General features: G+C 40.6%; 4 protein-coding genes and 2 long non-coding RNA genes across 10 annotated transcripts; 4 read left to right on the top strand and 2 right to left on the bottom strand.

Moving 5' to 3' along the window:
* The first annotated feature begins 11904 nt into the window (after window positions 1-11904).
* LOC119734968 lies at window positions 11905-19654 on the top strand. The gene is made up of 7 exons (XM_038208633.1): window positions 11905-11986; window positions 14772-15018; window positions 15978-16033; window positions 16728-16892; window positions 17450-17606; window positions 18054-18215; window positions 18721-19654. Exons 1-7 carry the CDS (start codon window positions 11981-11983, stop codon window positions 18912-18914), a joined length of 987 nt encoding a protein of 328 aa, XP_038064561.1. The 5' UTR covers window positions 11905-11980; the 3' UTR covers window positions 18915-19654.
* A 394-nt stretch (window positions 19655-20048) lies between these two features.
* Window positions 20049-26027, bottom strand: LOC119734978. The gene is made up of 2 exons (XR_005272135.1): window positions 25813-26027; window positions 20049-22504 (listed from the first exon to the last, which is right to left on the bottom strand). It is a non-coding gene; the product is annotated as an uncharacterized LOC119734978 (long non-coding RNA).
* A 6406-nt stretch (window positions 26028-32433) lies between these two features.
* On the top strand, window positions 32434-54208 carry LOC119734947 (solute carrier family 49 member A3-like). Of its 4 annotated transcripts, none has more exons than XM_038208615.1 (10): window positions 32434-32547; window positions 34834-35052; window positions 42729-42887; window positions 43510-43803; window positions 44505-44639; window positions 47082-47198; window positions 48319-48471; window positions 50937-51094; window positions 51587-51702; window positions 52161-54208. In XM_038208615.1, the coding sequence occupies exons 2-10, from the start codon at window positions 34840-34842 to the stop codon at window positions 52337-52339; spliced, it is 1524 nt and encodes a 507-aa protein (XP_038064543.1). In that variant the 5' UTR covers window positions 32434-32547; window positions 34834-34839; the 3' UTR covers window positions 52340-54208. The 4 variants fall into 4 exon arrangements, with proteins under 4 accessions (XP_038064543.1, XP_038064549.1, XP_038064524.1 ...); XM_038208621.1 differs by having other exon boundaries at window positions 32435-32508; XM_038208596.1 differs by having other exon boundaries at window positions 32435-32543.
* A 1387-nt stretch (window positions 54209-55595) lies between these two features.
* LOC119734932 (ribonuclease H2 subunit A-like) lies at window positions 55596-74939 on the bottom strand. Of its 2 annotated transcripts, none has more exons than XM_038208583.1 (8): window positions 74884-74939; window positions 68281-68352; window positions 67419-67545; window positions 67111-67198; window positions 66303-66440; window positions 65316-65403; window positions 59502-59625; window positions 55596-57269 (listed from the first exon to the last, which is right to left on the bottom strand). In XM_038208583.1, the coding sequence occupies exons 1-8, from the start codon at window positions 74909-74911 to the stop codon at window positions 57131-57133; spliced, it is 804 nt and encodes a 267-aa protein (XP_038064511.1). In that variant the 5' UTR covers window positions 74912-74939; the 3' UTR covers window positions 55596-57130. The 2 variants fall into 2 exon arrangements, with proteins under 2 accessions (XP_038064511.1, XP_038064503.1); XM_038208575.1 differs by having other exon boundaries at window positions 74649-74931.
* Window positions 74940-76144: 1205 nt separating this feature from the next.
* Window positions 76145-103362, top strand: LOC119734923 (coiled-coil domain-containing protein 149-like). The gene is made up of 12 exons (XM_038208563.1): window positions 76145-76343; window positions 81693-81857; window positions 84055-84108; window positions 86673-86777; window positions 87215-87331; window positions 88867-89039; window positions 90279-90351; window positions 90576-90660; window positions 92880-93024; window positions 94704-94783; window positions 96629-96894; window positions 101567-103362. The coding sequence occupies exons 1-12, from the start codon at window positions 76167-76169 to the stop codon at window positions 102251-102253; spliced, it is 2127 nt and encodes a 708-aa protein (XP_038064491.1). The 5' UTR covers window positions 76145-76166; the 3' UTR covers window positions 102254-103362.
* Window positions 103363-103765: 403 nt separating this feature from the next.
* LOC119734916 lies at window positions 103766-104937 on the top strand. Its single transcript, XR_005272133.1, has 2 exons — window positions 103766-104373; window positions 104426-104937. It is a non-coding gene; the product is annotated as an uncharacterized LOC119734916 (long non-coding RNA).
* Window positions 104938-106702: the final 1765 nt, after the last annotated feature.

Here is a 106702-nt window from a genome sequence, read left to right as displayed (position 1 = left end):
GAAGAACAATGTTCACATATTTCTTGTAATTGACAAATCAATAACATGCGATGTATTTAGAGTTTTTTGAGGTGCGAAATGCTGAAAAATTGAATTGAGTCAACTATTTATTACAGTAAGACACTGCATCAAATGCGTCTAATGATAAGTATCGGATTAATTAAGTAATTATTCCTACATCGGAATTGACGTAAATCAGCCCGTGGACCAGTTATGCTTATAATGAAAACGTGTTTATGGAGAGCAGAGACGAGGGGCCAAGCCCCCACCACACGTTTTAAAGTGGAGGATATCATATCGTTTGCCCCCCCCCCCCCCCCCCCCACTTTTTTCGTCCCCGGATAAAAATTGTAGCCTACGGTTTGATTCTTTAGCTCAGAATATCTGATTCAATGACTCCAAACTCGATAATGATGTTTAAATGATAATCTTTTGCTAAAACAAATTGGTTAAAGTGGTCAGAAATTGCACCACAGAATGTCTAAAATCCAAAATTGTCCAGGCCCTTACTCGCGGGCCCCGAACCCCACGCCGTCAGAGCTTCGCGTTTCCCGCTCGTATTAGTTCTGATCAAGGTATGTCCCCCACTTTTGAGAAACGATTGACGCTCTTGAGAATGCAGAGAAGACTTGGTATGCAAACATTAATGCAATGCCCAAAGTTGAATCGGACTGCATAATGTGCGATAATTTTATTGGCTTCGTCAGTAATTACAGCTTCGTATTTCGCTTCTGATGACAGAAATGATAGTCTACTCATTAAATATCGTTAACTATAGAATGTTTTTATTGGCTTTGTTTCTTATGTTGTGTTTCATAGTACGGATCGATGGCAATATTTGCAAATCAGCGAACAACTCTCTGACCGGGGATGTTATATCCGGGCAATGTCCGAATTTTCCTGATCTTTTTCATTTTCAGCCATTCAATAATGCGCATGATTTATACACATGTGATCAAATTGGCAAGTCTTTTTCATTGTTGGGGCATTCAGTGTCAATTTGTAGGCACCCAAGCTTTTGCCAATAACATTCGTTTTCATTTTCGTTTTGGGCATTCTGTTTTGATACGTGCATCCAAGACTTAATTTACAGCATTTTTAAATTGATTTTTGGACATTATTTTGTTGACGGTTGACGCATTCAAATCAGCGAACGTGGGTGCGCGCAATTTGCCAAGCATTACTTCTCTTATTCGTTTATGGACAATCGTTTTCATCGTTTGGTCATACAAATCGATAATTTTCTTTAATTGATATATTTTTCTATGTTCCTCCGAGGTTCTTTGATTTAATCTTTGCGACTGAGCAATTTATAACGTAACAAAGTAACTGATAATGAGAGCTATATTATGATTAACGAAATGAAACGGCTTACGAATTTTCTTTTTTCACTGTTGATCTTTTCTTTTTGTTTTAAGTTTGAACAAATCTATAGCGGCATCTTTATGTTAATAGTGTATTAATCTTTAAACTTTGTTTACTGTTTTTTCGTGTTGTTTTTGTAAGTTTTTAAATTATCGATGATTCATCTATCGATCTCTTGACGTGCAAGAGATCGGGACATATGTTTGGCAATGGTTACCCAACACTTATCTTGGGTAAATTAATGTTTTCTAGGGACACTTCCATCAGACGACCACATCTCCACTCCTACTAGGCTCATTCCTGCTTCTGTCTGAAAACTTAGTTCAGAAAGAGGGGTGTGCATCTACGAATTGAGGACGTCTGATAATGATATACGCTATAATTTATGACATAATTATTGTGTAGGAATACGGACATGCAGGAAGTCTAAAAAGAGGCTCGACAAAGTGTGAGATATTTTTGCCCATTAATGAAAATGAATGCCCGATCTACCCCTACTGCTGGTCAGACGAAAATAAATTATCAATACAATACTTTAAATTGAATGCCGATCTACGTCATCTTTCAATCTAAATTGAATAAGTCAGGCGTTAAATTGAGTGAAAACGTTGTGAAATTTGAAGGGAAAACCTATAAAGGCTTTCGCTTACTTGAGGATATTTATTTCCATTGGCCACATTCTCAGGTAGGTTTCCTGGAAATTATGCCAATAAATGTTTAGCCAATGAAATACTTAATTGCTGTACCTATCTTCCTTAGGAGGGTAACGAATTGAAAGAAATTAGTGGGATTAATTCTCTGTTTCCATTTATAGCGGGGAGCTCATCGGCCTCGGCATGTAGTACGCTACTGGCTTTGTAAGATTGAGTACGACCCTGGGAACGAGGTTGGGGAGTTCACTTCCTTCAGCTTCTTACTATCCGGAAGTTCTGTAATAAACGTAGGTTTGTTGGAAGTGGAAAGTCATAAAGAGAAACTATTTTAAATAGTAAAATTTGTTTATTGAGCCTGAAATCGAAATCCGCCGCAGACAGGTGGCGGAGCAGTGGCCCTGACATCTCCTAGTTCTGATAACGGTGAAGTGTATTTACGACAGTTCATGTCTGGGTTGTGGTCGGAACAGTCGACCACCCAATGGATAAAGTTTTCTAAAATCCTCAAATTCTCCGAAATTCATCACCGTACAAGTAGGCGGAACGGTTGTGAATCCTGGAGAGGTTTTATGGTCAGCAAGCATGCTCTTCTCCTCTTCTAATGGATCAGTCATCATTTACTGCAAATGATGCGGTCAGCCGCTATTGCTGTAATGTTAGGATCGATCACGTATTTGCTACACCCTACATCTGACCTCCAAAACGATGATCAGTGCATATAGCAGTGATTCCGGGGAGGGGGCCAATATTTTGGAGCGGGGACGCCAATGGCGATGTCCCCCTTGTAATTTATCCCAGTGCATAGTCATATAAAGGTTAGTTTTACCAACCACCTTAAATGTGAAATTATATACGTGTATATACATTTTAATAAAAACCGATTCTCACAAATTAATTTTGAAACAACAGTTGAATGCAGTATATAGTGAAAATAACCCTCAGCTGATTGTCCACAAGAAACCGTCCATTGTATACGGCGTATTTTGTACGCGATAAGCGGCCACAACTTGACGATAACACGAACGTGAATAAGTTTGTATGTAAGTCACCGCAAATAATTTTCGCACAGTTTTTAGGACTCGAGTGTTATTAGCTATCGGCTCAAGTCGAGTCGAGCCATTTGCTCGCAGTAACTCGAATCGAGTCAGTTACCCGATGAGACTCGAGTCGAGTCGAGTTGCCAAAAACTCGAGTCGGACTCGAGTCATTACAACTCTGCTGTTATAAGAAAGAAGGAATTGTCCAAAACCATATACGATGACCTTTATTCCCTGTGTAACATTGCTTAAAATTGAGTCTGGCGTGTTTAATTTATGAAGAAAAAGAAAGAGTGGAAAATGGTTGGTATCAGGGGAAAACCTATATTTTGCATGATCTGTCGGTCTGCAACTTAAAATAAGTTTGGGGTCTAAATAAAATAATAACGGATGCATTTGGAGAACAGTCTCTATGCTTAAATTAGGCTGATAGAAAGTTTTCCTTTTTCTTCGAAATTATGCACTTTTTTGTTCTCGTGCGGATAAAGTAGTATACATTGAAAACGAATTTCCTCGTTCTTTTCCTAACTTGAAAGTGCGAAAGATGGTTGAAGGCATCTGCAGATGATTATTGGATAAGAACAGCCAATGATGTAAATTACCTAAATGTGTCCTTATTGCAGTTTTTACACGTAATGACAAAATCTGAAAATGCATTGTATTCGACGACTCCAACGGATTTTGACCCGGGCGGGAGCTTGACGTGCATCGAAACACGCAGGTCCTGTATTCCCATTGCACAATCAGCCCGCCCATGATCATTTGGGAATTCATACAGGATAACTTCTGACTTGCATCCACATTGTGTTGAAAGAGTTGTCTAAATCTAGGGGTAGGAAACCGCGGTGAGCCACGAAAGACAAGGCCCAGGCTGTGGCTGTTGCAAGGTGTATGGCGGCCAATGGACGGTAATACAGGGGGACGCGAGGGAACATGTCCCTCCAATATCATTGGGGCGGGGACGACCGTCAATTGTGAAGTCCCACCTCCCCAAATAATTTATCCCCATACATGTAGGTTCATAATGCTTTTCCCCTTTGTAATAGCGCTAAGATTTCTCGAACAGCACTTAATTTTAGTTAGGCCTACTTCGAAAGGGCTTACTGTGAGAGGAGCAGCCTATAATGCCATATACTTGGGTACTTGCATGCACATTTACATATGTACATGTACATGCACATAGCCCACATAATACAGTGTGCATTGTGTGCGGGACCGCGCCGTACATGGTTTCATTGATATTGAAGGGGGATAACAACTTTATGGTAGCAGACCAGTAAATAAACTTCCATAGACCCCAATGGTAAATGCTCCCACTTCAAAAAATCGGGAAAAATACTCACAACTCTCCAAGGTGTTCGAGACACACATCAAATTAAAACTTATTTCATCATCTTTCATTTTCTTTTCAATTTTCGGGGGGTCAACTGATGACTTTTAGGAGAAATTTCCATCTGAAGATGATCACCCCTGAAAATAGTCCTGAAGCCCATCGCCATTTTGAAAAACGATGCCTACACTCCATTGCAAAGTAGAGCGCTTTTAGGGTCCAAATTACATCCAAATTACACAGAACTGCAAGCTCCAAGTCCTGTGCACGGTTTCCACCGATATTTTTTACAAACCCTCAAGTTCATGGCCCACAGCATGCTCAAATACCGAAGATTTTGAGGGCATGCAAATCGTGATTTGGCCGGCGCAGGCAATTTTTGACCGATTTACTGGTCTGCACCCTTATACATGTTTATCGAAATCTCATGAAACCAAATCGTAAGAAAAATATAATAACTGCCTCGTTTCTCCATACAGTATTCGAGTTCTTTACTACAACATCCAACGATCCTCTCAGAGCATCGTAGGGGTGCTTTCTCAATAAACCGGGAATTGGTCATGAGGGAGACTTTCACATAGACTTCTGCACAAAACTTTTCAAACTTAGATGTGCCCTAACCCAATATTCCCTTAACCCTTTCCCACGAATTTCGGTATGTGTACTAATTAGACCACCCTGCAGCAACAAATATGTAACCTAATTACGACATTAAAATGTTGCCTCCAAAAGGGGGACTGTGCCTGACCGGTGTCTCCGATCGAAGAAATGACGATAAGGTGTCTCCCTAATGGTACATTTAGTAATATAATGATAACAACAATAATGTTAACAGGTACTTATATAGCGCTTTAAACTAAGACCAAAGCGCTTTACATTATTATTACCCCTGATCGTTGGGCCATGAAACATTCCAAATACAAACTCAGCTCCATGGGGAGTATTATACAGCCCAATGCTGCCATTTCGGCGCAAGGCAGCTAGAATCAATCACAAGTACCGTCTCTCCCCTTACAGGTACCATTTACTCCTGGGTGGAGAGAAGCAATGAGTGACAAAGTGCCTTGCCCAAGGATACACGTACCACCACTCCAGGCTGGAATCGAACCCACACAACCTGCAGAACTACCCGCAGACCACGAGGTCAATGCTAGCCCACACGCCACTGATTGCATAGAGTATCCCAGCCACACAGTGCTCCAATGAGTCCAATTGCATAAAGGTTCTCTTAGAGCATCCCAAGAGGTTCTCTTAGAGCATCCCAAGAGGTTCTCTTAGAGCATCCCAGGGGAGTTCTCTTAGAGCATCCAAGGGGCTTCTCTCAGAGCATCCCAGCCCGCACTACAATAATGATTATAGGCGTTCTCATAGAGCCTCCCATGGTGTTCTGCAATTAGAGCATCACAACAACAATTCACTGATGAAATCCCGTTTTATGAATAGTTAATGCGGTACCCGTTGCTATGTACATTAGATTCGAATCAGCCAACCAATCCCGTTAGCTTGGTGGTTGAGTGGAAAGACCTCTGCACTAGAAAGCAGGAGGTCGTGGGTTCGAGTCCCACCCGAGTAATTTTTTCCAACTTTCACTCGGGAGGTAACACACTGAGGATACAGTGTTTATACGTCGGTGAAGGGCAAAACCTAATTTAATTTAACTTACAGGGAGCATCACAGGGGTTCTCTTAGAGCATCCCAGCAACATTGCTACGATTGCATAGGGTTGCTGTAAAAGAACTTCTATGGAATCAGTGCAGTGAGGGTCTGGTGCTCTAACTGGATGCTCTGAGACCTACTATTTGATCACTGACGATATGTTTTGCGATACGCCAAGCAATAATGAAGCCGGCCAATCACGGTCGTGTCTAGGTTTTGTAGATCTATGCACGCCCAGTCGTTGTTGTATTTCAAAAACACTTCATCCGAATCGACCAATCACAATTTTAGTCCAGATTTTTGAAATGGTGTCACGATTTAGTAAAGTCGACTCCAACTGGCTGGCGCGCGGGGTCGCATAAGTCTGCATTCTTAGATATATCAGAAGTTGGCCCGGAGATAGGGCTCCGTGGAAAACGCGTGATACTCAGACTAACCTAGCCGCGCCGAAGCCATGACTTCTCTCGTAAAGTGCGACGGTTGGGGTAACGCGTCGGGCGACAGGGTTTCTCCGAGAGACGTTTCGAAAAAAGGAAATATTGATCTGCGCATTAATGTGCTACAATCATCGTTATCGTTATTGAACACAGGGTGATGGATTGGAATACAATATATTTTAAAATGATCATTTTCAAACTTTCCCTAAATTTACTTCCGGTCTGAGACGTCATCATTGGTAATTTTTGCAAGCGATGTTTTTATTTTCCAAAGAATCTGAGGAATCTGATGTTGGAAAAAGTTTTCTACTAAAATTCACTTTCTTTTTACGCACCACTAGAGGACACCCTTTTAAGTCATGACGTCATCATGACTTCTTTTATGTTTAGCGTCCCCCACTAAACGTTTGAAAAATTAGGGGTAGTAAAATTTTAGTAAAATGCTTCCGTATACGCTAAGATCAAAAGTCATAAATATTTCAATTTGTATTTTGTCAAATTTTGATGTTTCATCACCATGTTTTATCTTTTTCTCTTGTAACATTATTGACGCTGCTATTGGTATTTGGAATTCACCTAATTTGTACTTCCGGTAGCCCTAGAAGTTAATGTCAAACAACTTCATGTATGATCGACAAAAGTGTTCATCAAGGCATGGTCTATCAGATCACTAAGTATGAACATGACTGTTCATTTTGTTTATAAGTTTTGATTGAAACAAATTGGTCATTTGCGACCTAAAATCACTTGTAATTTGAAACATGACGTCATCATGACGTCACACTTGTTTGCACATCTCTGTATCAGGGTTGGTGTTTATACCAACTTTCAAGTTGAAAGTCTCTGTCAATGGAGAACAATTGGTTCTCCCCAAACTCGTTCCATGGGCTTATCTGAAATTCATTAAAAACGAGTCTTCGCCTCGCCCGCGGAACGGGTGAGGCGGCTCCCCCTGGCCACCTGTTTCGCGGGCGAGTATCCCGCTCGCGGTGAGGACACCCACTTCTCGGGCGAGTCGCCCGCTACTCGGGCGAACGCGCGCTTTGCGAGCGATCAACTCGTGAATGATTTACTTGTAAACGAACAACTCGTAACAGATCAATTCGTGAACACAACGATCAACTCGTGAACACAACGATACTGGAATTTGTATCGTAGGCCTTGTGGAGTCATTTCTTTGTTCTCGTTTACTAAAATGTTAGAATGTGAAAATCTAAATTCAAAATGCTCCATATTTTAACCGGAATTAATTTCCCTTACATAAAATATTTCAATTTACGACGAATCAACACACCTTGGAAATTCCTATATTTGAGTAAAAATCCATATATCTATCTCGTGATAATTGTGGAGACATATTCACCTATAGAAATTGCCCTGTGGAGACGTAGCCTATACAATCATTTGTTCCAAGTTATACACATGTCTCCGTATTAGGTAGTGAATTACGAAACACACTCATAGCTCTTTTGTTTCTCTCCAACGTATCCGCAATATCAAGGGCGGATCCAGGGGGGGGGCCAAAGGGGGCCATGGCCCCCCCCCCAAAAAAAACGAAACCAATTTTTTTTTTTTTATGTGACATCGCAATAAAGGCAGGCAATGAGTACACCACCATCTTTTCCTCAAAAAAACATTGGTTAAAGTGGTCAGAAATTGCCTCAGATCGCACCACAGAGCATCTAGAATCCAAAAAAATTTCGGGGCCCTTAAGCGGGCCCCGAACCCCACGCCGTAATTTTTTTGACCCACTTTTTGGGGGGACCAAATTTTTTTTTGGCCCCCCCCCCCAAAAAAATTGTGTTCTGGATCCGCCGTTGATCCGCATGCCACTGGGAACAGAATAGGTTGTGCTCATTGTTGGGGATATAGTTGTCTACTTTGTCATGATGATGATCTGATAGAAATTTAAAAAAAACAACGAAATAGATGTATGTACAATGTAATTCCAACAAGACTGGAATCGGGCTATACATAGAAATCTGACAAAGATAAGTCCCTTTGTTACGATATTGCCCAAGCCAAACAAACTGAAAACACATGACCCGTATATATACGTACGGCGATGGAATTGGCACGGGTCATCTAAATGAGGAAAGCATTGATAATCGATAAAATGACAACAGAGTTTGTGTCAACAAAGACGTGTGGCACGCCTATTCGCAGGTGACTTGCACGTGAACGGAGCCCTGAGGTATGCTGCTATTTTTTGATCAATCCTTGAGCAAACAACGGTCTTAAAATAAATGACGGGACGTAAAATGCTGTACATGAGGTCGGTAAGATAATTCAGATATTATTTAGTTTTAAAGCCAGATTAATGGTTTCTTTGCTTTTGTTCGAAGTATATGGGGCCTAGGCTAAAGGGACCATAATTATGAATTACTTTCGTGAAATTCGTTATCAAAAAATCACGGAGTTTTCATTAATATTACATGTATTAGGATTAAATATGATGAAGCTCATTTGATTTTGAGTAGTAGCATGCGGAAGACTCAATTATCAATTGTCCTGGTCAATGGCCCAGTCGATACCCTAATGACCATTTCTCTTTTTAATTTTTTCCTATACATATTTAATTTTCCCTGCCAAATGGTTTCAATTTGTGGTTAGTTTGCAAAAGGTTGTGTCCTTTGATGTCGGTCATGATAAGGACTTTAATCCGGTTTAGTACTCAGTGTGGCAAGTTTAAAAGTCATAGTAGTGGATTATGTTGTTATCATTAGGGTGTGCGTACGTGAGACTAGGCATGTACGCAACTGTGGAGCGATATCTGATATTTTGTCACACTCAACCTTTGACCTACTTTAAAAACCATGTTTGACAAATGGTGCGCGGACTTCAATCAATTTATTTAGATTATGAAGAGTGAAATTATGTGGTATGAATTAAAAAGTTTTAGATGGTTTACTCATTATCGCCATGTAGCGCAGAAATAATATGTTCATTAGGGTGTCGATGTAAAAGATAATGAAAGTCGGAACATTTAATAATCCGCTTCATTATACCATAATCCTCTCATTGTTTTGTTTGTTGGGGTATTGATTGGGGTGTTTGTGTGGATGTTGTTTGGTTGATAAGAGGGGTATTTTTTTGGAGGTGAGACAACAAATTTGTTGGAGTTGATTGTTCTGATCCGTGGAGGGGTGCTTGAAGGTAGGCCTACATAATGCTCCTCACCTTTACGTTTTCCAACATAGAACCGATTGTAATACGTTTTAAATAACTCACTGTATCTCATAAAATTCCATGATTTAAATTTTGAGTTATAAATCTTTAAAAAAATACTTTATTCCCAAAAGGAATGGAAGTGGCAATTTAATCAGTGTTTATTTATTTATTTTGAGGGGGACACAATCAATAGATTCGTGTACGTGGCAGGAGGCACGCAGACGGCGTAAAAAACACACAGTTCCCTGAACAGGACACAGTGAGTCAGTGACATTTTGCAATTTTTTGTATACCTGATACCAACTTGTCATCTAAGACTTCAATGAACACTTTGTTCTGTACTGTGCAACTTTGGAATCTTATTTGATAAGGAGACCGTTGTATTCAGATCATACCATTGAATGTATGTTATGTTCGGAAAACCACTGTATAACTTTCTTAATGCGTGGGGCTTATTGTATCTTCCCGGAACCTTTTTTTGTCTAGAACTCTTGAGGATCAGTTTTGATCAGTTTTGTATATTGTGGACATACTTCTCAAAGAGCTTTAAATAATTTTGAGAAGTATAATTTTGTTGGGACCTCACTAATTTTGTTGGGACCGCAAGGGCGGATCTAGAACACAATTTTTTTTGGGGGGGGGCCAAAAAAATGTTTTGTTCCCCCCAAAAAGTGGGTCAAAAAATTACGGCGTGGGGTTCGGGGCCCGCTTAAGGGCCCCGAAATTTTTTTGGATTCTAGATGCTCTGTGGTGCGAGGCAATTTCTGACCACTTTAACCAATTTTTTTTGAGGAAAAGATGGTGGTGTACTCATTGCCTGCCTTTATTGCAATGTCACATAAAAACAAAACAAAAAATTGGTTTCGTTTTTTTTGGGGGGGGGGGGCCATGGCCCCCTTTGCCCCCCCCCCCCCCTGGATCCGCCCTTGTGGGACCGAGCATTAACAGACCCAGGGACGGATCCAGGGGTTTGTGGGGGGAGGGGGTCAGGCCCGTCAGATTATTTTGTTTCGTGAAAAGGGCACTCGCAACTCAGTGCTGAAATGTAGACAGTTTTTTTCTCCGTAAAATCAAATGGGGAGGGGGGCTGGTACCATCTTCGAATGGGGGCGCTGTTCAAGACGGACAATCATGCACACTATTGGACAATAGTGCGCAAATACCCCCCCCCCCCCCACTTAATTACCACTGGCTATGCCTCTGTTTCCTATTGTTGCAGACAGGCGCACATATCGGTAATAATTATTACTATAATTGTCATATTTGGGAGGGGGGTCAGAGCAGGGGGGGGGGGTCCACGCAGATGCGGTGCCGTCGTGTACGGTTGCAGGATACGGATTCGACCTATATTTTACACGGTAAGAAAAAAATGCCAGGATGAAAAAAAATAATAAATCATGATAACTCCAAGCTCCGTATTCCAGCTTCGCATGCGCATATCCAGATTTTCCGATTTAACTTCGGGATAATGCGGGAGATAATGCGTGTCAACGGGGAGATGGAAACCAACAAATTTCAATTGCGATCTTAAACATAGAAATATTCGTATAACAATAAAATACAGTGAAAAAAATATAATAATATATTTTTTGCAAGCGAATGGCTGATTTCTCTTCTATCCCGAATAGAAATTTGTGACGTCTTGGAATTCTGAACTGCTTGTACTGATTGCAAGGTAATGGGGAGATATGTGCTAATAAATAACTCATTCCTCAGGCAACCCAGAGTTTCACACTTTTTGTCGTAATTTGTACGCAAGTTTTTATGGCAAATTTTGGCAGGTGATCTTCCTTTTGACCTCTATGCCATTGGCTTTCAGAGAAGTTCAAGTGGTGAATTCCATACTCTCAAGGGGAGCACTTTTACCATAATTATAACCAAATGGGTAAAAAACAATCCTCGGGGATTATATTCCGAGTTCACCTACTTTCATATTACACACGGCACCACATACCTACTTAATTACTCAAAGTGCTGTTTCCCACTCGTGAAAGTCTTAAAGGTGGACACGTCATGCCGTCACTCCCACGAGCAGAGCAACCAATGATTACGTGTGTTTCACATCACAATGCACCAATTGGATTTCAAATTGTTGCGGATATCCACGGATCTAGGCTATTTTGGTTACGGAAATTGGCGCCGGAGTTCCGGAATTTTTTTCCGGGGGAAATGTTATAAAGCGAACCAATTTATTTTGTGAACATGCGCGACGAATCAAGAGTGGTGGTGTTCAACCGGACAACAGCGATTTAACAGAATCTTGCTTATTATTGATTGATAGGCCTTCAGTATAATTACACAAGAAACCGGAAACAAGACCAAGAAACAAGTATGAAGGTAGGCTTGAAAATCAGTGCGTCAAACTCGATTTAGTTATTATTTTTGGTTTAATTTATCTTTGTTTTGGGGTGTTTTTTTGGGGGGGGGGGGGTTGGGGTGGATGGGTGAGAGATATTGCGCTGCTCTCCTCACGAGTAAGGAACTCACAAGCAAGGAACAAAATTTAAATTTAATATTTCTTATGGCACCACAAGTTTTCCTAATGAATGGACATGCAGTAATAGGTCTCAACTTCTGTCTTCTGACGTATTGTCAAATTCATAATGTGTTTTGTAATTTAACTTTTTTCCTTTTTTTAAGTTAAGTTTCGACCAAGTTACTGCCAACCTTAAAAGATGGATTCCCAAGAAAACATAGACTTGTGTTTACTAGCAAAACACAAGTTATTCACTTTTAAAGGAGACGCTGGGCAGGTTATGTAGGGCCTACACAAAATGAAAGCCCTTTTTCAGAGGGTTTTAGACGCCCAAAATCGAAACAAAATATTTTTTTTATTGAAACCTAATTTAGAAATTTAAGATCATGGGGTATCATCTTTAAGAACCTGTCACTTTTTTTGACATAATGTGCTGAATGTTCTAACTAAGGCGCTCATATTTTCAATTAATGCTTTACCCAACAGTAATTTGTGGATTAAAATAATCTAGGAGGGTCGTACTAATTAGAAGAAGTTCACATCATGACTGAAATTACTGATTTGTGAAAAAGGAGGTTTGAAAATGTTTGGACCATATGTTGACCTCTTTTTCTCGAAAGGACTGTTGAAAGTATATGCAAAGTATTAACCCGAGTTTAAATGAAACACATTTCGTTGAAATCGTTTTGAGATGCTCAGCTCCCATCGGTCTCTGTAGCCTTACATGCTTATACAAGACGTGTCTCGGTATGATGCGATAAGCACGTGATTTAGCCATTTTTGTCTGGGTCATAACCCTTTTCGTTGCCGGTTGAAAGCAGCGACAGTTATGTGGCCTTAAATAGATACTAGGCCTATTACTAGCCAAACGGTAACATGTGTAGCTAGACGCGATATAGCCTAACCCATGGGTAAAACTATAACGGAAATATGACAACTCCTCATGAAAACTCGTCTGCCGATGTCCCACAGACTAAAGAGCAGGACAATAAGACTTGAGAGACAGAGATTTCTGAATCCAACAAAGTATAAGGTAAGCCGATATCGTTTGCTGCGCTTTACCTGCGCTTTTAGTCTGTATCTGTGCAAATTGTCTGAGCAAAATCGAGGAAAACATGTATTCGCGGTATAAATACAAATGACAGTGAATTTTAAATTGAACGGCATCAATGGGTGTATACTATCAAAACTTGGTAATAACTTTTGTACATTACTACTTTCACAACCAAGGCATAAACTCAAGGCACCGTTCATATTTGTCCCGATGACGATTGCTGACTTTTGTCGAATGAAACATGTTAATCTATATAGATGCCTGCACATGCAGCCATTGCATGCTCCATATAACGTCACTATAAAAACCCTTCATTTTAACAATCTTGCGCCTGAGCGATGCGGATTTTTTTTCGACTGTCTATTTATAGCATGAAGAAATAATCGCAAACTGTTCATATTATCCGTACTGTGGAATGTAGTGTTCAGTATAAATGTTCATCATATTGTAATATTCCTAACGCATAGGGAATGTTTGTTAACTTTATGAAGTAATAATTAACTGAAAAGTGTGCCAGACCCGGATCTCTTATCTTTCCCAAATGGGGATCGAGAGAGCCGGATGAGATCCAAATCAGACCCGATACCGCTCGCTTTTACATACGCCTAACTGCCGTCGATCCCCCGTCAATCCCCCTTGCTGGATCAGATCCTCCTCCGCCGTCCCCCTTGTGGGGTCCAGAGGATCTAAACGTCAACTGATTTTCCAGATGGATACACCAAAACCTGCATTCATGCAGACCTAAGGCCAAAAAAAAAAGTCGCCGTAGCCATGCGCGTCGGCAATGAAAACGTTTTTTTTTTCAATGAAAGATGATGTCTCAAAACCGCCAAACTCACTGGTTTGACTGGAATCCTTCTGCTGCACAATTTTAACGTGTTTTTAGATTGGGTTATGGTCGAGAATAAGCTTTATGTGGCCTCTCTGGACTCCCATATATTTGCACTAAGTTTAGTCGGGCACCATTTGCAGTCATCAGCCAACATTTGAAGCAAAAAAATCAGGTAAAAAAAAAAAAAAAACGCGTCGCCGCACCACTTTTTGGGCAAGCTCCATACCAGAAACCGGAGACTTTTTTTTTGGCCTAATAGACGCATGTTGAAATGTCCTTAAGTACAGAGTGGTGAACTTTACCCGTCATACTTGGCCGTCTGCCGTTGATCCGTTGTTTGTTGATAGACGTCATCAAATTTCCGTTCAGAATAAGGAGCGACTGTTGTGGGTAACACTCCTATGCTTTCTCTTTTCCTCGAATTCAGCAGTGGCACTGAGATTCAAACAAATAAATTTGTACACACCCCATGCGGTCATTTGTGTCCACACCTTGTATAATTTCCAAAACCAAGACAACGATGCCCATAAATTCACACTGTTTAGCCTCGTGGTCATATACGCTCCCCAGTCTAACCTGATCATTATAGTGGGTTGCCACGCGACTCACGAAGTAATGAATGACATGCGATCGCACTGGGGCCGACTAGGTATTTCACAAAACCAGCTACATGTTGCACAACATTCTCCAGGACTTGGTGGTCTTTTCAAAGAAGTGGATTTTGATGCGCTGAATTGTGTTCATTTTGATCAACTCACAGGTTAGCATGACGACGGTTACTATGGCAATAACACTACTCCTGATAAGTACTACAACCACGGGTATTCCTCTGAAGAGCTCAAGATCAGAAACAACTTCTGATGAAAGGTTATTCGGAACGACGGACAGACAAACGTTACGTGCACACAGCAGAACGCAACCGAACGAACAGATGACTACCGAACAAGCCATGAGAAAGATTTTACTGTACATTAACAGCGGAAGAAATTCGAGTGTTTCACAATCAGGTGAGAACCAATCAACGAATTTTGAAGATGGAAAAAGAACAATACCAATATACCAAACTGATTTGGTTACCCCTAGCTTTGCTAAAGTTCGTTTATCTTCAAGAATAATTTTCGGCCCAACCGCATAATTGCGGTCTATATATAAAACGTCGCTTTCTCCTGAGCAGTTACTTCAGTGATGGAATAATTATGTTTGTCCAGTTTTTGGACATGCTAGTTTGATGTACAAGGAGCAAAGAAAGGTGTCAAAAATGATTTTTGTTTCAATCAGAAAATCAACTTGGGGGGGGGGGGGCTGGATGTGGGAAGGGGCTTATTTAAGGGGGTCATTTAAGACAGGGGTTTAAAGACGTCTAGGGAATAGTACGTATGTAAAACGGATGAAACAGAGGCTTTCTGGAAAAGTTACGAAACACGTTTCCAGACGTTGTTGTCGGAATTCAACTGGTATCTTTTTAATCCAGATTGGATGAGTAGGGTGAGTATTTTCTTTCATATTGTCAGTGTTCATTTTCACCACTCCAACGGGTGAACAGACGCACCCAACCACTTGTTATCGTGCAATCTCAAGCACGAGCCTCTGCGAATAACATCTTATTGTTGAAATCTATATCGTGCCCGATATCCTCATCAGCACTTAACCATGGGTCCTGATCAGATTGCGCTGTTCCCAGCCAAATATAAATTCCAAGTACTTAACCTTGGTGCCCAAATGCGCTACCACTTTCAACCCACGACAAAGCGACACCCCACATGAAGCGCATCCTTCGTACGCAGACCTTCCTTCATTCCACAAACCTCTCCATAATTCCCGACGCCCTTTTGCAGTGATTGACGCGCGCATCACATTTCTCAACTTAGTGGAGGAATCAACAGAAAATGCAGCAATCGAAACCCACTTGACATTTCGATGAACTCCCCCTTCGTCTAATTAAACTGTATCGGTTTTTTTTCCACAGCCGAAAAGCAGAGGACGAATCTACATCTCTCCGACAGCTTCACGGAAAACGAAAAGGTTAGCCCCCCCCCCCCCGCCTCCCCCAACAGAAAAGTATTATCATTCTACATGAAATCATTGATTGCATGAATTTTTGGCTAATTTCTTTCGGTGACACAAACTCTATTTGTCAAAAATATGGGTCCAGTGCACAAAAACAACTGGAAATGTAGATAAACCTACTTAATAATAACGTGGAGAAAAACTTCAGAAACGACGAAAATCTACCCCAAATAAGTATTTTGGACGTAGACTGAAAATAGTAATAAATCCTCAGCAGAATGTACACAGTTTTATCTTCTGAAACGTATGCCTGCTTCGGTAATCCTCGCGAGTGAAATGAATTGCTTACACTCTAAAAACAACATTTGTTAACATAACCAATCAACGGTTTAAATAACCAACAATTGTGTAATATGTGTCCAACCTACCAATGGTTGGACACATAATTATTAAACAATTGTTGGTTATTTCAACCAATGATTGATTATGTTAACCAATCTGTTTTTAGATACGTTGGAGAGGTTTTATTTGACCAACCAAACAGATGAACATCAAATTATATGAATGTTTGTGCACTTTTACATGCAGAATATTACCTCCTTGTTTTCGGGTGCAATCTTACATCACTTTGACCAGCTTTTATTCCTGCCAAAGCATTGAACAACAATAGCATAAGCATGTTTTATTTATATCTCTGATATTGACACAGACCCATACGCATGTACCAACAAGAATACGCAGAACGTCCCGCTGCAGACGACAGACAGGCGATGAATTGATGGAGTTACTTCAAAGCATGGGACAAATCAATACGAGATACGCTGACAAATCACATCAGGGATTCACTAGTCTCATTCCACATCATAAAAATGAGGTAGGTTCAGATTGAACTCCAGGTCAGACTGGGGCCTTGGAGAGAGACACACAAGACCAAGCCCACTCCCCGTCTTTAGAAGATAATCAGCACTGGTCCAAATCACATTATTTCAGACTTAGAAAAATTTTACTGAAGAAAATGAACTAGAGAGACTAAAACAAATTTCTCAATTCTTTTCAGAGGCATTTTAATGTAAGTTTACAAATGTTACGTTATAAAGAAATACAAAAATTGCAATTTGTTTGGAAGATTCCTCTATATAAAACGGAAGGGGAAACAAGTTCAGGACAAGACTTGAATTTCCTCTCCGTAGAAAGAGATAATGCAATAAATCGTCTGTTTAAAAAAATGTAAAATCCATGTATAGGCCTACAGTCTTAAGCTCCTGGAGAGACATAAAGAATATGTCGATGTTGATTCCACAATGTTTTCAATTTATAAATGGCAATAATAATTGAAGAATGCAATGTCCTGTAGCCCACGCCACATTATTGTTCCGCCTGTAATATCTTACTTTGGACTTGATCTTGGGCTGTCAATCGTTTAAATCGCAGGAACTTGACAGGCTAACTAAGCTGGAGATCGAAGCGGTGCTTAGAGGCAATCAGAGCTTGGGGGAATCCCTGTCACATCCACACATACAAGCTATCCGTGCCAGCCTCGTCACACCGGAAGAAGTCAATGTCCCCCGGGTCAGAAGATCCGTCGTAGGTCAGTTTACCAACACGCATTTTTGTGCCTTGTGTCATGAGGATCGAGGCGTTGAGTTTTCCTGCAACGACACCATTTGGTACTGGTTTGTTTCTGAGCATTTACAAACCAAAACCACGAGCACCAAATTAACAAGATGTGAAATGGTTGATCTCTAAATCATTTTAAAGTGGGAAAACATACAATTTTTTTAATAAAAAAAATGGAGACACAATGCATCATTACAAATTCGTCTTTAATTTCAATTATTATTATTATATTTAATAAGAAACTCTTTTTTTTTTCGTCTGGCAGCAATCACTGAGATTGTTTTCCTCTATCAGCAATCACCCTAATGTTAACCCGTCGCAAGGACTCAAACAAACTTGACGAAAGTCCTCAATTTTCAACAATGCAATCATCTGAACCTTTTTTCGGATACCATTTCATTCTTGTCCTTGTCTGCAGGGACGACAGTATCCAATTACTGTGTGAGGAGTGGTCAGGAGACTAACCAAGGCTTTATACGCATGTGCGACTCGTGTGCGGCAACAACCGAACTTTCCGACGACCTTTTTCCGCGGTACATCAACGAAGTCGTTTGCAGCAGTAACACAGAATGTCTTTCAGGTAATTTTTCAAATACTTTGCATGAGTGAAAAACACTTTTATTCTTTAACTTGGTGTTTTAGCAATTTTGGGGGGGTGTGTTACCCTTTAAATGAAGCGATACTATTATAAATATGGTATATACAGAAATAAAATAGCAATGCAGCAACTTTGATGGCGATTATGACCTAAATGGGGCTATAATGGGCCAACGGTTGTGCATAAGTGAAATAACAAATTGGAATAAATGTTGCCCTATAGATAATGCACAAGTACGTGAAACCAAACGTGAATACGGATGAAGTGGAATGGGAACAAATGAAGTGGGGAATGTAGATGTTAAAGTGCTTTTGCAATGAAGTACAAGTGTATTCGTTTATTCTGTTGGCAGAGTATAAGATTACAAATATTCTCATTATCACAGTATCTGGGCAACTTGAACACTGACAAAACATAACTTCCCAAAATATGCATGAAAAGTGAATTTCCCTAATCACAGATGACTTGACTTTCTGCTTTTCATCAGGTGGTGGTCGATGTAGCGAGCGAACACTCAGCCTGACAGTACTACGACGAACTGGGCACTGCTCAGTAGCTTCAAGCACGTCTCCCTCAGGTCAGGTAATGTACGTGGAGGATTGGGAACCTACAGTACAGCAAATAAGGGTGGCATGTGAATGCGACATTAGCGTACAATCAGTCTTTGCTCCTTACGTATGACCAAGACCAAACCTATTATGTTTTCCATTGTATAAACTATCATTTTGCTATATTTATTTGTATGAATGCTGAGGTATTTTCAGCGCATCAGTTCTGAGAATGCGGCAGTATGAGCTATTCAGAAGTAGAGTTTGATTTGATTTCAGCAGTTCATTCGCCAACAATCCAAGCCTTCTTTTCGGGGTTGCTGAATTATCACCCAACAGGCCTAAATGGACATCGGGTTTTTATTTCCTCCAGTTTTTATGAAGCAAGCTTTCGGGTTCAAACTTGTATGCTTTATCATGACCATGCAGCATTTTTTATTGTGCTGCGCTGACTTTTTGGGTTATGTAATTCGCATTTACAACCATCATGAAATAATTCATAACTTTATTCACAACTAATTATTTGACACTTTCGAATGTATTGTAAACTATTTATTTATTATTTATTAAGTATAGTGACTTTAATCTAAATGGTGTGTTTCAGTCTTTCAAGATATTAAAGCATACTCATGGCTGTGGAATGGTGAATGACGTTTCAATTCATGTATTCAATACTTGTCACTACGACGACACAAAGTTGTGTATAGTCATTAATCTCTTTAAACAATATTGAATATACATTTGTGGAAATGCATTGTGGTTTGATAACAAATGTCAATAAAATTAATTTGAGGTCAACCTTAAATGTTCAACATGCCTTTAGACGTATCAGCTCTTTCTAATCAACCATTTTGTTGAGGCAGTAACAAAATCAATGGCGTAATTCGTGTCGGCGAGTGGGTGATGGAGGATGACCAAAATCCTTACATTACGCCATTGAACAAAATCGTCATTATTAACATCCAAACGATAACAATGCAGTAAAGTGAACTTTTATTATATGTTGGGAGTACAACCCATACGAGTATGCATGTTGTTGTAGATGCCATTTTTTTAAGTTGCACTTTGAAATGTTTTAACTACAGTTTCTCTGAAGTCATAAGTTAAATTCATTCTCATGGTATTCCAACTTGTGTGTATTTATAAAAAGCGGAACTTGTATATATTTGACAGCCAAAATGCATTGCAGACAAAGTTGACTTTATTTATTTATTTATATATTTATGAATAGGACAATAAAAATAACTTCTACAAGCAGCAAATGTTGTTCAGTTTTTGTTCATTGACAGGTTTATGCATTATAACTTTATATTTGCTTTACTATATTTATGTCCCTCGTTTGCATTCAGCAATTTAACATAATTCCGTAGAAAAACTGATTTGTAAATAAAATTATTTACATTAGGCCTATATATAATATATATTTAAAAAGCAAATTCTGCAAACGCACGTGATCTACAAACCAAAAATGTTGGCACATACTAATCCCCCTATTTCAAGCATGCGGGGCACTGTCCGAGATGCATTGGCCTTTGAGACAAAGGTGGATTGGAGGGCATAGCTATAGTCATAGCTATGGAACGCAGGCAGCAGTAATACATTTCCACAAGTTACAGTATACATGTATAACATAGGCCCTACTACACTTTCAATCTCTTGTTGAAAGCGAAACGGGAGTTTCGGATGATCAGTCACCAATAGAAGGATCAATTTCGTATCAAAACAAACTTTTGTATTGGCCAGACGCAGCTTTTCAACAATATCTATTAATGTGGGTAGACACGATTTAGGAATGCAGACAGGGATCGTATATCGATCTCGCGGATGTTAACCTGAATGACCAAATAGTTTGCTTTGTCGAGACCACCAGCATCACGGTCTAATGCTGGAGACATTTCTTTCATACTGTCGGAAGACGGCTTTTATGTGGAAGTGTCTTTTGCCAGTTAATGGACATTCCTTCGAGGATTACCTTTGTCGTTCTTTCACCAAATGGAATGTTAATTGTCATGGGGAAACGACACCTATTTCGCATCGCATGAGTGGAGAGACAATAGAGTCGGGTCTGGGTCTTGTCCTGAAGCTGTAAGCATGTAGACTGGGTTTTTAAAACATATGCCTAACATCTTGCTATAAAATGCAACTGCCACTTATAAACGTAATCCTATGCACCAAATTTAATTTCTCAGCAGGACTGAAACCCAAATGTCGTAAACCTGGCGCTTTGCTGCATACTTTCTACACGCGAATGAAGATATACCCTGAAATATTTGGAACTTTCGCTAAACTGAGTCTGGATTGAAAACGATTGCCCATTTTCATAGGAATTTGAATGAAAGTTTCGCCTAACCGAACGAGCAAGATGTGAAATTGGACGCGAATTGATTTTTTTTCTGCAAAAAATATCAGCTGTTCTCTCAATTAACAGCATTACGCAGTGCTCATGAAAATGTATATTATGCATATACAAGCAAATACACAGCACCCAATTGCATCACACAGTACCAACGTTCCACCAAACTGGATTTGCCCCATTGTCATAAAACATGATAAATAACAATTGACGGTCAGTTAATACACGTACAAAATGAAAAAATAATATTAAAGAAGGCACAACTAGTTCAGTCAAAAAAGAATTATCAAAAGCTAGAGAAAGGGCGAATTGGCTAATGATATATATACGCATACAACAAGTAACTAAAGTGTCGTGCAGTGTCATGTTCAGCAGCAATTAACAGGCTTGGATATGACCAAAAAAACGTTATGAAAATTCATCATCTTCGAACACTGAAAAAGAATGAAGCCGTAATTGCTAACAAAAACTTTTAAAAGATTATCGTAAAACGCGAAGGATAAGAGGATTTTCAGTCATAATGAACGATTTTCAAACTACCATAAAGACTGAGGATCTTAGCTAAGCGTTGTAAGACATAGACAACTTTTTCTTTTTAAATCTTTGTGACACATAAAGGAGTACTCGGCGGCCCTAGTTTTGAATTCTTAGATGATATTAGTCTTTAAGGATTATTCCCGACAGCAACGCCGCAGGAACCCAACTATTTCGTGGTAAGACGGAACGCCAATTTTAAATAGGGACTCGATAGCCCTAAGTCTCTTTGGGTCTTAATACACTCATCCTCTTTTTAAATCATCCATTGTTTCGTCCAATTTGTAAAGATTTCCACTGCTTGTTCTCAAGTTAAACATCAGTCCATTTAACCATGGAGCTATAAAAAGGATTACAGCTCCATGATTTAACCACTTGTGGCCCAGGAGTCTTTATCTTTTTCCCACGTTTCTTCACACAAGGTGCAAATCCAGAAAGTCTGTTCTGCTTTTGAAGTACGGTCCCCATGGGTTTTTAGCACCAACTTCAACATGGCATTTATTGACATCTCGATCTGGTACATTCTCACGAGACCGCTTCGACAATTCCGATATTGTCGAACAGTTTAAACGATGTCGTCGTATGGTGGCGCTGTTGACATTAGTGGTATTGTTGATCTGGTGCATAGGGTGCGTGGACAGTCCGGAATCAGTTCGATGAGGCATTCTTGATATCTGTAGATTTTCTTTTGAAAGATTATCCTCTGGATTCTGGAAATGGAAGATATCAAATTTCTGTCTGTACCTGCAGAAAATTGATTTGTATTCTGCAGAATGCCAGAGACTACCGGGATGTATGCGGGAGTTCTAGTTGGGTTTCTTCAGATTCAAACAATTCTGTGCAAAATAAAATGATAAATAGTGTTTAGAAAGAGGTTTTATAATTTATTTAGAACATTTTCGTTACCCAAGGAATACCAAAACAAAAAACAACGGGGCGCTTAAAATAATTACAACCCAGCAAAAAACTGGACTTCACGACTGGATTAAGGTAGCCTGTCGCCCAGTCCATCGTGGCTTAAAGCTATAGTCCATCATTTGCAGCCATCCGAAAAAGTAACTGGCTTATTATTGTTGAAAAACATACTTGGTTGAAAGATAGTAAGGGGACTAAACTCCCTGTGAAATTAATCTTTCTGGCAAGCTATCATTTTGAAGTAATCAACGAAAGAAGGCTAGGCCTTTCCAACGGTGCGTCTTAAGACGCACCGTAGGAAAATTTAAATTAGTAGTGCGTTTTGTTATTCGGCACAGCGCGCGCAAGCATTGGCACGACGCACAGGCGCGCGCGGTTGCTATAATTCGTCGGATCAGTGCGCGACATCGCGTAAAGCTGCAATTCAAAACAATTCAAAACATGATTCAGCAACTTTTGATTTGAAATTGAGATCCTAGAATGCTGTTTTTCTCGGAATACACAGCTGAAGCTGAGCTGAAACTTCATTAGGTTAGTTGTTCAGTATCTTTCATTAGATTTTGAACACTTTTGTTGCTTCAAACGAACAATATGCACAAATTACACATGATGGACTATATCTTTAACTTGCCGGCATTAGACGAAGCGGCAAAGCCGCGGCCGTGCCGGGAAGCGACTGGAGCTAGCGGGAGACCACACACGCGAGTGGCGAAGCCACGAGGAGCAGTTCTTTCCAACTTGTCAAGAATTCGTTATGTTTTTCTTTATAATCTCGATTTTTACTACCCTAAATAAAAGGGGTAGCAGAATTCCAACCAATCATAAGCCTTTTTGGGCGCGCGCGGGCGTGGCTACTATCCGGACGCGCGCACCCCCTGCAGGCTTGCGCAAGATTAAAAAACAAAAAAAATGCGAGTAGTTCTCCTCGGATCGCGGGGATCGTGACGGCGTAGTTGTTCTTTCATAACCTTATTTTAATTTTACTTATAAAAGTATTTAAAGAAATTAAATGAGTGTGTGAACTTAATTTATTTATCTGAATAGTTACTGTCTCTTACGTTTTCCATTACTCACCTTCCTTCACAAATGGACGCAACTAGGCAAAATCCGCGTTGTGATTGGTTAATCTTTCAGCTACTTATTTGCATAAAAAATATGACTAATTCAACAAAATCAAATAGTAAAGGCGGGCCTCGTGCGCATGGCTTCGCCACTCAGTCTTTGCTCCAGTCGCTCGCAGGTTCGCAGCTCTAAGCCACGATGGCCTTGGCGAAAGGCTAGGATTAAGGCGGATAAAATATTATGAAAATATAAATAGAGGAAGAAAAGCACTGCTTGAAAAACCGTTCGAAGGCAATTAGGGTGAATCCAGGACACATTTTTTTTTGGGGGGGGGGTGCAAAAAAATTCAGTCCCCCAAAAAAGTGGGTCCCAAAAATTGAGGCGAGAAGTTCGGGGCCCAGTTAAGGGCCCCGAAAAACGAAAAAAAAAAACAGGGTTCTGATTTTTTTGCAAAATCAAAGATACAAGTCTTGGAAGAACGCCATCGTCTTTGAGATATGCGGAGAACACAATATGAGGGCGCTATCAATGCCAGTTGTAGTTCGGTCCAGAAGTAAATTAATAATAGGTTTTCCCGGACAATTTTGGAAAATGTGTATATGAATTTGTAAAATGAAATTTCGTGCAAAAAAGAATGAACGTTCCAAATCCCTGCTTCTATTTAACAAATGATAATTCTATTACTAATGAAGGTGCATTCAGTCGTTCAGCGTACGATTGCCCGAATGTGCACTAAATTTGGTATATTGACATTACATTATTTTTTAGCGCAAAATCGAAGGCACATCTGCAATCCTGTTCCTTTTCATTGATCATCAATCTATTTCGCTACAGTGTGCAGCCGTTATCCCGCTCAGTATTTACATGACCTATGAATGGTCAAAAATGAAGTTCATTGAGGTATGTGTTAACAAAAGTAACATGAGGCATGTTTGATTGAATGATTGAATGTTTGAATATTCATTAATGACTGAACTAAACCAAGAGTGTGGGCTTTTGAAACATACCAACTATATATTGTAATAAATCTTATATAAAAACACAAGATGGAAAAAAATCGTTCTATTTTTGCTCAGCATTTGCCACAATCACATCATATGGAAAAGTGTCGCAGTTCACATAGCCCCACTAAAATATCCAGTAATGGTTGCAGGTCATTGAGGATAGACAATAGAACTCATAAAATGAGAGAGAACTTAAGCAAAACAGAAATACATTAATATACAATGAAGACAAAGAACCAACAATAAAAAGTTCCCCAGTTCCCTTGACGTCCAAATAACAGGCCTATGCCTATTATTTGGAATGATTTTATTTTGGTCAGATTTATATAATTTTAATATTTCATTTGCATACATTTCACAGTCCGTTGTGAATAGAACAACCATAATGATCAATTAGGCCTACAAACAACACAATCAACCAATTTGTATCATGATTTGTAAAAACCTTTAAACATTTTAATGGAATGCAGAATGTGCGAATTTAACGTACAGCAAATGAAAAAGAATGTTAAATTCAGCCCGTGTCCCAAAAAAAAATTGATTTTCTGCGAATTAGATTGCACATTCGAAATAATCAGCAACGCATACGTTAAACCGAAAGCCTATAGTATAATCACGTATTTGTAATTCTTTAAATGAAACGTTATGCATGTGAACATTCGTTTATTTGAATGATGCAAAATGAAATCAAATGCTAGTTAATGCGAAAATGCAACCAGGATATATTTTGTCGTTCTCAAAATCAGCGCCAAATTCAAATGCACATTTTCCAAAATTGTCTGGGAATTAAAAACCTACAGGCCAGTTACAACCATATACATGATGCACATAGTCCACTGTCCCACGCATGCTTTGTGGCTTTACTTTGAGCATGATGACTGCACGTGAAATGATGATGGTTGTTATCGATCACTGCCTTGAATCAATTTATAAACGACAACAGGGGCTCCCCGATGACCGTCAAAAGACCCCCACTATTGAACTGAACATACACACAACAATACTGTGATATTAAACGTAAAACCTATCAAGGAGACAAAACAGCTGGTTTTCAATGTTTCTGGCAATTTGGCCTGCATTACATTCTGTTTTCCTTCTAGCTCCATGAGGTAATCAACTATATAGGAAGCATAATCCTTTTATGATATGATAATTCATCTTACCACATTAGGCCTCCCGCCTCAAGCATCAAAAGCGAACACAGCTGAAGATGACATGCACAGTGCCATGATGCACAGGTCCGACATGAATTATGAAGGAAACACACTCTCAGGAAGCCAAACCGCTTTGCGTTCGCTCATTTGCACACAATAGGAACCTTATCATAATACACGGGTCATCAGGTCATTGTCGCCAGCGCTGTAATGTCAGCACAGGGGCCGGGTTAACAGACTAGACTTTTGTCCAAGTCTGTGGCAAATTCATATAATGTATAATCGTATTTTCTGCGCAATTCTGTCTTTGGCTTCGTTTCAAGTTGTTCCCGTACTTAAACAGGACTGTTTGCCTGCAGAAAATAATTTCTTTGCAACTCTTTTGTTGGCCCTCAATTCAAATGCATTTGGCAACACCCGCGGTTACAAACCGTACTCTGCTGTCCCAGTCAAGTTAAAATCGATTATAAACCTCAAGTCAGAACAACTCTTTCTTAACATGCCATTTCTTTCTCTGGACCAAAACACTTGAACTATCTTTCACCGTCTATAACTATAATTAGACATCAAGTGCATATAAATACTAAAATCACGATTAATTCTCAGAATACCTGATTCATTATAAAGTTGGCTTAGCCGCGTGTCTATTATAGGTTTTCCCGGCCAATTTCCGAATTTTTCTAATCATTTTCATTATCAGCCATTCAATTTCGCGTGAGTTTTGCACATGTGATCAAATTGGGGTTTCGTTTTCATTTTGGGGGCATCCAATTTCATTTTTAGGCAGCCAAGATTTCGCACTGAATGTTCGTTTGGGGCATTCTATTTCGTTTTGGTGCATTCGAGACTTACTTTGTAGCATTCTTATATTAAGTCTTTGCAACCTTTTGACGTTTGACCATTCACATTAGCGAACGTCCGTGGGCTTATAGCGTATTACCAGGCTTTTCGTTTCTTATTCGTTTATGGGCAATCACTTTCATCGTTTGGTCATTCAAATTAATATGATGTTTTAATTGATATATTTTCCTATTTTCCTCCGAAGTTAATTTTCCCCCAAAACCGGACTGAACAATATACAAACAAATTAACTGATATGAGGGATACAACATGTACCGAAGTAATGAAAAGAATAGGGCTAATATAATTTCTTTTTCACAGTTGATCTTTTCTACTTGTTTAAACGTTTGATCAAGGGGCTCCTTTCAACGTTGACGATTTCTTGACGTGCAGACATCGGGGCATGTATGTTTAGCAATGGTTGTATAATCGGGAACACTTCTCTTGCTTGGGTAATTTCTGAAGTGTTTTCTTGCGTATGTCTGACCAAACACTTATTCTTAAAGGGCTCATGCAAAGTAATTTGTCAATGTAAACCTTGAAAATACATCTTTTAATTTTAAACCTTTCACATTTAACCTTATTTTCAAGTTTTATTTTTCCATTTTGAAGGGTGTTTTTGGTGTCTTCTCTGTTTATCTGCTGATGCAAAGTTCCATATTCATGAGCAAAACTTTGATGTGATTCCGGGCATATTAATGTTACATGGCTATTTCAGCCAAGGGCGGATCCAGGGGGGGGGGCCAAAGGGGGCCATGCCCCCCCCCCCCTAAAATGAAACCAATTTTTTTTTTTTATGTGACATCGCAAAAAAGGCAGGCAATGAGTACTCCACCATCTTTTCCTCAAAAAAACATTGGTTAAAGTGGTCAGAAATTGCCTCAGATCGCACCACAGAGCATCTAGAATCCAAAAAAATTTCGGGGCCCTTGAGCGGGCCCCGAACCCCACGCCGTAATTTTTGGACCCACTTTTTTGGAGGACCAAAAATTGTTTTGGCCCCCCAAAAAATTGTGTTCTGGATCCGCCCTTGATTTCAGCACAAAAAGTTGCTAGAATTTTGGGTATTTTGCTGTCATAAATATCTTTTCTTTGGTTATTCTTTGTGTCAGTACATGCATGGCAGTAAGCCATTGAGCCATTGTTTTCAATTAGCAAATTTTGGGTGAGTAATTTGAAAGAAAACCCCTGAACTGAACAGTGTCTTTCTGAAATCACATCACAGCACCAGCGCTCTCAGTAGTCCGGAACAGCATGGAAACTTTTAAATGTTTATTAAAGACGTGCACTTTGCAATAAGTCTAACCCAAAAAACGATGTCAACATAGTTTGTATACATTTCAGAGTAGTAGAAAGTTGCACAAAATGTATTCCTGAGAAAAATTCATTGCACGGACACTTTAATTAAGAAAGAGAGGTGTGCATCTAAGGATTGAAGCCATCAGGTAAAATTTACATGCAGGAAGTCTTAAAACGTGCTTGACAAAATGTGAAATATGTTTGCCCATTAATGAAAAGGAATGCCCGATCAACCCCTTACTACTGGTTCAGACGAAATTAAATGAACAACGCGATACTTTTAATTGGAATGCATCTTTTACAGGGATGAGTGAAGCTAAAAGACGATAGAAAGTTCGGAAGTGAAATTGAATGACTCCTTTTGATTGTCAAATTACGAACTGCGTGATTTTTCAATTTCAATCTAAATTGAATGAGCCAGGCGTTGAATTGAATGAAAACTTGGTGAAGTTGGGTGGGAAAACCTATATTATTGATTTATTAATATAATTTCATTTAAACTGATCCTGACCTTCTCCAGGAGACCGGCTTTGATAGCAATTATTTGCTCACCGGTATCCTACCCATTGTTTGCCATTATTTCTTTGATACTAATGTACTTTACAATGTAAAATAAATTCATTCATACTTTGTTTAACCGTTACACAGTGTTGGAAACAAAATATAACGGAATGCCAGACGTAGAATGTGTAACCAACATAGGTAATATAGGTATGACTTGAAAGATTCGCCTTTCCACTTTAAAATGAGACATCAAACGTCCAAATCTAATAATTTTTGACAGAGTTATGAGTAATTTCCCAAGAGAGGTCACATTGACCATGGGACCAACGGTTTTTAATTTTAGGCATTGAGACAAAGGTAAACTAATTGCCTCTGTGTAGATATATGCCTGACCTACAAAAAAAAATTGTGTTCAGCGAGTAAACACATTTCTAAACACTTTCTTGCTGGTTGTTTGTAACGTGTTTACATGCTTATGATGTATGTGATTATTTAGAATTGTGTTTATACTCGCTAAATACCTTTTTCGTATGCAAGGCAATTTTTATCCACACAGAGGCAATTAGGTTATCTTTGTCCCAATGCCTAAAATGGAAAACTTGGTCCCATGGTCAATGTGACCTCTCTTGAAAAATTACTCATAACTCTGTCAAAAGATATCAAAGTGGAAAGGCATATCTTTTGTTTGCATTTTGTTTTGATACACACATATTTAACTGTTGTTATCATTTCAAACTTATATAATTAGTGCTGTTTATCTTGTTTTGTCTGGTATTGATGGGCACATCAGCTTTTAATGTTGATGCCTCCACAGTTTGGACTTGGATTGGATTGAATTGAATTGAGATCGAGACACTAGCGGCCTTCACCACATCTTCTTTCGTCACAGGTGGATCCTTATTTCTCCTCCTTGTTTTGTTTTGTTTTGTTTTGTTTTTTTGTCAATCAGGATGGTATTTGGCTTGATGGAAGTTGTAAAGCTCCTGACAGTACTTTGTCCACCCTTTCTGCCAGGAACGGTTCGCCTTACTTTTTTCTGTCGCCCTGTTCGGCTGTTGCGACCCTTTTTTTATAGTGTATCTGGCTTAATTGTTTGCTATTCCCTGTTCCATGGGCTTGCACTGCTTATTGATCCAGTCGTTCTCAGCTTCATTGTTTTCTTCGTCTGTCGGTACTAATCTGCTGCAGCTAGGTTGGCATGATTGTGTTTCTTCGGGCTTCTCCTCTTGCCAAAGAGGTTGGGGAATTTGTCCGGTACCCAAGATTGCGTCTTTTTCCTCTGACGATGCAAACTTGCCGCCCATCTGAGCCTGGAAGATGCGACGTCTGGATCATTCAGATTTTCAAAGTTGACCTTGATTTGAGGCTTGGCTGCGTGTTAAGCAAATTATTCTTCAGCTTCAGTGTCACGACCATCAGAACAAGGTCCTGGTCGCTTCCAACATCTGCACCAGGGTAGGATTTTGTTCTAGTCTTGTTGATGCTTGATTTGAAGCGGCGTGGTGCGAGGTTCATAATCAATCTGATTATAATATGAACTCGACCGTTGGGTGCATGCCAAGTTATTCTTCTGGACGGTTTGTCGGGAATGGAGAGTGTTGGCAAGTGTGAGCCTGTGACTGTTGGCGAACTCCAGGAGTCTGAGTCCCGTGTCTTTAGTTTAATTTCCCTATATACACTGAATCAAAGTTACTACTTTTCCGGCCCACTGCTGGTCAGAGTCGGCCTGGGACAACCTTAGCGTTCCAGTCTCCTTGAACAGCCATATGGTTGCTAACGCAAAGCGTCTGCCGTTGTTAGGCAAATTACGTACTTATAGACGCTATAACAGAGCATGCAGTGAATTTTGAACGTTGTGTTTCTCAGAAAATATGCTCAGTATGATTGAAATGTTAAAATATAACGGAAGAAGACATTCTAAACTTCATGTCAGTGAAAAAAATCTCCGTCATCGATGCCGAAACGAAACTGGTTACTGGTAAAGCTGACCTTCAAATCTGGAAGAAATCGTTCGAAAACTTCCCCAAATCTACTATGTATTTATATCAATTTCTAGGAATCTATACCCAAGTTGTTATTTCACGAGTAGTTAGACACTTGTATCATCTAAGTATATTTCGAATTTCATGAACTTAATCTGTTATTGCTAACGCTGCTCCAGCTTGGCATAGAACTCCTCTATTACCTCGCCACCATAGTCTGAAGTAGGTGATTACACCTGTATGACGGTAAAATTCTTTGGTTGCGCACTTGCGCTGAGATTCTGATGGTTTATGAGCCTGCTGGAGACACCTTATGACGCACCGCATGCGCCAGTGAAAGTGACGCAATGTTGTTAATAAAACGACAAAACGGTCAATGGTCCGTTTACTGTTTTTGTTTTTGTTTTTGAGGAAATCCAAAACGGTTAAACGAAATAACGGTATGTCCCGGGATTCATGCCCTACCCGTACCGTGTACCACCCCCGCGCGCCCTGCAAACACGAGCATGCTAGCTACACAGGTTATTCCGGTTTTGATCCAACTCGGACCCAAACCAACTCGGACCCACTACCAACTCGGACCCACGACCAACTCGGACCCACTACCAACTCGGACCCACAACCAACTCGGACCCACTACAAACTCGGACCCATGCGTGACCAACTCGGACCCATCGTTTTCAATCATTCGACATCGTTTTCAATCATTCATTTCATAAAGTTTGTCCACTTCTCATCTGTTATTACAGTGATGCTGTTGGGTATAAATTTTCATTGTAATTGTTGTAAGGTAAATTATCTCATATCTGTATTGCAGCAGTATAACATTTTTGTCGTTGTCACAAGCGCATTGAAATGCTATTTTGAAATGCGTTTTAAAAGTGTAATTAATTATTTATTATTTTTATTTGTTTCCATTAAAACATATTGCGCTTTAAAAGTTTAACCAATTATTTATTTTCATTAAAACATATTAATTGACATCGTTCACACCATCTTGCTAAATTTAACAGCAATTTATTGTTTTAATCCAAACTTCAACGTAACGAGTATACAAATTAAGAACAGGGCTGATCTTCATAGAAACATATAATCAGAAAATATGGCATTAAAACATAAACACTTTCAAACACAACATTTTTAACTCAATAAATATAAGTAAACATTATAAGTCAATAAATAAAATAATAAGATATAAAAACGAAGTCTATTCTAATCTCCATTTTAAAAGAAACACATAAACACAAGTAATTTATTTTTTACTGAAAATTATAATCCTTTGAATTTCGTTTGAAAAAGAAAATCGAGATTTTGAAAAAGCACGTATATATCAAGTTGTACAAATGACATACGAGATGCCTAACCTATACTATACGCTCTTAATACCTCTTGGTTTAGCTTCACAGGTCACGGTTTCAAAAAGCTAATGACGTTCAAAACGATAAACGTTTAGCATCAGTATTTACTATACGCATCATAAAATAGCGCTCCACACAGCGGCAATACAAGAAAACAAAACTAAAAGCCCCATTCTGCCCAATGTATTTTTTACAGAACATCTTCACTATAATTACAAGCACTAACATTAAGATTACCTATAAATATATAAATCTCTGAAACTAATGATTGAGTCATTGTTGGGTCCGAGTTGGTCGTGCTTGGGTCCGAGTTGGTAGTGGGTCCGAGTTAGTAGTGGGTCCGAGTTGGTCGTGGGTCCGAGTTGGTCGTGGGTCCGAGTTGGTCGTGGGTCCGAGTTGGTAGTGGGTCCGAGTTGGCGTGGGTCCGAGTTGGCATGGGTCCGACTTGGCATGGGTCCGACTTGGCATGGGTCCGACTTGGTTTGGGTCCGAGTTGACCTGATACCGCTACGCTGAGAGGGCGCTCGGTCCATTTTTTTTCGGCTTGTACTTTTAGTCGGATACCCGTCAGAGGCATCCTCAGCGCATGAATTTGCATGCTGAACAACAGGGTCCCAGCCAAAGTTTCTTCAGCAAGGCCGGTGTATCAAATTCACGTGATGCATGGCAAATAGCTGCAAGCAAGCGCATAGCTAGGACTACTGACAGTGCAGCTGTGGTTGGTACGAATTGGACTTGGTGTTATTTACCTTTCCAGGCAGGTGATAGTTGCTAATGGCTGCTTTTAGTTATTCTTCAAACAGTTTTATTTTTGGGTAGCGTGATGATGACGCTGTTTTATTTTTTAGCGATTTGTTTTGTCGAATTCCGCATGTTCTGTAGTGTAGTGCAATGTAATAAATAACAGTGCACATGGTGCAAGTTCCGCAGTATTGCCCTGCACTGAACATACACACGACCGCTTTGTATGCAATTTTGCGAAGGATTCAGGTGACTATTGACTGTGCGTGACCTTGCAGAATCCAATGAACCAAAATTCTATCGTGTGCCATTTCTCTTCTCGAATTTCTTGGGAATGACAGATCCTGAGCCAATGTATGATGTAGCCCTACTCCTAGAACTATGAGGCTCCGCGTGAGCGGAGCCTCATAGATCAAGAAGCCCGCAAAATTGCCTGCAGCACAAAACACTAATAAAGTACAAAAACGTCCATCAAAATGCAGCCATTTCACACAGAATCGCTGCACAGTTTGCCCCTATACTCCATACTTTATCTCTTGACATACTCACGTATCTTGTGCGGAACTAACATAGGTGGATTCTGTCGGTTTTTAGGCCAAAATGATGAAAAATATGCCCTTTCCGCACTGAGCCAACCTGACACTTGAAACGTGCACGCATATGATCGAGCGATGATTTTCGGTTCGCTCGGAGCGCGCCGCGGGGGGTACGGTACATGTACAAGCGAAATGATGTGCATGCGTACAAGTGCATGTACCGTACCCCCCGCGGCGCGCTGCGAGCGAACCGAAAATCATCACTCGATCATATGCGTGCACGTTTCAAGTGTCAGGTTAGCTCAATGCGGAAAGGGCATATTTTTCATCATTTTGGCCTAAAAACCGACAGAATCCACCTATGTTAGTTCCGCACAAGATACGTGAGTATGTCAAGAGATAAAGTATGGAGTATAGGGGCAAACTGTGCAGCGATTCTGTGTGAAATGGCTGCATTTTGATGGACGTTTTTGTACTTTATTAGTGTTTTGTGCTGCAGGCAATTTTGCGGGCTTCTTGATCTATGAGGCTCCGCTCACGCGGAGCCTCATAGTTCTAGGAGTAATGTAGCCCCTGTCATGCCTGTGGCCTATTTACTTGACTAGCTACCATGACTAGCCTACCTCCGTAAAGGCGTTAAGTAAGGCCACACTCCTTGAATGCACTTAAACCGTGAGGACTTGTCACCAATTTTTTTCCACATTCAGACTGCGTGCCTAGTTGATTTATGCTTTCAAAATACACTCAACCTCTTAATAACAAATTCGGCTGATGTCACCTGCCGATGTCACTTGCCCAGCTTTTGCGTGATTTCAAGCCAAATGTGGATGGTTTTGGCACAATTGCAGAATACCCCGCCACTCGATCTATCCACCTAGTAGCCGGCTACGAGGTCACGGTTGGTTGACCTCAATAAACATTCTTAGCGCTACTTGTATGTACTATGCGTCATGCTCCATTGCACTCCCACTTCGTAACCGCGTAGCCGCCAACAGGGTAGTTGGTTTGGACTTAGAATTTTTTCAGCAACTCCCATTCCTTTTGTGTTGCTCGTTCTCAAGCATATTCAAGGGGACTCCCACTCCATATCCGCGTAGCCGCCAACAGGGTGGTTGGTTTGGACTTAGAATTTTTTTCAGCAACTCCCATTCCTTTTGTGTTGCTTCGCTCTCAAATAATGGACCCCCACTCAGTATCCGCGTAGCTGGCATGGACTTGAATTGTTTCTTTTCCAGTGATTCCAACCTCGTAGCCAGAGAATTTAGGGGTGTATTTCCGAGTTGCGGGGTATTCTGCAATTACTCCTGATTCTTGGCATCAAGCTTGGTCTAACTGAACAATGCAAAAATAACCTTGCGCGATAATCCTTTCTGTATAGTGCGCCCTCATGCGTGTACCGTCAGACAGCTAGTTCATTGTAGTTGTACGATGTACGTACGCACACGATATATACCGCAGGAATGGAATTGCCGCCACGGCAATTCCGTTCCTGCGGTATATCGTGTGCGTACGTACATCGTACGGCTAGCTGGCATATTGTTTCGTATGTGTATAATAATTTACATTGAGAGGACTGCTGCACTTTGGAACTCGCTGCTTGTATCCTGTTTTCCACCAACTTATAATCTATCCCTGTTCAAAAGATATGTGAATACATATCTTCTCTCCCTGTAACTTTCTATTGTAGCCCGCACCTTTAGTGGCCTTGTGATGGGCCATTCCCATAAAAAAAATAACAGTTGAATTGTTTTATTTTTTTCACGGATTCAGTTAGGAATGGATGATGAAAAGCTGCTGCCTGATGTTCTTGATGCCCCAGTGCCATTGATTTCTCAACCATTGAACACAAGAAAGGAGATGATGTCTAGCAGTAGTGGTTCTATCGCTACAACCAGGTCCATTCCAGCACAGAGTCAGATCTACAAAGTCTACAAGCGACGATGGTATATGTTGAGTGTGTTAGCTGTGCTCAACCTATCCAATGCCATAGTAAGCACTGTCGATGACATTTAAATACAATCTCTGCACTATTATTATTGCTGGTATATGTACTTGCACATTTTCATATTGGAATTAAAAAAAAAAATTTTTTTTAAATGCTACCGATGTTTAAAACAAACCTAACGATGGTGGCACTGTACTGTACCAATCCTAGGTTAGCTATTCGTACCCAGCGCGGTGTCCCTAAATAGCCACAGCTTAGGAGCAGCTGAGGACGGTGAGTGACAGGTCCAGAACTCTTTGAGTTGATTGTGTCAATTTACCTTCAATTCTTGAGAGATTTAAGCATCTTCATGGATCAGTATACACGCGTACAGCGGTGTTAAGTCAGCAGATTTTTACTGGCAGGATGTGTGGCTATTTAGGATACAGCACAGCAATGAGCCACACAGGTACTATGGGTCAGGCTAGCTAGCGACGTCATCCAATAGACTATTCCTGTTTGTTGCCCTCATTGACACAACTTTTCGTTCTAAACAGGCTCACGCAGGACTTAAGTCAGAAAATGCCTTTTCTTTTACAGTGCGGGGGGAGATGTTTTTTTGTTTGTAAGTGGTGTAATAAAGTGCAACTTCAATGATGAACAGTTGATTTTACAGTGAGGCAAAAGTGACTGATCTTTTAATAAGCATTTGCATGTAGGCTACAGTACTGCAGTTGCAAGCCGAGCGTGCATACAGCTTGCAAGCATGAGCCTGTAAGCGTCATTGGATACAACAAAAATGTGGACTGCACAGATGAAGCAATCAATTTTGGAGCAAATTGCTAAAAAATCAACGTGCTCTTCATCCATTTGAACGTACGTGGCAATGATTGGACCAAACCAAACCGGTGCCATGCAACGGCCATCAATTGCATGTGTATGGTACGTTGATCACCTGACTAACGGCTTTTGGAACAGCTATGTTGTTTCCTTCGATGCACATTATACGCGTTATTTTGCATATAAATTCAAGCCCTTTTGCAAGGCAAGATTCCCAAAACCATTGTGTGCGGTTCCTTGACCGAGTGAGGTTCATGAATGGGAAAAGGTAGAAGGTATATGTACGATTTGCCGTGTATTGGTCCAATTGCCTGGCTTGCCCGAGTACCCGTGTGTGAATTGGCCATTTGCCTGATTAACCCATGTACCCGTATATAATGTTTGAACACTGCATGAACAACTCGTGAACATGTGTGATCAACTCGGGAACACACACACACATCCCAGCAGGTTTGTTTATGGTGTAAATCGACAATGTTCCATTGTTCCTCATCATCGATCTTTTGTTGATACTCTGTGTATATAACTTTTTTTGCAACAGCTCCCACTGGTTTTGTACACATTTTTGTCCTTGATTTGACTATTGTCCTCAATAACTCGATGATGCTTCACATGTGTGTCCAGGATTTGCACCATAAACATGCACACTCACCTATGTTTGTTTTACATACGCCATGTGGGCAATTCCACGGTTACTCACGTTACATTTTTGATGTACTTTTGAGTTTCCTTGGGCTGTAATTACCTTACTGAAAAGGTTTAATAACTGTTATCCCCATGGTAGATAGAATAGACCTAAACCTACCTAAGCACCAAAGATGACATCCAGAAAAATGTGTTATGTATGATAAACAAGACGCACAAATTCGGTTACTCACGTTACATTTTCGGACATGCATAAAAAGCAAACATGCTTTGATCAAAAAGTAACCTCACATAGGCAACCTGTGGAAATTTCTATTAAATGGATAAAAGACCATGCCATGGGGCACACATAATAAGAGTAAAACGTAAAACAAATCCTCTAGAATCTTCCATTTTTTTGCAATCCACCAAAAAACATGGTCACTCACGTTACAGTTACTCACGTTACATTTTGTCCGACCCATCTCAGAATTTTATGGCATGATGTTTTTTGACTAAATTATCATAATTAGTATTTTTCTACCCAATAGGCATCAGAACTACTAAAAACTCTGACTTAAATTTGCATTTTGGATCTCCAATGGCAAGTACTCCAAGATAAAGGTTTTCATCTGATATTATTCTGATACTATTAGGCCAAAAAAAAAAAATGTTCGGTCTCTGGTCAGACCAAAGTTCCGGAATTGACGTGGCCACGCGGCCGTTTTTTTTTTTTTTTTGCTTTTTTTTTTTTTCTTCAAGCTTGGATTGTACAGACAAGGTGGGGTACTATTTTGCTTTTTGGTGTCCTCATGTACATTGGTGTCCTCCATAATTTGCCTTAGTGCTTTCGATCATTTGCCTTGGTGCAATTTCCCATTCCTTGGTGCTCTTTGGTAAAAAATTTGAGGAGGTGCGGCAATAGAGGGCGTCGTTGGAGCTACCGCGGAACATTTTGGAAAAAAAAGATCGACGCGCATGAATAAAATCGACGCTCGCGCTGACCAGAGACCGACTTTTGTGCATACTGATCCCCTATCAGGAATTTGATGTTTCCTCTTAAGTCCAGCTGTGTTTTTTTTTATCTAATGCTGAGCCATCAGAACAAACCTCTGATGATCTGAGAGTCTGCTAAAACTTAATGTATGCCACTATATCACAGAATATTGGGTCCATGGAAAGGCCACACTATCAGAGACCATGATGTGGCGAGTGGGTTCCAGGGAATCCAGGGCATACCACTGTACCGGTAGCTTAGTGTGAAGTGCCTACAGTACATGTAATGTAATTTAGCTTTTGTTCCAAATAAACATTTAAATTTCAATGCAGTGACATACAGGTGTCTTCCTTATTCCATTACAACATGAACACTTGATAAAATACTGTAATTAGATTCAATTTAAAAATTATGCTGTCTCAAAGACCATTTTGCACCATAAACGGGATAAAATATACTTAAGAAGTATCTGTAATGCTTGAGGTTCTTTGGTTTAAGATGAACAGTTGTCAACAGAATCAACATTATAAGCAAAGTCAGTTTGGGTATAGTTTGGGTGACTTGGGATAATAAACTTGGTTACTCACATTACATTTTTGGTTACTCACGACTCACGTTACAAAAGTTACTCACATTACAAAAGTTACTTACGTTACCAAATTTAGTTGCCTTTTATTCTTAAACAAGCTGATTTACCCGATCATAGATCGGGTAGGGCGTATTTGTGTTGGGGTTGAAAGTGTGGGGAGTTAAATGTAAATGGGGGATTTAGTTGAGAAGACATGTAGCTATAGAAAAGCAATTTACGGTGACGCGATCTGAGGCAATTTGTGACCACGTACGATATAGTAAAACAAAAGATCATTTTTTAAACATCATTTTCGAGTTTGGAGTCATTGAATTAGCTGTTCTGAGCAAAAGAATATTATAGTAGGCTACAATTTTTATTCGGGGAAGAAAAAGTGGGGGTAGGGAACCAAACGATATTGCCCGCTTTAAAATGTTGGGGTGGGGGTCCCCCGTCCCCCACCGATTGACGCCGCGCCCATGATAATTATGTACCTTGGCATGTATAACTGTCTGTAAATTTTCCCGTTGGTCTGTTGCATTTTGTGAGGCAGTCGTGTTTGTTCATATGGGAAAACTGAGTTGAAAGACTTACCGTATAGTACACAGGCGAAGGCTGATTGTACTGTTTTGACAATAAATCATAATGGAATAAAACGTGAAGGTGGCATTTGCAATAGAAATGTTGAGTGTGTTACCATAAAATTACATAGTCTGAATCATGGAGGAAGGTCATTATGAAGGTACAGTATTGGACTCTTCAACAAACGTAAACTTGAACTTCGTACAATTTGCGAGACCTGCGAGGAAAAAGTCGATTTAACTATTTTATTCAAGTTGGCATGGTTCAACCATAATATAAGCAAGGCCAAACAGCCAACAACCGCCAATATTATTATTTATGCACTCTTCGTTATTCCAACCCAACATAGTTCAAAGATCACAATATTTGAAGCAATGCATCTATCCCTCGTTGATTTACCCGATCATAGATCGGGTAGGGCGTAGAGTTGGGGATGAAAATGTGGGGAGATGAATGTAATTGGGGGATTTAGTTGAGAAGACATGCACTTATAGAAAAGCAATTTCTGTGGTGCGATCTGAGGCAATTTCTGACCACTAAAACAATTTTTTTTTAGCAAAAGATCATCTTTTAAACATCATTTTCGAGTTTGGTGTCATTGAATCAGCTATTCTGAGTAATAGAATCATTATACATGTAGTAGCTACAATTTTTATTCGGGGAAGAAAAGTGGGGGGGGGAGGGAGGGGACCAAAAAAGTCTCCACCGCTTGAAAATGGGGGGGGGGGGGTGGAGGGGTTCCCCGTCCCCCACCGATTGACGCCCATGATAATTATGTACCATGGCAACAGTCTGTAAATGTTCCCGTTGGTCTGTTAAATTGGCATTTTGTGAGGCAGTGGCATTTGTGAGAAAACGTACTTGAAAGGCTTGCCGTAGTACACAGGCGAAGGCTAATTAAGAAGGTCATAATTAAGTTTCAGTATATTGGACTCTTCAACAAACGTAAACTTGAACGTCTTACAATTTGCGAGACCGTCTGCGAGGAACTTGTCGAGTCAACTGTTATTCAACTTGGGTCAACCATCTATATAAGAGCAAATTGTACTCGACCTCCGAGAAATGTTTGCTCCTGAAACGATCTGAGACCGCGGTCTTTCGCGACGCCAAAATCGCTCCACGTCCGTGGAAAAATGTGGAGGGTGTCTTCCGCCGGATCGGACACATTTTCGTTGATTTTTTGTGTGACTGCATTTGAGATCGCGATGTTTGAAGCAATGCATCGATCCTTCGTTGATCCCAGACAGGCCCCCGAAATTATAACGCAACACTGTGGCGGGCAGCGAACTCACAACGCTCAGCCTTGGTGGAAGCATGGAGCTGTATTAACACACGATGGAAGCAACAGAGCACTATACACGTCACTCAAATGCTTGTGCTTCAAATCATGCAAATAGCGAGCACCGTAGACCCAACCTCGTTTGCAGGGTGTGGAGCAGGCTGCAGTACGCGTTGCCATCGACAGTTTTGCATAGCCCGGAAATACTACGCAGTGTAGACTTTCGATTGGTCAGACCGCGCAAGGCATACTTAATGTATAGTCCTTCTGAGTATTCGTTGCACTCGGCGCAGGGGCGGCAAGCGAAGCATATGAAAGAATAGGGACACTTGGTGGCCACGCACCATGGACAAAAAATATTTTACCAAGGTCACCACATACTAACGTTTGGTGAACGCTTTCGCAGAAGGGCCGAGTAGAACACGTAAACGGAACCCCTACGTTGACCTCGCTGACCTCGCACAGTCTAGACACGCAGAAAAGCCAGCACGGGGGGCGGCCAGGCAGTCAACGTGAAAGCGCACACGACGGCAAATTCCTGCGCAAAATGCAGTCACGAAAAATCGACGAAACGGATCGCCGGTCCGTACGGGAAAATTAGGACGACCCGAAGCGTCCGACCCGGCGGAAGACACCCTCCGCATTTTTCCACGGACGTGGAGCGATTTTGGGGCCGCGGGAGCCCGCGGTCACGGATCCTTTCAGGAGCAAACATCGTCTCGGGGGCGAGTAAACTTCTCTCTTATATATATAGATATGTATGTATTAGTGTCAACAAAACACTAAATATTTATATCTATGTTCATGCAAAGAATGATAATCCTAAATACCAAAATTTAATTCATTAGAAATGTTGGTGAGAAAAAAACTTTTATATCTTTTCAGTTACTCACGTTACATTGACCAAAAAAAGGTATAAAATGCTACCTTTTGACATCTAAAAATGGATGACGGCTGTGAATTGACATATGTTTCAGAGATTAAGACTATCATACATGCTAGAAATAAGGTTATGATTGAAATATCTCTAATTGCATTAAAAGCAATCAATGTTTAAACTTTACCAAATTTTTGAGTTCTGTGTGGTAAAAAAATATTTTTCACTTTACGACAAGATTTCTCAAAAAATGTTTGATAAAATTGGGTTTTCTTTGTTAATTTCTCATACTTGAATGTATAATCTGTAATAAAAATCTGAAACTGGGTTAAAAAATAAAACTTTTTTTTTCTTAGCCATGTCCATCAAACCGTAGAATTGCCCTTGTGGACATTCCTTTATTTTCGTGTAGTTAAGAAAACTCGGTACAAAAAATAACTTTACTTAAACTGTGAAAACTCTTTCAACCCCCAATTTTTTTTTGATTTCCTTGAATGTTTCTCTTCATTCTGCGACAGATAACCCTAATCCGAAAATGCCTCTAAACCTGTTTTCCAGAGAGGGTGAAACGTTATGTGGATGCGGCTTTAAAGTCCACATAACGTCAACACAACCTGCATTATGTGGACATCTTTTGTTCACATGTCCACATAGTGACTGTAAGACAAACTCACCCACACTTGTTTTGTAACTATGTGTACATGAGTTGTCTCATGGTACTACTGTGGGGACCAGAGACGCTGTGGGGACAGCAGAAAGTCCCCATTACTCGGTCCTAATTTGCCTAACAATAAAAACCTTCCCTGTAACATGGTGACGGCCTGTCCACTGAGCCTTACATACATGTGTACCTGTGGGGAAGACCTTTGTTTCCCTTCTTTTGTTCTCCTTTTTTACTATTGAAATCTCAAACTCCATAGGGTTTCCCTTATGGGGTCTCTTGTTCTATTGTGTTTTCTACCCCATAAGGAACTCTGTACATGTACCAACATTATATACACATGTACCTACTGTGGACATTCCTTTTGTTTTCGTGTAGTTAAAAAAAAAAAGCACTGTGAACACTTTTTCACCCCAAATTTTTTATCATGATTTCCTGGGGTGTTCCTCTTCATTTTGCGACGGATAACCCTCCCCCCCCAAAATTCTTCTAAACCTGTTTTCCAGAGAGGGGGAAACCTAGTGTGGACCTGGCTTAGTCCACAGAGATCACCCAATCTGCATCGTGTGGACCTGGTTTGTTTTCAGGTCCACACAAAGATGGCAAGGTTGGCAACCCTTACATGTATACATGTAGCTGTGTTTAATAGGGTAGATGTACACAATGACATGTACCTAGTCCTTATACTATCCATAAATGCACACCACTAGTATGGTTGTCATAGATAACCGCGTAATACAAGTGCTACAAATTACAATAGACTATTTCCCAAATTGACCGTTGATATTGTCAGAAGATAATGGGTTTTTTTTGTATGGTGGATTTGTTACAATGTATACTATTTATTGACACAGTTAACCTTTGGTACATGTACCTTTGGTTAAATGTATGGAGGGTTCAATTTCTGCAGCATGTGGGGTGAACTGTGCACCTGCCATGCCCATGCAGTGACATAACCCTACATGTAGTAACTCATACTTTTCTCCAAGATTTTTAGTACACTAGCCATGTACATGAGGGAACTAATTAGACCAGCTTTCACTTCACAAGAATGGCAATGCGAAAACAAATTCTCAAAAACAAAATCTCAAAAACAGTTGCAGCGAATAATTACTGAGGTTCAAAAGCATTCAACTTTTATGATATGTAGGGGAAAAAATGCGGTGCCTCAAATTTGTATTTCACTTTCATACCAACTATAAATCAGCCTAAAAATTGTTTAGTTTTTATCCTTGCCAAAACTATTTTTAAATCATTTGCCAAAACATGATGTTCAGTCACTGAGTTATAATGAGCAATTGTTGCTGTTACAGGGCTGGATAACATTTGCACCAGTTGCCGATCTGACAGCTTCTTACTACAATACAACATTTGCCAATGTGAACTGGCTATCCCTAGAATACATGGTAGCAAGTATCCCTGTGGGTTTCTTCTCAGCATGGATTCTGGACAGCTTTGGCTTGAGAATTGGAGTAAGTTGTCAAGATTGAACTAACTGTCAATTCAACAAAGAATGTAGATGATTCGGTGATGCGATTGGTCAATCTTTGAGTCTATTATGCAGTTACATTTTGTGCTTGGTTCAGTTAATCAACACCACTTTTAAGACAATGGAAGGGAAGCTATCATTCGGACGCTGTCAAAACATGCCAACAATTCTGAAGCTGATAACCTCAAAAATTCCAGGCAAGAACGTTTGTTTTTATCATTGTAAACTTTAGTTGAAATACTTCCCCTTCTTGACCAGGCATCATTAGTCAGTTACTTTACAATTACATGTATATGATATGTATTTATAAACTACAATACATTGATTTTGTCTGGAAAAAAACTTCTGCAAGAACAGACTGTGACCAATAATACGATGTTAGCCAAAGTGATACATTATCATAATTGTTGCAAAAGTTAAATGGTTTGATGTTTCAATCCAAGCAAATTCTGTCCATTTTGCCCTCAAGAATGTTTCTGCTGGAACCAACATGTCAAGCCTTTTAATCGTACAATTTAAATGTCATGTCCATATAGTCAGTATTAGTTTGGAGCAATTTATTGACGCCATTATAATCAGAATCCTGTGTTTATTTTGAATTGCAGTTGATGATGGGTGCGTGGCTGAATGTTGTTGGTCTTGCTGTTCGATATATCAGTACTATCCATCAGTTGAAGGGACAGATCAGGTTCATCGTTCTCTTAATTGGCCAAGGGATCGCAGCCATGGCCCAGCCGTTTCTCCTGTTTGCCCCAACAAAATTAGCTGCCTTGTGGTTCCCAGAAAGCCAACGAGCCATAGCCAACACACTGGGATCAGCATCTAACCCACTGGGAATATTAGCTGCATTCCTTTTGTCCAAGATCATTGTGAAAGAGGAAAGTGATCTTCCAACAATGGTATGTGCAAATGTTTGTGTGAGTTTATGGATTTTTGGCTAAGGCAAGCAACTCTCCCGCGAAGTGGGCACAGGCTGTGAAGCTGCCTCCCCCACAAGGGGGAGACAAAGCCTCATCTGAGAACAGCAGTAACCTTTCACACATGTTCATATACAAAATAGTAGAAGTGGGTAGAGCCGTCGTAGTCGACGCATCTCGGGTATCTGTGCCACCGCGTTGTCCTTGGCGTTCTTTTCTTTTGTGTCTTTTGTCCATCAGGTCTCTGATGCGTATTTGTTCAAACACATGGACATACTCGGTGCAGTAGCTGCGCCATTTCAACCTTTCACACATGTACATGTACATGTACAAAATGTAGTGCACACATTGGGGATATTCCTAATTCTACAGATCAGTGCTCACAGATAGGGGGTCTGGCATTCCAGGACAACCGACATATTTTGTTGGAAAACCATAAAATATAAGCTGTGTGACCAAGTGGTAACAACAGTTTTTTTTTAATTACGTAGTTTTCAAGTTGTTGCAGAAAACCTCAAGAAACTTTTGATGACCATGTGATATGACTCACTCACTGGTACCCCACACTGGTAATTGCATTGATTTCTTAGGAAAGTTAAATAGGGTACCCTTTCATGAAAAATGTGTATAGCTTTCAGTGCCATCCAAGTGGTGACCAGACATTTGCATGTGTTTTTTTGTAGTTATGGATCTATATCATTCCTGGAGGTGTAGCAGCAGTAATGATGACGTTAGGATTCTGTAGGAGTATTCCTCCCACGCCACCCAGCGCAAGTGCTGCTGAATCCAGTGAATCATTCGTACAAGGCTTGAAAAAAGTATGTAGATACATGTACTGTCATGCCACAGTGTGGTGAATGCTTCCACACTATGACGACTCAGTTGAATTGTGTTCATTTTGAGAAAAGGGAAGAGTTGTATATAATATATCACTGAATTGAGGAAGTATCAAATTTTTTGTTTCCTCTTTATTTCCTTATCACAAAAGCATTTTTAGAGCTGTGGGCAAGCAATTGAAAGGGAAACAGATTCTTTATTTGTGCTACAGACACTGCCATAGAAAAGACTTCTTCTTAGAATTAACTGATTACATTGTATTCTAGATCAAAAGGAAAACATGAAGAATGGTCAAGTCCTTTACAATTGGCTGAAATATTTCTGGGTATGGTCAAATGTTAAATTTTGTTTGGTTATAAGACATTTATATAAAAACTAGACGGACGTTGTGTTTGTAGTTAAACAAACACCGAGCTGTTTCGGTGTTTTTTTCTGTCTTTGAATGAAAAAGATTGACGTGGCCATCGGCGGCTATCGAACCCAGAACCTTTGTGTTGGGATTCTAAGTTTTTGCCGTGTGTGCCAAGTGTGTGAAGTCGATTTATGTCAGACGTCCTAAATCCACGTGGTTCAATGTGTGCGCAGTCCTCTTTTCTTTGCGTTGGGGAACGGGTGCGTGTGCACAGCGTAGGTGGGTGATTCCATAAATTTAGGGTCCTATTTTGGTGTCCGAGTTACATCTGACTTGTGTAAGATATTGTAATTCAGGACACATGTCTCTGATTCTAAGAGTGATTATGTAAAGCAAACTACCTGGTAAACAAATGAAAAATAGTGTGAAGTCATTTTTATTGACACTTGAATGGCAAACAAGGATGATTTTTTTCCCACATGGTAGGCAATGGGCATGGTTGTGCAATGGGGGGGGGGGGGTTTGCTTCTCTGTGAATATTGTATTCTTTACATGTAGTTTACTAAGCACCTCTGATTTTTTTTTTTAAATGTTATCAGCCTACATGTATATGACTGCCCAAATCATCACTTGGTATCCAGTTTTGCCCTTCTCTGATGATATCCTTTTATCCCCGCCCCCTGCATTCGTCACATGACTGTCTCCTTTTAACTGCACACATTGATTCCTCAGATTGTATGTAATTTTGCCCCTCGAAATATAATCCTGACAATCTCGAACGTTTCATTATAGGTAGATCATTTAAAACACTAGAGGGCAGCAAACAACTTTAACAGTGCCACAGTTCTGTGCGAGGTCTGACAAGAATACAAAACGTCTTGGAAAGAATTCCATATACGGACTCCAGTTATTTTCCTAGATATGACTTGAAAAGTACCAAAAGTTGTAAATCTGACGAAGAAACGGAAATTTAGGAGGGGAAAAAATCAAGATTTCTTTAAAAATACTTTGACGTTTCCTGTCATGGCCCATAGAGGTGGAGGCTTATATGGAATTCTTTCCAGTGTTCCTAACGTGGCGCACTTGAACAAATCCCCGAAAATCCCACATTAACATTTTAGAAATTCTTTAAAGTTGTTAACTTCTGATAAATCATGATTATCCCAAATCACATACCCAACTACAAGTTTGTCACATTTACGTAAGCCGCATAAATCTGTGGCATCATGACTTTACCGCGTAGAGTGCGCGGGGACCTGGCCAGCTGTAGGGCGGCAAGGCATGCACGCGCACGCTGTCAAAATGTCAAGTTGGATAACGGTCGAGTTGTCCGACCCCATGGGTACAAAGCCTATGGAGAAAACAACGTGCACAAACCCTATGGAGAAAAGAACGTGTACAAACCCTATGGAGAAAAGAACGTGTACAAACCCTATGGAGAAAAGAACGTGTACAAACCCTATGGAGAAAAGAACGTGTACAAAACCTATGAAGAAAAGAACGTGTACAAACCCTATGGAGAAAAGAACGTGTACAAACCCAATGGACAAAAAATACACCTTTAATGTTACGTAACTTGACACTTGATGACGTCATGATTACGAATTTCTTCTAGGACCATCTGTGGATGGTGGTCTAAGTGTGTGCCAAGTCTGAGGTTGATGCAATTTAAGAAAGTGCCAAAGTGCCCTTAAGAAAGGAAAAACGTGTACAAACCCTATGGAGAAGAGTCTGAAAGAGAAGAAAAAAAAAAAAAAAAAAAACTTTAACGAAAACAAGAGCTGTTTCGGTTGTTACCGAAACAGCTAAAAATCAGTTTACAATTGAATTAAATAGATGATATAGATCTATGTTTCATACAGATTATGTAAAACATTATACTGTCAAAGATAGACTTCCATTTATCTTGATAAATTATTGGACATGAAACTTAATTTTTTGAAGATAATTCCTCTGGTCATTCCCTTCAATTGTTAAATAGTTTATCTGAGAAACATTTCCAGAAAGAGTCATGGAAACATACGCTTTGCATAAATACTTTGCAACCAATCCCAACATTGTTTCTTTGCAGATAATACGCAACCGTGCCTACCTGTTGCTTGTGCTGGTGTTTGGTTCTGGGCTGGGCTTGTTCAACACTATCAGTTCATTGGTGGAGCAGGTCCTCTGTTCAAAAGGCTATGATGATGTAGGTTTAGCATTGCAATTGGATAATGATTTTACCATATTTATTGTAAACTGTCCTCATAAAGGATGACCTAACTAGGAAATGCTAAACATTTTTTTTGTCTTTCGACTAAAACAAATCTAATTAATTACAACAATTTTTCCATGAAAATAAATGTCATTGTGCAACAACAGTTGTCACTTGTTGACCATTGGTTGACAAGTGTTGATGACATAATTTACACCTGGACTAGAAGCAATGTTCCAATGCGTCTCTCAAAACCTTGGTCCCTACAGTACCTAATGATGTGGCTATTGGTAACTAGTCTGATGATAGTCCACTAGACCAGTGGAATCATAGTCAACTAACATGGGTTTAAGTCAAGTCAGTCAAACCATGCTTCACCGTAGAGTGTGCTCAAACTTGTTGCTGTAAATCTTCCAAAAGCACCCTCAATTCGGGCGATTCACAATGTAGTTTACCACAGAGAGTTCATATTTCCCAGTGCATTGTAGGAGATGGTCCACAAATTCGCAGCGCGGGACATTTGAAATTGTTAGTTTTTCCGGTCAGTAGTTTTGTAAGCGTATGATTCTAGTATCAGTTTGCCCTTTTTTTAATATTAATATTGTGGGTTTTTTTTAAGTCGGCAGAACGCTATGCCCCAATCTATATCCAATTAGCTCAAGTTGTCTACTGACACTCGTTCAAATGGGCCATATTTTGTCGACCTTAAACTCTTGGTGTTTTTTTTTATTTATCGGGGGGGGGGGGGGGGGGGGGGGGAACGGTGTTTTTCATGTCTGCCAACTTGATTGTGTTTTTTTGGGTTTGTGTTGTTATTTCGAGTTAGTAACATGTTATACTTGTATTTCTGTGTAAACTTTGTGCATGTTTCTTTTTAAGTTTGTTAAATTTCTTAAACATCTTTAGGACACTGCACCCTGGTCCTTGCAGTGAGGGTGTGGCTGCTCCAGACCCTCGGGCCTAGTTTCAGATGTTTGTATCCAAACACCAGTTGCATCTCTGTGGTCAATGCCCTGGCATCTGACCCAGGAGAATGGAAATATTGAACATGGCAAGTGCCATATCTGAATAGGTCATGTTAAGTCAGTTGACATGTATATTTCTTACCTTGCAGTCCTTTGCATCCTTGGTTGGGGCATTGATGATTGGTGGTGGAATAATTGGAGCCATTATTGCCGGTGCGTACGTGGATAAAACCAAGAAGTTTGAACCTACTGCCAAGCTGTGCTTCACTTCAGCTGTACTTGGACTCATCGCCTTCTGTTCGGTAAGCTAGGGGGCATTATTCATACCAAACTGATAACAAGTGCAAATGTGCAAATCCAATATACACGCACGCATGTTTTTTTGCATTGCTCTGCACAGGTTGCAGTAGTAATCCGCTGCAGTAGTTGTCCATATGCCTCTCCAATGGTCATGGTCCACAAGAAATATGGTTCATTACGTTGTTGTAGTTGTCAGAGATGCCACTTTTCCGGTTTTAGCCGGAATTCCGGGTTTTTTTTAATCCGTTCTTTTTTTCCGGCCGTCAAAAATAACTGGAAAAAGAGAAGAAAAACTGTGGAAATGCATTAGTTTTTACCTCGTTAGCACTCTCGAGTTTAGTACATGTAGGCCTACATGTTGTAAGGATTGCGCATGTACGGCACGGCACAACGTTGTTCGTTGAAGTAGCCTTAAAAGCAAGTCTTCGTTGTTGCCGAGCCTGCATGCGATACAGGCGGCCAACGTACTTGCACGCAGTATACAACGGCGCCTCGCGTGCTACACTGCGTGCGGGCGTGTTGTGTGCTAAGCACACGTAGCATTCAGCCTGGAAATCAAGTCTATCATTTCAGTTATTGGTGGTTTCCGATCGCAGTGAAATAAGTGAATATGTTTTCGTCGCGCGCATCGCGTAGTGCAAAGGTCATGTACACCGACAGTGTTGGGGTATCTTGCATGTTTCGTGTCGAATAGACGTTGTAAATTCGGGTAGGCAGAATAAATAATAGGAATATGGAAAAATTCAAGTGATTGGACGAGCCGACAGCTTAAAGGCCATAGAAGCAAAATTTAAAAAATAAACGGAAGTTACGGAACTGGGCTTGGCTACAAGATAAAGATGACAACGAGGACTTTGTGTCGGAGTGGCTTTTTCACAACAAAATAAAGTTCCGGTTTTTTGAAGCAGACCCTGTGGCATCTCTGAGTTGTGACTAACTGAAATTATGAGTTTAAACCTATCTGTTACTTTAAGGGAACTATTTTGTACTTGAGACAGAAAAAAACCCAAATCCTGCATTGTCTTCTGCCGACATACAGCTTTGCTTTCAACCATGCTCTGTCACGCAGAGACATTGGCTAACATTTTTCTCATACCGTTTTCTCAAATCAAATTCTCAATATTTTTAATATGTTTAAAAAAGTGATATCAACAGTATTAATATCACATTGATACTGAGTAATCAAGTAATATCGATGTATCGACGAACCCTACTATGATTTTCTTCCAACTTAGGGCACATAGCGTCTTGCTTGGATGTCACTCAGCCACTATCTGTCACGACAGATGAACCCCAATTCTAGCTATTTATGACAGTTTGTACTAGCAGCTGTTACAGCCTGCAGCCTTTAGTTGTTTAGCACCTGTGCTTATGTTTTGAGCAGTTTTGTTTCAAACAAAACAAATGCATAAATGACAAATGGCCTACTACACCTTTAAACATACATGTAAGTTGGAATTTAACAGGTGCAAAGGCATTGTATCCAGTCAGTGTTTTGATTATTAGCCCATAATAGGGCCCAATACACGTGTATTATGTACATTGTTTATAAATGTGCACGCCTGTTGTGTAACGTGTGTTCTGTAGTGTGTCTACAGCAGCCCGTGTACTTGAGCTTATGTCCGTTTGCCTATATCAACTCTTCATTATGCACAGATTGATTTATCATTTATATTGAATTGTCCTAGGGTCTGCATGTTTAATCTACAGTAAACTCCGGCTAAACCGACATCGTAAAACTCGTCAAATCGCTCAAGTCGGCCGTCTGACTAAAGTCCCGATTGTCCGTAATACATCTCCATTGATTTTTTATTTCTAAGTCGGCTTTTATAAGTCACCATTTCGCTCAAGTCGTTGTGTTACTCTCGGTCCCCTTGCCATAAAAAGCATTACAAAATCCTTGGTGTAAGTCGGCATTCAACAAATCACGCATTGGCATCGACTTCCTGTACTGCGGTTAGCAAAGTGTCGAGTGAAAAGTGGTTTCGCACGGCCTGTGATCACTGCATGCATCGGTGTCGAAAAGGGTGTCCTACTGCATACATCCCATTTGCATCGTGAGCACATCAATACCAGTACCCCCTCTAGGCTGTACGCATATTGGGGGTCGTCTTATTGAATGACTAGTGCTGCAGTCAATGCGTGCATGGTATTTACCGGACCACGCACGCATTTAATTCGTTACTGTGCACGTACATGTATATCGTGGTCTCCACTATCAATACCCCCAAACGTGATGATACGGTTCGAGGATTTATTTGCTGGATTCAACTCAAGCACTAGTGCAATGAATCATGTGTGCAAAAGACCATTCATTAAGTCGGCAAAATGACGACTTACAGCAGATATCGACATTCGCGTAAGTCGTCACAAATTCTCGGGTCCCGAGTGCCGGTTTAGCCGGAGTTTACTGTACTTGTGCCTGTCACTTTGTTGATGTTGCTGAACTTGTTGCTGCACTCCCCAGTTAGCATGCTACCGAGGGCTGGATGTGTACGTAGCAGTGACTGCAGGGGTATTTGGAACGTTTGGCTTCGGTGCCTACCCAGTTATCATGGAGCTTGGTGTTGAGACTACATTTCCTGTTTCTGAAGCAACCACCACTGGATTTCTGTTCATGGCAGGGTCAGTCTCAATGGATGTATTATACCATGCAATCTGCTCATGTAGGTACATGTATGGGCTGGAGAAAGAAAGCCAGTGGAAACATCTCGTAAAGCGCACGCAAGTTTCACTGACTTATTATTCAAGACTTAAAGTATGAACCATTCAGTCTAAAGAACACTACATGTAGCAGAGGCAATGAACAGTACCTAAGAAGTATCTGGATCCCATGCTCATCTGTTCTATAAGGTAGTGGTACATTCAATTACACTGCACAATGTCTTAATGTGATTAATTAATCTTGAGAGGAGTTACATGTTCTTGTACAAGGGGTTCCTAAAGTTTGAAAACTTTCCATTTTTAGCATAATTTTTGTATATGTGTTGTACAATTTGCAGTCAAATGTTCAGTATGTTATTGTGTTTCAGCATCAACATGATTGTTACTTGTATGGACGATCTATTCACTATATTACCAATCTTTTTTTCTTTATCTTGGAATGATTGATTACAGGCAAGTGCAAGGCATCCTCGGAATCCTGCTCAGCCAGTTCTTAGGACGAGACCTGTCTACAGCCCAACTAGGTTATTCCAAGTGTCTGGCATCGGTCACACCTCAAGATTTAACCAGTACGTCGTTTGCGAGTTAGCCACGCCCCTTATACAACCCTATGCAATTTTTGTACACTGAGTTTTGTTTGTCTCAGATTTTGCGCGTTCCGCATCCATTTGTATATCATGTGATTGGACAATATTTCACAAGCTGCGTTGATGCGATAGGTCAATTTGTTATGCACTTTTCAGTAAAAAGTTGATTTCCCATTCAAAGTTATTTCCACAAAGTGGTGTTCTTGCAAATTATGTGCATACATATCTGCTAGAAAATGGTGCTTTCTCTTTCAAAAGGCCTGTTGCATACACCACAAATGACCCAAATTCGCACATGTACAGGTAGGTGCATGCAATGCTAGGAGGTGAACTCATTATTTCATCTCCAATTGCTTACTTATTTGGTCTAGAAATAGACATGCCAAAACTTAGAGGTTTCATGTACACGTATTATCACTCTATTTTTCTTGTTCCTCTAGTTCCCCTGTTGGTCTTTGCTGGCTATGCAGCCTTCAATGCCTGCATCTTCCTGTTGTTCTTCAGGACAGACTATCGAAGGTTGAAAGCAGAGGAGCGCCATGCAGCAGACAGCATATTAAACTTTAGTAGTCACTCGCATGGTACCCCAGTAACCAGCCAGGGCGACACTACCTCATGAGAACCAACAATACAACTCAGTCCTCAGGTTTGAAAATGGGGTCAAAAGTTCATCTTTCAATGTGACCCAAAAATGCTGGAAATCTCTGTTTTGGGACAAAATATCTGAAATGTACCCTTTGATGCCATCACAGGAAGATGTAGATGTCTATTATGTGAATTTCAGACATTGTGTCTCAAACAAGGAATTTCCAGACATTTTTGGGTTCATGATGTTCACCGTCTGGTCTGGCTCTAGGAATTGATTATCGCATCTGGAGACATGTAAAGTCGTCTGTTGTACACACTTCCGTACAAAGTAAAGGTTTTGGCAAGGTTTGAACAAGACACTGCTGTATTATAGTCTCAAGCAACAATACTTTGTCGTGATTGAATTAAAACAAAGCACTATGATGTTCTAGCTGATATATTGGCTTACCCACTCCAGCAGGTGCCATTTGAGGCCTGCAAATTGTGAAGAGTTCAGACTAAGTTCAAGAAATAAACATAAATTCATCTGCCTTTCTACTGTGCCTTAAAAGGAGGAGTTAATATAATATTAAAAACCTCAAAAATCACATTTCTAGAATTACCATGGAGAAAATAAGGCACCTAATGGCTTGTACATTTGTTAATGTTTGAAATTGAAACTCTGAAATTGATTCAATTGAATATACCTGTATCTATACATAAACATCTTTATACATGTGAAATTGAGAACAAAAATTCAGATGTTTGAAACAGCCAAATTAATAACAATACATGTATTTGTTGCTTCATTCTTATCAATGTAATGAAAATGAGACTTGAAAAGTGACACATTTGAAATGAATGTTAAGAGATGAATAGTGGATTGTGCTGGATATGCCTGTACTTGGGGATGATGTAGTGTTCTTCACTGAACACATGTACATATTGATGTTCCACGACTCGGACAGTAATGCAAACAACGTGATTTCTAAAAAATTTCCTTCAAAAGAACTGAAGTTAAAGACTGCTCTCAACAGATGAATTACTTAAGCCCAAAAAATTGCCTCTCTGTATTATTTCCAATATAGACATTGTTTAAGCATGATTTATGTTTTATTTCAGAACAATTTGAAGTTTTAACTTCAGATTAACTTTCCCTAATTTACAGATAAGCTGCTTTTAAGTCAAATGATATACTTTGACAAATCCTATCTTTAATTTGAATATGGATTGGAGAATGAAGACAGCAATAAGGAATGACTTTCTTAAGCTGGAAGCAAAGCGTCTCATTTGCAAATCTAAAGACTAGTCCTTTTAATTAATTAAGGGTCCAAAGTCTGACATTATTCTTGTCCCTGTTTCCTCTGAATTTGTAATTTGCCATTCAAGTATCATTAAGAATATTTCAAATGAAATGTATTTTATTTGTTGGGTAGGTTGTTTGCTATTCATAATCACTCTTGGAGGAAATCATAGATGTCAGATTAAACAGGGCCAGGAACAGGGGAAAAAAGTGGACCCCAAATTTATAGAATGACCCATCACAAACCTTTGGTTCTCTGGCCTTAGCATACATGTAGTGTGGACAATATGAAGTACAGTACTACACTGTGGCTTAACCCCTCTCCCCCTCCTCAAGATGGGACATGGTGCTATTTTATACACAGTCTTTGAGCAATGCCCATGTCAGATTGGGGTTACAGTCACCCGAACCGATGTATTTTGTAAATATGAATTACAAACATGAAAAATCTATCATTTAAAACAGTAACTCCAGAGCATCTTTACTCTATGCCTCGCTCTAGTCCGAAAATTTATGCAAAAAGGTCCGTGTAAAACTGAGGTGTATTCTGGTTCTACTTCCGCACTCCTAATACTTGTTGGTTTTTGGGGCTACTCTTGAAAAACATTGTTTACTCATCGCATCTGTACAGGGCGAGTCAAAAAAAGCGGAACCCAAACGCCAACAATTATTTTTCATATTTAAAAAATATGTAGCACCAACAATAATGACTGGAAAGCCAATTTCATAAGCTACTTTTAGATGAAAAAAATGACTGCAAATGCTCAATCTGTTCAAAGACTTTCACCCTTTAAACACAATGACCCTAAAACCTGTCTCGTCCAAACAATGCGATTTCACGAATCGTCGTCACAATTGTCTTTAAGCATCACCAGCGATAAAATCTCAGTTTAAACAATATGCAACAAATCCTTTTGAAGCCCCGTCTTTTAAGTAGATTTTATAAATCATATTGTTTGCTTAACCAGGGTTGTTAATCAAGAAATTGTGTACTACAGTTGGTGACAGTTGTTGAAACAAGTATTCTGTGTCATTTTCGTTGTTCCAAACATTCAAAATAAATTGTTTTTTTTTTTTTGATGAGACAGGTTTTAGGGTCGTTGCATTTAAATGGTGATATTCGTTGAACGGATTGACCAATTTCAGTAATTTTTTCATCTAAATGTAGGTTATAAAATTGGCTTTCCAGTCATTATAATGTTTGGTGCTACATATTTTTTTAAATATGAAATATATTTTTGGGGTTTTGGGTTCCGCTTTTTTTTGGACTCACCCTGTAGATACATGAAGTCATCTTTTCTGTACACTTCTGTACAAAGTTAAGATTTTGGCAAGGTTTGAACAAATGTTTATTGTATTCAAGGAAAGTAGTTTGGGGTTATACATGTATATGCAAGTGCCCTCCCCCACCAAAACCCCAAGATCATTGTCACTATTGACCTGAAACTTCTGTTGTGATGAGAATACCCACTTTTCTGTACCATCCTTTGTTTATCTGTTCCTTGTTTTTTTTATTCATTGAATATACATGAACAGGGTGCCCCCCCCCAAAAAAAACCCCAGAACAGCATACTTCCACTACCTTGAGACTCAAACGACCTGTACCAATGGATGGAGAATCTTTTGAGAAGAAATATACCAAGATTTCCCGATTCGGTCCAGTAGTTTTTTGCTGCAGATCTGAGCCTATATTGTAAAGCACACATCTTTCATGCGGGTATTATTACATAATTAATTCCTCTATCCAATTAAGTCAAATTTGCAGGCGCCATTTAGTAATTCATAAGGAGAAAATGACTCCGGACTTTGTTTCACAAAGTAAGCTCCAGAACGAAAGCTGCTGGACGATCTTGGTATCATTTTTCTTTTAACAGAATTCCCCATGCATTGGTATAGGTTGTTTGAGTCTCAGGGTAGCGGAAGTACATTGTTCCATTTTTGGGGGGCACCTGGTATAGCTAAATTTTGTGAATGTACGTACAGAAATGATAGAGGAAATACACAATTACATTTTTCATCTGAAAATATTGAATGAAATGTAAATATTTATTGTATACAATTTATGCAAAAATTGTAGTTTTCTATTATTTTGTTAAAAAAAAATAAACTAATGAAAACTTTGCCTTGAAAAATAGGTCATGTCAGAATTTAAGAATTAAAATGATAAAATACATCACAAAGGGGCCATTCTTAGCATTGTTTCTCTTTTTGTGTATTTGTTGTTCATTTATTTCACATTTACGTTATTCCAAATGAAATCTTGGCTGAAAGCTAGAAATCTTTTTGGGTGCGTTCGAGCGTGCTACTCATGTTAACACAAGTACTCCTGAGCGCGCGAACAGCAGGAGTACGACCCGCCGTTTAGCAAGAGTATGCTCCCCATCATATCAGGAGTGTACTCCTGCACCGAGAGTAATGCGCAGGCAACATTTTCCTACACTCGGGAGTATCAAGAGTAACACACTCAAATGCAAGGTAAGTGTTCTTTCAGCAAAACGAAAACAATTGACACACGTCCCTATGTGAATTGTTTTCGTTTTGCTGAAAGAACTCTTATCTTTTCGTGATCCTTGGACAGAACTTTAAAATGGTGTTTGTTGTTTAGAATTCCGTAACTTAAAAAGTACATTAGTGATTTGAATTATTCTTGTACTAAAAGAAAGCTTATGAATTGGGCTTTCATATCCTTGATTTTGAAAGTGCTACATGCAGAACTTCACTAAAACAAATGGTCCCGACATTTGGCTTTCGGTTTTTACTCGCCCTGTACACACACCCTTTTTTTCTTACAGTATAGCGGTGATGTTTGTTTGTCCGTTGTAACTTGACGCACATCCCTATGTGAATTGTTTGTTTTGCTGAAAGAACACTCATCTTTTCGTGATCCATGGACAGAACTTCAAAACGGTATTTGTGTTTAAAAGCCTCACACAAGCTTTGCTTTTGGGGTTTTGCCACCTCTACCAACCTTTATTCTGTAATATGCCCTTAATATATACCTTCTTGTCCAAGAGTTTGCAATAAAAACTTCACTATTCAAGTGGGATTTGAAAGAAGTTAACATCTCCCAGATGTAAAATTGTATGATACAAGATGTATTTGCCTAAAGACTGTAGACAGTCAATATTGTAAGCACCAGTGAGTTTACCTGTCTAGGGACCATTAGAAGTGGTATGCCACTTCTAATGATACATATAAGCAGCTCAGAAAAGAAGTTGCTTGTTAAATCACAATTTTGCGTGGTATTTCATCTGGTACACTACAGGCAATGTGCATTTCACTTAAAAAACAATTGATGTTTTGTGAAATATCCACGAAAAATGGTGATATAATCAGCTAGTTTTTCCAAGCTGCATACATATCCTGTACATGCCCATTTCTAATGGGCCACACATTGTAAGTGATATGCCACCGAGAAACTGGTCACTATGTGTATTTCAATCTAAGTAGATCTGGCCACATTTTTTGAAGTAACTCTGCAGCAGTACCTGCCATACTGGCTTGCATATAAAAATATCCTACGTACAATGTCCATATTTTTCAAAATGATTCAACTCGTTTGAGATGTCTCTCCTCAAAAAATGAATGTTGTTTGTCTCTTGGGTCTGCATTCTTGGGAGCAAAGAAAGAAAACAATGAAGCTGTTCCCTTGGCACTTTCATCTTCATCCTCATCATCCCTACAAAAACAGAAAAAAACAAGTCAGGTGTGTTTACAAACACAAATGCCCCGCAACCGTGACTGTTCCCATGACATAACACCACTCTTTTAACATCAACTTATGTACCTTGGTCACATGGAACATTCATTGACAGCATTAGTGTCTTCTGTAGGTTTTATATGAATTAATCCCTAATCCCTTTGTTCTCAGAATACATGTAAATACAAGATTTCTATTGTTTTAGCCACTGTGACCTTGACCCTGGACCTTTCGACCCCCAATGCAATAGGCCTATTTGGATTACCAAGAACGATCCACAAACCAAATTTGAAGTTCACATGTAAAGTATTTCTCAAGTTATCGCGCTGACAAAATTCCTTTTGTTTTAGCCACTGTGACCTTGACCCTTGACCTTTTGGCCCCAAATGCAATAGGCTTCTTAGGATTGCCAAGGACAATCCACAAACCACATTTGAAGTTCACATGTAAAGTATTTCTCACGTTATCGCGCTGACAAAATTTCTATTGTTTCAGCCACTGTGACCTTGACCCTTGACATTTCGGCCCCAAATGCAATAGGCTTCTTAGGATTACCAAGAACAATACACAAACCAAATTTGAAGTTCATATGTTAAGTATTTCTCAAGTTATCGCGCTGACAAGATTTGTCCGGACACACACACACACACACACGCACACACCCAGACTTGTTTCACATACCTAGTGTGGACTTTCCTTTCTTTTCGTGTAGTTAAGGAACACCAGTGGAAAAACTCATTTTTCTCAAACTGTGAAAACTCTTACAACCCAATTTTTTTTCAATGATTCCCTTTAGTGTTTCTCTTCATTCTGCTACAGATAAACCTAACCCAAAAATGCCTCTAAACCTGTTTTCCAGAAATGGGGAAACACTGTGTGGACGTGGGCAAGTCCACACTTCGTCGCTGCTACCTACATTATGTGGACGTCTTTTGTTCGGAAGTCCACACTGCGTATGTAAGACAAGCTCACCCCCCCCCCCCCCCCACCGACTTACGTTACATACCTTGTGTGGACATTGCTTTGTTTTCGTGTAGTTAAGAAAACTCGGTACAAAAAATAACTTTACTTAAACTGTGAAAACTCTTTTAACCCAATTTTTTTTCTATGATTCCCTATAGTGTTTCTCTTCATTCTGCTACGGATAAACCTAACCCAAAAATGCCTCTAAACCTGTTTTCCAGAAAGGGCAAAACCTTATGTGGACACGGCTTAGTCCACATAAGGTTAACACAACCTGCATTATGTGGACCTCTTTTGTTCACAAGTCCACATAGGGTATGTAACACAAACTCACACACCCCCACCCACCCACCCACCCACCCACGGAAGGACAAGGCGGAAACAGTATGCCCCTTCGGCTTCGCCGCGGGGCATAAAAAGGAAGAAAACATGCACACACTGAGTAGTCTTATTCTATATGGGTAAGCAAAACATTCCTGCAAATAAGCTTGTCACAAGGCCCCTTAACTGTAACAAGTCTACATCCAAAGTAATGCAGTAACGAACTTCACAATTTTGTGACAGCTTTAATGTAACTTGATTGTGTAATGTAACTTTTACTTGAATGTTTGGGGTTTTTCAAACATAAGATCGTGTCTTCTTTTATACGGAATAAGGCACTTTTTCAATGCTTTGCATTAACATAATCATAGAACTCTCAATGTTTAGCACTAAGCAGCATTAAAAAAATAAACTGAAGCATTTGCCAATATGAAAAGTTATTTGTTTTAAGGCATCTTGACAATGCTGCCTTCCATGCTCCTTATGGCCCAAATCTCCAGTACGCCTTACAGTACCCCTAATTATATGCATGTGTATATCTAAATGACATTAACCCCTCTGTCATGGGTCACAGGACCAATGACATGCTGGCCACAGTGTCAGACTCTATGTCAACTAGCTGTGAGACATTTCAACTCTGTGTTAAGACTATATATAGCAATTCTACTGCAACTGCATATTAACTCTTTGACTATGGAACTTATTGTCTAAATAAGACAGAAGTGAAAAAATGTCCTATCCAGATAAATTTGATATATTGACCTGTTGTCTCTAGTGGCTGCCATTTTGAGCCAATATATCAGCTCAAAGGTCAAGGCTGTTGTCCCTGAGGTTATATGTAAAACATTGCTCCATGATATATTGCCATTGGATTCATGACAGGGAATTAGTTCCAAAGATGTGGGCTTGCTTTGTCAGTGTACTTACCAATGTACATGGTATGCCTTGTTTTCCAAAAGTGTACTTGTTGTGGACCAACTGAATCTCACAAACTGTGGATACCCAAAGACTTTGTCCATGTTGTCTGCTAGCCAATGCTTTGTTGCTGGATCTAAGTGCAAATACAACATACAAAAGTGTGTGTTAAGGAAAATACACGTGAAAGTGTAGATTCGTAATTTAAGAATTCATGAGGCGCGTGAAGCGCCAAGTGAATTCGTATCGTGGCCATTTAATTAGGCATAATTTACATTTAAGGGAGTTTTTCAAGGCTCTTATGTGATCAAGCTTTCTAGAAAGGAAATTTGCATGTTAAGAATGTGTATCGCCACACCCGTACAACCAAGTCATTTTGAGGGTAGACTCCTTCAGGTAAACATGGATAGTTCGGACGACGATTTGTTTCTGACTCAAACTACTTTTGGTAGTGACAGCGGAGAATCTAACAGTGAGGACGCATTGAGTAATTTTGTATCTTTTTGGAATTCACTTTGCCCTGCAAGCGGGATTTGAGAACTCACAGCTCTCAGTTCAAACAGACAGTGATGGGGAATGCTATTTGCTCTACACGACCTGACCATGTCAAAAGAGAAATCAAGCTTCGTGAACTTCGCAAGATTGATATTGAGGCCCTTCACCTAGATGTTCTTGCCTCACCATGAACCACTGCACCAGCCAACGACCTAGACTTGCTCATTCATCAATATGACACAACTTTGAGTGATCTTCTGAACAAACATGCCCCCCCCCCCCCCCCCGATCTCCTGTACCATTTTATCTCAGCCTCTTGCACCATGGTACAGTGAAAACATTTGCAAAGCAAGGAGACAAATTCGAAAGTGTGAACATCAGTGGAAATCCTCCAAACTAGAGGTTCACAAACAACTTCTCAACGAACAGAGCTATCACTATAATCAACTGATTATCAAGGCCAAATCTGAATATCACAAGATACAATTAAAGGACTGTGACCCCCACCAACTTTTTCTCGCAGACGACAAATTGTGCACTCCAAAGTCTCCAAAAACCCTCCCGTCGGCTGATTTGTCATCTGAACCACTTGTTGATCGATTTTCACAGTTCTTTGCCAACAAAACACAAAACATCACTGAAGAACTTGACAACATTCCTGATCCTCTAGTTTCTAAGTCCGTGTCCGACACATGCATGACTACTCTGCACCAGTTTGAATCCCTGTCTGCAAACTCGGTGAGAAAGCTGATCACTGGTTCACCCTCTACAACATCCAGACTTGACCCGATTCCTACGTGGATTCTGAAGAGGTGTTTGGATGAACTAATGTTCCCATCATCACGAATATCACCAACCGTTCTCTACTGGATGGACACTTTCCTGAAGCACTGAAACGAGCCCACATCACCCCCCCCCCCTCCACAAGAAACCTAACCTGGACACTGAACCTCTCAAGAACTACAGGCCCATCACAAATCTGTCGTTTCTTTCAAAGAAAATAGACCATTATCATATTGCAGCCATTTGATTTTTTTCCCATTCAGATCAATGTAACCAAAGCGAGGCTGGAAGGAAAAATAGTCTGGTTCCTTTTTGCACAAAAACATTATCATTCAGTACTGTTACTGGATACTGGGAACATGACTTAAATGGTGGAAGCATGATAAAGGTCTATTGAACGTGCAGCTGCTGCCCAACTCCAAGATTACCTTTTGGACAATAATCTCCATGGCAACATACAGTCTGCATACAGGAAACATCATAGCGTCCAGAACGACCTACTTCTAGCTGCTGACAAGGGACAGGAAGCTGTTCTTGTTCTCAATTATTCGTCTGTATTCGATACCATAGATCACAACATCATGCTTCGGCGTCTAGCAAACAGATATGGCATATCTGGTCATGTAATGCATTGGTTCGGATCCTACCTCAAGAATCGCACTCAGAGTGTTGTCATCCAGGATGATCTTTCTGATCCACTTGTGCCAAATTGTGTTGTCCCACCCACTGGGGTCTGTGCTTGGTCCTCTGTGTTTTACTTTATACACATCACCCCTTGAAGACATCATTCAGGCTCATGGTATTGACAGAATGATGTACGCCAACGACACGCAGGTCTACGTCATCATGAATGAGCAAGATCGCTCATCAGTCCTCGTACAAATTCAACTTTGCTTTAACGACATAAAGGCATGGTCTGCTGCTAATAAATTGAAATTGAACGAAGACAAGACAGAGGTCATCTACATTACGTCTTACACCAATTTCCCTTGGCAGTTTTTCAACAGAACATGTACAGAAAGTGCGTGATCTAGGTGTCACTGTTCAGACCAATCTCCAGATGGACATCCATGTAAATAATATCTACAACTCATCATACCTGGCATTACACAAGATTGGACAAATTCGCAAATTTCTCAACAAACCTACCACAGAAAAGCTGGTTCATGCTTTCATCACATGCCGCCTTGATTTCTGTAACACTAACAGCCTTCTTCTTGGCCTACCTTACTCAACAATCTCCAAATTACAGCGAGTTCAGAACTCGGCAGCCAGATTGGTCACATGAACCAAAAGTAGTGACCATATTTCACCGATCTTCTGCGACCTGCTTTGGCTTCCGGTTAGGCAACGGATTGTGTACAAAGTACTTCTGATTACGTATAACTGCATCCACGGCCATGCGCCAACATATTTACAGGATCTGATTCATAAATATGAACCTCCACCAAAACTCCGCTCCCACTCACAATCCCTACTCACCTGTTCATCGTCATCGACAAGGACATACGGCCAGCGTGCTTTTTCTACATCGTCGCCCACTCTTTGGAACAAACTCCCCCCCAAGCATCAAAGATGCACAAACTCTGGAACTGTCGCAAGCTTAATTGTGTAAAAATGCCCAATTGACTGGCTTTCGAACCAATCATTCCCTGCGAGCAACAGCAGCATCCAGGCTTTTTACTAAAAACTTTGAAGAGCAACTGATCTGTGAAACCACAGGGCACAGATCCACTGCTGTCCGCGCGTAGAAAAGAACTAGAGACGGTCAGAAAAAGAATATCTGTAAAGCATTGTTTGGCTAAACAGATAGCATTGTATGTCCGCACGTACAAAAGAACTACTGACGGTCAGAAAAAGAACATCAGTAAAGCATTGTATGGCCAAGAGAAAAACACAACAGTCATTAAGTCTGGGCCTTCGACAGTCACTGAAAAGAAAACAGACGGTCGTGTCATGACTTTCAAAGATAATATGAAATTTTGATTTGTTCAAGGTTTTCAGTACTGTAATATTGGTTCCACACCAATCAGTCAAAAGGTTATACTGTGGCATTTATATTAATTATATTTATTTTTTCGACTTTTTGTGTGTGAAAGTACTTTCACAAAGTTTCACAAAACAGAAGAAAAAACACTGGAAAAAGTTTAAAAGAATTTGAAATGCTGCTAAAAATAATACAAATTAAACGCTTTTTATTTAGTGTTGTCTGAAATGTTCAAGCATGCAGAGAAGTTTATCTCATAAAAAAAAAAAAACAGTAGTTGGTGGGAAAAAAATATTGTTTTTGAAATGTGAGGAAAAGTATAACTTTTACGAAAGGTTGCAATTTTAGGTCAAACTTGCAATAATTTGAATCAAGTGAAAAAAATGGAAAATGTTTCAAATGTATTTAGAATGCGTTAAAAAAAGAATAAATTTAATGTGTGATAAGTTTGATGAGGTCTACACAGTTGTATATTTTTTAAAGGACATTTTTTAAAGTGTGGATTCGTAATTCCGAATCCACATTTAACTAAAGATTCGTCATTCCGAATCCACACTTTTTGACCAGTGTAACAGATTCGTAGTTCCGAATCCACACTTTTAACAATAGTGTGACGTCATAGCAATGGTTTAAAGAATTACAATACTGCTACTACAGTAAAATCCGGCTAAACCGGCACTCTCAGGACCCGAGAATTTGTGATGACTTACGCGAATGCTGATATCTGCTTTAAGTCGTCATTTTGCCGACTTACATAAATGGTCTTTTGCACACATGATTCATTGCATTATTTGGCTACGATTTACCCTGGATTATCTCCTTAATGCTTGAGTTGAATCCAGCAAATTAATCCTCGGATTGTATCTTCACGTTTGGGGTATTAATAGTGGAGACCACGATACATATGTACGTGCACAGTAACAAATTAAGTGCGTGCGTGGTCCGGTATATACCATGCACGCATTGACTGCTGCAGCAGTAGTCATTCAATAAGACGACCCCCAAAATGGACAGAGCGCATGCGTACAGCCTAGAGGGGGTACTGGTATTGATATGCTCACGATGCATATGCGATGTATGCAGTAGGACACCCTTTTTCAACATCGATGCATGCAGCGATCACGGGCCGTGCGAAACCACTTTTCTCTCTTGACACTTTGCCAACTGCAGTACAGGAAGTCGATGCCAATGTGTGATTTGTTGAGTGCCGACTTACACAAAGCACTGTGTAATGCTTTTTATGGAAAGGGGACCGAGAGTAACATGATGACTTGAGCGAAATGGCGACTTATAAAAGCCGACTTAGAAATAAAAATTCAATGGAGATGCATTACGGACAATCGGGACTTTAGTCAGACGGCCGACTTGAGCGATTTGACGAGTTGTACAATGTCAGTTTAGCCGGAGTTTACTGATACTTGTACTACTCAGGCAACCACAGGGCTTCAGATCCACCAATCATCACGATAACAATGACATGAAGAGAACCTCTACAAGATTTCATCTATGGATATTACATTGTTCTTCACTGGGAACAGTTTTACATGTCATAAGAAGACATGTTTAAGCTGGAAAACAAAAACCAAAATAATATGGAAATCCTACAAAATGAGTGTGGAGCAGCCAAACATACCAATTCTACAGTGTCTGACTGTTTTTTAAAGATAATCAGATATTACTTTAATAATAAATGATTTTCAGGCTTCCAAAGATGATGGGGTCCAAGCAGACTGCTCCTACACACACAGTTTCTAACAAGTCAGTGTCAAGCAGCATGACAGATTGGTGAATTTATAAGTGACTGACAGTCAAACAAATATGAACAAATCTGTAGCGCAGCGAAAAGACAGCTCAACTAATGTGTATTGTTAACATAGAGCATAGAGCCAATGCTAGCCACTGTGCTATCATGGGCAAGCCGCCTTCCTCAAATTTCAAGCAATATAATCTGTGCACAAGTACCGTCTAAACGGTGACAAAGAGAGGTGTAGAGACCCTTAGGGGCCATACATGTACATGTAAGCCAGGAGCCAACATGCAATTATTACATGTTTATACATTTGGTGAGGGCCATTATCCGCATTCAGGCCCCTAGCCGGTTTTAAAAGTACTTGTTTGATACCGGCCAAGCACATGTTTATTCCCATTCATAAATACCTTTCGGTCAAAAACTCAAAATAAGTCAAAAATTCACTATTTTCCAACAATTTTGTTCAACAATTTTACCTGATATTTTGTGAACACCCCTCTGGCCATGTCTATGGTATGTTCCTTGTGCACGTACTGCGCAAAGTGATCTTGGATCACCAAAAATAGTGCACTTAATAACTGCAGGTACATGTACATGACTTGAATTTCCACGATAAGGAAACAATTAATGATATTGGTGCAAGTTTGATTATTTTGCGGAACATGCAGAACTGAACTTACTTCAGTTTCTTCTGATTTGGTTCAGCTGGAAGTGCTTGCTAAAAATCAGACATTTTAAGAATAGTAGACACTTTTCAAACAACCTACGTGTTCTCTTGTGTCTGATGAAAATATGATTAAATGATAGTTACCTGAAGGATAGCCACTTCCATAATCCCTAGTGACAATATCATCACCCTCAAAAAATATCCAGGATTTCAAGACTTGATCACGAACAACCTAATCATAAAATGAAGGGTTAAGAGTTAGGGAAAGTCACTTGAGATTAAACATTCTTAGAAGAATCTTGGTCCATATCTCTTCCAAGTACATATTGAAATTAAGTGACTGCAGCCTGCCTACCGGTATACCTCCATAGGACCTGCAACTTGAGTTCTATAAATAGGGACCATTAGAAATGATGCAAATACACCAGACGTATGCAGCACAGTAAAACTTGATCGTCAAATCACCATTTTGCGTGGTTATTTCACTATTGGCAATACTGTGAGATGTAGGCATGTGGGACTGCTGAAATAACCGCATAAAATATTGATATAATCAGCAAGTTTGTCTGAGCCGCATATGTACCCCGTACCTGCACCACTTCCATTGGTCCCTATTAATGTGGTGAGGCCTGCAATGCCGCCAAAAGCTATTTATTGCAAAGCACAGTCTACATTCCTTGAGCATTATCTGAAATACAAGGGATTTTCGAAACTCAAAAAATAATCTGCAGCATTTACTTCATATTTGGTTTTAGAGTTATTTCAAAGTTTTTAAAGTTAAAACCAAATGAAGAACACTCTTTGGTATCATATTATAATGTAGGATTTGACTTTTTTTGAAGCAGGTCAATATTGAGCCAGATCTTTTCAGCCCAGGAGCATGAAATATCTTGAAGACAAAGCTGGAGAGGAAGTTGTGGTTTCAAAGCCTACTTGCTTCTGAAAGGGGTTTGTGATGAGAAAAAGAGGGGTCTGCAAATGAGGCCAACAAAAAGAGCTACAGTGTCTTTTGTGCCACACTAGTGGTCCTCAAAGTGAAATGGGTCAACTCACATCAGACAGTTGTGTACCATATTGATAGCAAAGAGTATGGTGTCAATCAGTGTTACAGTTCCCCAGATTGTTACTAACCTTAGCACATATACTAGCAGCACTGACTATAGGAAACTTGGCATCAGCCTTTGGAGTGACTGTAATCTCTAGACGAGGAAATAACCCCTGAAGCTTCTCTTGATATTTGCTAGCATCTCCTACTGTGTCAACATACACCTGAACAGGGTCGCCCACAAAAGAGAAGATCACACAATATTAATAAAATCACACATTATTTTGTCGTGTCCGTGCAACAAGATCGTATCTCCTAAAATGGCGTGTGACGTCATGTACATGAAACGCCAGTTTTCAATGTCAAAGGTCGTATCTCGCTTAAATAACCTGGATGTACACACAAAGTCAATGGACGTCGCAATACACGACTTTGTTGCATGGCGCGTATTCGCGGGATACAAATTTGTTGAGGAAACGAGTTACGACCTTGTTGCACTGACACGAGGATGTAAAGAAAAATAATAACAAAACCTGACGTTGAAAGACATGCCAGTACAATAGGCTTTAATTTGATTACGCTGCAATTCATTCCTTTACCAGATGACTGAGTAATTGTTGTTTTGAAAATTTGAGTGGTCAGAGAAGAGTGGAATCTTTTAATTTTCATTCACTTCACTTCATCTTTAATCCTAATGCTTAGCATTTTTAGCACCTGTGGCTCCACCTTGGGTGCTATGCGCCCCAGGGTGTTAAAAACACCATATCCCACATCACAGCAGTCAAGAATTGTTACTTATGCTAGCCATGGTATTTGATTAACATACATATTGAACTCTTTTTTGTGTTCTTCTTTGGGCTCTAAATGTCCTATGTCCACATATTTGCTGCTGACCTCTTTGATGTTGGCACCTTGCTCAATAGCCAGTCTCAGTAGTCCAATAGCAGAGTCCATAGAGATGGCATTCAAGCTGTACTTGGTTCTGCCATGGATAAAACCACAGGAGGTAAACGGTTACATGTACATTCATGACAAAAACAAAAGCGTTTATGCTACATTAATATCTGAATATTCTCCATGATCAGGGTGGATAGGTGACAAAAAGAAACAAATCACACATATGGCTATAATTTCAAACAAGTTCTTCTTTTGCTGCATTTTCATTTTTAACGTCATTTCAAGTTAATTAAATCCATTCATACCGTCTTAACATTGTTTTTGATATGTAATTCGGGGAGAGAATTTCAACTTCAAATCCTAAGAAGTCATTAGCATCCTTGATCTTGGAGAAAAGTTCATCTCTTTGCTCCTCTGATAGTGTCTTGGAATCTACAATTCAAAACACAAAGTGGAAACAAAATGGGATTTATACATTTCTGCAAGCAACTGCATACAGGGAACCTTAAAAACTATCTAAGCTAGTGGATGGCATAGAGCACTGCTTAAGATAGGACAGACATTATTTTACTTGTCATTATTTTATTTGTAAAATTATGAATAGGATCACTGATTTGGAATTCATTCATTAAACTCAAAAAAATACCTTACTCAGGGGTTGCAAAAGTGGACTTACTGGACTCAAACATGTTTGAGGGAAATTTGGGCATCAAGTAATGGGCACAGTGCAGGATTTGGGTGGATTTGGAATGATTCCATGTGTACACACACCTTAGGTTCAGGAGTAGTATATTTATCTTCAAGTAAAATTGAATCCTCGATCCTGATTGGTCGATCCATGGCAACAAGCAGTTCTACATATAACCATGTAGCACGGCCACGGTCCATACCGCACCACGTATTGCGCTATTCTAAGATGCATGCGCCATTTCGTGTACATCGTGCGGCATGTTCCATCTTTACTGTGCGTCAAGTTTGATTGAAGATAAATTTGTTATCCCACTCACACTCATGGAACACGGAATGATGTTGTGCGTCGGTGTCCCACATACTCGGCATTCGGCCTCATGGCATATAGGACACAGATGCACTACATTATTCCGTGTTCCACTCGTGCTCGCGGAATAACTAATAGAACATTACAGAGGACAACGGTACTTCACCTACCGGCAAATCCAAGCTGTTCAAGTTTTTCCTTACATGACAACGGACAGAAGCTGACTCCATACACCATGGGACCTGAATATCAAACATCAATCCAAACACATCAATATCAGCCGCCTAAACTGCAAGATTTGGCAAAAAACACAAACTATTGCCACGACCTGCATTGTACATAGTCATGCAATTTTTTAAGGTTTGCATATTAAGATCTGCTACATTATAAAGGGTTTCAGGATGAAGTTTGAGGATTACAACCAAATCTGCTCAGTACCCCAATTCATTCTGAATTATGTATCTCAACTAGTTAGTTCAGAGTTTTTCCAGCAACCCTTCCCGCCCCCCATTCCTTTTGTATTGCTTCGTTCTCAATGGACCTCCAATCCATATCAGCGACCCCAGGGCAGAAGGTAATTCTGTCCCCCTGTAAAACTGAATTAGGTTCAAGTGTCCCTCCCCTGGCCCTTTAATTATGTCCCCCCCCCCCCCCAGGTTATTCTGTCCATATAGTTGTGATAAATTCACTCCACAGGGTATACATTTTGGACTTTTCTGCCGCTCTCCAAATCAATCGAGCTATGTTTCAGTGTGCAGAAACGGCAGCAATCCATATTCTGCAGACTTATTGCACGCGTAGTAATTCTCAAGGTTTTGCATGCAAAGTAGCGCTGTACTGTTTCACATCTGTACACAACTACAAACATGTACGTTAAAGGGAAGATACAACATTTGCAAACATCAATAGACGAAATGATCAGATTATCACAAAATATCTTACTGGATGGTTAGGGAATGACATGCTAAAGCACCCTGTAAAATCGTGGCTCCTGGTGTGCTGACATTTTCAAGAAAAATTGTATTTTTCAACGCTGGTCGGCAGACCAACGTTGGAGAAAACTGGCTTTTTTCAAAAACTGCTCTTAATTTTTCAAAATTAGTTTTTCCGCATTTTCTTTGCAATTGATTACACACCTGTGAAGGGATACAAGCCTGCCAGACTGATTCTCTGACCTTACAATTCCCCAAAGTTGACAAACTGATCTGTTTCATCTTAAGTGGAGTCAGGGAGCCAGACTCCAAGAACATGACGTTTTTCTTGGTTTTTCCAGCATCTTCAAGCCCAAAATATGACACAAGTCAGTTTAACAATATCTGCTATAACATTCTAATACCCCAAATCCATTTGCTACTGAAAATTGCAGCAAGAGCAAATGTTGTACATTCCCTTTAAAATACAGGCAGGACTCAACCTCAAATTATGTAGGACCTATGCAAACAAGGTCATTATGGATAGCGTTGTCAGGATAGCCCTCCTTGTCCAATCATTGTGCCTTGACGTCAGGAACATTCATGTAGTAGCAAGGTGTCTGTCTATAGACAGGTAGCCTGTGCTGAGAGTGAAAACACGATAGAAAATATACAGTCTAGGTGCTAGACTTACACATTGCAAGTGGGGAAACATTTACTTGGAGGGGCTCATTTTCCACCCAGGAGTATAAATGGGAACCAGCATTAGCTGGGGAGGAACATCTTGACTCTCATCTCACATTGAACACCCATGTGGATACTACCTGTATGACCAGAAAAGCTAATTCCACCAGGGCTTTCTTGTCTCGCAACCTGGGACATTGCAGCCGCAAGGTGAAGGAAGCTGCCAACACCACCTTAAGTTCGTAAGACCTACAGTGGAATATGCATGTTCTGCATGGGACACTAAAACACAGTGCAACACTATAAGGTGGCACAGGTTCAGCATAATGCAGCCTGCTTTGTCACAGATGATTATGAAAAAACAAGCAGTGTCTCCGGTATGCTACAGGATCTTTACTGGCCATCTCTACAGGACCGACACACTCACAGTCTCCTGGTCATGATGTTCAAAATCCACTACAGCTTAGTCGACATTGTCAGGAACCCATATCTCACCCAACGAACTAAATCAACAGCAGCCTCACTTCCCGATACGTCATCCCACACACCAACTCTTCAGTGTACACCAACTCCTTCTTCCTAAGCACCATCCAGGACTGGAACAGCCTTGCGGTAGACCCAGCGGAGTACAAATCTCCCGACGCCTTCAAGCTTGCACTGAAGGATCATCCACTGAAGTATTTATCACAACCAGCTTTTTACTCGCACATCTGTACATGTACACATTTGACTGCACTTTCACTTTTTTGCAACAAAATATCCTTTTTTGTGGAGCGGGTCACATATCATCTCAATAATAGCCTTCCTTCTTTCCTTCTGTCCCATAGCGTGCAGTTTTCTCTTTTTGACGATTGTGAATAATCTGTCTTGTTTGCCAATATAGCTCTTCACTAGCTTACGCACAGCTTGGTTAGTGGTGTGGCTTGAGTAATGAACTTGGAGCAGTCTCCATGTACAATTCATCTCAAAGGCGTTGATTCTCCTCTCCATCTATGCTGTTATCGTCCAGGTCTCACAACCATACAAGAAGATAGATGTTATCAGGGCCCGCAGTAGCTGCATTTTAGATGCCATGGAGATGTTCTTATCACGCCAGATCGGTTTCAGTTTGGCCAAGGCTGAGGTGGCAGTTGCAATCCTTATTTTGATTTCAGCTACAGATCTTGCATCCTCCGTGATTGTTGAGCCGAGGTACTTAAACTGGGTGACACAATCCAGCTTCTCTCCATCTACTGAGACTTCGATTTCTTCTTCTGACCACATCTTCATAACTTTGCTCTTGGCTGCGCTAATCTCCATCCCATAATTCCTTGCACTTCGCTCCAACCTTGTTGTTAACTCACTCAGTTCTTCTGCTACTCCTGCCACAAGGTCAATGTCGTCAGCAAATCTCAAGTTTGAAATTTCTCTGCCTCCTATCTTGACCAAGCCCTGAAAATGTTCTAGAGCTTCTGTCATGATGTGCTCAAGGAATATGTTGAAGATTGTTGGAGACAAAAAGCAGCCTTGCCTAACTCCTACTCGTGTGTGGAACCATTCACTGATCTGATCTCCATATAGGACTGCACTTTGAGATGCTTTGTACAGGGCCATCAATGGCATTGACAACTCCCTTGCTGACATTACATTTTCTCAGGATTGCACACAGACCCTCTTGCCAAACACGGTCAAAGGCTTTCTTAAAATCAATGAAGTTACACATGTACATGTATGTAGGAGCGCTTTCTGGTCATTGCGGTACTTCTCACTCAGTATCCTGAGGTTGAATATTTGCTCGACTGTGCTGCTCCTCTGCTATGATCTCTTCATCCTGAGGGCGGAGTCTGTTAAGAATGATGCGCAACAGGATCTTGCTTGGGTGGCTGATCAAGCTTATTGTGCGGTAATTATTGCACTGCTTCAGATTTCCTTTCTTCGGAAGAGGCATTACCAGGGGTTTAGTCCATGCAGATGGCCATGTGCCTGTACTCCACACTTCATTACAAAGTTTGGCCCTACTTTTGCATTCCAGTCCCCTAGTACGACACTAATGTCCATCTTTGGGATTGTTGCCATGGTTGCATGAAGATCATGGTAGAAGTCATTGATGATGCTATCAGATGCGTCACTTGTTCGCGCATAAACTTGGATGATGGTCATATTGAACGGTTGGCCTGCCAGTCTCAATGATATCATACGGCTGGAGACTGGGCGACACTCTTTGACGGAGGTAGCGATGTTTTTATGAACCAGGAAAGCCAGTCCTTTTTCATGCTTTTCCTCTTCGCCACTTAACCATAACCTATGACCTTCGTCCATGATTGTCTCCCCAATACCTGTCCATCTAGCTTCTGCTAGGCCCTATACTCCCCATTTAAAAGCTGCCAACTCATGAATTAGTTGCTCTAGCTTGCCAATTGCTTTCAAGGTTCGAACATTCCATGTACCCCCAGTTATATCTTTCTTTGTTAGTCTTAATCTGTTGCCACAGTTGTCTCCAATGGCACTTCCAGTAGCCAACTTTCCAACCAACACCCTGGGAAGTGAGGGACGCAGATGTTGTTGACCCGGGCCCTGTCCAATCTTTTATCCTCAATTCTGATTTGACTTTTACCATCATGGTCGTTTCTTTGGGCTTCTTCAGCTCGGTGGTGGCCGTCTCCTCTCCGAGCTCTGTGGATGCCGTTGGCTGTCGAAATAACCACCTTTGGTTTTATTGCTACCTCAGGGGTCCCACTACCCCTCACCGAAACCCTAGCTGGTAGGCCACAGCCGCAAGGCAGCAGTCTGTGTTGGATTACCATCCAAGGTTAACGAGCTCCAACTGCCCAGGTTTGGAATCAGAGTTGTCCTTCTCCTAGGCGGATCACCTACCAAGGTTAAAGAGCTCTGCCTGCCTGGGTTTGGAATCAAAGTTGTCCTTCACCTAGGTGGACTACCGACCAAGGTTAACAAGCTCCACCTACCCGGAACGAGCTCCACCATCCCACTCACCTTTTATATGCATTTGGTAACACATGCATTAAAAGTGTTATGTCATTTATGTTGCCAGATTGTGGAGGATTGAGGATACATGCTATTGCAGTGGGGCAGCCTCGACTCCATGGGCACATGCGCGTTCCTTGCACTAACCCCTGGCCATGATGTACACGTAAACGATGCTGACTGGCTATTCAGAGCCGGGCGCGCCCATAATGTGCTCACGTGCTTTGCACGTCACGTCACGCACAAACTTTTTTTTTTTCAAAACTGGCAATGCCTGTACGATATGGATTAAGGCAGCCTCGTTTTTCGCTTAAAAAAACCTGTATCTTCAGTTGTAAAGGGATGAAAGAGGTACCTACATTTAATACAAATTCTTGCTAAACAATGCGAAGTTCAAACCTTATAATGTAGAAAGGATTGATTCTTCAAAAACACAACTTTCAACATTTTAAAGATGGTGTCGCATGTTAAACGGATGGACTGCAGCCCCAATTATAATGTGCCATATTTTGACACATTTAAATGAGACAAATCAAGGGGTTGAGATCGCACAAGGCATGATGGGAAACAACATGGCGCAGCAAGATCTTGTACCAATGGAACGAGGTTGGCAGTGGGGCTATTCCATAGAGCTACATTAAATTACTAGAGCGCTAACTCCTTTTTCTTACGCGCAGAGATTGAAGCCGTCCTGCGTGCAGAATTCATGTGCGTGTTTGTAAATTGTAGTCGAACATAACAAAATTAGATGAAGTAAATTTTGACAGTGTACCCTATTGAAACACGTAAGAACAACATTAATTTAATGCAAACAACTTAAGCGTGTTATGACAGTTAAAAAACTTCACGGCAAAAATCATCCGTAGTGGATACGCACACGCACTTGCGTAAGTTTGTGCAGAGCAAAATGTAAATGAAACGCTCATTTAGTCCCTACAACTACAAGGCTACAGTACTGATTGTGCGTTTCGGTTTTGGGCTTTTCAGCTTCGATAACGCACATGTAGCAGGCCTATGACTACGAGTATGAGTATGAAATATACTCCTAGAACTATGAGGCTCCACGTAGTGGACATGGTGGAGCCTCATAGTTATAGGAGTATATGAAATACAAACGCAGATATGCAATAGCCATTCAAAGCTGTCACTACAAACAAGGTGACAAGGTCAAACCTCGAAAACTTGATGCCTCGAAAACCTGAAAACAGATGCACGGACGGGATAGCTCTAGCTCTATCTATGTATGTCAGACAAGTCGACCGTTGAGACAACTCGACTCGGGACAAGTCGACCGTTGAGACAAGTCGACCGTTGAGACAAGTCGCCCGTTGAGACAACTCGACTCGGGACAACTCGACCGTTGAGACAGCTCGACTTAACGGAAATGTATACACGTGGAGCGGGAAAAAGTTGCGATCCCGGAGGCGGCGCGGGCAAACTTGACGCACAGAGGGCGTTCCAATCCGGTGGCCGTCGCGTCGGGCCGGCGCGCCCCGCTAGCGAGGACCGGGCCCGGCCCGGCACGCGGGCACGTCGACCGGGGCGGCAAGTGGGCGCACAGGCCCGGCATAAACGATGTCACCGTGCACGGTACGGCCGACGCTGACCGGGGATAAGTGCGCGCACAGGCCCGGCTGCGCTATTATCGGCTCTGTTATCATGGTTATATGCAACCAAAAAAACAACTCATGTGTCATCACTCCCAAACGGCGATCAGCCGCCGTCAATTAAAATCCCCGCGACTATCCCCAAAACTAGCAACAAAAACATGCGAGGCGACTTGTCTTAACGGTCGACTTGTCTCAACGGTCGACTTGTCTTTCCATTTATCGCACATACGGGCGAGTTGTCTCAACGGTCGAGTTGTCTCAACGGTCGACTTGTCCCGAGTCGAGTTGTCTCAACGGTCGACTTGTCTGACCCCCCTATCTATGGGCGGCGTATTCTTGACAGTTTAATACTTATATAGGCTAACTTACCAAGAACGGGCCCCCTTCCCGCCTCGTCGATGCCTAAGCAACACGGTTCATCCTTACAAATTTGAGGGACAATTGATTTCAAAATGGCATTTTCACTATTGTCTTTCGTAAAATCTGACAAATCCATGTTAAAATATGTTTACTAGTATGTGCCTAACAACTTGATAAATGAATGTCAGAATTTGTCAAAACTTCCCCCAATCGTTTTTCGCGCGGCTTGCGTTGCTTTACGTACGTTGCATCTGTTTTGTTCTGTTGCACATTATCAAAGATCCTATAGCGCCCTCTATCATCGTCTAGCGCTAATAAATTGGATTCAAGGTGACCGTTTTAGCCGATTTTCGGCTAACTTTGACAAATTTTTGTTGAAAAACGAGGGTGATTTTTTGTTTTTGTTTTTTTTGGCAGATTTCTGGCCGAATTCTGTAAAAATGGATATTTGACAGGAACATAAACCAAATTTGAAAAAAAATGGTACATTAATAATAACAATAATAATAAAAATCGGCATTTTAACAACGCTCTTATTAGTAAACTAAATCACAGCGCTTACAGTATTATTATTACCCCTGATCATTGGGCCATTCCAAATACCATCTCAGCTCCCTGAGCAGTATACAGCTGAATGCAGCCTGTTAGGCGCAAGCAAGCTAATTCAATCACAATAACCATCTCTGCCCTCACAGGTAGCCATTTACTCCTGGGTGGAGAGAAGTAATGAGTGACAAAGTGCCTTGCTCAAGGGCACACGCACCATGACCCCGGCTGCATGGCAAGCGCGGATCCAGGGGGGGGGGGGGCGTGACATTGCAATAAAGGCAGGCAATGAGTACACCACCATCTTTTCCTCAAAAAACATTGGTTAAAGTGGTCAGAAATTGCCTCAGATCGCACCACAGAGCATCTAGAATCCAAAAAAATTTCGGGGCCCTTAAGCGGGCCCCGAACCCCACGCCGTAATTTTTTTGACCCACTTTTTGGGGGGACCCAAAAAGTTTTTGGCCCCCCCCCCCAAAAAAAAATTGTGTTCTGGATCCGCCCTTGCTGCATGTGGACTCGAACCCACATCCCGCAGCTTTACCCACAGACCACAAATCCAGCGCCCTTAACCACGAATCCAGTGCCCTTAACCACGAGACCACATCCCATTAAAAAGCTTCCATCTTTTCCAACAAACCCTTTGGCTGGTCTAGGTGCTGAGGTGAGGTTCACTGGGATTAAGTGGGAACCATGCAGACTTTGTCGCCGTGACGCAATCGCGTTTTGCCTGAAATTTACGCAATTTCATAACATCAATAAAACTATAGATTGTTTATAATGTAATTGGAACCTTTAATTTAGGCAATACTACAACATCTACATGCGATTTTAAGTGTTTATAGTGTATTTCGATTAATTCTGGGGAATTTGGCAGACTTTTGATGAATCTGACAGATTTTTGAAATGCATTTAGCAGAATTAGGCCATGACCTTACGGTCACCCTGCCATGTACTTTGTCGCTGCATATCCCATATGCCATGTATGCGCTTTTGCGACAGTGGCCGGCTTATACCTTACATGGCTTAGCGTTTCTAGTTTTTGTCGATATTACTTGTTTACGCACCAGCAGTATGGCAGCGTCTGACCGCAAGAAAGCACAAAAGTCAGCTCTTAATATAAAAAGCCAGAAGGATTGGCATACCCTTTGTAGTGAGGTAAGCCAGCCATGGATATTATTGGTAGAAAAGAATCAACCTTCTTTGCTGGATAGAGTGGACATGGTGAATGGTAGCTCTACTGAGTGGAGCGTTGAATTACGGGTACCCCTCCATGGAGGGGTACCCGTAATTCTACTGAGTGGAGCGTTGAATTACAACGTTTAATTCAACGCTCCACTCAGTAGAGCTAGGTGAATGGTACTCCTAGAACTACGACTATGAGGCAACACTACGTGGAGCCTCAGTCATAGTTCTAGGTAGACCCGTGAACGTGGCGTTAGTTTACAAGCCACGTTCACGGGTCTAAGTTCTAGGAGTAGGTGGATGGATGACAAACCGGCAGCTAGTGCATTCCCTTTCCCTTAGTGCACTCCCATTCCTTTTGTGTTGCTTCGTTCTCAAATAATGGACCCCCACTCAGTAACCGCGTAGTTGGCGATGGAATTGAATTGTTTCTTTTCCAGCAATTCCAACCCTGTAGAGATTTTAGGGGTGTATTTCCGAGTGGCGGGGTATTCTGCAATTACTCCTACGTTTTAGTAGCTGGAGTTAATACATGTACCTCAGCCCGTAATTTTATCATTGGGTTGTCATTCATTGTCATTTAGGACAACCCAATGATAAAATTAGTCCCCCTTTTTCAGACGTCTATATTTTGTGTAATTTCCAGGTTCGTTTGCACACGTTAGCGTATCTAAATTTTAACATTGAAATTACACGAAAAATAGGGTTCCAGTCAACTCCGTGACGGACTCGGTCCGTGACGGCCTCGGTCCGTGACGGCCCCGGTCCGTGACGGCCCCGGTCCGTGACGGCCCCGGTCCGTGACCGACCCGGTCCGTGACCGACCCGGTCCGTGACCGACCCGGTCCGTGACCGACCCGGTCCGTGACCGACCCGGTCCGTGACCGACCCGGTCCGTGACCGACCCGGTCCGTGACCGACCCGGTCCGTGACCGACCCGGTCCGTGACCGACCCGGTCCGTGACGGCCCCGGTCCGTGACCGACCCGGGCCGTCACCGACCCGGGCCGTCACCGACCCGGTCCGTCACCGACTCGGTCCGTCCGTCACCGACTCGGCGATATAGGATCTTTGGTTCGGACTTTGTGAAGAAAACGGTGCACGGCCATGGCCACGATGCACGGCTGGTGGCAGTGCCGCGCCTGACCGCACAGCGCCACCCGCCATCGCCAAGCTTGATGCACAGCTGGAGCACCGCCTCTGCGGTCCCTTAGCCCCCCCCCCCCCCAAAAAAAATTTAATAAATAAATAAGGCAAAAAAAAAAAAGTCTCCGGTTTCTGGTATGCGCGCGCGTCGCCGTAGCCATGCGCGTCGGCAAAATGAAAAAGGTTTTTTTTCAATAAAAGATGATGTCTCAAAACCGCCAAACTCACTGGTTTGACTGGAATTCTGCTGCTGCACAATTTTAACGTGTTTTTAGATGGGGTTATGATCAAGAATAAGCTTTATGTGGCCTCTCTGGACTCCCATATATTTGCACTAAGTTTAGTCGGGCACCATTTGCTGTCATAAGCCGACATTTGAAGCCAAAAAAAAAAAAAAAAGGTAAAAAAAAAAAAAAAAGCCGCGTCGCCGCACCACTTTTGGGGCAAGCTCCATACCAGAAACCGGAGACTTTTTTTTTTGGCCTAAGTCTGTAATCGTAAGGTCTAGGATGTCACTGTCTGTGGGATATGGGTAGTGAATAACAGCAAAGCAGCATTTAAATATTTTACATGTAGGCCCTATGTGGATTTTTGACGCAACCTCAGCTCAGCGAAGGGGTGGGCCGTCTAAAATACTATCAGGATGGGATCGCCTTGTTACAAAAAAATGCAATTTTTTTACGTACATTTTCCCATAGGGACCGAGTTGGCCACGGACCGAGCCTAGTCACAGACCAAGTTGGTTATGGATCGAGTTGGTTACGGACCGAGTTGGTCACGGGCCGAGTTGGTCACGGACGGAGTCGGTCACGGACCGAGTTGACCTGAAAGCAAAAATAGACGCCTGAAAAAGGGGGGGACTAATTTTCTATCGCTTTAAAGAGGGTGACCGTGCTTCTAAAGCATAAATAACTACAAATAAAAATCTAAATGTGAAAATGAAAACTTGTCAAAGTTCTACATCATGTCCCGGTACATGGTCCAAGTGTGGCCTTTATTTATGGAGGTAGTCCAGTAAATTAGCCACATTTATGGGGCTACAGGGCCCCTGCAGCTGGCGCTGCAAGGCTAAGAGTGCTTTTTATTACTAAAAAATCTGACCTTTTCAACCTAGAGCAGACTTCTCTCAACATAATGACACCTTTTTTGTAATTTTTGAACAGTTTGTTAAGGTAGAAATTACGATTTTCCTACGTGGTTGATGGTTTGTGCTGTGCGATTCAGGGCGCCTTGCGCGTACACGGTGCATCGCGCGGTGATTGCCATCTTTATTTTCGTGTTGCGTTTTGTCGTGGTCATTGTATCCTGCCTTTTATCTAGTCCGAGTAACTTGGACCCAACTTATCGCCTTTTAACTTTCGGACATGGTCTGGCGATAGAAGGGTCCAAGCTAATCCATATATATGCCGATGATTAAGGTGGTTGTACTGAAGTTTACTTACGATATGGATGAAAAGTGAAATTTCCCATTCAATTCGCGCTCGGTAACGATATCGCACTAGGGATACGGGGACCATCGAGTGTACGCTGGGCATGAAGACCATCGTTCAAACATTAACCCTTACCCTACTAGACCCTCCAACGCATGCCAATATGTGCCTCAAGAAAATCTCCTATGTTTTTTGCATGGCCCTCCAATATCTGCCATGTCATTTCAAGGGTAACTGGACAGGCACTCCAATACATGCCACAGAGAACAATGAGAGTCCTCTGATAACAAAGTGAGTGCCCCCAGCTGGTCAGTATCAGGCACCCTCCAGGGCCTCCAACTCCTGCCAATTGGAGCCTTCACTGCTAAGACTTGTTATCTGCCAAATAACTGCAGCTGGAGGGCATTGGCATAACCAACTGACATGCAGTAAACTACCCTCAGAGAGTAAGGGTTAACACGAGTCAGAAATTTAACATGCTCACAATCGCGGGGGGAGCTCTCAGAATTGAACGGGAAATTTCACTTTTCATCCGGATCGTAAGTAAACTTCAGTACAACCATCTTAATCATCGATGTCTACTTGTACCTCAGGTTGCGTATTTAGTAATTTGTAGGCCATTGTGAGGGTGAAATCTTATGTTCGGCAATGTTGGGTTTTTGGGTCAATGACAGAATTGTGTTGCTCAGCATATACGGATTAGCTTGGACCCTACTATCGCCAGTCCATGTCTGTTTAATACTCGGACTACCTTTTATCTATGACATACCTGCATGTTCTTAATGTTGCCAACTAGTTTGGTAGGTCAAATAATTTAAAAGTGGATTTTGTTCCCTTATAGGAACCGGGCCTGTAGATCGTCGACAAACCAACCAGGCAGTTTGTATGGTTTGTGCACAAACCTATGGCCGTATTGGCATGATTGGGCCAAGGATCAGTTATAACTTTCATTTCATTCCTCCTTGTATATCAAGAATTAGGTCTTTTATAAAGAGCAAGCATTGCAATAACATCAGAGTTGCCCCTTTGATGACAGATGGCATCCTTCACAGTGATGGTTCTACTATGGCAAACTTGCTGAACGACCAATTTGTTTCTGTTTTTACTTGTGACTGTGAGGACACGACAAACCGCCGCATCCTGATATGCCATCCTTCAAGATCAGATGTGGTGGTGTCCGGCCGGAAGCTCCTCTCCAACATCAAGCCGCACACTGCTTGTGGTCCAGATAACTTGCCTGCCTACTTATTGAAAGAAGGTGCAGCAGAAGTCTCACCAGTTTTCACTTTGCTCTTCCAAGCTTCTCTTCAACAGGGGAAGATACCTTAGGAATGGAGATCAGCCCACGTCACACCCATATTTAAGAAATATCACACACAACAATCCCAAACCTGCAAACTACCGGCCCATGTCACTTACTTCAGTTGTATGCAAAGTCGTGGAACACATCATTTATAGCTAGATTGATAACCACGTGGACTCTCATCACTTGTTGACTGACCGGCGTGACCGCAAGTTTGGATTTAGAAAAAAGCACTCATGTGATTCACAACTACATTGTACATGTACCTATATTATCGACGACTTCAATGCTCAGGGACTTCGAGATAAAGATCGATGTCATCCTTTTGGACTTCTCCAAGGCTTTTGATAGAGTTCCCCACGAGTGCCCCCTTCTGAAGCTACATCATGTTGGTTTATCTTGGACCAGGGACTTCTTGTCAAGCTGTACCCAGTAAGTCATCCTTGAGGGAAAGTAGAGTAACCAGTCTAATGTATCGTCAGGGGTTCCACAAGGAAATGTTCTTATTCCCCTCTTATTTTTAGTCTTTATAAACGATCTGCCAGACTACGTTACATCAGACATACGCCTATTCACAGACGACTGCCTTCTTTACCAGCCATGTGTAGTGGTATCGGCGCAATCCCTGGAAATCTCCAGGAGCCGGCTGAAGACACGTCCCTCCGCTACATTGGTTCCGGCTGTTTTTACTTGCACTTCAAGTTCTTCAACTACAGCACCACCAGTTTTTGCACCTTTTCGTGTTCCTGTACCAGCACCTTTGCACCCACAGTACATCAATCCTCGGGAGCATTTAGCTTCTAAGAGGCCTGTACTCACCGGTAGATAATGATGAATTCTCCAAGGCAACGGATTACAAAGAACAAATGAAACTTGGCCTATTTAAGAAAAAAGTGTTTGGCACAGGCCTACCCAGCACAGATTTGATCTCGGAACCTTCGGCATGGTAGTCAAGCATTTAACCAATCGAGCTACAAAAGCACTCTGGTTGGTTGGGCAGTTATACATATTACATGTATCTAGATTCACGATGGTGTTTTTGCAATAAGCCATCTTTGTGGTCACTTGGTCTGTGGGCATTTTCTACAGATATACTTCCAATCATAATCAGGATACAATGTACAACGGCATGATGGGACGTATTTCTATAACCCTAACTCCGTAGCATAATTTACTAGAAACCTTTTGAAAAACAAATAATAGAAGTCAAGGATTAGGATTATGGTACAGAGAACTGTGGAGTGATCCTGAAGAGGAATGTATGTAAACTAATCATTGACCTGTCTTTCAAGATCGCTCACGAAATCCTTGTCAATGTCAAAACCTGCAGTCATTACAGGGGTCATTAGCCTCTTTGTTACTTCTGTCAATTGCAACCTTTACCAATGCATTCTCACACATGTACTGTTTTTCAAGCTAACCTGTCTTTCCATTTTACCTCCAGTACAATCTTTGCAAGCGCAAGCTGCAAGCTAAGAAGGATGCGTTACTTATCCTGGCAGAGGAACTAGACAATGTACGACAAGAGAAAGATGCCTTCCGGCTGATGGCTGAACAGCTGAGAGAGAAATACCAAGCACTCAAGAAACAGTGTGCAGACAGAGAAAGGGTTGGTTATCCAGACAATTTGATTTAAGGGAGGGGGGTCATAAGGGCCAAAGATTGTCTCCTTCAAGAATGTCCGTTTCTATTTCAGAAATACAAATAATATGTAAATATTTGTAAATTCTCATAAACTATGTAAAAAATCTGAAGTAGATGTACATGTACAGTAAACTCTGGCTAAACCGGCACTCTCGGGACCCAAGAATTTGTGACGACTTACGCGAATGCCGATATATGCTATAAGTCGTCATTATGCCGACTTACATGAATGGTCTTTTGCTTACATGATTCATTGCACTAAATGGCTTCGATTTACCCTGGATTATCTCCTTAACCCTAACCCCCTAGGCCCTTGTTGCTTACAACCATCCTCAATCCTCCAAAATCCTCCAAAATTTTTCAACTCCGCCTAAATTTTTCAAAATTGTCAGACAGTCCTGCCTCAAAATGCATTCATCCTCAATCCTCCAAAATCCTCCTAATCCCAAAACTTTGCGCTCGTGTTTAAATGAAGGATAACCAACGCCAAATCCTTCAAAATCATCAGACAGTCCTGCCTCAAAATGCATTCATCCTCAATCCTCCAAAATCCTCTAGTGCTTCAATCACCATTCATCCTCAATCCTCCAAAATCCTCTAGTGCTTCAATCACTATTCATCCTCAATCCTCCAGAATCCTCATTTGATTCAATCACCATTCATCCTCAATCCTCTAGAATCCTCCAAAACCGCCAGGAGGATTTTGGAGGAGTGAGGTGGGTTAGGGTTAATGCTTGAGTTGAATCCAGCAAATTAATCCTCGAATTGAATCATCACGTTTCGTGCACAGTAACGAATTAAATGCGTGCGTGGTCTGGTATATACCACGCATGCATTGACTGCATGCAGCAGTAGGCATTCAATAAGACGACCCCCAAAATGGACAGAGCGCATGCGTACAGCCTAGAGGGGATACTGGTATTGATATGCTCACGATGCATATACGATGTATGCAGCAAATTTCCTATAGCGCCGCGTAGTGGTATGCAGTAGGACACCCTTTTTTGACACTGATGCATGCAGCGATCACGGGCCGTGCGAAACCACTTTTCACTGGACACTTTGCCAACCGCAGTACAGGAAGTCGATGCCAGTGCGTGATTTGTTGAATGCCGACTTACACAAAGGATTTTGTAATGATTTTTATGGAAAGAGGACCAAGAGTAACACGACGACTTGAGCGAAATGGCGACTTATAAAAGCCGACTTAAAAATAAAAAATTCAATGGAAATGCATTACGGACAATCGGGACTTAAGTCAGACGGCCGACTTGAGCGACAAGTTGTACGATGTCGATTTAGCCGGAGTTTACTGTAGTTGATTTTGACTTAAGCTTTGTTCAAAAAAAATTCAAACAATCCTTTAACACTAACCCCTTCAGCACTTTTACTAGAAAGTATCCTGAATCCACCAAAATCCACCTGTTGTGTTATGCACAAAAACGTTGGTGTTGGTGACTGCGCAGTATGGAGGTGTCCTGAATCCATTAAAATCCCGCAGTACCACTAGGCTTACAATACTGAATCCATCAAAATCCCCCTGTTTTCAATATGGAGGTATGCCGAATCTGCCGAAATACTCCAAAACAGTGGTATGGATTTTGATGGATTTAGGGTGGTTAGGGTTAATCTTAGACTACAGACCAATCACGGAGGCCCCTTCAATGGCAAAGGCCTTGTGCTAGCTTTTGTTCAGATAATCCCTCAGTTGCTGTATACAGGGACCACATGCCCTGATTAATCTATAGCATTGAAAGTTTGATGGACAAAAAAGTTGTTGAGACACTTAATAAGTTTAAAGCAGCATCTACATTGGACTATGCATACTCCGGATTTTACATAGTTTATGGTCAAAATGAGAATTAAAAAACAACACCAAAGCTACATACATGTATTGTGCTCAGAACTGAAAGTAGTGTGTTCCATTAAATTAGAGTGTTGCATTACCCATTTGTTAACTTTGTAAATATGTTGTTAAATATCTTACAAAAATAGAACAATGATTTAGTTCTGATTATGCAATTTCAATAACTAGAATCATTAGATCAGATTAAACTCGGTAGATAAAGTGAAATTCACAAGTTTTCTAATAACAGACTTGAACCGTGTACATGTACAGACAGATTCTTTCATTGTGATTTATATTCCAATGTTCTTGACAGGCTTTGGGGTTGTCATTGAATGAGAGTGATCCATTATCTGAGAGACGAAACCACGTGAGTATTTCATAATCATAGATATATTGATAGTGTTTTGCATCATGGTGATGTCAACTGTAATTTCAGATTGAATCTTTCACTGACATATATGTACATGGAATAATAGTAGCATCTGTGTGCGCAGTGATCTGCAAGTGCTAAATGAGAACAACTTCACAAGCTTACTCAGATGAGATTCAATCCACGATCTCTACTAGCGTTGACATCTCACCACATGCTGGCCAGTTTGAATCCAATATTAGTGGTATCTCAATCAAAGGTTGCAGCTGATAAAACTACCAGTCAATTATGTCATTGATGTCAGCATCCAGTGCTACATGTATAGCCACAGCACCCAACCAGCACTCAAAGTGAGGTACAATGTATTCAGATTATATGTGTAATGTAATGTACACCATTGATACTTCAAATGAATGTCTGATATTGTCTGAATGCATATGAACTGACACTGATCTCTATAGTCATATGCCTACAGTGTATACAGTGTATAGAGATCAGTGGATCTCGACCAATTAAATTCCCTGTCTCTACCATTGTATACCACACATTGTATATAAACATAACTATTTACTTCGTATACACTGCATTGCATATTAAATTACCTCAAATACACAGTGTGGCATATAAATTCTTCTGCATTAGGGGCGCATGTAGGGCCTGGCCATGCGCCTCGCGACTGCAAACTGCAACTGCTCAGCCTCATGTCGGGCAAGAAAGCTTGCAGTAATGAAAAGGTTTCACCAGAGTGATTTGATTTATTTCTTGCAGAGTGAGTTACAATGCCTTATAAATCTGTTTTTCTTTTTAGCATGATATAACACCCCCCCCCCTCCCAATTCGGGGCGCATATGCAACCCTCGGGTGTTAAAACACCTTATCCTACATCACAGCAGTCAACAATTGTTAAAGTATAAACTACTGGGTGGTACCTTTCAGTCATTGTTTGAATGACGTGTAGGTATGTATACCTATAGAATTGTTTTGCTGTTGCTGACATCTGTTACCGGTACAAAGTCCATACTGGCAGTAATTATGCTGCAGTAACTTTGCAAGCATGAATCTCTTGCATATGTGCATTTTGGCCCATTCATTTGTTTTCTTCTCACATCTGTGGTCTGTTTGGCACAAAAAGAAACTAAGCAGTTTTTATAATCATCCTTGTTAGGACATTTCTCGGTGAACAAATCTGAAATATACAGTTGTCACAGAAACTTTCTGGTTCCATTTGATACCTCACTTGGGAACACTGTGTAAGAAATAACGGGAGCGCAAGCGCTGAAGCTCCTGAAACCCCAAAACTAAAAGTTGCACTCAGCGAGATTTTGAATGGGCATTGCAACACACAGTTGAATGCAATGATACAGGCCCCGCATTCAGGGTGTCCTTGAATACTGCAACAACGTTTACTGCAATTCTGTAGACCTTATGCATAGTGCCTTTGTTTTACTGGGATATTAAGCATGAGTGAACCTTTTGTGCCTTCATTGTTACTGAATTAAATCAATCATTGCCAGGCACCCAGCAGTACTTAAACCCACCATATATCTATCTATTACTGTCAGTCAAGGCATGGTACTTTCAGTTGACAAAACTGCCACAGCCTGTCAATATGAGCCTAATTTACAAACTGTTAAAAAGTTTCCCTTGACAGGTATCTCTCGATACATGTGCCGAGAGAGGGAGGGTTAATCAGAGGTTCATGTATTTCCTACGAACTACGGTAACCATGGCAAATAATCATGACTTGTTGAGAGTAGTTGCAACTGTTTATTACACAATGAGTGAATTTTACTAGTCGCATAGCACTATTTGTCAGGTGTACATTTTTGTTGACTGCTGTGATGTGTGATATGCGCTTTAACACCGATGGGCGCATAGCACCCAAAGGGGCTAAAACAGGGGCCCAATGGAGGCCCTAAAAAGTGGGCCCAAGGTCTCACAACACAGCACATGGTCTTTCTAGACCAATGAAATGACAGTAGCCAAGACACAATATAACAAGCACATTTGTTGTGTGCACATGTAGCTAGGGCTGCCCATTTTCGAATAATTTAGTTATTGATTATTATTATTTGATTATGCAAAACTGCATTTGACTCAATATTTAAAACACACTGATTAAGTTTACATGTGCCAGCTTCAACTGCGTGCTGTGCCCATCAAAAGTTGCACGCAACGCTTACAATGTGCGTGCAGCGATGGATGCAATGGGGCGCTGGAGTGTTTTGCAGTAAGTATTTTATAACTGTCAAGGACTTCAACCTGCTGAAAGGATGGAAACAGTCAACAGCGTCAACAAAAAGTTACTGTTGACAAAAAGGGGCATCTGACAATAATGAAGTGAGCATGCAGTTTTACGATTAAAATAACATCACTGGCAGTCGAGTTCGTGCATAGATTTTTTTTCTTTCGAATATTTTACCAGAAAAAGCTATTCGAATATTTAGTTGATGATTCAATATTTGCATATTTGATACATTCCGAACAGCCCTACATGTAGCCTGAATTGTTTGAATAAATGATGATTTAGCAAATTGGATGTTATCTTAATTCCTTTACAGAGTTTGGTTCAAGTGTTACGGGAGTCCAGGGAGCAAAACAAGAAGGCAGAAGCCAAAATCGCAGACTTGGAACAGAATCTAGCGGAGGCACAAGGAGATATCAAGGTATAGTATACAAATATTGACTGCTTCGAATGGTGTAGTAAAACTAGCCTCCCGAGGTGATCCATGAAGCATTCTATTTTTCCCGAGGCAAAGCCGAGGGAAAATAGAATGCTCCATGCATTCCATATGCAAATGCACACCATATGCAAATGTGCCCATATCAGACTTGTGTCAGAGATTTGGTTATGCAATCATGGCTCATTTGTCAAAATATCATGGAATGGGGCTTAATGAATTGGTCTGTTAATTCTCATGTTTGGGTATCAAGTATGTATACACATACATGTTAAGTACTGAATGTAATATCAAGCATGTTTACAAACATGCTGTACTATTGAATATATTAGTTAAGGGATATTTCAGTTAGAAATTTCATGTAGTTCAAGTGGTTTTTTTTTTAATTACTTCTATGTTGGTTTTGTTTGTATTGATAACAGCTTTTGAGAGAGAATATAGCAAGACAGAGAATAGGAGATGATGGAATAGGGACCAGACACTTCCCAGCTCATGAGAGGGAAGAGCTAGTCAACCAGCTAGAAGCAGCAAGAGAACAGGTGGGTAGGATATTGGGTACCAGTGTCATTCACCTGTACCTGGACACCATCGTCTGAAGGCTTCTGGTGGCTGCCCTGAGCCACATTTGTACTGTCCTAAGCTGGAACAGTTAGTCGTTCCAGCATGGACAGGTGTGTGTTTATCTTGGACTCATTGAAGTCCTATAGTGGTCCTGCCCTCGCTATAACTTAGTCCTAACCACCCCAACTCCATCAACATCCGTCCCCCAATTTTAGTGGATTTTGGGGGGATTGGTCCAGAAGGCCTGGCGTGACTAAATATTAATGGAGTATCATGTGTTGGGGTTAATTAAAGTGTATACCTCTGCTTTCGCATTATGTTTAATTTCAAGTTACTTATCAAATGTTGTTGCTGAAAGTAGCAAGATGAATGTGTTATATTTTTACTTGTGAGCTTAATTATAGTGATTGTTTTTTGTTAGTATGTAACATCTGTGCATGGCTGGATTTTGTTCAGAAATGGAACGATTCTGTTCTTCGGCTAAATGAGTGATTGATGTGGCCTGTGGTTGAGACTTATCGGTTATCTGACACAGTTTCGTCCTACATGCGGCTTGGAACGGGTTTTTTGGTGCATTGGCAACAACGTAACCTATTCGTTTATTGCTGCTGATTATTTCCGGATGATTCTTTCGATTATGTTCAATTCGAAAGTCGTCAAATGTAAACATCACACTGTAATGTAGCTTGACTCTCTTTGCGAGATTTGCCCTCTTTGATTGATCCATGATTTTGTAGTCGTCACTAAGAATTAGCTCAATTCGTAACTGTCTGCGAGCAAGCGCGTGCTTGTGTTTTGCACTGTCAACCACCGTATATGAAGCGCCCTTGCGTGGCAGCATGTTCCGACATGACAGAATGCATCATGTTCTTTTGTCATGGGTTGCAGATCCAAATTTTAGCTTCGCAGGGTTTTGAGCAGCGGTGTTTATTTACATTCTCCATTTTTTCTTCTTTCTCTTTCCTGTCCCCTTCCTTCTTTATTTTCTACTTTGCCGACAGCACCATGATTTTGCCAACAAAACTGACTAATGGGGGGTGTGACACCCCCCCCCACACCCCCTCCCCCACACCCCCTCTAGCGACGCCCGTGATGGCGCTCAACCTTAACACACTTAAATGTAGTGGTCTCAGCTCCAGCCATAACTTAAGAGTTCCATGCACATTCAAAAGAGCAGGGGACAGGGCCTTCTCAGTTTCTGGTCCCCGATACTGGACTTCTTTACCACACAACATTCACACCATCAATTCTCTGCACAATTTTAAGGACAAATTCAAAACTTTTCTGTTCTCTCCATGTACCATATCTGGAGTTGTCCTTAGAAAATGCATGTTACAAAGTGTGTTATTATCAGCCATCTTTATGTCATGAAGTAATTCTCAACTGAACCATTTTTGCTCTTTTCAAGTGCTTTATTGATGATCAAAAATACACTCAATGTAAAATGGCTAAATTAAGGCGAATGGTGAAATGTTATAATAGACTATTCATTCTTTGATATGAACCCACACAGCTGCAGGCATTAGAACGAGACCTTGTGGCTAAGATTGATGAGCAAACGGAGCTAGTTACAGAGAGAGGTTACTTCCGAGATAAAGCTGACCGTTTGAATCAGGAACTCAACTATGTGCTGGGAGGAGACGAGAAGAGAATAGTGGATATTGATGCACTGACTATGGAGACTAAGTATGTTATCCAATATCCTTGATTAATGACTTGGTGTGCTCAGGCATGCAGCCTTTCCTAGGATACATAGCTGATTTCCTAGTTATTAACTTCCCATATTGCCATTACATATTGCAAAAAAAAACTGTACAAAGTCTCACACAGCTTGGTATTTCCTCTCTTGTGTGTGTGTGTGTTGGTAACTTCCCAGTAGCATGATGTGTCCGCAAAAGAAAAAAAAAGTTGCAAAAATTGGAAAAAAATGTGAAGTGCATGAGAATAACACAGTTGTTCTTGAGCATGAGATGGGATATTGCTAAGGGGCTTCTTTTTTTTTACCCCTTCTTTTTCAAGTTTCAAATAGATTGGACAACTCTGGCTAATCGTTATGTCCTTCTTTCAAGAACAGATATTTCTATGATATCTAGGGAAAACATTTTGTATATTTCAGTTTGGTTTTGACGTTGATAGAAATAATTCTGGAGAACAAGACGAGGCCAAAGCTGGAGATAAAGCCGAGGTTTAACTTGGCATTGTTAACTGTTGTTATCTGGAGACTAATGGGTACCACACAAACTCTTTGCATTCTACAGATTGCTACAATAAACTGCTTCCCTATTGTTGTAGTGTAAAAGTGTACCTGTTGTGACCATGTGTGGCATGATGTATGCTGTGCTTGACCTTGTTGACCAAACGACTTGACTCAAACACAACTCAAAGGATCATTGGGATTGGTAAAAGTTATAAGTCTTAAGACAATGAAGAGGTTTTCTTATGTTAAAATAGCATTACTGTAAGATGGAATACTCTATCAGAAATTACATTACCCAATTTGAACAGGGGTAGAATAATCATTTTTCAGTTTGAAAGGTATTGATGATTTTGTTCCTTAACCCTAACATCCCCAGCTCCATCAAAATCCCCCCCCCCCCCCCCCCCCCCCCCCGGTCTGACTAAATATTGATGGAGTATGATGGACTTGGGCAAGGAGGCCCCAAAGCAAAGCATGCATTGGAAGCAGCGTGTTTAATGGATTTTAGCAGACTTGGTCCAGTACTTAGTAAAAGACAGTAGGGAGTTGGGGTTAATTAAAGTGTTTACCTCTGCTTTCAAATTATGTTTAATTTCAAGTTACTTATCAAATGTTGTTGCTGAAAGTAGCAAGATGAATGAGTTATAATTTTACTTGTGAGCTTAATTATAGTGATTGTTTTTTGTTAGTATGTAACATCATGTGTTATGCTTTATGTAAACATACAGGTATTTGAAGGAGAGATTAAAGCAAGCACAGGAAGAGAAGAGTGTAGCTCAGGCAGCTGTTGCTAAATACAAGGTACAAGCATTCTTATCTAGTCCAGTCAGCCTTATGCACACGTATGTACATCCATAGATCTGGGCTGGCCTGGATATATTCATGTTGCAATAGTTATATTGCACCTGTACAAGACATACAAATCTACTATAAAATTCAGATTTGTTCACTGTGATACAACTAGAATGCTTGCTTTCCTTACCGGTTGGCTTATAAATGGTTCTATGTGGTATTTTCTCTTGCAGGCAGCAATTGAAAGGCGAAGAGGCAAACATTCTATCAAGTTAGGCTCAACCAGCAGTGGAGGACTTCTTGTATCTCCTAAGCAAGGTATTATAGATTGACAACTTCTCATTGTGATGATGTCTTCTTAGAAGACCCACTGGTAAATTTGATGAAACTAAATGTTAAAAAGATGGAGGTAAAATGTTGAAGAAGACATTCCTCTGACATGATTTTCCACTGAGACAAATGACACCAAACTATATGAGTGTTGTTCAAAACAATATCATGAACGTTAAACAAAGTCTATCAATATGTTGTTTCAACAATAATGTGATTCACTCTGCAAAATGAGTCTGATGTGGCAAATGAAGAATGAAAAATGTCAAAATTTGATTTTTTTTTTTCTTTTCTTTATTTTGCTTAATTAACAGTTATACAGGATATCCTCTATCCATTGGTATTACAATGTCATGTTTGCTCAATAATGTCATTGCCACAAATGACTGACCATCATAGCTCATGTGAAAGGGGTCAAAATCAGCACTGTGGGGTCACTTGAAAGACAAGGTTTTCACCATGCCCAGGTAACATTCAGGAGTTAAGAACCAAGATAATGGATGAGCTGAATCAGCGCCAAGACGAAGGAATCAGGGCTCCATTTACAAAATAAAAGTGGCATGCACTGGTGCATGTAGACCAAAAAACCTACATGCACCAAGAAAAACCCACATGCACCATAATTGACTTACACCGTCTGCTTCTCTGAAGGCATTCTTTCTCTTTGAAATTTATCGAACTTTCGACAGACAGTACAGTACATAGCCTTTTTTTACTCTATCATGCTCAAGCCTATATAGACCCGTGAACGTGGCAAAGCCACACTGTTGTGGCATTTCAAACAGGGCGAAATCGATCCGCCATACATAATTTCGTAAATATGTTCAGTACTCGCCTAGAAATCAAAAGTTGCCTTCCCACGTGTTCAGGATGTGTCATTTCGACGAAATTTGCCATCGATGAAGACCCATACGAACGTGTAGAAATTAGATTTTAACCTGACAAGTGACCCTGACAAAATGACCCTGGACATTTGCGTGCAAAATATCGGAGCCCTCCTAGCTACCCGTCTGCTTATATGATAGGCGGCGTCAGATTGGCCAATAAGAAACCACGTGATAAACGCAGCTAATAATTTGGAACGCACTTACGATCCGGACATAAGGAATGCCCGGAGCGTCAGTGCGATACCAAATTATCCGCAGCATGTATCACGTGGTAAATCACATGCATGATCGGAGGAGGTTGCAGGACGTACGTCGAGATCTTGAATTTTACCCCGTACTCTGAATCTGCTGCGACTGTGCTAGCATGGTGCGAGGAATAATTTATGGATTTATAAAAGAAATAACACGTTTGTACACTATCTGGTCAAGTATTCAACAAACTTATTCTCACTCACTGGTAAATACATGCATGAAATGAGTATTTTGGTGGCTAAAAAAGTTACATGCACGTCGTGCATGCTCAGTAAAAAAGCTACGTGCACCCGGGTAAATCAAGCCCTGGAAGGAATGATAAGATGTGTTGTCAGAGATACCAGGCGAGGATATGAGCTGTACATTTACAGAAATGGCGGTCACGTTGAGGGCACAGGACCATAAAGTTATCCTGTAACTACCACCAAAATGAATTAAAAGATTGAATGATCAGAAGGTTGTCTCATTTCATTCCTTAAATAAAGCACCTAATATTGTCCCTGTCATCACTTATTCATTGTGTACTAATTTGTCACCGTGCTAATTTTGACCCCTTTCATAGAGGCCTTGTCAGTCATTTATGGTAATGACATAATTAACTTAATATCATTAGAAGAGGACATCCTGAACTTTTTCTGGAGCGTTTTCTTAAATATCAAGTAGATTTTTGATAATATGCATTTAAAGAAGGGTGGTTTTTTTTAAGAGACACCTTGTGGTTCATATTTCATACTACATTTAAGTGGTTTTTTTTTAAAGACTGAAGAGATGTGCATCCTTTTAACTTTTCATGAATTGTTGCAGTTTATTTCCTAGTTTCTTGGTTTTACCCAGTGCAACTTTCAAGCTCAATGAAAATGGACAGAATGATGCATGCTAACAACAAATTTGTCCTAGAATGTTCCATAATATGCCAAATAGAAGCTTATTTGTGCCTTTTTCATAAAAGGACTTGACTTTGAAAACCAATTTTACCACTGTGGACTCCTGTTTAGAGCGTGTTACATTTACGCAATGAGGATGTATCATTGTTAATACATGTAGTAACAAGTTTGAATCTTTGTTTAGTTGAGCAATTACTCGCTGAGGGTAAGTCTGGTGGTATTGCTGCAACACCTTCATCTGTTGCTGACCTGCAGTCCCTGGCTACAGCACTCCTAGAAACCATACATGATAAGAATATGGCAGTCAACCATCATCGAAATACAAACAAGTAAGTCACACTGCAATAGCGTCATTCTCTGCCAAATTGGTCTCAAGTTTGGATGAAACTTTTTGAAAACATTCTTCTGTGGTTCTTATGAACACATGTGAATTTTTTGGTACCAACTCCAAGTCATTGGTGAGATGTAACCCCCGCAAAAATATTTTTTTTAGTAACTTTCTCTGTTGTGTTGGTTAAGTCTCTTGGACGTTTGAAGGTTAATATCCAAAAATTGCAGCAAGGTACACATACCTGCCTAAAAACTGATATGACTTTTATCACAATGGAGTTTAATTTTATTTACTCAACTGCAGTTGAGTCTCGTATATTTGTAAAAATATAATTGTTTTTCACCTTGTAGATTCCTCATTCTGTTACTTTGCATTAGCATTACATCCACTGCCATCTTATATATATATACAGCCATGTGGTTGCAAAGGCGTTAGTGTTGCTGTTGTTAGACAAAGTTAATCCAATTACGTACTTGGACGCTACAGACAGAGGAGTGAAATTCATGCACCTCCAAAAACATGGAATTTTGAACGTTGTGTTTCTCAGAAAATATGCTCAGTATGATTGAAATGTTAAAATATAACGGAAGAAGAAATTCTAAACCTCATGTCAGTGAAAAAATCGCCGTCAGTGATGCCGAAACATCAATACTGGTTACTGGGAAAAGCTGACCTTCAAGTCGGGAAGAAATCGTTCGAAAACGTCCCCAAATATATGTATTTATCTCAATTTCTAGGAATCCCCACAACTTGTTATTTCACGAGTAGTTGAACACTAATATCATCTAAGCATATTGCGAATTTCAGCTTAATCTGTTGATGCAAACGCTGGTGTTACACCTTGAAGGACAATTTCAACGAAGATTTTTTGCGGACCAAACTCACATGCATGGTTTTCAGGTTGGCTGATTTTGGGGCAACGATGACGAAGCATATTAGCATATTTATTAGCATTTCTTGGCGTGGGTCTCGGTATTATAAGTTATCCCGCGGGTGCGAGTGGAACACGGAATAGTGTAGTGCGTCTGACATAGACGTCTGACAATACGCGGAGTGTAGTATGGACCGAGGCTGTGCTACATGGTTATATGTAGTACGGCTTGTTGCCATGGATAGACCAATCAGGATCGAGGATTCAAGTTTACTTGAAGATAACGACCAATGGCAGCCGGCAAAAAGGGTGATACTTATTAATTAATAACTTGTGAAGGAGGCGATACTGCACATTTTTACTGCACACCATAATGGATAGGAACCTTATTAATATTCGTGAGGTTTGAAAAGATTGACAGATATTGCTAACACCCGTGTTACAACTTTTAAAAATGCACGTAACCTGGCCTATTTTTCCAATTTTAATGAAAAGTCATGAACATATCAAAACGATTTTAGCACATAGTTGGATCATTATAAGGGAAACAAACCCTGAAAGTTGCATGAAGATACGGTCTTCCAAACGGGAGAAATTGATTTTCAAAGATTTCCCCCGCGAACATCAGCATGTCTCTGTGCATGTTGTTTCATTCAAAATTATGTAACCTTAAGAAATAGGCCTTCGCAACCACATGGCTGTATTTATATATATATGAATACTTTTTTGTTGGCTGAAGATGTAACGTTTTGATGATTGCATGGACTGACTTGTAAACATCTTTCTTCATCTGATTTTGATGGCAGAATACTTGGTAATCGTGTGGCAGAGCTAGAGAAGAAGTTGAAGACGCTTGAGATATCTGGACTGTGGAATCTACCTCCTGGTAAGATGTCAGCCATTCTGGACAAATGCTATATTGGGCCTGAGTCTCAGGCTGTTGTCTTAATGGAGATAACAACAAATAGAGAGGTTGGAGGGATGAGTCCGTGACTTGAGTGGCAATAAAGGAAGATGTATTCAACAAAATAGTTCAGCAAAGTAATATGAACTTAAAAAAAGGAAACCAACTATAAAACTCAAAATTGTGACAAGAACATGTTAAGAATGAGACATTTACAAGTTAAAACGTTACAAAATGAAGAACAAAATAATGTGATCTGCCTTCCACTTTTATATCACAAAGAATCAAGGATGCCTATTAATCTATTTAATATAACATGCATTAGAAGTATTTTAAGCTGTGTCACATTTGACTAAATTTTGTAAAAAAGTCACCGCGAGTGATTGTTGACATTCCATTAAAAAAAAAACCACAAAAGGAAATTGACTAGGTGCACCATAATAATTTTTTCAAAGTTTAACAAAGATATTGTCTGAGGTTTGAACCTGTGACCTCTAGAGTGCTGTTCCATTGCTCTACCAACTGAGCTATCCAGCTTTTTAAGTGATCCCCGTTTGCTATGTTGCAGGTTTAAAGCATTGCTAATGTTGCTAGCATCGTGACTTCTGGCCATATGGCATATACAGGTTTATGGCTTCTGAGCAGTGCCCCTTGAACAAAGACATTAATTGACAAAAAGGGGAACCGCTAGTGCTGCAGCTGAACCACCGAACCGAACTAAAAATAGCCCAACTTGGTGACCCATATGGAAAATCACAACATTACTATTACATACACGTAGCAATGTCCGTCCACATGTGACTTTAGCAGTGGTGTAAAATTAACAATGTTATTCTTCTGCAACCCAGTTGGCCCCGTAAAACTTACCACTGTGGGTCGTAAAACTTACAATCAACAGTCGACACTTGGCAATTTGGGTAGTTTCACACTGGACTTGGTTGTCAATTGTCTGTGTTAGTTTTACCCAAAAAGTCTAATGTGTTAATGATGGGCAACTATTCTACAAATTGCATCCGATTCATTGTGTCTGGCCACAGGCCAAGGTCATGTACAAAATGTAATGCATACATATTGGGGTAGGTGACAGTGTTGGTTTAAATAGTGTTGGTTAAAATGTCTAAAGAGTACCTGATTGATTCTCTAAATGCATACAAAATAAAACATTGATTCCCATCCTTAAAACATGTCAAAGTTCTTGAATTGTATCTCAGCTTTCAGCTGTATTTGAGTTTGTTGTTTTTGCTATTGATTATTGAAGAACAGCATTTAAAGGTATAGTCCATCATTTGTAACTAGGCATTTTGTTCGTATGAAGCAACAAACGTTCTCAAAATCTAAAGAAGGGTGATAAACAACTAAGCTGATGAAGTTTCAGCTCAGCTTCAGCTGTATTTTTCGAGAAAACAACATTCTGGGATCGCGATTTCATATCAAAAGTTGCTGAATCATGTTTTGAATTGGGCCTGAATTCAGTGTCCGACTCCAAGACCGAATGCAGCTACACGATGTCGCGCACTGATCCGATGAATTATAGAGGGCGCGCGTGTGCGTCGTGTCAACACTTGCGCGTGCTTCGCTGTATAAAAAAAAAACGAAAATTGGAAAGGCCTTCTTTCGTTGATTTCTTCAAAATGACAGCATGCCAGAAAGAATAATTTCACAGGGAGTTTAGTCCCCTTACTATATTTTAACCAAGTATGTTTTTTAACAATAATTATGTCAGTCACTTTTTGGATAGCTGGAAATGATGGACTGTAGCTTTAACCAAGTTCATGATTTGAATCTTTTGTTGAAAACATTTCATGTTACATGTATTTCCCTTTGCAGGAAGAAATGCTGCCTTTGTAGCCAGTGAGGTCAAGAACATGATGGCTGGTCAGTCCTCACTGGTTCCCCGCCAAGCATCCAATGCCAGTGATGATTCAAACCTAGCAGGATTGGAGAGTGGTACCAGTTTACCGGAATCATTGGATTCCAGTACACAGAGTTCTCCCAGTCACTGTCAGAGCAGCTTACATCTTGGCAATGATGAGGATAAAAACGATATGGTGGCACTGAGACATGGAAAAGATGCTACTCATCAGTTGCTACAGGTGAGTGTCTATGTGGAATCATTACATCCAGATTGAATTCATGCTAGCGTTCAGTGCTACATCTTTGTTTACATGATTGGCCAATCAGACAGCAAATGAAGGAGGAATTGTTGAATGCTTAGCCACCAATGATATCTAAGATCTGTAGCTGTCATATTCTAAGTGACGAGGTTTCCCCTCGCCCGCTACCTATTTTCCACTGTTACTTCAAAATGCCAACTTTTCATGTCCCATGTCCCAAGTCTAAATAATGAAACAGAAATTAATTTTTTACTATTGTTCTACAGGATCTCATGAATTCAGACCCAAAACGATTTTGTTATTTAGAGCATCTGATCTCTATGTACCCTGTTTTCATTTTCATGTGACGCAGGCGCAACAGAACATACATGTATAAATTATAAGAGGCACGCCGGACAAACATTACAACAGTGCACCAGTGAGTCTGGTAAAAGGGTTACAAAATGTGGCTGGTTATCGTGAACTAGAAATAATGTTTCATGGTTGGGTAAAGCGCTTTGGCAACTTTGATTCCGTGCAAAGATCATAAATCAGAAGTTTTGAAGAATAAAAATGATAAGGTAAACAAAGTTAATTGACCTATCCCAGGGCAACAGATAACTGATATGCTCTTCCCACATCGGAAATTATTTTAATGGACAACGGAATATCAGTAGTACATCTGTGAAGTGTCAATTCAACCTATTGAAATGCTTTGTTGTCGTGGTCATTTAAAGTCGGCACTCTCATGCGCCCTCCGATGTACGTTATGGAGCATGTAATGGAAAAGTTAACATTTAAGCCTATACCTGTTTTGGTATTTGAAAATTTTGTGACGAAGGTATGCCCTATATTCATAAACTTGGTGTCAAAATAACCGCAAGACATCAGAACAACTATCAGAGAAACTTGGCAGATTTAAATAACTGCATAATAAGTCGCCAAAATGTACACGGAGGGGGGTTGCAGCCCCGCCTCCTCTGTGCTGTTCGCGCCCCTCTCAAGTTAATTAGTCTGACCAAAAGGAACTCTTAAGTCCTATTTTTATGTCCCACTAGTGCCAAGGCATCAATTAAAATGGTTTCATTTTCCCAATTTAAATTTTGTAGTACATTTGCACAGTTTCAATTCGATCTGTTAGTCGGCACTGTCATGCACGCTTTCATGTGAATGTACTTTTCAATGGGAAAAGTTAACAATAGGCCCACCTGTGTTGGAAAATGGACATTTTGTGACTAAGTTATGCCCTATTTTTGGCGAGCTGCGAAGCAGATGCGAGCCTATGTAATACCGATTTCCGTCCGTCTGTCCGTCCGTCCGTCCGTCCGTCTGTCCGGCCGTCCGCGTTCAGATAAAAATGTTGAAGTTTTTGGTTTTAGTTAACTTGGGGAAAAAAATTAAATGCAGTTGTCAGGTATCATCTCTAGGCCTATAACTTCAGTTAGGTTCATATCATTGCAGTAAATTTTATGATTTTATTGAGGAACTTTAATTCAAGGAAATGTTAAAGTTTTAAATTGTTACATGTACATGTATACTGGTATAACATGTACATGTGTGTATACCGGTATAACATGTACATGTACACTATGCATTTTGGGGATGTGCATGAGCTTCTGGTTTGATCTTTTAGTGTTATGGGATTGGAGTAGGGATGGGGTAGGGGAGGGTGGGGTGGGTTGGGGGATAGGGGTTGGAGTTAGGGTTTGTGTGAGTAGGATGAGTAGGGGAGCTAGGATGGGTGGGGTGGGTGGGTTGGGGTGGGGTGGGGAAAGGGGTTGGAACTTGTAGGGGTGGGGTGGGACAGGTAGGGAGAGGATGGGCATGGATGTAGGGGTTGGGTTAGGAGGGGGTTGGGCAGGGGGCGGGATATAGGATCGGAGTAGGGGTTGGGTTGGGGATGTGTAGGGATGGGTTGTTGTAGGGGTTGGATAAGGGGAGGGGGCAATATATAGGGATCAGAGTAGGGGTTGCATGGGGTCAGGTGGGGATGTATGGGTGGGGGAATGGGGTGGGCGGGATATTGGAATTTGAGTAAGGGTTAGGGTGGGGATGTGTAGGGTGGGTAAGGACAGATAGGGGAAGATAGGGTAGGTGGGTGTAGGGGGTTGGGGTAGGGGAGGGTACGGGTCAGGGGAGGGGGAAGGAGATAGGGATTGGAGTTTGGGTGGGGTTGGGATGTGTAGGTGATAGGGTGGGGATGGTTAGGGGAGGATGGAATGGGTGTGGGTAGGGGATTGGGAGGGGGAGGGGGCGGGTTGGGGATGGGGTAAGGTTTTTGGATGGGGTAAGGTTTGGGGGAGGTGGTGATGGTGCTGTGTCTACATGTACATGTATACCCATTCTTGTTCTGCATTTGTGGCGACTACACAAGATTTTTCCCATGGTAATACAAGTATGGGGAGCAGAAAACACTGTTGGGGCTGCAAAAATCCACAACTGGGTCCTAATTACCCTAACAATGGAAAACTCCCCCATAATACAGTGACAGCTAACCTATATACACATGTATTTATTAGGTAATCTGTTGACTTTTTATGTTGACATTTAAAAACTGACCCCTACACCTAGGCACATCAACAAGAATCCTGATCCCCTTCCATCATGCCCATCCCCAACCCTACCTTCAGCCTCCCTTTCTGCCTTGGACAGCGAGCCATGGCGGCTTCGCCGTTCTAGTTATAAACTCGGTGTCCAAATAACCGCAAGACATCAGAACAACTATCAAAGAAACTTGGCAGGATTTAACAAATGCCTTGAGACGATAGGAGCCAAAATGCACTTAGTGGGGGTTGAGGCCCCGCCCCCTCAGCACTTTTCCCACCGCTCTTAAGTTAATTAGTCTGAACTAAAACCACTTTTAAAGTATATTTTTTTATATTCCATGAGTGTTAAGGCATCAATACAAACTAGTTTCACTTTCACTACCGTTGCAACGGTATCAGCGAAAAGGAAAAGGAGGGGGTGATGGCCACGCCCACCCTCCATGCTTTTAAGGGCTGTTCTTAAATTAATTAGTCTGATCTAAAATCATTCTTAAGTTCTATCTGCATAATCTACAAGTTCCAAGCTATCAAATGATACTGGTTTCGTTCTTGTTCTCACAATTTTGATTAAATGTAAAATTGGCCCCATTTGGCAAGGCGCCAATGGGCCTTAGTCTGATCTAGCGAAACTTAAGAATAGCCATTCTGTGATCAGGGTCGTTGATACTATGCTTTAAAGGGAATATACATCATTTGCTTTTGCTGTAATTTTCAGAAATGGATGGAATTGGGGGGTTGGAAATATAAAGCAAATATAGTTACACTGACTTTTTGGAGGTTTTGGGTTCGAAAATGCTATAAAAACCAAGAAAAACGATCATTTTCCTGTAGTCTGGTTCCCTGACTCCATATAAGAAGAAACAGAGCAGTTTACATACATTTGGGAATTGTAAGGTCAGGGAACCAGTCTAGCTGGCTCGTACCCGTTCATAGGTTTGTAATCGATTGCAAACAAGTGCAATGGTCAATTGGGGCCAGTATTTGAAAAAAAAGCCAGTTGTTTCCAACGCTGATCGGCCGATCAGCGTTGGAAATTGATACAAAAATACCACTTTTCTTGAAAATGACAGTATACCAGGTGCCATAATTTTACAGGATGCTTTAGACTGACATTTACCAACATCCTATTAAGGTATTTCGCAAAAACTTGGTAGTTTTATTTTTCGATGTTTGCAAATGTTGTATATTCCCTTTAAGGCAATCAGGGGATTTGTTCCCAAAATTTTGATAAAACACTATCCAGCTCTCCGTTTATGATGGGGAAGAGCACACCTAGCGTTAGGTAGGTAAGAAGCATTACTCATTGCACTCAACGTGATAGTTTACGCATAGGTACTACACACGCTAGGGCTGCCCTTCCCATAGCCAAATTTAATGAAGTCATTGCGTTTCATAGGTCAGTGTACAAAAGATACCGTGTGTGATCTTTCTATTCACGAATCTGCAGCACGGTACGGTGGTCATGTGACTTTGTGTGTACGTGTAGTTGTATGCGATATCAATCATGGTGACCTCCATCAAGTTCATTGAGCGCAGAACTGCCGATCCGAAGGAGATCGACAAATCAATGAAAAACAAATGGAATTGGTCATGGTGCGACAAAACTTTACTAGCGAAATCGAAGATGAACACATTTTTCTGACAGCTTAACTCACCACTAATAAAAACAACTTGGAAAAAGAGGTTTATTGGCCTTTGTTTTGCAATCAATGGTGCTCGGTCATCCATGAGCTAATGAACTACCCTTTAAAGATGGAGCCACTTTGACAGTGGTCAAGTTGCTAACGTTTACATATTAACCCATTATTTTTGGATAACCTTTTTATGATACAACCTGTATAGGTGAGTTTCAAATATCCTACCCCTATAATACATATGGGCCCCCACAAGTCCACTGACTAGTGTAGCAGCTGCACAAACTTGGAGGACTTTTCAGACATTATGAGTTCAAATAGGTGGATAACACATTGTGATTGTGAGCCAAACTTTAACTATTTAGAACTGTATCTCTAAAATGAAAGTTCATTACAAAAGCAGCTGTAGCAGTGTCACAACCTTAGTTCCTTATTGTATTTGAATCTTATCAAAAGTAAAAAGCCTGAATGCTTCTTTGTGGATCATATCAGGTGGATGACATTGGTGAATTGATGCATCAAGCACGTGATGATACAGCATGTGTGCATTCAGGCAGTATGGAATCACCCCTATCTACGGATGATGGTCATCACTGGCATGATACATTGACATGTGAACACCGTGCACCAGTGGAGCTACCACCCAGCACAGAGACCGCTGATAGGCCAGCCACACCCGTCAGCCATGATGGATCTGAGCTAGATATGGAGGAACCCAAGGAATCGGACTCACTACTAGATCAAGCCATGGCAGACTCACCTAGATTGGGTACTGACTCTTCCTTGGATCTGGACCCTGAACTCCCATCAGCTGATAGACTGTATCATGATGAGAGGACTGACATGACAGAACTGTCTGGTTCTGTAGATGAACTTGAATGCTTGAATCAGGAAGAGCTAGATAACAGTGACATTGAACTACCATCTTATCATACATCAAACATGCCAACTATGCCCACTGAGCTACAGGAGAGCTTAGACACAGTGGGAGATTTGCTGGAGACTGTTTCAGATAAACTATCCTGTAGAAGTCGAGAGTTACTGCCTCCTAGGGAGTCTGATACCTCATCTCCAGGATCTGGATCCCCATTGTTATCCAGAGATAGACAGGTACCTGTTGACAAGTCAATACGAGCACATACCATTGGTCCTGTAGACACTGCTCCACATTGTGTCTAAAAAACCCTCCATAATAATATTAGAGTGTTATTTAAAGTACTATATTTATTGCCCAAAATGCTGTCCAAATGGCAGTTTCTATGGAAAGCAGAATATAACAATGTATATATTTATTTAAAAATCTTATTTTGTTTTCTTTTATCAGGCAAAAAGGTAATATTGGAAATAGTTTTCATTCTTTTGTCAGAGTTGTAATTGAGTTATCTTCAAGTCAAAGCCCAAGTCAAATCACAAGTAATACGAGGTGATCAATGACAAGAAGAATGTATGTCTCAAAGTTCATTTGAATAGTTTGTCACTTTACTTGAGACTGGACATGTGATGTACGTGACTAGGGAAGTGACATTTACACGTTTAAATGATTATAAACGAAAACAATTCAAAATCCGTTTACAAATATTGCAAAACGATTAAACGAAACCTGAATTGTAAAAAAGGGACCTACATTCACATGATGTTTAACATGCGTTTAACATACATAGCGTAAGTTATTAATGATGTTTTCAAACCTATTTAATTTACAAAACCTGAGAAGCAGTGCAATACTTGATTACACATTTGGGGTATACGTAGGCCTTGTTAAGTTTTTCAAAAGCTTAAGGCTTTGACTGCCATTGTTGATTTATCATGTCAATGACGCCGGTCTGCAGACATAATGAACGTGCGTCGGCCTTTGTGAATGGCTATACGTTTAAATGGTTCTTGAAATATTCTTGAACGTTTACAAAATTAAATGCAAGGTCACATCCTTAGATGTGACTTGTGTTTGTCCTGTCACTTGTGATGACTTGTGATGACATGATAACAACTCTGGCTTCTTTGGTGCATTGGTGAGACCATTTCATGTCTTATTACTTATAACCATATGACACAAGTCTTGGTCTTGAGTTTCTTAATGCTCAACTTGCCCAGATTATTGAGAGCAGTGTGTGGATGTGGTTTGCATGAACTTAATGCTGAATACAATGTAGCTCTGCCTCCATATTTCATCTGGATTCTGAATTATCTGCTAATACATGAATTGTTCAAACTGTATTCCAAAGTAATGTTGTCAAATTCCTTAAAAAGCAAGGTACATGTACAGTATGTGAAAAAGAAAAGTGTTTGTATAGTATATATTTTGCCGAGTATTTATTGCCTGTATTGTAAGTACTTGTATTGAATATCTGTTTGGGGGTTTTGGGGGTGAACAAAGAGGCAAAGCCGAGTGAACTGGAAAAGTCCAGATTTACCGAGCGATATATTCCTCCCATTTCACAATTTAAGGCCACTCAATATTTGTTTTATATAACTGACGTATACATTCTTGTGATATATTGATCTTTTATTTCAATACAAAATTTGTGGAAAATGTGTTTCTCTCTTCCAAACCACCCCTTCGGGAAAAAGTTTGAACCCAACTCTGTAGCGCTGGCTCTTTGGAACAATATGCGCTACACACAACGCTGAACGCGCACACCAGCATGCATTTGCACACAAACACCGCGTCATGGAACAAGCATCGATCCTAACTGTTCAAAAGTATTTCCCATTCCCATGGGCGAATGGGACTTTTTGAGCCCCGGCGTGAATGGGAGCAATAATGAATGTCACTTGATGTGAATTCCACCAATCAAATGACAAGGATCTGTATGTTGGTTATATAATACATAGTATTTATCATATGTTCATATGATAAATACAGATACAAACCTGTTACTGAAATGTCATACAGTTTGTACCACTATTATGGTAGATTGGGTTTAAATTATAATTTCTTGTAGTTGAATACCCTGCTATAAATCCAAATTACTACAGTAAGATCCCAATCAACATTATTCAACATACATTAGGAAACATATGTACACAACACTGAAATTATGAAAATTAATTTGTACATTTTGAATTGTGTGAAAACGATTGTGTTGAATTTTGTGGTTGCGGCCTAATACCTTCTCATGGTTTTTTTTTTTTGGGGGGGGGGGGGGTTTCAGTGTATTGTTATAAATTCCTTTCTACAAATCAGTTATGTTATAGTTAGATATACTATAGATATGCTATACTATAGTTGATATACTATAGATATTCATTTTTTAAGGTAAAAACCTTGGGAAATGAATGTGGTCTATAATAGGGTGAAGGTAATAGGGTGAAGGTAATATTAGGGTGAAGGTACAAGGTAATAGGGTGAAGGTAATAGGGTGAAGGTAATAGGGTGAAGGTTTGGGGTTATTCATAACCAAGGTACTCTATTGACAAATTTCCAGTTTAGAGCATGTGATCCTTTTCTTGTTTTAATGTGCACAACAAATAAGAGTACGGAGGCCCTCGGCGTCAGTTGTCCATTATGTGCAATATAAAACTATTATGCCCAGTTTGAATTTTATTAAGATATGCTGAGATGTTATAAAAACATCTGTTCATATTTTGTTGACATTGTTCTTTTTAAGTCTTCAAATAAACATGATTGGTGATCGTATTTTCTCCAATATTTGGTAGCCTTGCGTAGTAGGATCAGCACATGTGCTGAATTATTTCTACTTTTGAGAGAAGAGGTGGGAACACATATTTGATATTTTTTCCAGTTTACACTCGATTCATGCTGTACATGTTCTTTGTTTCACTTCTATATGGTTGATTCCCCATGTTATTTGATGATGAAATAAAACAGATTTTAACAGAAGATTATTCTTCTCGAGACATCACCTGGCACTCGGTTATGTTAAGCTGTGCGATACCATAGAGCTAGGACCCAAGGAATCAGAACTCTTTGACGATTTACAGTTTGAACATTAACATTCCAATCCCTCGGGAATGTCCATAGCTAAAGCACTGTGACCGCCTGGACCATTCATTGCGTGAGTGCAAGCGGGCTTCGAACACGATGATCGTCGCCGCCTTTTTAGTTGGTAACCAACAGCCTCCCTATATGCTGCATAATAAGTCATGCCACGTCGCTGCTCTTTTTGGAAAAATATATACGACAAAATATCTTTTAACTGCGTTGTTAGATGTGAGTTATGAATTCAAGTTATTGATGTGCTGTTGTTAGTCCCCGAAAGCGCTATCTGTCCCTGAAATTTGATGTTTTCCAGATAAGTTATCGTGTCTTTTCAGACATTTTAATTGGCAATATCATTTATGAAATGTGTTTTTTTGGAAAATTTCACAAGTTTTCATACTAAAGGTATAGAGCATTTGTTCGTCAAGAAATAATTGTTTTAGTGATGTTGACCACATACAGTATCATCCAACTGCGAACAAACACTTCAAAATCATTCATTTTTGGCGATGTATGACAACTGCGCATGCGTATTTACCATGGTACTGTCTACAAAGCAAAGCAAACTCTTTCTTCTATAGCATTAGTGAGCGTGGATCTCTATTGTGTAGAGATTAGCGTGGTGAGCAACTGAACAAGCTGGCTGCCAAGTGCTTTCTATTGTTGCTTTCGAATCCGACGACCATCCTTTTACTTTTGAAGTCTTGGAGTTCGAACTCCTTGGGTCCTAGCTCTATGGTGATTCTGATTCCACCCAAGGAAGCCTAGGTCATAGGTTCCCACTTCCCAGTTCGAATACAGCCCCAATTCGAATGGCTCGGTGCACGTTGTGTGCTGCATGTCGATAAGGGAGGGGGTGGGTCGTGGTTCTGATTTGGGATACGATCTGATTCAGGATCGGGGCAATGCGGCATGGGTATTGCGAAGCTGTACTTCGTATAGTCGTAATCGTAGTGAATCGCGCGCGTGCTTCGGTTTTAAGATCTAAAACTCGGTTTCAATTTGGAAGATTTTGAAAAGGGGCAAATACGAATAAAACATTCCATGATGGCTTGATCTGGTCGGGGACTACGGAAGTGTAGAATGGCCACTTGATTATATCTCCCCGCGGCGACTTATCTGATATCGCCGCGGCAACTCCCCCGATTGCGCTCTCGTTATTTCTTGCACAGTTATGTTCTCAAGTGAGGTATCAAATTAAACCTGAAAGTTTCCGTGACAAAACGTATATTTCGGATGTTTTTGTCCACCGAGAAATGTCCAAACAAGGAAGATTATAAAACAAAACTGCTTAGTGTCTTTTTGTGCCTGCAGGTGTATATCTCGCCGCGCCGAAATGGTATCTCGCCGCGGCGAGATAACATTTGGAAACTTTTTAATGTTTGTGCGGCCCTTCAACGCTTTCGTGGGAAACTGTCTTTTGAGGGGCCTGAACGTAAGTCGAGGCGGCGTGGTGTCGAGGTTTTTTTTATTTTGTATTTAGAACAACCCCAGCATAAAAGGACGCGACAAACGTAAGCAGACCAGCAATTTACCAATTTCCAGTTCAGAGAAATTAATGTTGGTGATTCTAATACAAGAATCAAGGCCAAATGAATCAAAATCAGTTGCAGTCCAAGAATATCAACTAATGCCCGATGAATATAGGAGAAACGCGCAGAGGGCCGGGTTGCTCTGTTAGCCGGGGA

Source organism: Patiria miniata, unplaced genomic scaffold, assembly GCF_015706575.1.
Source record: "Patiria miniata isolate m_02_andy unplaced genomic scaffold, ASM1570657v1 HiC_scaffold_10, whole genome shotgun sequence".
In the NCBI taxonomy this organism is placed as follows: domain Eukaryota; kingdom Metazoa; phylum Echinodermata; class Asteroidea; order Valvatida; family Asterinidae; genus Patiria; species Patiria miniata.
Note: the sequence above shows the minus strand (reverse complement) of the source record. Positions and strands in the feature narration are given on the sequence as shown.

What these genes read in the sequence shown, in the direction of transcription:
- LOC119734968 (XM_038208633.1), top strand. An exon ending in TTCGAGTGTTTCACAATCAG is followed by an intron (nt 15,019 to 15,977) that starts GTGAGAACCAAT and finishes TTTTTTCCACAG; the next exon opens with CCGAAAAGCAGAGGACGAAT. An exon ending in GGTCAGAAGATCCGTCGTAG is followed by an intron (nt 17,607 to 18,053) that starts GTCAGTTTACCA and finishes CCTTGTCTGCAG; the next exon opens with GGACGACAGTATCCAATTAC.
- LOC119734947 (XM_038208605.1), top strand. Translation starts at nt 32,699, where the DNA reads ATGGTGCAAGTTCCGCAGTATTGCCCTGCACTGAACATACACACGACC. An exon ending in GACTCATCGCCTTCTGTTCG is followed by an intron (nt 48,472 to 50,936) that starts GTAAGCTAGGGG and finishes TGCACTCCCCAG; the next exon opens with TTAGCATGCTACCGAGGGCT. An exon ending in GGATTTCTGTTCATGGCAGG is followed by an intron (nt 51,095 to 51,586) that starts GTCAGTCTCAAT and finishes GATTGATTACAG; the next exon opens with GCAAGTGCAAGGCATCCTCG.
- LOC119734932 (XM_038208575.1), bottom strand. Translation starts at nt 74,775, where the DNA reads ATGGATTTGTCAGATTTTACGAAAGACAATAGTGAAAATGCCATTTTG. An exon ending in CTGCTAGTATATGTGCTAAG is followed by an intron (nt 65,404 to 66,302) that starts GTTAGTAACAAT and finishes TTTTATGATTAG; the next exon opens with GTTGTTCGTGATCAAGTCTT. An exon ending in AAGGCATACCATGTACATTG is followed by an intron (nt 57,270 to 59,501) that starts GTAAGTACACTG and finishes CTGTTTTTGTAG; the next exon opens with GGATGATGAGGATGAAGATG.
- LOC119734923 (XM_038208563.1), top strand. Translation starts at nt 76,167, where the DNA reads ATGTATGCGCTTTTGCGACAGTGGCCGGCTTATACCTTACATGGCTTA. An exon ending in TAGAAGCAGCAAGAGAACAG is followed by an intron (nt 87,332 to 88,866) that starts GTGGGTAGGATA and finishes GAACCCACACAG; the next exon opens with CTGCAGGCATTAGAACGAGA. An exon ending in GCACTGACTATGGAGACTAA is followed by an intron (nt 89,040 to 90,278) that starts GTATGTTATCCA and finishes GTAAACATACAG; the next exon opens with GTATTTGAAGGAGAGATTAA.